Consider the following 144179-nt stretch of genomic DNA (forward strand, 5'->3'; position numbering starts at 1 on the left):
TCAACATGGTTATGCCATTTTATAAACATACCATCATTATGTCCCATTAAATTACAATAGGCTCAGAGACAGTCAAGTATCATCCTGTAGCCTCACATGAGGTCTCAGGACAGTAACTTCCTCCGATGAAAAGTTCATCTAATAAATGGTCACGGAACTTGACTATTCATGGAGACCTAAGGCAAAGGAAAGGCTTCAGAGGGGAGGAAAAGAATGAAGGAAAGAAAGTATATATGAGGGAACCTCTGCAAACATCATAGAAGCTCACAATTCCATTGTCATAATCCAGAAACACTCCAATCCCACCCAGAGGCCTTTGCACATACTGAATTAAGGGTGGGGAGTTCGTGGACAGAATATAATGATTGCTCACTTTCATAGAAGATAGCAAAAATACTTCTTCAGAATCAATACTGATAACAGTATTGCTTGTCAAGATATCTTTACAGACTCCTAGAATCCAGTTCGAGGAGTGTGTCACATCCACCTCCCAGTAATGCCTTCCGGAGGTGAAGGCCACAGCTCCCCAGGCCACAAAACTCTCTGCACCCTGGAGCTCTCTGGACACACCATGATGGTCATCTCCATATATCATAGTTGTATCATCCTCAGAAAGGCTCACATTGTGAATGGTCGTTTTCTGACTCAGAACGTTATCCACTGCAGAAAGAGCAAAAATGTGGTCAACAAGTGGGATTTCCATGGCCTGAGAGGCAGAGGCTCTCTACCCAATGAGTCTTTTCATTTTCTCTCCTCCAAGGAAATACAAAATGAAGACAAAAGGGAGTTCAGACTGGCTCTTCTATGAAGAACAAGAGTTATAACTATCTCTACAGCACATAGAAACACCTCAAATCATATAGAAAAAGAAAAAATCATACAGACATATCATGAACTCTGTGAAGTCTGATTTAATGTCAAATTCTTGGTAGTTTATTTCAGGACACATAAAATTTTATTTTTTTCTTTAGAAAACTTTTCTTGTGTCTTTTGTCTTTAACACTGTTTAATATATAGAGAGCACTTTGCTAGTATGTGCGTATTTGTTGGGCTAGAGTCTCTACCTAGCAAGTTTTCAAAGCAAAAATGTTGATAGAAATCCATCAATGAATAGTTTGGAAGCTTCTAAAAGCATGTTATGACTAATCATGTTCACATATCCCTCACCTTTCAATTATTTTGAGATTGATCTAACAGCATTACAATGATTCTGCCTAAGCCAATTGTAGTCTATTTTGTCAAAAGTTAGTAATTATAGAAATAAGAAATATTCTTTGTATAATGCATGATAAACAATTGTAATATAGAACAAATTAAAACCAGCAATGCCATATATAACCTTTCAAGAGTGAAATAAACTGAATAAACATACAACATTAACTGCTACTCTGAGAACTAAATATTCTGTTTCTTTATAACTAGCTGATCAATCCAGTTGCTCTCTTCTTGCTCAGCCTATTTCAGATGTAACTAAAAATATGTATCTTGCTTTGCATTTGCAGTAAAATATAGGTTGCAAAGTTCACCCTTGTTCTTTGTAGCATGACTGTATTGGCAGAAAAGATATAACAACTTTGGAAAGTCATGTACTAACTTCATGTCAGAAAAAATAAAATCAAAGAAGGCTCCTTCCCAAGAACCATCAAAGAAATGGAGGCCTGATCACCAAAGCGCTGACTCTTACCTCTGAAGCTGTTCAGCATGTCTAGGATTCCAGTGACAGGCCAGGAAGTGAGCTCTGGGTTCACTGGCTGAGGCTTTTGCATCTGTACCAAATCAGTCCTGTAAAAAAATGATATCAGTTACACTTCAGGGCCAAAGGTTAATCACACAACCATTACAAAAGAAGCCATTTATTATATTTTTTTATTGGAGTATAGTTGCTTTACAATGTTTTGTTAGTTTTTGCTGTACAGCAAAGTGAATCAGCTATATGTGTATATATATCCCCTCTTTTTTGGATTTCCTTCCCATTTAGGTCACCACACAGCACTGAGTAGAGTTCCCTGTGCTATACAGTCGGTTCTCATTAGCTATCTATTTTATACATAGTAGCGTATACATGTCAATCCTAATCTTCAAAAGAAGCTATTTTTAATCCTAGATATTTCATCAGAATTCTCCCATTTTTGGTTAATTGTGCATTCATTATATTCTACACTCTTGGGATTAAAAAAATATGTTACCTTACTTTTTTTCAAAATATAAATTATATCCGTTTTCAAATTCCCCATTCATTTTAGTCATTATTCCATTTCTAGAAATTTTGAGGTTTGTTTACTTGCTCTATTCAATCTCAGGTGATGCAAAGATCCTGGGCATTTTACGGAGAGCACAAATTCAGGCAAAGCTTTGGTACTTCAGTCAGCAAGTAGTCACCAAAAGGAAGAGTACACTGAACCAGACAGCTTTGCTCTTGTCAGCACAGCGAGGGAATTCAATTCCAGCCTGACTACCCTTGTGCTGAAAGTCCAACTTCCCAGTGTGCACCAGGAAGCCATTCCCTCTGAGGTCCAGCTTACAAGGGGGCTTTCAGTGATGGAACAGGTTGAGTCACTCCTACTTCTAGGAACAAAATCACAGCCCCTCTTCCCACTCTTAAGGAATCTACCTCTGTCCAGTATTATTCACCTTCCAACTCACTCAGGTAGGTTCTTCCTGTATTGCAACTTAGAAAATTTCATTCAGTACGTTTTACTGTGGTAAGGCTAGAGAGGTGGAACAAAGTCCAGAATGTCAGAAGCCTTTTAGGTATATTTGAAATCAACCAAATGAGCAGGAAACTTCTGAGACCAAGGAGTAGAAGTCCTTCAGAACTCTTTTGAAATAAAATAGAAAATAGCCACAAAAACAATGTTAATAGCTCAAAAAATGTACGGTCCATCTGCCATTTGTTAGGATTCCACACCTGTGGATTCAATCATGATTTGAAACTGTGAAATCTGAATGAAAAATATTCAGAAAAAAAATCAGGAAATTTCAAAAAGTAAAACTTGAAAATGCCGCACACCAGGCAACTATTTACATAGCATTTAATTTACATTATAATAGGTGTTAGAAGTAGTCTAGAGATGACTTAAAGGATACTAGAAAATGTTTGTGAGTTATTTGTACATACTATGTCATTTTGTATAAGGGATTGTACATCCTCAGATTTAGGTATGGGGGAGGGCTTGGAACCAAATCCTCATGGTACTAAGGGATGACTGTACATTTACTTCATCAAAAAGACAGAAACATTCTCAGAAATCAGAAATCTTTAGTGTAAACTCACCTTTCCAATACATTGCCCAAGTTCTGCAAGGGAAAAAGAAAAGATGATGTTAATCATCAGAGTTCTGTCCTTTTGCATCTTCTTTAGTATTCTTGTTTGTTCCTTTCATTAAGGTATTTATTCTCTGATTCTTCTCTAAGGAACAATTAGAGGTTATCTTAATAACAGAGCCTAAACTAAAACATGATGGACTTAGTCAGGATGCATTACAGAAGGAAGAAGGCCAGGAAGAGTCTGTGTTATGATGCAACAACATCTAGGTCTCCAATGTCACTCAGTGCCCTGTCCTATTCCCAAGGAGAGATCTCATTTATGATAACAATTAAAGCAAAACAGAGGACCATACAAAATGAATTATAGAATACATTGAAATTGATTACCAGTTCTAATTTTTTCTAGACAATGGGCAAAACCTCAATGTATTCAGTAAGTATGGGATAACAGAGTGACAAGGGATTAAGGGAACATATATTGAAAATTATTCCAACAAAGTTAACTTTTCCTGGCTACAGAATTTTGCTGGCTTTGGATAATCAGTGTGGAGAGTCCCCCTGATCACACCGAAATAATTTTGCCCTATGTTAGCTAATAAAAGGATTAAAAAAAAAAACTCCCAAAAATTACCAGGCTATGAGAAATAAGGGATTGGACAAGTAAGATAATGGGAGTCAAGGAGCATCATCCCTTAGCTGAGATAAGAGTATATGCAGGTAACATTTCAATGTCATGGCAACAGTGCCCAGAATAGTAATTCCGTCTCTGAGGATGGAACCTCCCTTCTCACCTGGAGCAGCTCCAAGTCAGGCTTGTGGCACATCTCAGTCAGCTCTCTGTACATTTCTTTCAGACTTTCTTTCTGTTGAGTCATTCTGAATTCACTCTCCCTGAGTTGCTGAAGAGTCTCCTTCGCTTCTTCCTCCAGCGCCTCCAGATGGAGTTGCTCCTGCTCCTGGAGAAACAAGTGGATCCTCTGATACTGAACTTTGATCATCACCTTCCTTATGGCCACATAGTTCTGCAGAGATAGTGGATTCAAAGAATCACTCATCCTCATTCTCAACAGAAAACGTCAAACATTATTTCCTTACTGTCATCGGGAAAGCTCTTGACAAACTTTCTACCTCACACCTCAAAGGGTCCTTCCTGTCCATCCTTTCTCTAAGTTTCTCGCCTTTTTTCCTGTTTAAATCAAGCCATCTGAGGGATCCCAGTTTTTCTCCTTAGGAGGTTTCTTCAGGGTTCCTAGTCCATTATTTATTTTTTCTCTTACCTGAATCTTCTTTTCTTTTTGTTCCTTTGCCTGACTTTTCTAAATATATTTTTAAGTATGTAAACCCCATATTGTACAGTTTAAAAAATATTCTTTATTTTTCCTCTAGGTACTACTCTATTCCTCTCCTCTCCTTTAGAGTCACAGTGCAATGTTCTCTTATCATCCATATCTGAGAAAGTTTATCCAAATCTTCAAAATTTGGACTATGAATAATTTTCATGCCCTGGTTTTCCCATATACTAGCAATATTTGAAATAGCTTGTATGGGCCTGTATATTTGTGATCACTGATATGTCATTTGAAACCACTACTTCTCCAGGGAAGAGACCACTGTCCTTTAATTGGGAACTTAAACTGAGCTAAAAGTCTAAGCTAGAATTATGTCAATATTCATACAAATGAAAAGGAACATTTTCATCCTTACCTCTAATGACGGAGTTTTGTGAGTTTCCAGATTCAGATGGTTTTGCATTTCTTGTGTCATTTTCCATAAAGAGCCCATTCTCTTTAGAAGTTTCTCCTGGAAAATACCCATAAGCTTTAGTGACACAGATGATGATACTGTAAATTTCATCTCCTTAATTATGAGCAAAGGGAGTCATTGAAAAACCGGTAATTCTGATTTAAAATGAAGTGATAAGATTTTTCCACGTTAATCTAGTCTGATTCTAATATTTTGAATATCAGAAATGACAGAGACGTATCCTAGAAAATTGGGGGAACTTTACAGATGATGGAATCCATTTCCTAAGAATTGAGACTCATATATTTATATAACCTGACTGAGAAAGCCTCAAGCTCACATCAGAAGCCAGTGTGCCTGGTGCTGCCACATGCCCCAGGATGCAGCATTTCCACATGTTTGGACAATTGGGCAACAACATTGAAATGATACATTTCTATCTTGGGACCCACACTGAAAAATCTCCACCTCGACCATCTCCATCCCCGTCAACTTCATTATTATCCTCATCTTTCTCTCTGATTTAGGAGCCTGTAGGTTCCTAACTGCTTTAGAAGCATCACCTACCCGGTATTCCTCAGCAGCCCATTGTACTGGACTGTGGCTGTGAGCTGCATGCTCTGGGGACTCAGAGCAGGGGCCACAGAGCAGGGTCTTGTCAACCTCACAGAAGAGTCCTTTGGCTTCTTTGTGTATCAAGCAGATCTGCGTCTCCAAGCTGTTGGTTTGTTTAGCTGCGTCCTGTCTGGCGAGGGAAGCCAGCCTCTTGAGTACAATATTGGTTTGGAAATCTGGCTTCTCTGATAGTCCCCTGCACTCAGGGCAGCTCTTTGGAGTCTGGTCTTCCTCCCAGCAGAGGTACAGGCAGGGACGGCAAAAGCTGTGCCCACAGTCTATGGTGATGGGGTCTATGAAGTAGTTCATACAGACGGAACAGGTTAGTTCATTCTGGAAAGCTTGTATGAATCCTTTGGAATCCATGTTTCTAGAAATTAAAGAGAAAGAACAAGAGTAATCATTCTAGTGATCATTCTTTTACCCTGATTAGATAAAAAACAAAACAAAAAACAGCCTTTGGACAAAGCTTGTCTGCTTGAACTCTATCTGATTTACCTATTTGCTTACCCCCAGTACAAACCTAGAAGTGGTGAATACAGACAGATTGGGTTCATGCTATAACACAAATGATGAAATTAGAGAAGAGACTACCTAGCAACTTTATTGTTTAAAATAAGCCATGGTCTCAATCATACCTAAATTACATGGAAAAGCTTAAATATTAGAGCAAAGGCTAAGAGACAGGATGACACCAGAGTTCTTTTTAATAGATGATTGGTGCAGAAGCACAGAGAGAATCTCAATCTCTTTCTCTCTCTCCATGACTGGTACCCATACATGCACACACTTATCTCTATGCTAATGGTCTCTATGCCTCATATCTCCCAAGTGACAGATACCCTTTTCCAAAGACAAAATTGTTTACATATAATTTAAGCTTGTTCAATTTAATCAATGTTGACTGAAATTTTGGAGTCCTAAAACTATAAAAAGTTGAGTATTTGCTTCCAACTTAAATAGCAAAACTCCTCCTCTCAAGGAAAAAGTATACTATTTCTAGCTCAGGAAAACATTTTTTCCCAGTCTTTTCAGACCATCAGAGCACCTTCACATTTCAAACTGATGAATGTTCAAGCTACAACGATAATCAGTAAAAATCAAAATTTAAAACCAACCACCCCCCAAAAACATTATAATTTACACAGCAATTTGCTCTCTACACTAGAATATCCAGAGATGCAATTGATGGAGGCATGACCATAGACCTGTGTTATTGATATTTTCTTAAATGATCAATGTCACTTCTTGGAAGTCCCTACCAGGTGATTGGATCTAGTCTGAATACATTTCAACTCTAGACTGCAAACCGAAGGCTTTCAACAGGTAGCAAATCAGACCTTACAAAAATGTATCATAATTAGTTCAATACATTTAACTCATGTTGATCTGTACAAAGACCATGTAATGTCTACATTACATTCAGCATTTTAGGTGTTTTATGTGCTCCATAGATACATATAAATGGGAAAATTTAAGACCTAAAGATATCTAATACCACATAAGGTAATGAAATAAAAAGTATTAAATAACAATATTACAAATATCAATTTATTGCAATTGCTCTAGTTACAGATATTTTAAATATTGATGTCATTTTAAAAAAAACGAAGAAAACTACTTGTTTGCTTGGACAAGACCCAAGCAGGCCAAGAGGCAAATGAAAAGTATTTGCATAAGGGAAAGTAGGCATGAAGATATTTGCAATCAATTCCTTGCTTACCAGAGTCTACTGTGAGTGGTCTCACCTCTGGAAGCCTGGACGTCCTAGTAGCCTGTGGAGGTCAGGGTCAACAAGAACTCTCCAAAGCTTGGCAGCTACACACTCTCTCAGTCTACCTTGGAGAATCAGTCGCCTCTGGACAAAGGTGCTTTTTAAAGGATTAGACTCACTTGAGGCCACACCTACTTCCTGAGATTGGATACAACCTTCAGACAGGAAGGTGTGAAAACAGCTGATTGGGTTTGCAGCATATAGAAAACAACACTTGAGGGGTAAGACCCTAAAAGAATACAGACTTCCTTTAGGGTAAATGTAAGAAGGTTGACCCCACACAAGTTGTTTGAAAATACATTTGAACTGAAGAAATGATTTTTTATTCTTCAAGCAATGACTTCATAATTGTTAAAATGTATATTCTTACTCTACTTTTAAAATTTGTAATAGCTAATGATGTTTCTAGCCATTGTTTATCTGATTATGCTTGAAAATAAAACATTAATTGGAATAATTGACACACCTACACTATATACATTTCTTATAAAAAAGGGTAACTAGGCATTCAAATGTTGTTTAAATAATTGTATATATAATAGTTGGTGAAATTAACTGTGCTAAGCTTTTTCTTACCTTTAATATTTTATGAGTACTGTGGAATAAGTGGTTTATGTCCAAATAAAATCTATTGTTTGGACTCATACATTTGTAAATTTTTTTTTTTTTTTTGGGGTGGTACGCGAGCCTCTCACTGTTGTGGCCTCCCCGTTGCGGAGCACAGGCTCTGGACGCACAGGCTCAGTGGCCATGGCTCACGGGCCTAGCCGCTCTGTGGCATGTGGGATCCTCCTGGACCAGGACACGAACCTGTGTCCCCTGCATCGGCAGGCGGACTCTCAACCACTGTGCCACCAGGGAAGCCCCTGTAAATACTTTTAATCAGAATACTTTGTATATATTATGCATATAACATATGCATCAATGGATATATTCATATTAAAATATAAATATAATGTAGTAACTACTTATACAATATTTATGTGAATAATTATCTTTAATAAAATGAATAAAGAAAATTGGTTTTTCGTGAGGTATAATTGACATATAACATTATATAAGATTCAGATCTACAAGCTGAATGATTTGTTATTCATATATATTATGAAATAATCACCACAATAAGTCTAGTTAACATTCATCACACTACATAATTACAAATACTTTTTCCTGTGGAGAATTTTTTTTATAATGTTCATTTATTTATTTATTTTATTAGTCATCCATTTTATACACATCAGTGTATACATGTCAAACCCAATCACCCAGTTCATCACCCTCACCCCCGACCTCTTTCCCCCCTTGGTGTCCATAGGATTGTACTCTACATCTGTGTCTCAATTTCTGCTCTGCAAACTGGTTCATTTGTACCATTTTCTAGGTTCCACATATATGCGTTAATACACAATATTTGTTTTACTCTTTCTGACTTACTTCATTCTGTATGATAGTCTCTAGATCCATCCACGTCACTACAAATAACCCAATTTCTTTCCTTTTCATGGCTGAGTAATATTCCATTGCGTATATGTACCACAACTTCTTTATCCATTTGTCTGTCGATGGGCATTTAGGTTGCTTCCATGACCTGGCTATTGTAAATAGTGCTGCAATGAACATTGGGGTGCATGTGTCTTTTTGAATTATGGTTTTCTCTGGGTATATGCCCAGTAGTGGGATTGCTGGATCATATGGTCATTCTATTTTTAGTTCTTTAAGGAACCTCAATACTGTTCTCCATGGTGGCTGTATCAATTTACATTCCCACCAACAGTGCAACAGGGCTCCCGTTTCTCCACACCCTCTCCAGCATTTGTTGTTTGTAGATTTACATGTAGCTGTCCAGTTTTCCCACCACCACTTATTGAAGAGACTCTCTTTTCTCCATTGTATATTCTTGCCTCCTTTGTCATAGATTAGGTGGCCATAGGTTCATGGGTTTTTCTCTGGGCTTTCTATCTTGCACCACTGATCTATATTTCTGTTTTTGTGCCAGTAACCATACTATCTTGATTAAATGTAGTATCATTTGAAGGCAGGGAGCCTGATTCCTCCAGCTCTGTGCTTCTTTCTCAAGATTGCTTTGGCTATTCAGGGTCTTTTGTGTTTCCATACAAAATGTAAAATTTTTTGTTCTAATTCTGTGAAAAATGCCAGTGGTAATTTGATAGGGATTGTATTGAATCTGTACATTGTTTTAGGTAGGATGGTCATTTTCACAATACTGATTCTGCAATCCAAGAACATGTTATATCTCTCCATCTGTTTGTATCATCTTTGATTTTTTTCATCAGTGTTTTATAGTTTTCTGAGTACATGTCTTTTGCCTCCTTAAGTAGGTTTATTCCCAGGTATTTTATTCTTTTTGCTGTAATGGTAAATGGGAGTGTTTCCTTAATTTCTCTTTCAGATTTTTCATCATTAATTTATAGGAATGCAAGAGATTTCTGTGTATTAATGTTGTATTCTGCGACCTTACTAAATTCATTGATTAGCTCTAGTAGGCTTCTGGTGGCATCTTTAGGATTTTCTATATATATTATCGTGTCATCTACAAACAGTGACAGTTTTACTTCTTTCCCAGTTTGGATAACTTTTATTTCTTTTTCTTCTCTGATTGATGTGGCTGGGACTTCTAAGACTATGTTGAATAATAGTAGTGAAAGTGGACACCCTTTTCTTGTTCCTGATCTTAGAGGAAATGCTTTCAGTTTTTCACCATTGAGAATAATGTTTGCTGTGGGTTTGTCATATATGGCCTTTATTATATTGAGGTAGGTTCCCTCTATGCCCACTTTCACCCTGCAATATTTTAAACACTTTATTTTGAGGATCAAATGTGCAAAACAAATTTACTGAAGAAAGGACTTAATATTTTCAGCTTTCATCTCAGATACCAGTTTCCACCTTACATTTTGATGAGTGTCCATTGAAGTGGCTGTTTCTTTGAGAAGCTTCCTAAGCCAGCCTGAGATGGAACGGGTGGTAGGTGGAGAATACATACACATATGCATACTACACACACACATAATTGCTTTTGACTTTTATAAAAACTAGAAGCCAAAAAAAAAAAAAGCCTTTATCCAAGAAATAGATCATGGTGAGCATAACAACAACAAAAAATTCCTATAAATGCAGAAAATCTTCAAATTCTGATATATAATTTTGAGTTGGTTAAATGAGTTTTAGATGAGGGATAGTCTTTTCATTTTCCCACCTGTTATGTATCAAGGTACGGCCTCTATCTTTCTTGTTCTGCCCTGGGGGTTTAGTTCATAGCACAGTGCCTGACACACAGGGAGACTTCCACAGACATTTGTTTAATCAATGACGAGGGAAGAGCAGTTTTTGCAGCACTGCCCGTATTCGTTGCAAGTTTTGACACCTTAATGGTGCTTGTAAGTGAAATCATCTTTTTCTAAATTGTCTTTCTAACAGCCCTTCACAGTACCCTGAACTCTGTGAGCATTTAATAAATTTGAATTTCAGTCACACTGTATTAGGAAGGCCGAAATGCATTCCATCCCGTTTCCAGTTCTGCTGAAATTAGCGGAGCTCGCCAGGTCCAGGAGCTCTGTCGGCCCAGCGCCCACAGCACAGCACAGCCCTCCAACCCCAAACTCTCCCGCTTTTCGCTTTGGAGGCTGCAGGGAGGAGCGGAAGATCTGGGATCCGGGGAAGGGGTCGGTATACATACCCAGCATAAATCCACCCAGGAAATATGCCAGCGCTGTAGCCAAGCACATCCAAAGCTACGGAAGACCCTGGACTTGGCCATGGCTTCCGCAGGACTGAGAGAGAAGAGCCTGCTGGCCGAGCGAGCCTCGGGAATGCTGGCGAACTAGAGCGCGCCCAGGGGATCCAAAGAACGGCCAGGTTGCTGCCAACCTCACCCGCTGCAGCCTTGCGCAAAGCCCCGCCTCCGCCCCACAGGTGGGTCCAGAGGCGAATGGAAACTGGCAGCAAACTCCTGGCCCCTGGAGCACCCGGGGACTTCGATGGGAGAGAGGAAGCCGTGCAGGGAGAGGAGACATTCTGCTTGTTGACAGACAACGTCCATTCTGTTGACCCTGGACAAGTCTGCGTTCCGGGGGACTACTGAAAATGTCCCTGCTTGTTCCCTGAAGAACTCTACTTACCAGCCTCTTTCCAGGAGCTGCTGAATGTTGGCAGCCAAGTGCATTTAACTACTGCTTTTCCTTCACTGTTGATCACTCTGCTGTCGGATTCTAATTTCTAACTTGGCACATTTGGGAAACATTTCTGATCCTGGCTGCTCCCTGATAACACGTTAGTTTCTCAACAACATATAACATCGAAACTGATGGGATTGTGTTCTTTGGTTCTCCCTTACCTGAACAAGTCTCCAAATTTCTGTAATTCTCAAGTTTCTTCCTCTGTGATTGGAGTTTTTGCCTACCTCACTACAATGTTGTCGGTTCAAATTGATACAATTAACCACTGAAAATGCCTTGCAACATAACTTGATGGTAGGTTTTCAACAAATGTCATCTTCCCTGCCCTCCCCCCTCCTATCACATTTCCCCCAGTATTTCTTTCTGAAAGTGATTTAAAGGTTTACAAATGGTGGTCCTCTTAAATAGGATGACTCCATCCATCCATTTTACCCTGGAGGAAATCTTTAGCAATTCCTGAAGGGATTCCTCCTATCCAACCAAAAGCAGTTTGCAGTCAGAGCAAAGATGGCTGCTGAGTGGAATATGAACAGGATAGTACATGTCTGGTTATACCCCCAATCTTCGCTGCATTGTCTGAAGCCCTGATAATCTTAGTAAAGACACTTTTCTTTGTTCCTATCAAGTTGCCGGAAGGGTCTAATTTCTTTTTCTTGCACTGTAATTGTTGATAGATGTATTTGATGGTTTTTCCCTTAGCACTTCTGTAGAAGTAATGTACAATAGAAGAAATACAGGTTTCTAATAACTGTCAGACTATACTACTGAATTGGGTAACAAAGTACAGAACTCTAAAAATCTAATGGCTTCCTAAAACTGCTAACAAAAGATCAAGCTCAGCAAGAACCAATCACATTCATGATTGAATGAACTGATGAATATGACTATAATTTTTATGACTTTTTGTTTGAAATATTACTGACTTTTTAATCTTTCATTTTCATATATGAGGAAACATTTTCTCTTATGTAATGAAATATAGCAATTTGGTAAATTATACCTTTGTAAGCAGAATTGAAACATTTATATTTGTTCTCCCCCCCGATCCCTCCAGAATTTGAAAACTCTTAGTGAGTATTTGTGTTTTTATGGCAATAGTTACTTACATAAATCCACTAATAATCTGTTCTCCTTTTAAGAGGGCACAATTGGAAAAATTAATTATATTACAAGGCTTTGACTAGAATGTCACATTTTAGAATATGCATCCAATCAGACATGACCAGATAGTTTTAAGGAACTAAGATTGACTTTATGGAGACATAAAGCCCCTTGGAAAATCAGCCTGGTACCTTGCTTGCAAAGTTCCCAGAAGCCTTACCAGGTGAGAAAGTAAGGTCACTTCCTGGCAGATATAAGAACCTCAGGATATTTGGGGGACCTCAAGAAGAGAATTAACCCAAATCTATAGGTATTACAGGTGAGTCTGATGGTAAGTTCTTGGCTTGGCTGGCTGACTTCAAGAGGCTATTAAAAATTCAGTCTGGAGATTCCTTATGAAAAGTTTCAGCAAAGAGGATTTAAAAGAGCCGATGTGAAAAAAAAAAAAAAAAGAGCCAATGTGTTCAATTGCTATCCTTGCCAGACTTATGTAAATATTCAGGCCAAATTTCATGTAACTCATCTTATTTTGCAAACAAATTAATTTTAATTTGGCTTTCTTTGATAAAAATGAGCATGACTATAGAGAGAAAAAAATTCTCTTTCAGTAGAAATTATAATACACTGTTATTAATATTAGATTCTAGTTCTATTAATCATCCTTGAGATTTTGGTTGTCCACCTGAAAACCAAAATGGATCCTGAATTCTTCTAGTTTCTTCAAATATTTGACTACAATTCTTCAAACTAACGTTTCCAGTTTTTCTCCCACTTTTGACTTGGAATCATTGAGAACTAAAGCTGCCCTTTCCCTGAAGCCCTGCTATCTGAAGCTGAACAGCTTGATATAAATGTAAGAGAGACCACCACAATAGCCCATGCTTAGGCAGTCTCTGTACCTGTTGCTTTGTAAGCCACTCAGAAAGTTTACATGAATACCTAATGACATCATCAGAGACATTTCTAACTGCAAAAGATACTTCAAACTTCATATCTAGAAATCTTCTCAAATGGAAACTCTCAGGACTCAGTTGCTGAGTTTATATTTGTTCCAGTCATTAAACTTTGTTTTACTTTTGTCTCCACAGAAATGCATCTTATTAAATACCTGACTGCTCGCACCCTATAGGCCTAACTTTGAGGGCCCACTTGCATCACTGCCTCCTGAAATGAGTAACTGACATGACCTACTGTCAGAACTAAGAAATTGGCTCAGTGAGATGAAGCAATCTATTGACTCAATTTCTGGAATGTGAAACTTCTTAAAAGAAATTTCAAAGTCAGGACTGTAGGAGAGCAAAATTTGCCACCCCAAAATGTCTCTTTGGTATGTGTACTATTTCTAGATGAAAACAGCCAAGGCCTCAAAGACTCAGGAATAAACTTTTACCTTCCCCCTAACTGCCGAAAAGAATGTAGATAGAGGACCAGTGGCAGGAATGGAGCTATCACCATTGATAACTATAGGATGAACCAGGTGTGGTAGACAGGGAAGAACCAGGAATAGTCTGTTAAAATTCCTCTCAGTGTTCCATTGTCTCTACCTGGCCCAGCAAACTTTTTTTTTTTTTTAACCAAACATTTGCTTTTCCATTTCCATGTGAAATGCCTTCCTCCCCTTTGAAGTCCCAAACCCTGAGAGTTTTAGACATTTTTGGGAGTTACTTAGTTTTCTGGGTCTCTCTCATGTATACATGTTAATAAATTGTTTGATTTTCTCATGCTTTAAAAGAAGGACTAAGTTATTTGTGAAATTTGTTTTTTCTTACTCTTATCTCAATTTTTATAGCTAGTAAATGTTGACTAATAGAAAAATCATTTTATTCATTAGCACAGCTTCCCAACCTGATTAATCTTCCCAAATTAAAATTAGATTATTCATTTTTTCAGTATTTATTGAATGGCTATAGCATTCCAGACATCGTGAAAAATTCTGATGATATGACCCTTGCCTTTAGGAAGCCTACAATACAATAAGAAGGCAAATATTGAATATGTAATTAAATGTAAAAAGTTCTAAGAAGGAGCAGTATTACCTTAAATGTGAAGCATGTCGCTGCCTTAATAGGTGGCATCTGCAATCTTGATCTTGCCAATCCATTGTAAAAAGTCCAGTTAGCTGGTTTAGCAAGTCTTTGGACTTTTTAAAAAAATATATGGATACAAATTCAATGTCTCTTCTTCTTAATTAAGCTTAAAGCAGAAGGCTGCTATCTAATTATTAGCATCTTAGAGGATATTTGTATCTTACAAAGCACACTTAACAAAGCAACATTGTTGATTTATGCCAACCCCTTGCAGTCCTTCCTTCAAAGCTAAAAAATATATAAGAGACTTTTAGTACTGGAAAATCAGTCTCTCAGTAAAACTATTAACACATTTGATCTGCACATTATTCAGAGCCTCTAGCAAGACAGAACTCATTATCTTCTCCATTCATAAAATTAAATTGTTCCTATATAATCTTCCCTCACCCCTTCTAACATCCTAGAAGAGGCAATCTTGTAACTTCAAAGTCCAAATCCCTTCAAATGGGTCACAGCAAGGTTTGAAAACAAAGTACCACATATGTACTAACAAAGCAGTATATGTAAATTTCTTAATAAACATACCAATAATTAAGATTCAATAGAGAAGAAATAATGTTTAGTGTCAAATTTCATGTTTTGGCTGAAGATGTTACCTTATCTCTCATAAATGAGGAATCACCTAGATGCTCACTGTACAGATATAAACATGATGCCATTAATAATGTCACAAGGTGACAGGATGATCTGGTCATCCAGATAGCAACATTCTGTTTCCAAAAAAGTGAAAAGTTGATGTCATGATGGCTGAGATTCATGACAAGTGTTACTTCTAGTTGAGTATTAAAATCCTATGTCTAAAAACTGCCCAAAGTTAGTTTGAAACTTAAGATGTTAGAATGTTAGTATATTGTACAATAAACCATAACATATAACAGGTGAGAAGTGAGACAGGAGTGTAGTGTGAAAAATATAAAAGACTGATAAACGTAAGTGAGAAGAAAGTTTAAAAGAAAGGCAGAAAACCATGACTGGATGATTTCCTCCTGAAGTCACAATTACTCTACTCAACAGTAAATGTAGAAATTAGAAAAGACCCACCAAGTTAAAGTGTAAAACAGAAAGAGGGCTGCAACCCATGTCCTCCTATCAATACCGGCTGTGTGTACCATGATGCTAACATTCCAGGCAGAATGGTAAATTATATTATTTGGCCTTTAAACCATGTTTCCCTATTCAGTATTATAATTAACATGTACCTTCAGCCTATTTTCCATGATAGCTTTTATATAATACTACTAGGATTAGGGGACCCCCTCATGGTTTTTCTTCCAACATTCATTCCTCATTTACATCCTCAGTCCCTGTGTACCTTCAGTACCATTAGATTATGAATAAATCGCTCTTGATTTATTTATTATTTATTTATTTTTTGGCCGTGTTGCACAGCTTGTGGGATATTACTTCCTCCACCAGGGGTTGAACCCCGGCCCTCTGCAGTGAAAGCACAGAGTCCTAACCACTGGACCACAAGGGCATTCTTAAAATCTCTCTAGATTTTTGATCTTCCTTCTAACAGCACTTTCTCTATTCTATCTTACCTGACACATATTTTTACTTGATGATACCCTTTCCCCTAAAAGCAGAAAAAATTCCGCTTCATGGGAAAGTAGAAATGAGTCCTTTAGGGCCTCATGGGGTCAGAGAGGAACGATGGACCTTTGCTCTGACATCATCAATTCACTGGTTGTTCTCTTTTGAAGTTACTACCCTCTGATTATATCATCTGCTTCTTATTCTCATCACCGTCCCCAGGTGAACACCAAGATATTCTCCCACCTTCTCCAATGTTTTTCACAGCTGTCTTGTAGATTTTTGGTGCACCTCTGGCCCTTCACTCTTTCTTTTCTTTCACACCTTGCATACAATCCATCAGTAAGTTCTATTGGCTCTGCAATCAATATATGTCATGAATCCAGCTGCTCCACCAGTATTCATCTAATCCTAGCCACAGTCCTCTCTCATCTAGACTTCTGCAACAGACCCCTAGTGGGGCTCTTCCTCCACTGTTGCTCCCATACCCATAATCATTGACTCAGTAGTTTTCTTCATAAAGTAGCAATCAGATCATGTTATTATTAAAAATCCTTCAAAGCTTTCTCATTAAACTTAAAAACAAAATTCAGACTCGTTAGAGTGGCAGCTAAACCTACTTGTTCTAGCTTTTGAAGCTGCCTCCCTTCAAGGGAAGACAACACTAAGGAAACACATGCAGACCAAGTGCACAGAGACCAGGAAACAACTACATCAGCAGAGATCACCAGCATCACAAAGAAGCAGGCAATCCCCAAGCGAGGCCTGTGGTACTGTGCTCTCCCAGCGCTGGTGTAGTGCGTCCATATGCCTACAGATGAAGGCATTGGTAAATGGCCAGTGGTTAAGAGAGTCACTGGTCTTCTTTCAGGGTCTTTTGTGGTGACATATAAATTTTATGATTGTTTTTTCTTCTTATGTAAAAAAAATGCTATTGGACTCTTCATAGAGATTGCATTGAATCTACAGATGGCTTTCTGTAGTATTGCCATTTAAACAGTATTAATTCTTCTAACCTATGAACACAGGAAACCTTTCCATTTATTTGTTACAATATATTCTTTTTTTTTTTTTTTTTGCGGTACGCGGGCCTCTCACTGTTGTGGCCTCTCCCGTTGCGGAGCACAGGCTCCAGACGCGCAGGCTCAGCGGCCATGGTTCACGGGCCCAGCTGCTCCGCGGCATGTGGGATCTTCCCAGACCAGGGCACGAACCCGTGTCCCCTGCATCGGCAGGCGGACTCTTAACCACTGGGCCACCAGGGAAGCCCTATTTGTTACAATATATTCTTAATAATGGTCTGAGGAAACTGACCCCATGCTCTATGACTCAGATTGTATACAAATACCTGGCAATATCCTCTATATTGGGTATTCTCAGGCTCATTTTTGTATGATCTCTACCTCTGGCCCAACTTTAATATGTTAGAGGTTCTCAAGAGGAGGCTAGAGACAATGATACCACTCACAGTTTTTAAACCTCCAGATGTCTGCTTCCTTCTATACGTTGGATCTCTTAGGTTTCCAACATATTGACTTCACATTAGAATCACTTGGGAGTTTTCAACATGCCAATGATTGGAGCACAATCCCAGAGATTCTAATTTAATTGGTTTGATGCTACGTATTAGTGCACTTAAGAGCTACCCAGGTGAATATGCAGCTAGAGCTGCAAACCACTAGTCTATAATCTTATTTAAAGTTTGATCAAAGATCAGCAGCATCAGTATCACCTGAGAGCAGTTTAGGCTTTATTTTAGATATACTTAATCAGCATTTGCATTTTGACAAGACACGCAGGTGACCTAAATGTACTTTAATTTAGAGACGCACTGGTCTAGAAAATAAGTTGATATCTTGAGAACAAGTCCTTCAACATGTGTTTTTCAAGATTAATTGGAATATTTTCAACACTTTGAATTTTTATATATCTTTTAGAATCAAGTTCCATTTTCACAGGAAGAAAAAAATCCTGGGTTTTTGGTTTTAATTTTATTCAGAATTATCTGACACGCATTATTTAACAAATTAAACTGTATATTAAAACATATTACCCCTAATGTAGCTTCATAGAACAAATATCTACATCTGCTTTTAAGAAAGGGGAAAAGGCCTGAAGTTGCATCATATTTATGAAACTGGGGGAGGCGGTGTTCCCGGGCAGAGTGAGCCCAGGCGCCACGGGAGGCCTCCCATCCGCGCCCGCGCTGGGAAATCGCTGGGCTTCCTCTCGCCAGCCATCGCCCCTCTGAGACCATTCGAGCCCGTCCGAAGCCGTCCGAGCCCCTCGGAGCCCGTCCGAGCCCGGGGCCAGCGAGCGTCTCATGCACAGGCACCTGGTTCCCCGGCCCCGGCCCGGGGGCCGCGGGCGGCGCGTCAGAGGGAGGCGAGCGCCGCAAGGTGGCGGCGCCTCCTGCGGCCGAGATGGCTCAGGCGAGCATCAGCATCAAGGCCAACGAGGTCGCTTCTGCTGCTCCTCGTTCATGGGTTGACCTCTCCAGCCGCCTTCTGGAGAGCCTGGACCAGCTGGAGCTCAGGGTGGAAGCTTTGAGAGAAGCTGCTGCTGCAGTTGAGCAGGAGAAAGATTTCCTTCTGAGATGATGCACAGCATCCAGAACAGCCAGGGCACGCGCAGATCGGCGACGGGGAAAGAGAAGAATTAAATCTGACTGCAAAGCGTTTGATGGGACCGTTGAAGTTTCAATGGAAACAATTAGAAACCCCCAGCAGCAGGAGCCCCTCAAGCATGCCCCAGGATCATCAGCGAGGTGGTCAGCACGTTTCTGGATGATTTGGGAAACGCCGAGTCACCTAGCGTCGATGTACAGCGCATGCACCTCAGAGGTGCCTCCTGGGCTGGGGGATCAGAAGTTTCAGTCCATAGTAATTGGCTGTGCTCCTGAAGATCAGAGGAAAATTAAGAGAAGACTAGAAACCATGCTTAGGTCTGAACACTAATTGAATCTGCTTTCAGCACTTTGTTGCAGTTTTGGAACCAGTTCCTTTAGAATGCGCTAGCAGCTTGATGATGGCCTTGTCAGAGTTTTCTAAGAGCCCGTATAAATAATGACGTATTAAGGATAAAATATTATTTTAAGTGCACATTCTAAAGGAACTGGTTCCAAAACTCTGCAACAGAATGCTGAAAGCAGATTCAATTAGTGTTCAGACCTAAGAGCCCTTATAAATAATGATGTAATAAGGATAAAATACTATTTTAAGTGATAACTAGTTCCGTATGTTAGGCATAACAACTAATTTGATACTGATAGTTGTTTCTGATGAGGAAAATATTTCAGTGTCGTTAGTTTTGTGAAGAACAATTAAAGCTAGAAATATTTTGGTTACCTTTCTAGAAGTTTTTAGATTGAATTCTTGTCTTGTGCTAGGCTCTAGCACATCCACTGTTCTTGGATGAACACTTAGTGTGTGAAGGAAAATAAGTGCTCGTCTAAGGGAAAAGCCTCACGGTTCTTTTCTGGCCTGTGTCTGCGAAGACACCGGGGCACATGGGGCACTTGTTTGACTAGACATTCTGTACATAAAGCAGTCCACACATTGACCACACATCTGCTAACCAACCAGAGAGCTTAGAGGAATGGAAGGGAATTTTCTTTACATCTTCTCTTTCATTCAGCAGTTGTTTTTTTTGACATCTGTATCAAATTATTTTGAACCTAAAGATATATGCATCTCATAATATGAATGTATTCCTTGATAATACATGAAAACATGACACAAAATGTGAGAGAATTCACCTCTAGTTTTATCACTGTGAACAACTATATATCCACTTCATCTTTTTTCAAATGCATCATCTTTAAATTTTTAATCATTACAGAAATACAATGTTGTAGCTTGCCTTCAAACAGAAAAAATTAAATGCTGTTGTAAAGTCTGCTCTTTTTTTTTTTTTTTCAATTTTTGGCCGCACCGTGTGGCATGTGGGCTCAGTAATAGAACCCATGGCCCCTACATTGGGAGTGCAGAGTCTTAACCACTGGACCGCCAGGGAAGTCTGCTTTTAATCCTCAACTTAAAAACCTCTTATTCTTAGTCCTAGCAGTTCTAATTTATTTGAATTATTTCAACAAACTAGTTGGATAAATTTACAATTTATATGTAAACCATGTTTACTGCATAAGAAATTTGTAGCTAGTATACAGACCCCCCAAACATGGCTTGCATATTAATTTGTTTATCAATACACCCAAAAGGATGTGCACAAAATTTCATTAATACTAGATAACATAGACGCCCCTACTATATAGACAGGACCTTATCAATCTTGTCCCCCAGTGTTTATGTGGGTAGCTTTCCTAAAACTGTACAAATATTACATGTTTAATCTTTTGTAATATGATATTACAAAGAAATTGCTTTTATTCTTGTTCAGCTCGGTCATCTTCATATATGTTTAATCCTTACTAGTCACTTGTGTTGTTTAATTTTCTTCTTCTTTTGTTTTTTTTTTAAATTTCCCTTGCTATATATAACATCTTCACTACTGGTTTCTAAGAACTCATTTATGAGTGAGAATGTTAACCATTTGTGATGCAATGCAAATCAAATACCATATTTTATTGCCATCAATTTACTATGGTGTTTTGTATTTTGGTTGTGTATTAAAGTATAATCATGTTGTGTTTTCTGTAGTGAGTTCTTAGAAAAGTCCATTATTGTTAAGCCGGGACAAAATGACTTCCAGATGGCTCCTTAGGGGGGGAAACTTGAGGAACTAGAGAAGGTGTGTGAAAGAGAGATCATAAAACACTGCAGAACTGACCTTCAGGAACAGCTAGAGGTGGCTAGGCACAGTGGTAGAGATAGATCCAGGGAGATGAAGCTGTGCGTCTGCGAGTTTCTGGGGCAAAGGAGCAGAGAGGGCCTCTGAGGGTCGTGTTCTCCCAAGATGGGAGCACAAGGCTGCGCTCTTAATGTAGCTCTGGCATCAGGGCTCTTCTGGCAACTGTCTCTCTAAAGGCCACTTCATGAACAGTCATACCAAGTTCTATTATATTAGGAAAGGTATTTTCTTCCCTCTGGATTCTTCCTAAATATGAAGTGAAAAACGTGCTCTATTGATGGTATTTATATGCAATTAGTCTTCTTGGACTTTTATAAGGTGAAGGTAGGTCAAGGTAGCTTTCTTCACTTCATAAGTCTAGAGGACTCGGTTGTTTTCCTAAGGTGTTCAGTAATATGAACTCAACTTTTTGCCATCTCCTGGTTCTGCTTCTCTTCCCACTTCTTTTCTTGAGACATTCTCCTTCTTTGCTCCTGCTGCCTAAGTCTTGCTTCGTACGTATTTTACTCCCAGTACTTTTTTCTCATTATGAAGCCTGGTCCTGGAAGGGAGCTTTAGGTGGTTATGTCTGAGAGTTGTAGGGACTGGAGGGTACCAGCCCCTTCACATGTTATTGTGGATTCCTTGCATATTTCAGCCTGAACGCACTCACCCTACTCAGGTTCATCAGTTATTCTTTAAGGGACCTGCCAGCTTTCAATGAATCCCTACTGCTAACTTTTGGGGTTCTGAAATTTATCAGATATCCTGTCCTTTCCTTCTGTTTCCTCCTAAACAGATTCTGATACCCCATGAATCTTAGATATCCCTGATTTGTCTCCATCTGTCCAAATTTTGGGACTTCCAGACAGTTTTGTTGTAGAAAAGGTTCACGAATTTTGATATTGTATCCTAGTTTTTCTTCTGTTTTATTTAGAGTTTTGGAAATATTCCTAACGTACATTGCACTTCTTTTATATTGCCAGAATTCACAAGTGTAGTTTGGAGAAATGCACTGTATAAAAAAATGAAGAGTGCCTCCAACCTGGATCGCAGTGTTTTTAGTAGTTTCCATAAGTTGTATATAAGAGAGAACTAGGACAAAGGAATTGTGGAAGTAGTTCTCCAAGGCATCATGCTCTCCTTCACTTTGAATTTTTGAACATGCTGTTTCCTCTATCTGAACATCACTTCCATTACCCCTTTTCCTACTTAATCTCTATTTATTCAAGGGCAAATTGTGGAATAATTTCCTTTCGGAAAATGTTTACATTTCAAAAAATGCACTTCTAGCAATTTCCATCGCACCATGGATCTCCTACTATTATTTTGTGTAAATATATCTATATAGCAACAGGACTATTTTAAAAATTTCTAGAATGATGCTTTGGGCCAGAGTTGGAACAACATTCTAGCAAGATTATAGGTCATCATGACATATATATATATTGTAGAATAATTTCATTAAGTGTATTTAATTTTTTAACGTAATTTATTTTGCTATCTATTATGTATTAGTGGTTTCTTGTTGGAATTCAGTAAAAGATAAGTATGGTAGATGGATGAAATAAAGGAAGCTAAGTGCTATGATCTTAATGTCTGTGTCACCTCCAAATTCATATATTGAACCCTAATGCCCGATGTGATGGTATTAGGAGGTGAGCTCTTTGAGAGGTGTTTAAGTCGTGAGAGTGGAGCCCTCATGAATGGGATTAGTGCCTTATAAAAGAGGCTCCAGAGAGATCCTGAGTGTCTTCTGTCAAGTGAGGACACAAGAAGTCTGCCCCTGAAACAAAGCCATCAGCCAACCACCTTGGCACCCTGATCTGAGACTTCCAGCCTCCAGAATAGTGAGAAATAAATTTCTGTTGTTTGTCCAGTTTATGATATTTTTTTATAGCAGCTCCAATGGATTAACCTAACATTTTCTATGAATCTACTGTGAGCCAGTTATAGGCATTAAATTTAATCTTCACTTATACTTATTCTCATTTCATGAACATATACATGAGGAAACAGATAAGCAATGAGTTAATTATTTTAACCAATGTCATCTTATTGTAATAGTTAATTCACAATTTTAATCCATATTTGCCCAATTCCAGTATTTGTACTTTTTTGACCAAATAATGCTTTCTATTACTGATTACACTTACTGGTCATTCTTCAATGTTAGAATGATATATTAAAGTTAGAATTGTAACTTTTATCTCTGTATCCCATGCAACAAGGCATGGCTTAGAAAACATTAGGTGCTGAATGAATTAGAAAATGCATGCGTTAAATTCACAAGAAGAGCCCCACTTGACTGGATATCTCACTATCTATTCTGGCTTATAAGCCTTACTAGCACTTGAGGGCAAAAATGACTTATGGGAAAATCTGCTGGAGGGCAAAAATGACTTATGGGAAAATCTGCTGATTTTCAGGTAAAAAGAATGAATTCTTAGACCTAATTTTGCAAATTTAAAGTCAAGGAAGGAAGCAAATAACACAAACTGCTAAAGGATTTTCCAAATAAATTCAACATGTTAGCCATCTAGATGGCATATAAAATTGATAAATCTCCAGTAACTTTAAGAGATTAAAAGCATATATTTACAGAGCATACCTGTGTATGAAATTGTATATGGTGGACTCTATGGGAAATAAATGTATTATTTTTTGAATACCAAATGCCTTGTGCACTACTTATCTGCCTGTTTTTTCCAATGAAAACTCAAAATCAGCTTTAATAAATATTTGTTTTAATAAAGTAAAACATAAAAATGTGTTTAAGAGTGTGCAATAGCCATCTATCTATCTACCTGTCTATCTATCCAACTATTTATCTAATTCAATGATCTTTATGTGTTAAAATAAAAATATTTTCATGTACCAATAGTGAAAACTATGGACTTGGGTGACAATGATGCGTCACTGTGGGTTCATCAGTTGTAAAAAATATATGCTGCATACAGAGAGACAACCTATACTAGATGTAAGAACATGATAATAAAGGGATCCCTGAAACCCAAGATCAGACAGGCAGATCTACAGTCCCCATAGCAGCATATTCCTCAGGAAACAGACTCTTTATCCCGTGATCCAGATCCACCTTGTATTGTTTCTGCACCTCCTCAGCCTGTTTCTTATAGTTCTCCTTCTGATTCTTCAGGATGCCTTGCCGGGATCTCCACCATACGATCCCTCAGGGGCATATCTTGCAACTCCTGACTTGACGGTGAATCCTGGTGGAACATCTGATAGGTGTCCTTGGAGGTTGTTCAGTCTCTCCATGGAATCTAATCCTCATGGTAAAATAGTTTTCTGGGGGAGACTTCACTTCTTGCACATTTTCCTGAAACTTCTTTTGGCCTTTGATTTAGATTCCTTAGGGGACATCCGATTTCTTGGAATATTGGACTAGTTCAGAGTGGTGTTCCCTGAACTGAGCCATTTTCTCCTCACACTCCTGTTTCTCCTTCTGGAAATCTTGAATATGTTTCAGCTTCATGTTCTCTGGGAACTCCTTGTCTTTCGCCTGGTACACAGTTTGGGGTGTTTTGAGGAGTACTAGGGATACATCTCTTTTAAAAAGTGAGGGTAAGTTGTTAGGGGCTTCTTGAGTAAATCAGAATGTTTCTTCTGTGTGTTGGGGGGTGGGTGTTTTGCTTTTGTGAGGATTTTTAACATGTTCCTTAACTACCAGGACTAATTCTTTTTTTTTTTTTTTTTTTTTTGCGGTACGCGGGCCTCTCACTGTTGTGGCCTCTCCCGTTGCGGAGCACAGTCTCCGGACGCGCAGGCTCAGCGGCCATGGCTCACGGGCCCAGCCGCTCCGCGGCATGTGGGATCTTCCCGGACCAGGGCACGAACCCGTGTCCCCTGCATCGGCAGGCGGACTCTCAACCACTGCGCCACCAGGGAAGACCCCAGGACTAATTCTTTTAAGGTGCAACAGTTTCTCAAGTTATAAAATGTTTCTAACCATTGGAGTTTACACATTTCTCCAGAAATATCTTAAAAAGCTACTTTTTCCCAGTCCATCAGTGACTGAGTTGTTTTGAATGCATGGCTGTGATTGAACAGGGGATTATTCTCCATTTCTTCCAGGAACTTCACAATGTCGTCTTTGAACCAATGGTGTTGGCCATTGGGCAACACCATTTCTAGGATTTGGGGCTGCTTACAAGGTCCCAGTTCTGCAAGCACCACCACAAGAGCTCCAACTTCCTCACACTCAAGACTCAGCTGGTGAATTATTTCTTGAGGTTCTGTAGTGTGAGTGATGCCATGTTTCTGCAGAGAAAGGGAAGGAAAGGAACTTTCCTTCTATGCCATGAATGAGATAATCACACCTCATCTGTTATAAGTCAATTCTATAATTTAATTGACTCTTAAAAATAAAATGAAAACCTTCCCAAATTCTAATTTGAAATTTATGTTTTGTTTTCAGATGCATCATCTGTACTCTTTAAAATTCCCCTTGCCTCTCCAGCCTTCATTCCACCCAATTTTACAGGGCTTACCATAAATGGAACTTAACAAAAAAATGAGTCATTCAATCAAGAGGCTTAGAATAAGAGATATAATCAAAGAAAATGGAGGAAAAAGATCAAAATGAAAAGAGAAATGGCTAAAAGGAAAGGACTTTCACTCCATAGTGCACTGAATACTTCCTTTGAATTGTAGGACTGAAGATATAGTGAAGGATCTGGAGATAAAAATGAGACAAACCAAGAAGCTCCTTCTTGTACTCTGTAAAAAGAAAACAAAATACATCCAGCTCTTGAGTTTTTGTGAATTGGATATTATAGATTGAACTTGAACAAATTATCATTTAATATATTCTTGTGGAGATGTGCCTGAGAATGAATGCTTTCTAGTGAAACATACTGTTTCTGCTTTCAAATGACCAGGGTATAATGAACATTATAGAACAATTACAATATTTTTTAGGTATCATATTATATTACAGAATTCTGTAGTTCTGTCTTCTGAATTATTCTTCAAATTTAAATTGGTTTTGGCCTTCCCACTGCTAAGGAAATTATACCACCTTATGCTTAGTAGTATTTTATATGTCAGTTTAAATTCTGACAGTCACCATCATGTGAAGTCCCATTTTCTGTTTCCATATCACTTTACGTAGGGTCTTCATCTTCCAGTAGATTGTACTGATCGTCTTAGGGAAATCTCAAAATCAACACTATAAAACAAAATTATGCAGTAGTTATTTTAAACCTCAAACTAATGGAATTTTCTTAGGCTGTAAAGCTGCAGATCAATTACCTCTCTTTTGTTGACATTATCAGTTAGCATTTTATGTCTATTATGTTAGCTACATTTTGGAAAACTTTATCAATGCTGGAATAATATTTGTTTATATTAATTCTTTCATTCATGTATTTGTTCATTGATTCATCCTATACTTCTGTGTATTATGTTATAAGTCTGCATTGGATAGTAGGAATATAGTAGTAAATAATATACTGTCCCTACTGTCTCAGAATTGTCTGTCAAGTAATAAAAGTGCGAATTTGAGGAAGGTTTGTTGAACATTATGATGAGACGGTATATGCTCAGAGAGTGTGTAATGAGAGGAACTACACTGGTCTGTGTAGTCACGAAAAACTTCCTGGGAAAAATGTTGTTGAGCTGAGATGTGCTTAATGACTAGGATTTAGAGAAATGATAAAGTCTGTCAAACACTTGGTTCTTACCAACTAGGTCAGCTTTGAAGAGAAAACTAAGCACCATTCCTTTTGTTTACTAACCTGATATATATATTACCTCATGCTTTCACCCCAATCTGGTTCAGATACGCAAGTAAAGCACACTGCTTACAATGTAGATGAATCTTGAAAGCATTAAGTGAAAGTAAACAGATATCAAAAGCCACACATTGTGTGATCCAATTTATTTGAAACCATGTAATAGAAAAATCCATGAAGAATAAAACTGGATTAGGGGGTGACTTGGGAGGGGGAGGGGGAATGGGGAGTAAATGTTAATGGTCATTGGTTTATTTTGGGGGTGATGGATATGTCCTAGAATTAGATAGTTATGGTTTCACTTTTTGAATATTACTAAAAGCCACTGAATTATATAGTTTAAATGGGGTGACCTTTATGGTATGTAACTTTTATTTTAATAAAACTATTATTTATGACAGAAGAAAAGCAACTGATTATACTCTATGAAATATTCCATAATAAATTTTTATTACAAGAAAATTTAATTAACAAATTTATACATTCAACATGGTTATGCCATTTTATAAACATATAGTCGTATGTTCCATTAAATTACAATGTGCTCAGAGATAGTCAGATATCATCCTTTGGCCTCACGTGAGGTTTAGGAAAGCAATTTGTTCAGGCAAGAATTTCATCAATTAAATGGTCATGGAACTTGACTATTCATGGAGACCTAAGGCAAAGGAAAGGCGTCAGCGGGGAGGAGAAGGAGAAAGGAAGGAAACTATATATGAGGGAACCTCTGCAAACATCATAGAAGCTCACAGTTCCATTGTCATAATCCAGAAACACTCCAATCCTACCCAAAGGCCTTTGCACATACTGAATTAAGGGTGGGAAGTTTGTGGACAAATTATAATGATTGTTCACCTTCATAGAAAATAGCAAAAATGCTTCTTCAGAATCAATAATGATATCAGTATCACTCGTCAAGATATTTTTACAGACTCCCAGAATCCAGTTCGAGGAGTGTGTCACATCCACCTCCCAGTAATGCCTCCCAGAGGTGAAGGCCACAGCTCCCCAGGCCACAAATCTTTCCACAATCTGGGGCTGTCTGGACACGTCGTGATGGTCACCTCCAAACATCACACTTGTACCATCCTCAGAAAGGCTCACATTGTGAATGGTCATTTTCTGACTCAGAACATTATCCACTGCAGAAAGAGCAAAAATGTGGTCAGCAAATGAGATTTCCACAGCCTGAGAGGCAGAGGCTCTCTACCCAATGAGTCTTTTCATTTTCCCTCCTCCAAGGAAATACAAAGCAAAGACAGCAAAGGGAGTTCAGACTAGCTCTTCTATGAAGAGTAAGAGTCATTACTATCTCACCAGCACACAGAAAGACTTCAAATCATACAGAAAAAGAAAAAAAAAAGGGAGATATGAACTCTGTGAAGTCTGATTTAATGTCAACGTCTTGACAGTTTATTTCAGGACTCACCAAAAACATTTTCTTTTTCTTTCATTTAGAAAACTATTCTTGTGTCCTTTGTCTTTAATATGATCTAGCATGTAGATAGCACTTGCTATCATGTGGGTATTTATTGGGCTATGGTCTCTACTTACTACATTTTCAAAGGTCAAAATTTTGATAGAAATCCATCAATGAATAGTTTGGAAGCTTCTAAAAGGATGTTCTGGAAGCTTCTAAAAGGATGTTCTGGCTAACCATGTTCAAATATCCCTTGCCTTTCAGTTGTTCTGAAATTGATCTAATAGCATTACAATTATCCTGCCTAAGCTAATTTTAGTCTTTTCTGTCAATTCTTGCTGATTTTAGAAATAATAAATCTTTTTGTACAATGCATAATAAATGAGCTGGTAATACAGAACAAATTAAAAACCAGCAATGCCATATTTAACTTTATAAGAGTGAAATAAACTGAATAAACACAATATTGATGGTTACTCACAAAAGTAAATATTCTATCTCTTTATAACCACATGAGCAAGCTGGTTGCTCTCCTCTTGCTCTGCCTATGTCATATGTAACTGAATATATATCTCTAGGTTTGCATTTTCGGTAAACTATAGGTTGCAAAGTTCAGCCTTGATCTTTGTAATACGACTATACAAGCAGGAAAAATGTAACAACTTTGGGAAGTTATGTACTACCTTCATGTCAGAAAAAATAAAATAACAATAAAAGAAGGCTCCTTCCCAAGAAGTTCTAATGAAATGTAGTCCTGTTCACTGAAGGTTGACTCTTACCTCTGAAGCTGTTCAGCATGTCTAGGATTCCAGTGACAGGCCAGGAAGTGAGTTCTGGGTTCACTGGCTGAGGCTTTTGCATCTGTATCAAATCAGTCCTGTAACAAATGACGTCAGTTACATTTCAAGGTCAAAGGCTAATCACAGGACCATTACAAAAATGGTTTTTTTATCAGTTTTTAATCCAGGATATTTTGTCAGAATTCTCCTATTTTTGGTTAATTGGATATACATTATATTCTACACACTTGGGAATATAAAAAGTTACCATACTTTTTTCTAAATATAAATTACATCAAATTTCAACTCCCCCATTCTTCTCAGACTTTACTCCAGTTTTCAACTTATTGAACTTCATTCACTTCCTCTATTCCAACTCAGGTGATGCAAAGATCCTGGGCATTTTACAGAGAGCAAAAAATTCAGGCAAAGCCTTTGGGACTGCAGTCAGCAAGTAGTCATCAAGGATACGTTCAGTGTCTAAAAGGAAGAGTTCACTGAGCCCGACGTGTTTGCTCTTATCAGCCCATTAAGGGAATCCAATTCCAGCCTGGCTGCCTTGGTCCTGAAGGTCTAACTTTCCAGTGAGCACCAGGAAGCCATTAGCTCTGAGGTCCTACCTACAAGGGGGCTTGCTGTAATGCAACAGGCTGATTCAGTGCTACTCCTAGGAACAAAATCACAGCCCCTCTTCCTATTAGGGAATTTGCCCCTTTCCTGCCATTTTCACCTTCCAACTCATTAGTGTAGGTGCTTCCTCTGTGATATCTCAGAAAAATCCCTTCCCTAAGTTTTACTGTGGTGAGTCTGGAGAGGATGGGGTGAGTGGGTGGAACAAAGCCCAGAATGTCAGAAAGTTTTCAGGTATATTTGAATTCAGCCAAATGAAAAGGAAACTTCTCAGACCAAGGATCAGAAGGCCTCTAGAATCCTTTTGAAATAAAACAGAAAATAGCCAAAAAGACGATGCTAATAGATCAAAAGATGTACTGTTCGTCATCCATGTGCGAGGATTCTGCATGTATGGATTCAACCACGGATTGAATCTGTAATTTCTGTTTTATTTTATTTATTTAGTTAGTTAGTTAGTTTACACTAGGTCCTTGTTTGTTATCTATTTTTTTGTTAAATTTATTTTACTTATAGAATAATACATAGATAAATTCTTTTCAAAAAGTTTGAACATTATAGGTAAGCTAAAGTCTCCCTTGACCACCATTTTTTTTTTTTTTTTTTTTTTGCGGTACGCGGGCCTCTCACTGTTGTGGCCTCTCCCGTCGCAGAGCACAGGCTCCGGACGCGCAGGCTCAGTGGCCATGGTTCACGGGCAAAGCCGCTCCGCGGCATGTGGGATCTTCCCGGACCGGGGCACGAACCCGTGTCTCCTGAATCGGCAGGCGGACTGTAAACCACTGCGCCACCAGGGAAGCCCTGACCACCATTTTTAATCCTGATCTTCTTCCCTATGGCTTGAGGTAACCACTGTGTGTTATTTATTTTAAATATAGCAGTGTGTACATGTCAATCCCAAATTCTAAATCCATCCCTCCCCTACATTCTTCCTCCCTGGTTCTAAATGGAAAATATTCAGAAAAAAAAAAATTCCTGGAAGTTCCAAAAAGTGAAACTTGAAAATGCCACATACGTGGGAACTATTTACATAGCATTTAATTTACATTTTATTAGGTGTTATAAGTAGTCTAGTAATGACTAAAGTGTATGGGAGCATGCTTATAAGTTATCTGCAAATACTATGGCATTTTCTATAAGGGATAGTGCATCCCGGGATTTAGATTTTGGGGATGGCCTGAAAACAATTCCCCGTGGCACCAAGGAATGACTATCCAACCACTTCATCAAAAAGACAACAACTTTTCCAGAAATCAAAAGTCATTAGCGTACACTCACATTTCCAATACATTTCCCGAGGCCTGCAATGAAAAAAAAAATCACGTTAATCATGAGAGTTCTGTCCTTTTGCATCTTCTTTACTATTCTTGTTTGTTCAATAAGGTATTGTTTTTCTCATTCTCCTCTAAGGAACAATCAGAGGCTATCTTAATAACAGAACTTAAACTAAAACATGATGAGCTTCCTCAGGGCACATTAAGGAAGGAAGGAAGGAGGCCAGGAAGAGTCTGTGTAATGATGCAACAACATCAGGTTTCCAATGTCAGTCATTTCTCAGTCCTATTCCCAAGGAGAGATCTCACCATTTATGATGACAATTAAAGCAAAACAAGGAACCATATAAAACGAATTATAGAGTGCATTGAAATTGACTACCAGTTCTAAAAATTTTACCTAGACAATGGGCAAAACCTCAATGTCTTCAGTAAGTGTGGGATAATAGAGTGACAACGTATTGAGAATTACTCCAAGAAAATTAACTTTCCCCTGGTCACAGAATTTTGCTGATTTTCGATAATCTGTCTGGATAGTACTCCTGATCACACTGAAAAAATTTTGTCCTATGTTAGCTAGTGAAAGGATTAAAAAAAAACCTCCCAAAGATTACCAGGCTATGAGAAATAAGGGATTGGACAAGTAAGTTAATGGGAGTCAAGGAGCATCATCCCTTAGCTGAGATAAGAGTATATGCAGGTAACATTTCAATGTCATGGCAACAGTACCCAGAATAGTACTTCTGTCTCTGAGGATGAAACCTCCCTTCTCACCTGGAGCAGCTCCAAGTCGGGCTTGTGGCACATCTCAGTCAGCTCTCTGTACATTTCTTTCAGACTTTCTTTCTGTTGAGTCATTCTGAATTCACTCTCCCTGAGTTGCTGGAGAGTCTCCTTCACTTCTTCCTCCAGCGCCTCCAGATGGAGTTGCTCCTGCTTCTGGAGAAACAGGTGGATCCTCTGATACTGAACTTTGATCATCACCTTCCTTATGGCCGCATAGTTCTGCAGAGATAGTGGATTCAAAGAATCACTCATCCTCATTCTCAACAGAAAACGTCAAACATTATTTCCTTACTGTCATCGGGAAAGCTCTTGACAAACTTTCTGCCTCACACCTCAAAGGGTCCTTCCTGTCCATCCTTTCTCTAAGTTTCTCGCCTTTTTTCCTTTTTAAATCAAGCCATCTGAGGGGGTTCCAGTTTTTCTCCCTAGGAGGATTCTTCAGGGTTCTTACTCCATCAATTATTTCCTCTCTTACCCAAATCTTGTTTTTTCTTGTTCCTTTCCCTGATTTTTCTAAATATTCTTTTATTAGGTAAACCCCATACTGTGCATCTTTAAAAATATGCACTAATTCTCCTCTAGGTACTGCTGTATTCCTCTCCTCACCTTCACAGACACACTTAGCACAATGTTGTCTTATACTCCATGTCTGAGAAGGTTTATTCAAATCTTCAAAAATGTGGCCTAGGAATACGTTTCATGCCTTGGTTTTCCCATATACTAGCACTCTTTGAACTAGTTTGTATTGGTCTGTTATAATTGTGATTACTGATGATAGGTCATTTGAAACCACTACTCTTTCCAAGGAAAAGACCACTATCTTTTACCTGGTAATTTGAATTTTGCTAAAAGTCTAAGCCAGGATTATATCTGTCTCCATGCAAACAAATAGAATATTTTAACTCTTACCTCTAACAACTGAGTTTTGTTAGCTTCTTGATTCAGACTGTTTTGCATTTCTTGTGTCATTTTCCTTAAAGAGTCCATTCTCTTCAGAAGTTTCTCCTGCAAAATAACCATGAGCTTTAGCGACACAGATGATACCATAAATTCCATCCCCTTATGTATGAGCAAAGGCAGTCATTTAGAGCAGGGGTCCCCAACCCACTGGGCCGAAGACCGCTACCAGTCCACAGCCTGTTAGGAACGGGGCCGCACAGCAGGAGGTGAGAGGGGGGCGAGCAAGTGAAGCTTCATCTGCCACTCCTATGGCTCCCCATGGCTCCCCATGGCTCGCATTACCACCGGAACCATCCCCCCAACCTCTCCCTGCCCCCATTCATGGAAAAATTGTCTTCCACGAAACTGGTCACTGGTGCCAAAAAGGATGGGGACCACTGGTTTAGAAAATAGAAATCTTGAGTTTGAATGATGTGGTCAGATTTTTCCACATTAATCTAATTTGATTCTAATATGTTGAATATCAAAGTGACAGAAACATATAATGAAGAATTGGGGTGGGGGGACTTCCCTTGTGGCGCAGTAGTTAAGAATCTGCCTGCCAGTGTAGGGGACACAGGTTTGAGCTCTGGTCCTGGAAGATCCCAAATGCTGCAGAGCAACTAAGCCTGTGTGCTCTAGTGAGCCTATGCTCTAGACCCCATGAGCCACAACTACTGAGCTCGCGTGCCACAAGTACTGAAGCCTGAGTGCCTAGAGCCCATGCTCCACAACAAGAAAAGCTACTGCAATGAGAAGCCTGTGCACCACAGCAAAGAGTAGCCCCCGCTCGCTACAACTAGAGAAAGCCCACACGCAGCACAAAGACCCAATGCAGCCAAAAATAAATCAATTAATTAAAAATTTAAAAAAGAAAGAAAGAATTGGGGAAACTTTATAGATAATGGAATCTCTCATTTCAATGAGAGAAATGAAATTTCTCATTTCCTAAGAAATTGAGACTCAGATTTTTATATAACTTGACTAAGAATGCGTCAAGCTCACATCAGAAGCCAGTGTGCCTTGTGCTACCACATGCCCCAGGATACAGCAGTTCCACATGTTTGGACAATTGGGCAACAACATTAAAATGATACACTTACATGACCTACACTGAAAAATCTCCACCTCGACCATCTCCATCCCCATCAACTTCATTATTATCCTCATCTTTCTGTCTGATTTAGGAGCCTGTAGGTTCCTAACTGCTTTAGAAGCATCACCTACCCGGTATTCCTCAGCAGCCCATTGTATTGGACTGTGGCTGTGAGCTGCATGCTCTGGGGACTCAGAGCAGGGGCCACAGAGCAGGGTCTTGTCAACCTCACAGAAGAGTCCTTTGGCTTCTTTGTGTGTCAAGCAGATCTGCGCCTCCAAGCTGTTGGTTTGTTTAGCTGCGTCCTGTCTGGCGAGGGAAGCCAGCCTCTTGAGTACAATATTGGTTTGGAAATCTGGCTTCTCTGATAGTCCCCTGCACTCAGGGCAGCTCTTTGGAGTCTGGTCTTCCTCCCAGCAGAGGTACAGGCAGGGACGGCAAAAGCTGTGCCCACAGTCTATGGTGACGGGGTCTATGAAGTAGTTCATACAGATGGAGCAGGTTAGTTCATTCTGGAAGGCTTGCAATGTGTCTGAATCCATGTTTCTGAAAATTCAAGACAGAATTAGAGAGGATAAGAGAGAAAGTCTTTCTTCTGCCCTGATAAGGGAAAGTAAAGCCTTTGGACAAAGTCCTGTCTGTCTGAACTCTATCTAATTTACCTATATGCTTACCCTCAGTACAAACCTAGAAATGGTGAATACAGACAGGTTCATGCTGATACAAATGATAAAATTAGATAAGAGAGTCCCTAGCAACTTTTTTGTTTAAAATAAACCATGTTCTCAGTCATACCTAAATTACATGGATGTGCTTAAAGCTTAGACCAGCGGGTAAATGGTGACTCCAGAGTTACTTTTATTAGCTGATTGGTACAGAAGCACATATATAATCTCAATCTGTCTGTCTCTCTCTCTCTCCATGACTCCATGACTGGAACCCATACTTGCACACACTTTGTCTCTATGCTAATGTTCTCTATGTCTCCTGTCTCTGAACTGACAGATGTGCTTTTCTAAAGACAAATAAAATTGTTTAGAATAATTTAAACTTAATATAATCAATGTTGGCTTTACCCTTGGCATCTTAAAACTATAAACATTTCAGTGTTTGCTTCCAACTTAAATAGCAAAACTCCTCCTTTCAAGACAAAAAAGGAAAAAATTATGTTATTTCTAGTTCAGCAAAACAATTTTTCCTGGAGTCAGTTCAGATCATCAGAGCACTTCACATTTTGAACTAGTGAATGTTCAAGCTACAACAGTAATGAGTAAAAATTAATCAGTTGTTTTTTAAAACCAAAGAAAAAATTTGAATATACATGAGGATTTTCTCTCTACACTAGAAATTCCAAAGATGTAGTTAATGGAAGCAACATCATATTCTCTTTGTTTCTGATATTTCCCTATTTGACCAATGCCACTTCTTGGGAGTCCCTATCAGTTCATTGGATCTATCCTGAACACTTTTCAAATCTACACTGCAAACTGAAGGCTTTAAAAATACAGCGCCTTTATTCTGGCATGGACATATATACACTACCAAATGCAAAACTGATAGCTAGTGGGAAGCAGCTGCATGGCACAGGTTTATCAGCTCGGTGCTTTGTGACCACCTAGAGGGGTGGGATAGGAAGGGTGGGAGGGAGACGCAAGAGGGAGGAGATATGGGGATATGTGTATATATATATAGCTGACTCACTTTGTTATACAGCAGAAACTAACACACCATTGTAAAGCAATTATACGCCAATAAAGATGTTTAAATAAAAATATATATATATAGTGCATATGAACTTTACAAGAAGATATTCTAATTCATTCAACACATTTAACTCTTATGTTCATCTGTATAAAGGCTATGAAATGTATACATTATGTTGAACATTTTAGGTGTTCTATGTGTTTCATAAATACATATGTCTGTAGAAATCTCATTTAAGACCTAAAAACATCTAATAACATGTAAGGTAATGGAATAAAAATGATTACATATGTTAATATTACAAATATCAATATATTACAATTGCTCTAGTTACAGATATTTTAAATATTAAGGTCATTTAAAAAAACTAAGACAACTACTTGTTTGCTTGGACAAAACCCAAGCAGGCTAATAAGTAAATGGAAAGGATTTGGATGAGAGAAAATAGGCATGAAGATATTTACAATCAATTCCTTACTTACCAGAGTCTACTGTGAGTGGTCTTACTTCTGGAAGGCTGCACGTCCTGGAAATCTGTGGATATCAGGGTCAACAAGAACTGTCCAACACCTGGTAGCTGCACTTTTCCTCAGTCCCCCTGAGAGAAGCAGTCACCCCTGGACAAAGTTGCCTTTTAAAGGGTTAGACTCTCCTGAGGCCACACCTACTTCTTGAGATTGGATAATAGCTTCAAAGGGAAGTGGAAAATACTGATAAGTTTACTCAGAAAGGTGTGAAAATGGTTGATTGGGTTTTCGGTATATAGAAAACCCAATCTTAGGGGGTTGAGAGCCTAAAAGAATATAGACTTCTTTTGGGGTAAATGTAAAAAAAAAATTGGTGAAAACTTTTAAACAAAATACTTTATATATGTTATATATACATCAATGTATATGTTTATATTAATATGAATATAATATAGTAATTATTTATACCATAATTATGTAACTATATTTAATACAATGCATAAAGACGACTGTTTTTTATTGAGGTATAATTGACATATAACCTCATATAACTTTCAGGTATATAACATAATGATTTGCTATTTGCATCTATTGTGAAATGATCACCATATTAGTTAACATTCATCACAGCATGTAGTTAAAAATTATTTCTTTTGTTATGAGAACTTTTAAGATCTACTCTCCTAACCACTTTTAAATATGCATTACAGTATTATTATCTGTAGTTACTATGCTGTACATACTGTAGAATATTATTTTTAACAGAAGTGCCATACTACCTGTATTTTGCTGACACCTATCACAGTTTATCAAATTACCAATGCTTACATACATGTTATTTCACTAAATTATCTATTGTTTGTTAATTGAAGCACTACTTATAAAAAAATATGGGAGCTTCCCTGGTGGCGCAGTGGTTGAGAGTCCGCCTGCCGATGCAAGGGACACGGGTTCGTGCCCCGGTCCGGGAAGATCCCACATGCCGCAGAATGGCTGGGCCCGTGAGCCATGGCTGCTGAGCCTGCACGTCTGGAGCCTGTGCTCCACAACGGGAGAGGCCACAACAGTGAAAGGCCCGCGTACTGCAAAAAAAAAAAAAAAAAAAAAAAAAAAAAAAATATATATATATATATATATATAAATTGACCTTGTTAGAAATTTTTAAAGTGAAAATATAAAGAAGATCAATAGTTTTTGAATTTTATTTTATTTATTTTTTTAAACAGCATGTTCTTATTAGTCATCCATTTTATACACATCAGTGCACACATGTCAATCTCAATCTCCCAATTCATCACACCACCACCCACACCCACAGCCACTTTCCACCCTTGGTGTCCATACGTTTGTTCTCTACGTCTGCATCTCTATTTCTGCCTTGCAAACCAGTTCATCTATACCATTTTTCTAGATTCCACGTATATGCATTAATGTATGATATTTGTTTTTCTCTTTCTGACTTAATTCACTCTGTATGACAGTCTCTAGGTCCATACGTGTCTCTACAAATGACCCAATTTAGTTCCTTTTTATAGCTGAGTAATATTCCATTGTATATATGTACCCCATCTTATTTATCCATTCGTCTGTCAATGGACATTTAGGTTGCTTCCATGACCTGGCTATTGTAAATAGTGCTGCAATGAACACTGGGGTGCATGTGTCTTTTTGAATTATGCTTTTCTCTGGGTATAAGCCCAGTAGTGGGATTGCTGGGTCACATGGTAATTCTATTTTTAGTTTTTTAAGGAACCTCCATACTGCTCTCCATAGTGGCTGTATCAATTTACATTCCCACCAACAGTGCAAGAGGGCTCCCTTTTCTCCACACCCTTTCCAGCATTTGTTTGTAGATTTTCTGATGATGCCCATTCTAACTGGTGTGACGTGATACCTCACTGTAGTTTTGATTTACATTTCTCTAATAATTAGTGATGTTGAGCAGCTTTTCATTTACTTCTTGGTCACCTGTATGTCTTCTTTGGAGAAATGTCTATTTAGGTCTTCTGCCCATTTTTGGATTGGGTTGCTTGTTTCTTTAATATTGAGCTGTTTATATATTTTGGAGATTAATCCTTTGTCCATTGATTTGTTTGCAAATATTTTCTCCCGTTCTGAGGGTTGTCTTTTCATCTTGTTTATAGTTTCCTTTGCTGTGCAAAAGCTTTTAAGTTTCATTAGGTCACATTTGCTTATTTTTGTTTTTATTTCCATTACTCTAGGAGATGGATCAAAAAAGATCTTGCTGTGATTGATGTCAAAAAGTGTTCATCCTATGTTTTCCTCTAAGAGCTTTAGAGTATCCAATCTTACATTTAGATCTCTAATCCATTTTGAGTTTATTTTTGTGTGTGGTGTTAGGAAGTGTTCTAATTTCATTCTCCTACATGTAGCTGTCCAGTTTTCCCAGCACCACTTATTGAAGAGGCTGTCTTTTCTCCATTGTATATCCTTCCCTCCTTTGTCATAGATGAGTTGACCATAGGTGCGTGGGTTTCTCTCTGGGCTTTCTACCCTATTCCATGGATCTATATTTCTGTTTTTGTGCCAGTACCATATTGTCTTGATTACTGTAGCTGCGTAGTACAGTCTGAAGTCAGGGAGTCTGATTCCTCCAGCTCTGTTTTTTTCCCTTAAGACCGATTTCGCTATATGGGATCTTTTGTGTCTCCATACAAATTTTAAAATTTTTTGTTCTAGTTCTGTAAAAATGCCATTGGTAATTTGATAGGGATGGCATTGAATCTAGATTGCCTTGGGTAGTATAGTCATTTTCACAATATTGATTCTTCAAATCCAAGAACATTGTATACCTCTCCATCTGTTTGTATCATCTTTGATTTCTTTCATCAGTGTCTTATAGTTTTCTGCAGACAGGTCTTTTTTCTCTCTAGGTAGGTTTATTCCTAGATATTTTATTTTTTTGTTGCAATGGTAGATGGGAGTGTTTCCTTAATTTCTCTTTCAGATTTCTCATAATTAGTGTATAGGAATGAAAGAGATTTCTGTGCATTAATTTTGTTTCCTGCTACTTTACCAAATTCATTGATTAGCTCTAGTAGTTTTCTCGTGGCATCTTTAGGATTCTCTACATATAGTATCATATCATCTGCAAACAGTGACAGTTTTACTTCTTTTCCAAGTTGTAGCTTTTTATTTCTTGTTCTTCTCTGATTGCTGTGGCTAAAACTTCCAAAACTATGTTGAATAATAGTGGCAAGAGTAGACATCCTTGTCTTGCTCCTGATCTTAGAGGAAATGCTTTCAATTTTTCATGATTGAGAATGATGTTTGCTGTGGGTTTGTCATATTTGGCCTTTATTATGTTGAGGTAGCTTCCCTTTATACCCACTTTCTGGAGAGTTTGTATCATAAATGGGTGTTGAATTTTGTTGAAAGCTTTTTCTGCATCTATTGAGATGATCATGGTTTTTATTCTTCAATTTGTTAATATGGTGTATCATGTTGATTGATTTGCATATATTGAATAATCCTTGCATCCCTGGGATAAATCCCATTTGATCATGGTGTATGATCTCTTTAATGTGCTGTTGGATTCTGCTTGCTAGTATTTTGTTGAGGATTTTTGCATCTATATTCATCAGTGATAGTGGTCTGTAGTTTTCTTTTTTTGTAGTATCTTTGTCTGGTTTTGCTATCACAGTGATGGTAGCCTCATAGAATGAGTTTGGGATTGTTCCTTCCTATGCAATATTTTGGAAGAGTTTGAGAAGGATAGGTGTTTGCTCTTCTCTAAATGTTGGATTGAATTCACCTGTGAAGCCATCTGGTCCTGGACTTCTGTTTGTTGGAAGATTTTTAATCACAGTTTTAATATCATTACTTGTGATTTTTCTGCTCATATTTTCTATTTCCTCCTGTTTCAGTCTTGGAAGGTTATACCTTTCTAAAAATGTGTCCATTTCTTCCAGGTTGTCCCTTTTATTGGCATAAAGTTGCTTGTAGTAGTCTCTTAGGATGCTTTGTATTTCTGCGGTATCTGTTGTAACTTCTCCTTTTTCATTTCTAATTTTGAATTGAGTCCTCTCCCTCTTTTTCTTGATGAATCTGGCTAATGGTTTATCAATTTTGTTTATCTTCTCATAAGAGGAGGAAGATGGCAGAAGAGTAAGATGCGGAGATCACCTTCCTCCCCACAGATACATCAGAAATACTTCTACACATGGAACTGCTCCTATAGAACACCCACTGATCACTGGCAGAAGACCTCAGACCTCCCAAAAGGCAAGAAACTCCCCAAGTACCTGGGTAGGGCAAAAGAAAAAAGAAAAAACAGAGACAAAAGAATAGGGACGGGACCTGCACCAGTGGGAGGCAGCTGTGAAGGAGGAAAGGTTTCCACACACTAGGAAGCCCCTTCGCAGGCGCAGGCGGAGACAGCAGGTGACGGAGAGGGGAAGCTTCAGAGCCTCGGAGGAAAGCGCAGCAACAGGGGTGCGGAGGGCAAAGCGGAGAGATTTCCGCACAGAGGATCGGTGCCGACCAGCACTCACCAGCCAGAGAGGCTTGTCTGCTCACACGCGGGGACGGGCGGGGCTGGGAGCTGAGGCTCGGGCTTCGGTTGGAGCTCAGGGAGAGAGGGAGTCCAGGAAAAAGTCTGGACCTGCCGAAGAGGCAAGAGATTTTTTTCTTCCCTCTTTGTTTCCTGGTGCGCGAGGAGAGGGGATTAAGAGCGCTGCTTAAAGAAGCTCCAGAGATGGGCGAGAGCCGCGGCTAACAGCGGGGACCCCAGAGACGGGCATGAGACGCTAAGGCTGCTGCTGCCGCCACCAAGAAGGCTGTGTGCGAGCACAGATCACTCTCCAAGACCACAAGTTATAATGTGAATCAACTCCAGGTAACAAATTGTCTCTTATAAAATGAATAAATGCAATAATCTCTTCTAAACTGGACTAAGGTTGCCCTATTTGTGTTTCTGAGAGACCATAATATTTTTGCTCTTTTTTTTCCCCATAGTTTTTGATTTACATATAACTCTGAGTTGTCAATCACCAAGTTTAAATATTTATTTAAACTTGTTGAAATTTATTTAAAGATACGTCTATAAACTAAAGGTGTTAAAGATATATAAAGTATTGCATTTCACTACCTGTGTTCTCAATTGATTCAACACAATCATCCAGTCTATATGAAACACTTACTTTTGCCTTTCAGGTATGGTAGGTGAACCAAAACAAGATAGCTGAGGCTTCTCCCCCAGCAAACTTACTGTATAGTTAGAAAGATAAGGCAAACACAAAACAATTTTTCAAAACATTAATCACAAGATTTAATAAAATACAACTGAAATGCTTAATGCAAAAAAGATTTAAAGAATAAAATAATAATAAAATTTTTATAGAAATATAATCTGAACCATATATGTATTTTTAAACTTCTTAGTGTCCACATCATAAAAGGTAATTAAAAACATTTGAAATGAATTTCAATAATATACTTAAATATATTCAAAAATTATCATTAAAAATATAAATAATATTGAAAATATTAATGAGCTATTTTACATTCTTTTTTCTATACTAAGTTTTTGATGTCCAGCATGCATTTCATACTGACAGCACAGCTCAATTCAAACTAGTCACATTTCAAGAGCTTGATATCTACATGTGGCTACCCTATTAGGCATTATGTAATTAGACAAACCACCTATTACATGGGAGACACATTGTTTTCAAATCCTCAGGTGACAGAACAATTTCAAGCAGTCTTAGGAAAAGAGGGTGGATTGGAACCCACTATCTCCAAATTCCATAGCAATAGATGAGCATTATAAACAGTCTCATGATAATTTTAGAGGGAAAGTTGTCAAAATCAGCCAGTCTGTTTGCTTTGTAAGAGAGGACTAATTGGCATCTGTACTTGGCATCTTAATGTCCACCAGTGAAGTTCTTTATTTTCTGGATACTGTGAATTGTATTCTTTAGGCCTTTTGTAGAATTTCCAAAGACTAGACTTTTCTTAGGATATTGTACGTTAGAGAAGATTAGGTTATCTTAGGTGTAAACACAAGCTCAAATCATTTTGATTGGATTTACACAATGGCCTAATTTATTTTTAAGGAAACATCTACATGTTCCTGCAGTCCTCAATCCAAGGGACAGTGATTGCTCCATATATCTGTAATTCTTATATTCTGTTTTTTTAAAAATAATTATTTATTTATTTGGCTGTGCCAGGTCTTAGTTGAGGCACACAGGACCTTCCTTGTGACACGCGGGCTCTTAGTTGCGGCACGTGGGGTCTAGTTCCCTGACCAGGGGTCGAACCTGGGCCCCCTGCATTGGGAGTGTGGAGTCTTAGCCACTGGACCACCAGGGAAGTACCTGTAATTCTTATATTCTTTAAACTTCTTTTCACCTTTTACTAGACAATACTTCATTGCTCCAATGCTATTGTAATTAATCATTCTTTACATTAACTTTCTCTGTTTATGTTTCTGTGTGGTTTCTCTGTCTTAACTGAATGCTAATGCATAAGTGTTATATCAATGCAAGGGAATGCTCTATGTCAGTGGACTCTAATGACCTACAGCCACAATAATACATGGATGAAATGTCAAAAGTGAGTGAAAAAATCAAGTCCTAGAAAAATATACATGGTACAATTTTATTTATAAAAATTCTAAAAATACACAACAAATAACAGACTGATGTTTTCTACATGTGCAGTGACAGGAGTAGTTTTGTAAGTGCTGAATTAGACATGACTCTCTGATAATGCCACATAAGTGTATTAAAATTTTACTCTGTTCTTAATTTCAACACTTAGTCCAACTTCAGAATAACTTTCTATAATTACAGAATAAAAATCATCCATCTTTCTTATTCGATCTATATGGAGAAGAAAAAAGAATGCCAAGGTGGATATATGTATCTATCTGTATCTATATATGTATATATATGTACATAACTTTATTTTTCAGTTTATCTGTACATCCAACATGATTCTTTCTGAGTGATACATCATACTAATTCAACGTGTTCCCCAAAGAAACTTCTTAGGCTACTTCTCTCAGAGTCCCTGCTGCAGCCTGCACGGTGAAGGCTGCAATAGAAATGTGTCTCTTTACTTCTTCCCAGGCCTTGGAAGGATCCACCTTGTTTTCAATATCAAACAGAGCATCGAAGATCCCTGGGAATGACTCCCCCATATACTTGTTGTGGCTGCTTGGAGCATAGATGACATGTCTGTTGATAAAAATAGCTTGCTATCAGTTGCTCGAATTATATATACAAGGGAAAAAACAGGGACATTCTACAATTCGTGGATTGTATAATTCTAATTGCTACTTGTCAACTAAATTTACAAGTTCAATCTCCAAAGACTAGTCTATGAAATATGTGGCAATTAATTATATTTTGACTTTAGACAGATGACTTAAAGTGGCTCAGAGCAACAAAAATGATGACAATGATAGCAACAACAGCTTGTCACCTACTATGGATCACGCTTGGCATTCAATTATTTACCTATCATTTTTCTAATCCTTGAAAATAAACTCTACAGAGTTGAGATTATCATTTCAAAGAGGAGGAAATTGAGGTCTGGGCGATGAAGTGATCACTCTCAAGGCACACTGCAAGAAGTGATGACTTCAAAATACCACTCTATCCTCTGAAATGTAGCACAACTGTGATTATAGGGTTTCATTTGTGACCAGACAACCTATCATTGTGTTTTCCTCCTATTTAAAAAAGAAGTCATGTTATAATACCTAGTGTCAAGCATGAAGAATCATTCAAAACAGTTTTATAACATTCAACATGACCTAGGAAGAAGGTGATGTTTTTACTGAAGGAGCTTAGCCAGTGCATGTAACAGCCCTGGAAGAGAAGGACAAGTTCCATAGTAAAGAGGTAAAGAAGGAAAGGAACATGATTATGCCACTAAGGGGGATCCATTCACCCTGTCTGGATGATGCCCTTATGCCCAATTCCAATTCTTTCATAGATAATCCCTAAACAGAAAGATGAGGTCGTTTCTGGCTGGTCAATGATCTAATTCTTTCTGAATACTTAGTAAGATCAACCTGGGGACAGTTGGTGTTTATCAGAAATAATTATAATTGTCAAAAATTAGAAAAAAACTAAATGTCAACATTAAGAGATAGAGTAAATAAATATATATATTTATTATGCCTTATGTATATGCATAAATATACATATATTCAAAATAAAATAAGAGAGGGGCTAAAATTATGTATACCAAAGGACAAACATGATTTTATATCTGACAAGTAGAGTTGGGGAGATTTTTATTTTCTACTTCTGACTTCCTGGGTTTTCTAAATTTCCTGCAATGAACATATACTCTTTTATACATAGAAACAAAAAAGATAATAAAATAAAGATCTGTAGTAATCATATTACATTATATAAATAAATAATATATTTATCATTTACTACATATATTTTGGAATTTTTTATATGCTTGCAAGAAATCAACTATATTTTTCCCACAGGGCAAAAAATAAGAAAAAAATTATATTAAAATAAAGAGTCATATTTTTACCCTTACCTATAGAAAGGCCTGTCTGGTAATCCTAAAGGATCAATAAATGCTCGTTCCAAAAACATCAGTTGATCATTCATAATTCTTAATAATATTGGGCTGGAAAAGGAAAGGAATACAGTTGTAGCTTCATGAAAATATGTGCACTACTCAGCAAACTAAAAATTCAAAACAAAACTAAACACAGCTAATATATTTTAACTTCCTATAACATGCAAATTAAGAACAGTAGCATGCATAGTTACATTTTTTTAAATCCTACAAAATACTACTCTGCTGAGGCTTATAAAAGGACCGAAAAAGTTCAATGTGCCCATGGAAAAAATATATAGTAATTTTTATTTATATTGAAATAATTAATTGATAAACCTAGGTATTCAAATACAGGCAAGACTTTTTTCACCTTAAATCTCATAAAAATCTGTTCATAGAAGTCATTTCAATATTGAAATGGAATAGTCTATTAATGTTTAGTAGGGTACCTGGGGAATTATACATATTTACCAAATGACAGCTAATAATATTTTTATTATTATTTTTAAAGATAAACCTATCATGAACAAAAGGGGTGGTGCTTATTTCACCCTTTCAACAATATCTGAATGCCTGTTATGCATCAGACACTTCTGGCTTTCACAGAGCTCACATTCCAAAGTGTGTGGGACAGCGTTACTATAATAAAAATGACTCAATACAACTGAAAATTTACCAGCAAGCCTGGAGTAGGGCAACAACGTTATTAAATTCAACCTATTAAGTCTGTCATAATGAGAAATAACCATTACCATAAGGAATCATAAGTTACTTTATATAAAAATTTATCTTAGTTTTGTTATTTTTTAGATTTAATAATAAAACAATGTGCCCATTACTATTCTGAATGTTTATAAAATTTGTTCTTTTTAATCTTCAGAGCAGTCCTCCAAGTTATGCAGGATAATAGCCCCGTCCCACAGATGAGATACTCAGATTCAGTAGATAAATGACTTGCCCAGGTTCACAACTAGAAAGTTTTAGAGTGAGTAGTAGCTCAGTACTATTCCTTCAACTGCACTGTGTTGACAACAGGAAGACAGACTAATTAAAGGCCCCACAGATTGGATTTGAGCTATTTTCAACATTCATTTATTTAGCATCAAGAACTCAGGTTTTGCGATAGTATAAAGGTAAACTGGGCATACACTTTACCTGTGAGCAGTTCTCATAAACTAACAAAGGCGGCAACTGAACGAACCATAATTTCAATAAGACGCTACAGGTTTCTGAACCAAATTCATAAAGCATTGCTACAAACACAAAAATTCATGTGGTTACGCACACACCCCATTTGGATGTTCCTTGTACAGAGCAGGGTTCAATCTGAAATACCCCTGGGAGGTAAATGCTCACAGCACCAGATGTACGTAAACAGGATCTATTTCCACCAGAAGCAGGCTGGCCTCCCTAGGGTTGGAGGAGGTAGGTCTTGAGGTTGAATACTATGTGAGCATAAAAGTACCAGGGAGTCAACACTCTGTATCCTTTGATGGGTTAAGGGATTGATTTAAGAAAAGCAGGATTCAAGAAGTGTCTCTTCCTCACATTTCAAAGTTTTGGTTGAGAAATTCAACATCTACTTTAATTTACTTTAGCCAGCATTTACTCATATTATGTACAAGGCATGGCTCCAGGTGTTTCAGGATATGTACCTTAACTATCATTTAGAGATGGTAAGACAAATACAGAAATACTCAAGGAAGTGAAAGCTCAGTGTCCTGGATTACCATACCATGCCAACAGCAGTTCTCCACAAGGAAGAAACGTCATTTACTTAATGATAGAAAATCAGCTTAATAGACTATATGGTGCTTGGCATTTCTCTAAAATTTATTTATAATTGTTGATTTTTTACTCACATAAAAAATTTGGAAAGAATTGTAAAGTATAGGAAAAAAAAATCTTCCTATTCACCCAAGGATAACACGATTATCATACTAATTGGTTTTCTGTAAGATTTTCTCTATATTCGATAAAATATTATATATGTACAATCTTATGACCTTTTTGTTTGCTTAACATTTTATTACAAATATCTTATTATACTTCCTTTATAACCATCAGTGTTAATCTTTACAAAATGTTTAAATGGGTGGACATCTGATTGTTTAGTAATTTCTGTCCTCATAGGTATGAAGGCTGTTTTGAATTCTCTGGTATTATAATTTGTAACTTTCTCTGAGAAGCCATTTTATTCCCTCAAATTTGAGACTCTTTCCTGAAGAAAAAAATTCAAGAAATAGAAATACTATGGCAAAGTGTAAGAACCCTGTCATGGCCCTAGAAACTTTAACAATATGTATTTATGATTTTTAATAGTTTAAAGCAATTCACAATGCTATCAGAAAAACAAGAGAGCATCTGCTTCAGTGTACTGATTGTAGCAATGTGTACAAACAAGTTTTAAATTGCTACTCATTTGGTATGAAAATAGTATGACATTATTTTCATTTGTATTTTTGAATTATTAGTAAATTGACTACTACATTATTTTCATTTGTATTTTTGAATTATTAGTAAATTTGAATTTTTTTTATCTGTTTCTGCACAGGTGGTATCTTCTTTTTGAATGATTTCTCTTGATGATGTCTAGTGCCAATATTTCCAACTTTGTTCTTTTGATTTTCTTATCAATTTTCAAAAAAAAGTATTTTTATTATATCTATATTACCCCCCTGTCCATATTTTCTGGAAAAGAGTTTTTCCAGTCTTTTATCTTTGATTTGCAGTATCGGTTTCCATATTATTAACCATTTTAATATTCTCAAATCTGATTGCATTGTTATATCTAAACTTGGAATCTCACTTCCAAGATATTTCAATTTTTACTAAAAATTTCTTCTATCCCTGTTGTTTATTTTTGCATAGAATGTGAAGTGAGATTTTTTTTTTTTTTTGCTGTACTTGGGCCTCTCACTGTTGTGGCCTCTCCCGTTGCGGAGCACAAGCTCCGGACGCGCAGGCTCAGCGGCCATGGCTCACGGGCCCAGCCGCTCCGCGGCATGTGGGATCTTCCCGGACCGGGGCACGAACCCATGTCCCCTGCATCGGCAGGTGGACTCTCAACCACTGCACCACCAGGGAAGCCCCAAAGTGAGATTTTGAATTCACTTTTTTATCAATTCCTGAAAGAGCTTATACAATATTATTGTTGAATACCTTTCTTTCTCATTTGACTTTAATGTATCCTTCATTACAAATACATCCTTATATATCACTGGTCTATTTTTTGTTCTGTCTGCTCTTTGTCTTTCTATGTATTCCTGCATCAGGCTCTAAGGATTTGATATTTGTATCGTCACAATATTTTTAATATATAGTAGATATTCACTCTCAAAATTCTACCTTTAAAGAATTGTCCCTAACATTCTCTTTTTCTCCAGTCTTAAAATTTTGTTCATATTATGTTTTACTTTTGTGATTTTACAAGAATTAATCCCAAATGCTTAACATCTGAAAAAAAACTAATGGCTTTACCTTATTTGCTAGTCTGGATATAGAGAATTTTTCTAGGTGGAAGTGGAGATTAGGAGCTCTTTGTGTGGGTAATGACATTAAGAAAAGGGAGGAAGAAGGTGTGTTTTGGGAATAGGAGAGCTTGGTTGAAATATGATTTACAGATGTTGAAAGAACAGGAGATAAAACTGGAAAAAGATGGGGACACACAGTGGAGGACCTTCAATGTTAAGGTGGAAATTTTGTAACTACCACTCAGTTGGTAGTAAAGAAGTTACCAGCATTTCTCAACAGCACATATGCCACTCAGAATGTCAAAAATATCTCTTTGAGAGATATTGCAGCCCTGTATAACCTGTTAGAATGAAGAGAAAGAAAGCAGAAAAAAACTTTCCAAAGATACTTCAACAACAAAGATGTCAGCTAGTATTTCTTTTTCATTATAGCTATTACATGCAAAACTTATATCTATATATATACAACGTACTTGTTTTTGTCCAAGTCTTGGAGTCTCTCACTGAAGTTAGAAGCAATTTCTGTAAAATTCTTCACTGCAGAAAATAGTGATTCTGAAATAGAAATGAGGACCTAATGACATTGTTCTATAGTTTAAGCAAAGGAAACAATATAGAAGGTTGTTCTCTTTTGTATTTAACAAGGTATTTATACTTTGTTTATTGCAAGACAGGCATCAATGAAATGGAAGATACATTTATATGCATAAAATATTTGATCATATGGAATAGCAATAAGTAATAAATGGGCCTAAGGTAGATCATTACATTTTAGAGATTAATAGAAACATACAGACTGTGAATTTTGAAAAAGGAAGGGTATCATACCAAATGACACATTGTATGTTTTCATTTCTTGTGGATGTTTCATTGAAATATTGTAGATTTTATCAGCATACTTTCTTAAAACGACAGCATAATCTCGACAGTCAAAAGGGAGCACTATGGAATTGGCTAGTTCGAAGACGATTCCTCCTCGAACCTGAGCCACAGCAAGGTGATACTTAAAAGCTGGATCATAAAACTTTTCCACTAATTCATATGTTTCATAGACACTGTGATACAGTGGATAGCTGCTGAATTTGTTTGTTGCCTACAAAAAAACCCGAAAAACAAAATATATCTCTCATGAGATAACTTATATAAAATGCATAGTATCATAGATACTGTTAATATTAGTAAGACTGTTTCTGTCAGCAATGAATAAAGGAAAGTATTTAAGTACCTCAATAAGCCACTTACTAAAGGGTTAATATAATATTAAAACCCACCCCAGGTTTTCACCAGTTAAAAAGTATGTGTATATAACATAAACAATACTATGAAAAGTACCTTGGAAAAAACCTAACATTCTTGCCTTTAAGAAAACAAGAGATGTAATAGAAATATTTCTGAAATAAAGACAAGATAATGTTGCATTTGGGTGAAAACAATTTAAGAAGACAGAGAATCATTAGAAGCAAGGAAATAAGCATGATACAATATTATATAGGGCAATGCTGCAAATCGTTTAATGACTGAAATTCCATGAATAACTTTCTGACAAGCAGTGTGCTGAAAAGTAAAGAGTGAACAGTGAGGATTTCAGCAGTAGATCCAAAATCTCACTAAGTAAAGAAGTAATGCTCAGACGGGTATAAAAAAAACAAGAACATACACAAAAGGCAAGAGAGAACAACTTTTCAAATTCTGAGTTGCTGATTTATGCCTTTCGCCCATTGTTTAGATGCTTATTCTTTTTTTTTTTTTTAACTGATATAACAAAACATTTTATATAGTGGTGCATTGAGAGTGGGACTCTGGAATTAGCCTGCCAGAGTTTGAATTCAGGCTTCATGGCTTATTACCAAATAACTCTGGGAGGTTATTAACCCAAAAGTTATTAACCTTTCTTTGCTGTAGTTTTCTCATAAGTAAAATGTAGATAATATTAACATCTACCCTCATCACCAGCCCCAATGGTAAGAGATTATAAAGATTTTCTGTCTGGGGAGAATAACTGGCCCAAGACAAAAGACCTATAGATTCTCTGCGTTAGTTGGCTCCCAATGAAGCAACGAGAACATGCATTCTCAATCCCTCTCTTGTGAGGCCCCCCCTACAACAAGCACCACATACAGGGCTTCAATCAGCTTTTTATGGTCTCACTCCCAAATAAGATACATTGCCAAAGAGGACCAGACATTTGAAGAAAGTCTTTAACTTGAAAGATACAGACCAAGCACACAAACTAAAATAAAATCAACCCACGGTAAGGAGGTACTACGGGAATGGAGGGAAACAATAAAAAAGAATGAATGAATGGCAGAGTTGAGAAAAATATCCCAGAATGTAGAAAAAGACACAGATAAGAACACAAAAGAACAGATAAAGACATTGGAAAATAATGCTACAGATGCTAAACAAATTAATAATGGTTTGAGAAAGAGGAAAGAGGGAATAATCAAAGAAAAAAACATTTCCTACACCTACAATACATAGGTTTCCAGAACAAAGAGTCCACTTTGTTCCCAGCTCAGCGTATTAAAAAATGGCATAATACACATGTACACCAAGGGCAACACAGTCATAAAGAGAAGATACTAAAATCTTCCTTTTAAAAAAAACCAGAGGTGGGACTTCCCTGGTGGCGCAGTGGTTAAGAATCTGTCTGCCAATGCAGGGGACACGAGTTCAATCCCTGGTCTGGGAAGATGCCACATGCCACGGATCAACTAAGCCCGTGTGCCACAACTACTGAGCCAGTGCTCTAGAGCTCCCGAGCCACAACTACTGAAGCCTGCGTGCCTAGAGCCCATGCTCTGCAACAAGAGAAGCCACGGCAATGAGAAGCCGGCGCACCACAATGAAGAGTAGCCCCTGCTCACCGCAACTAGAGAAAGCCCGTGCACAGCAACAGAGACCCAATGCAGCCCAAAATAATAAATAAATAAATTTATTTAAAAAAACAAACAAACAGAGGCAAGAGATCAAGGAACAAGGGACTTCCCTGGTGGCACAGTGTGTAAGACTCTGCACTCCCAATGCAGGGGGCCCGGGGTTTGATATCTGGTCAGGGAACTAGATACCACGTGCATGCTGCAACTAAGACCTGGTACAACCAAGTAAATAAATAAATTAGATAGAAAAGAAAGAGATCAAGGAACAAACAACATCTCTCAACAGGTAATGAAGCAATGAGTTCAAAATTCTAAGGGTACAGAATTTTCAAGCAAAACTTTGTGCCCAGTCAAATTATTGAAGAATTTTGTGTAGTATAACAGACATGCAAGGTGTTTAGCTGTCATTCACTCTTTTCAAGAAGTGCCTGAAGGATGTGCTCCCAAAAACGTGGAGAGTAAATAAGAAAAAGGAATAAAAATCTGGGAAACAGAAAATCCAAACTACGAGTGAAATGAAGATTCTCTCAGATTTCTTAGTGAGGGAAAATTTCACAGCCAAGAGCTGTGCCACAGGCAGAAAGAATAACCAGAGAACCCAGAGGAGCAGAAGAGCCCCAACGGGAAAAATGGAGTCTGCCAGTTCACCTGATGTGTTTGAATATACTAAGAGTTTGAGGTGAGTTAAGTAGGGATACACGGAGGAAAAAAATGTCTTCTAATCAACAAGGGTAGCACAACTATATATTGAAAAAATGCGATGAGGGAAAGTATTTGGGGGTTGGTAGAAGAAGTGATATAAGAGAACTGAATGCCTAGCTTTCCCAGTAAGAAGTAAATGGATAAATACCTAAAACTGAAAAAGAAAGAAATAGCAGCAGAAGCATATTATTTACAAACATGCAGATTGATATCAGAAGAAACCAATTAAAATACTGAAAGAATTTCAATTTGATGAACATAATCAGAGATGGAACAAGCACGGTGCTTAAGTCGCTTTTTTTGATCAGAATTATTTGTTTAGCTAAAATATATTCATAACTAACCATGAAGAACTCACTGATAGACTTACCCAATCTTTAGTGTACCGTGCTCTGCCTGAAGCAATTCCAAGTCTTTGGAAGAACACTTCAAAATCATTACCAGATCCTAATTTGCTAATCCTTTTAGGGATAAAATACAGGATTATTTGAGCAACTTCTTCACTGAGTACAGATCAATATTAATTAAACTAATCTCCACTCAATACTATAAATATAATTTTTAGATATATTGCGTTGGATATATTTTAGATATAAGCAGCAAAAAAAAAACAAAAAGTGGGGGGGAATGTCAATTCTGATCACAAAATATCTACTTCCATAAGATTGTTTTAGGGAGAGGTGACCATTGTTCTTTTGGGTTTCTGGATCCAATTCCAACCTGTTTGTGTGTGTGTTGTCGGTGGGGGGGGCAGTTCCCCACACCAACAACAAGCGATTCTCCAGGCCATCAGCTGGGTATTCTACAATTCAACTCAATTCTGACATTGTCCACCCAGAGATAGGGTCAGGTCCCACACATTAAGGGCTCAGTCCCAAGAGACTGTTCCCCCCCAACACACAACCACCACCAGTGCTTCTGACCAACTGGCTGTAGATGGGAGGTTCCCATGAGCCCCTCCTTGGGTTTGCTAGAGCTGCTCGTAGAACCCAGAGAAACATATACTTACTAGATCATCAATTTATTATGAAAGGTTATAACTCAAGAGCAGCCAGATGGAAGAGATGCATAGGACGAGGTATGGGAAAGGGGTCAGCACTTCCACGCCCTCTCCGGGCTCACCGGACTCTTCCAGCACCTCCACGTGTTCACCAACCAAGAGGCTCCCCAAACCCAACCCTTTTGGGGTCTTATGAAAGCCTCATTCCATAGTCATGATCAATTAAGTCATTGGACATTGGTGACTGAGTCAACCTCCAGGCCAGCTCCCTTCCTGGGAGGTTGAGGGTCAGACTGAAAGTTTCAACCCTCAAGTCATTTGGTTGGTTCTCCTGGCAACCAGCCCCCACCTTAAGTGGGGTCATATCACCTCATTAACATAACAAAAGACACCTTTGTCCCTCTCATCACTTAGAAAATTCCAGGGGTTTAGGAGCTCTGTAAGAGATCAGGAGGACCAAATATGCACTTCTTATTATGAATCACAATATCACAATTGTATGTTGCTTTTTTAGAAAAAGATTATTGAAGTTGGAAAATATTTTCCTTCACTAACTTTTTTTATTACCTATATTTGTTGTACATGATAAAGTTAAAAGAATCAGATAACTCAGATTTAATTCCCATCCTTAAAAGTTTAAATTATTTATATTGTTATCTTTAATCTCAAACTACTGAGATATTTATTCCTCTTCCCGTGCTTGTGAAGACACAGCTAAACCTGAAACGATGCCTATATTCTTCTTATAACATTATGCAGTTAACAAAACACTTGTTAACTGTATAATGTTCAGAAAAAAGAATCTTTATACAGTGATGAGAGGACAGACTTAGGTGCCATGTGTATATATTACCTACTCAAAAGCGAACCATATTTTGATGGCCTACAGATTTAATTTCAAAACACACAGCAATATTTTGTAAGCAGATAGGGTAGGGGGTCCCTGGAGAAAGAGAACTATGCATGGCTTTCTTGACATAAGACAACTCATTTTTGGCCTAAGCCATTTTGCGGTAAAGGCCTGACCACAATTCTTATCCTTGAACTGGTCTCAGTCATTAATGATCTTAAGGCAGCAAGAGAATTTAGGAACAAATGACTTATCAGGCAAGAGAAGTAACAATAGCAAAGATAATAAATCAGTTGTAAAGACTCCCAGTTCTGTTACAATGGTAAAGATTAGCCTGAAGAACATTCTTGAGCTGTTTTGCAGAATTTGGATCCCCTTGAGCACTCAACCCCCAGATCAGCTGAAACCTAAGGAATGATGATGTTGACCCTTTCTGAACTCAATCAACTGAAGTTTGGACTCTGTCAAACTTTGCCCCAATTCTATACTGAATTCTCCTCTGCTCAACCCCCCTCATGAATATGTATGTACCCTTAACTTGAAACTTCCCCCATTTTGCTGTCCAGGGAGACACTGCTTTGGAAAAGATCCCCAGTACTCTCCTTACTTGCTGCAAGTAATACATCCTTCCATCTAGTGCTCTTTGGGTTGGTTGTGCCATTTGGCTGACACCCACCAGGAGGCAGACCCAGTTTTTGGGTAACAATTTTATTTGTAAACCTAAGTATCACTTTTTCTTTAACAGATATAAGAGAATTTTAAATTAAATTTTTATTATTTGTTGAAAGAAACTACCCTTTTATTTTCAACACAATTCCATACTGAACTTAGTAAAGAGTTTTCTTTGTTCACCTGGGCAAGCCACTGAATTCGGGTGAAGGGCTTTTTTCATTCCAGCTGTCAAAAAGGGATTTACCTTCAAAACCTTCATCAGGACTTTGGAGCTACACAAGTTAAAAGGAAAAAAAAAAAAAAAAAAAAGAGAGAGAGAGAGAGAATACTTATAAATCTATTAACCAGGGAATGAGTAGCCAAATTATATTCAGGAAAATAAGGAATGCAATTCATACATTAGCAGTCATTAAGAATTACAACAATGAGTTTCTCACAATATAGGAAAATGCTCATGTTATTATATATAATGCACCTATTATAAAAAAAAAATACAGGGAGTGTATGGAAAAGAAAGCTATACCAAATTATTACCAAGCCATTGTATTCAGACGAATGGTCACACTGTAAGATTTTTTTTTTTTTTTGGTCTATTTTTCCAAATTAAGGGAGGTTACTCTCAAAAACACATTCATCCTCCTTTTATAAAAAAAAATGAAAAGAAGCAAGCTGGTTAAGGGAAGGTTTGTTTTTTTTGTTTTTTGTTTTTTTTTTAAATATTGCTTTGTGCCAACAAGTTTGTCAAAGTCATTAAATAATACATAACAAAACAAATGCACTAATATCTTATTTAATTAGTTGAGTATTTATCGTAATTGTGTTAAGCACAGGGCTTTCAATACATTTTCAGATTTTACAGATGAGAATTCTAAGGGAGTACAATATGCCCTACTATTGAATGCTAAACTCAGAGCATTAAATGTTATGCCAAAACGTTTAGCACACTAAACTGTAACTAATACTCACTAAACTGTAACTGAATAATATATGGTATAAAAAGTTTTTATTTTTTATTTAATAAAAGTCCTATGCTCTATTTTTTAACAGTTTCAACTCAAAAGATTTTATAGACTACCTATTCTGTGGAAGATTTTTTGTAGATGTCAGCCATACAAAGTTTAATAATACAAATTACACACCATCTACTAGTGGGAACTATAAATAAAAATGTGGAATTCATGTGCTAGGTGCTATAATAGACGTATGTGCAAAGGTTGATGGGAACACAGATAAATTTATATAAACTTGGGGAGAGAGAAGTTATGTCAGCATCTTAAGTCGTAAAATATCAATACATAAAGCAGCAAGATAATTTTATTCAAGCTTACAAATTTACACAAAACTTTGATACAAGGGACAGTACCACTCCATTTATTTTAAGTAATATGAATTTGAAATTATGTATTTAGAAATATATTACTAAAGTCACAGTTTATCACTAAAATTTGAAATACCGCGAATCACCTTCCCCAAACAAAAACAGAATTTTAAAAATCCAAAACTGTCAAGCATCATATAATTTCAAACTTGACCTAGAAAGTAGTGTTTTTGCATTTGTCACAGGGTGCCACCAATCTACCTGGTAAACAAATATAACTGTGAAGCTTCCTTAGCATTGACCTCAAATCACATAAATGGTGGGAATTCTCTGAGACACAATGTTTCAGATATTTAATTTTGTATACACTTCATGGGAATTGTAAAACTGCAGGCACCTGACAGAGATCTTAAGTAACAACATGAATAGATTAGTGCCAAATTAAACTTTTCTATTCCTACTGGAGATGTTAATAAATTAAATTCCATGCTTGGGAAACCAAACCTTAACAATATGTTTAGGATCTATTTAAAATCCCTATCTGAGGGAAATAATTGTCTTTCATGGTAATTACATTTCAATTGGTAATTCTGTTAAATAAGCAAGTTTTTTTATCCTTTCCAGTTCAAATCAGGTAATTAGCAGTAACAGCAAAAATCTGCCATGCAAAACATTCCTTATGCCTACCTTTAGGAACGGTGGCTTTATGGGGCAGGAGAATTAAAATGAAGAGTTGCCTATTGGTCCTATAGAAATTCAGGCACCACCTCTCTGCCAGATTTAGTATGTTGTGCTGCTGTCAGAATTACAATAACTTTAACTCAGTGGACTGAAGCCCACAGCAGGAAATCAGGAATTGGGTACATGGTCTTACCCAGTCTGTGTCCCAGGAGTCAACACCTGGTTTTTCACACATTCTCTTTCTCAATCGGTTAGAAATGTCAACTCTTCCAGAGTCCTAAGTTAATTGGTATCATTATATTAAAGAGTAAAAACCAGTTTTAAAATTAAGGAGTTAAACCGCAGGACCAAGTCCTGGTTCAGCTACTTGAACAAGTTGTGTGACTCTAGTGGCTAATGCTTTTTGGGCTCAGTTTTCTCGGTTTCAAATGGAGATGGTAGACGCAATGCTCTCCATAGACTGCCTCAGATTGGTGTGGGAGAAATGGGCAAAAGTTATAAAACAACACAGATGTTTAACATAATAATGCCACCTCAAGAAAACATCATTTGTAGAACTTAAAATTCCATGTAATTATTTTTACCTCCTTTGTTAGGTTGTATACCAAGCTGTACATAAGTGGGGTACAATCAACTCTCAGAGTGTAGTTTCCTGAAAGACAAGATAGTTTGTTTTCTATTTCATTTCTTTATTTTACTCTTCCACTCAAAGACCATTCCTAACTCCTTAGCCAGAATGATCCCTTTATAACCTAAGTCTGGGGAATTCCCTGGTGGTCTAGTGGTTAGGACTATGCGCTTCCACGCAGAGGGTATGGGTTTGATCCCTGGTCAGGGAACTAAGATCCCGCAACACAAGTGGCCAAAAATAAATAAATAAATAAAACCCAAGTCTGATCAAAACTCTCCAATTCATCACTCAATAAAATTCATCCTCACCATGACGCTTGGTGCCACACATGAAACAACCTCAGGTCACCTCTCCACATCTTCACCTACTCCACCCAAGCAAATATTCTATACAAGAGAGATAATAAAATTACTCACCTCACAGGAATATTGGGTTAAATAAATGTTTATATTTAAACATTGGTTGGTACTTTGTGTGGGCTAAATTCTACATATGAATGTCAACGTGATGGAAACACCTCAAACTGAGGACAGTGGTTCCTTTGAAGAGAGGGTTATTTGAGAATGGTTTCAGTAGAAATTTTCTTTGTAAATTTTGCATTTTAACATTAGAAAGCTAATAGATGACTTATTTTATTATTTGAAAAATGAACAGTTAATACAATTTTAAATATAAAACAAAGTGAGACAAGCTGTATTCCAATCACAGAGTAATGAGTGTGTTATTTGCTCCTGATCCTGAAAATGCTGGGGAGACAATGCAGCATTTTAAACCAGGGAATGACGTAAACAGAAAAATCAAAGATTAAAAAAATGCATTAAAATCAAGTCTTAAAAAAAAAAAACTAGCAATAGAGAGAACATTATTCTACTTTTGAAGAATATATGTTTGATGTACTTATTCTGTGTGGCAAAGGTGTTTCATCTTCAATGTGTGTTTAAATAAGGATAATAAGGAATTCCCTGGTGGTCCAGTGGTTAGGACTCTGTGTTCTCACTGTGGGGGGCCCAGGGTTCAGTCCCTGGTCGGGGAACTAAGATCCCACAAGCCGTGTGGCACGGCCAGTAAATAAATAAATAAAGATAATAATAATCCAAGCTAACATTTTTGAACATTCACCCTGTGCAAGGCACAAGTCTGGGAGTTTTGCAAATATTAACTTCTTTTGCCCTTACAAGAGCCTTTGAGATATGTGCTCTTAGTAACTCTGTTGAGAGGTGAGAAAGTAACAACCTGAGGTCACATAACTATAATAGAGAGTAGCAGTGCCGGGAATAAGGCCAAGCCCTGAGCCGCTAACTAAGGAAAGTTAGAGGAAGGAAGAAAAGATAACTGAAACGCACGAACTAACTTAGGGGACAGTGCAGCTCAGATACGTGGACAAAAAAAGAAAATGTAAATGCCAATGTGCCTCCAGCTATATGCAATGCTCCAACTATTTCTGACACATGGCAGATTTACTAATAAACTAAAGAAAATATTCTATAAGTCCACCCTTCATTCATTTGTTGCAAACACCATTTATTTAATAAGACACTAAGAATCCAGGAATGAAGAAGTAGGATCCTGCCTGTTCCTGGCAGAAAAATATAGTCTAGAAAGGGAGAGGGTTTGTAAAACAAATAATTACTTAATAACAGCAGTGGTGAGTGCTACAAAGATGGCTTCCCAGAAAAAAATAACACTCCTGGGGAGACTGTAAGAATAAGAATTAAACAGATGGTGTGTCGAACAGCAATCTCAGTACAGAGAACAGCAGTTGCAACGGCTGAGAAGTTGCATGTGGTCAAGGGACAGAAAGATTCGTGCGGGGCTACAGTATAGTGAGTGAAAATGGACTGTTTCAGTTTCTTGAAAATCGACTTGAGATTGTCCCTTAGTTTGAATCTCTGTTTATCAAAGCAAATCCATTCTAAAAGGCCTGTCTTCGATGCCTATCTCATTTCTCAAGCCTTTCCTGACGTTGCTATCATTATGTCTTCTGAACTCCAAGATCAGTCTGATAATATCCTTCTGAGAGTACCGGCATATATTAGAATCCTAGACTGATTTATTTTATCATCCATACTGAGTCTTAAACTCTTGAGTACTAGACTCTTCTTTACTAACCCCTAATTCCTTTGAAATCCTGGAAAGTACACTGCATAGAGAGGTGCTTAGTAAATATTTGCTGAATTGAAGGAAAAAATATTTAAGAAGAAAAAATTCTTGGTGAAAGATGAAATCTGGGAAATCAGCATTTGTTTTCAAAATTTGTGTGCATGATATTATGATGACAGTAGTTAAATCATACCTTTTTGCTACCCCATTCTAAAATCATAGAAATCTTTAGTTCCATAACTGACTTATTCATTTAAGAGATATTCACTGAATTCCTACCATAGATAAGGTAATCTGCCAGATGAAACAAACAAATTATAGAGTGTTGTTTCGAGAGCCCAAATCAGCACCCTAGAGCTCACAGCTGCCATGAGCATGACAAACCAGCAGCAAATTCCCTCACCACTTGTTAATGGATTTGCATTCCTAGTTAGTGCATAACTTACGAACTAAACTGCTGTTACTACCAAGATCATATATTTTCCTTTGAAACCAATAATATTCACCTTCTATAGAAGAATCAGCATTAATATAGGCCACACCACGCACTTGAAGAAGTCTGGAATTCTCCTATAATATTAAATAAATAAATAAACAAACAAATAGGAATAACCCCTTTCTAAAAAAACGCACATCTACATTTACTGTATGGAGGTTTCTGAATTAAGTTGGCCCAAGTTCACCCCAAATTTGACATGTAAGATTTTCAAGCATATGTTCGAAAGAATTTCAATAAAGGTCACTGGTAAGAAATAACAAGCAAAACGTTTTTAAGACTAAAATTTGAGATGAGACTATCCACATTCATAATACAGTGAGTGGAAAAGGAGTTGATTTCTTTGGTTTTAGTGGGTAGTTACTATGCGAGGGCTTTCTCTAGTTGTGGCGGGCTGTTCTTCGTTGCGGTGGGCAGGCTTCAGTAACTGTGGCACATGGGCGTAGTAGTTGTGGTGTATGGGATTCGTTGCTCCATGGCATGTGGGATCTTCCTGGACCAGGGATTGAACCCGTGTCCCTTCCATTGGCAGATGGCTTCTTAACTACTGTGCCACCAGGGAAGCCCGGGAGTTGATTTCTTAACCACACTGTGGTTTAATCCGTCAAATTAAGTTCTCCTGTGTTATGACACCACCTACTCGTCAAAACTTTAAAACATTTTTCTCAGCTTTAAAACACTGACAAAGTATAGCAGGATTTTGTTGATATAAGTGGATTATGAATCTCCAAAACAAGCAATTTTCTAAGTGTCCTGACTGTAAGAAATAAAGTGAAAAAACATACAGCTCTAGGTGATGAAAATAAGATGAAAGAGGCAAATCACACCCTCAAAATATTTAGGCTCTCCTTGATGCCAGCATGAATCTTTGTCTACAGGAGCACTACTTTTTTTCCTACCCCAGAGAAAATGGAAGTTTACAGGGCTTCTCATAATTCTTAGATAATAGGAACCAAGTAAATATTTATAGCATGACTAGAAGTTAATGGAATGTTTATTTTGCATATGTTTACAAGTAACACTTCTATTACACAAAGCCAACAATGCAGGCAGGTAAAATTACTTTCCAAGGAGCCTAGTAAATATTCTGTGGTGGGGCATTCCACTTCACTTTTAGCATGATTTAGAGTAGGTCATTACGATATGAGGAAGACAGTACAAGCTCAAGGAATATTTGAATGTAATTAGCTTTAGGAGTTAATTTGAAAAAGTTAAAACATTATACCTTATTATGATGTCCAGTTTCTAGTGAATTTATTTAGCTACTACCACACTCCCAGACAACGAAGATCAAATTATTTCCACAATTGACATTAAGTGGTTTTAAAAGTTCAAACAGGGCTTCCCTGGTGGCACAGTGGTTGAGAGTCCGCCTGCCGTTGCAGGGGACACGGGTTCGTGCCCCGGTCCGGGAAGATCCCACATGCCGCGGAGCGGCTGGGCCCGTGAGCCGGTGCATCCGGAGCCTGTGCTCCGCGACGGGAGAGGCCACAACAGTGAGAGGCCCGCGTACCTCAAAAAAAAAAAAAAAAAAAAGTTCAAACAACACTTAGTTCTCAAGTGACGAAAAAAATTTTATTGTTGATTTTTGAACAAGAATATGTTGCTTCAGACTTTCTGGAAAAAAGTTTGAATATTTTCTGGCTGGATTGACCAGTTATTCTTACATTCTTGTGAATTAAATACTAACTGCTTTATTATTATGAAAATGTATGTTATATCGAATTATCAACTAACCTCTGCCCACTCAGTGGAACCAAGAAGACCAAATTCTTCTGCATCCCAGCTTGCAAACAAAATTGTTCTTCTAGGCCTCCATCCTGAAATATATGTGCATACTTATAAAAGCTGGGAAAATGCATAATATTGCCAAGACATCACCATGCCCAGCATGCCCAGCAGAGTAACAACAGCAAAAATTCATTGGTTGTTTAGGAAGGGTGAATTATGGTGACAATCTTTACTTAATTTCCTTTTGAAAGATTTTAAAGCTAATCTGTCAATACAAAAGAGCACATCTGTATTGAAAAAGGGGGAAATGCAGACATGGTAAAAATCCTGTGAGATCATAAAATATTCTAATAGGTTTATAATGATTGCCTATGCTAGGAAGCCATCTGTGGTCTGCAGCTGCCTAGAGTGAAAGAAGAAAGTGCTGGATGTGGTCTGTGCTCTGAGACAATACAACTGAGAGAAAATCCTTTACAACTCTTCCATGCTGTGTTGGCATCACACAAACAATTGTTCAATGTCAGCTGGTTGTGTGATTTCACTCCATTCTCTGCCAGAATTAGTCAACAGAAGCTCCATTCTCAACACTAGTGTCTGCTGCCGCTGAGAAGTACACCATTCATTAGGACGGTCATATGGCTTGGAGTTATAAATACTGATCTTGAAGTTAAAGAAAGATCTTATTTCAAGCCTTGGTTCTTTCACTTACTAGCAGTATGACCAAGGGAATGTTATTCAAACTTGTTAGGCCTCTTGTTTCTTCACCTGTATACCAGGAAGAGCAGAGTTAAGATAACACTCCTTGATTGTTAGGAGGATTAAATGGAATAATATTTGTAAATATAGCACTGAACAAGTGCTCCAGGCATGTAAGTTATTGTTTGAGTACATATTTCATTTGTGCTTAAGGATATATATCCCTCTAGCTGTTGAGTCCAGTGCTTCATTTTTGTTAAGTATATTAATAGCATTATTCAAATCTCCTGTTAATTATTATTCCCCATCACTGCAGTCTTTTGGCATACTTTGTAATTGTCATAGTGATGTTTTGTATTTACCACAGAAATCTTCTGGCAAAATTACGAAACTTTTTGTGATACTATGAAACACAACCTAATTCACAAGCTATGTAAATTCAGGTCTCCGTAGTTCTATTTTCTTAAAAAATAAGATAGCCGTGTGGAAAAAAGAATAGAGCACCTTTACATTTGATTTCAAAGAGTGACATCACTGTTTTGTGGACTGGGAGACAGAAATCTGAATTTTAACCCTAGTTCTCTGATTCTGCCACACACCAGCTACAAAACGTTGGGTGAATTACTTCATTCTGGAAACCTCAGTTAACTTATTTGTAAAATGAAAAGAGAAATAGCTAAACATATCCCTCCTCCTATGAGTTCAAAATAGATAACACGTGATAACACTTTTTCTCTGAGAGAGTAAGTACCAGGCAAATGTAACATATTTTTACCACATTCATTGTTGCTAAAAAAAAAAAAAATATGCGGGTTCGTGCCCTGGTCTGGGAAGATCCCACATGCCGCAGAGCGGCTGGGCCCGTGAGCCATGGCCGCTGAGCCTGCGCGTCCGGAGCCTGTGCTCCGCAATGGGAGAGGCCACAGCAGTGAGAGGCCCGCATACTAAAAAAAAAAAAAAAAAAAAATATGGATCATATTTACAGCCCATAGACACCTTGTCTGCAAGGTCAGTGAACAAAGTAGAGCTTCTGTTCTCAGTATGTAATGTTTACTTTAAAAACTAACCATTTGAACTCAATTTTATTTTGGGTTTCATATGAAGATTCTAAAATGACTGAAGTAACTGTGCTAGTAGTATAATCTTCAAATCTGTGAGAGAAATCAAAGCTGGGGGTGTGAGAATACAGACATCAAACTTTTGACAGCATCCTATTAAGCAGGAAGACCAGCATTTTTCTGAATTAGCTTTCATGCCCTCAGTCAGTTGGTGTACTTGACCTGAGGCCTGAGGCTGGAAGATCCCAAGAAGCTCACATTTCTCAGACCAGGACGCTTTGGCTTATGACCTAAATCTGGTGTCTACTCTCCAGTAAAGAAACCCATCTCCATCTTCTTTGTTGCCAGAGAAACCACTAATAGTATAATTCCTTTATTTCAGATTATAATTTAATATATAAATATAGGTAATATGAACTTTATTATATAAATAAGTGAATTATTAAAAATGAACATATAAAAATGAATAAACAATATCATTAACCAACATAAGTAATATAGCTGCTAGTTATTGAAAGCTACTATCTACTATTAAGCACTACTAAGTACTCTATGCTACTAAGATGATATAATTTGCATGCAACCTCTCTGCCGTGTTTCACACAAACCTATGAAGTGGTATTTTTATACTCACTTTACTGAGGACCAAACTGAGATTCAGAAAAAATGGTCTTTTTACATTTTGCTTACATTACCTTCTTTTTTCAGCTTTCCAAAACTCCTGACAATTTCCTGAACAACAGCTGCTCCACTCTGAGGGTCAATGCCACCAAATACCCAAGAGTCACGGTGACCTCCAAGAATGACATATCTGTCTAGAAAGCATCATTGCAAAATTACTTGCCATTACAGGTCAAGAATAGAGGAAATTGCAAATGACTCAATAGCATCTAAACACAAAGCACTCAGGACTCAAGTTAAGATAGCAAAGGTTCCTGAAGACTTTTGTAAATGTATCACTTTGCTCTGAATTTGATGTATGAAGAAAATATGAATGTGATAAGCAAATGTATACTTCAATTAATTACAGTAATTATAAGTATGTAAGTAATGATAAGTGAGTATAAAAGTATCCTTATCCATTTCTTTATATAATTCTCTGTTACTTCTCTCTTACCTATTTACACTATGTTTCCAGTATTTTCAGAGTAAGAGAACACAGTGGCCAAATAATGATTTCTCCACTTCCTAATCCTTCTACTTAGTTTTTAACGTACAGCTCAAAGATTCTACCTCTCTATGATCTGTTTCTATTTTCTGCAGGGAGAGGGAATTGCACCCCTATCCAGCTTTCTGGGCAGTCTTTTCATATTGATAAAGCATTTACCATGGGGCTTCCCTGGTGGCACAGTGGTTAAGAATCTGCCTGCCAATGCAGGGGACACAGGTTCAAGCCCTGTTCCGGGAAGACCCCACATGCCACAGGGCAACTAAGCTCGAGTGCCACAACTACTGAGCCTGTGCTCTAGAGCCCGCGAGCCACAACTGCTGAGCCCGAGTGCCTAGAGCCTGTGCTCTACAACAAGAGAAGCCACTGCAACGAGAAGCCCGCACACCACAACAGAGTAGCCCACGCTCGCCTCAACTAGAGAAAAACCTGCATGCAAAACAAAGTAAAAGGATTTTTTAAAAAAAGCATTTACCACACTTAACAGTAGGGATCTTCATGTCTCTGGTCTGTGTCTTTTTAAAAAATCCCTCCATCCCCAAAGCCTAGCACAGAGCTAGCACAAAATATGTACTCAGTGAGATTCAATAAATACCCAGTGGTACATTGTTTAGTGCTCATTGGAAGCACATCAATATTCTTTATCCCTGAAAGAAAGTCCTGGCTGCTTGCACAAGAGATATTCAGTTTAATTCTGTCTGTTTGGGTAGGAAATATAACCATATAGTGCCTAAGGAAACAAACATAATAAAGTAAGATTATTTTCAAATGTATCATCGAGCAGGTTATCTGAAATCATATGGAAATCACGTGTATATATATTCCACCCATTTCAGTGTAAAAAAAAAAACCATGTAAAGGACTCATTAACTTCCGGTTATCTTAATTTTCTAAGAGTGTTACTTATCGTTGTAATGAAGATATTTCTCCAGGTAAAATATGCGGTAAGGAAATCCAGAAAGCTCAGATTAAACACCTGTAAACCATCTCTCCTTGATCTTCCTCTCTCGGTCCTTTAATTGAAGCATGCATAGTTTATCAACAACCTCGGTCATCTGACCAATCTAGTCCCAACATTTACTTTCTTCACAACATGCATCACAATGTAAAATTACCTCCTATTGATCTATTTTGTGTTTATGTGAGTTCCATTAGGACAAAGAGTTGCTTTGCTTTGTTCACCTTACATTCCCAGAGCTCAGAGCAGTCCCTGGCACCGAAGAATTGCCCGATCGATATTTGCTGAGCAAATGATCAATTTACCTGGCTCCACTGCCCCTCTGAGAGTTCCAATCACATTGTAAATTCTTTTCACTTTATTGTTGGAATGGATGTGCATCTTGACTTTTCTAATGCAAAAATAAAGGACACAGACTAAAAATGCTGGTTAACAGCTTGCCACCCACAATTTTTAAATCTGACATTGTTTTGAATATTTCTAAAGGCACACAGGCAATAATTGCATTGACCAATTGTCCAATTGTGAGGATATATGTGTATTCCCCTTTTCAACCTGTTGTTATGTCTCCTGCTGGTAGTAGATTTTACTTTTCAGTCATCCTCTGTAATTGTTTTTTGAAAAAGCTTTCCTCCTCCTAAAGAGAGTTATTATAAAAATAGTCTCTTAACTTGGTAGAGAAGTTTCCAGTAAATCCAGGTCCAACATTGTAGGGCACGTGGAGGCTTCCTTTCCAGCTGTGATCTGGTGGTGCTGATGCACCCATTTTTCTGTTGAACACAAAAAATATTATTAGCTGAAGGAAACCTTTGAAGTTATAAGTTAAAATGTCCTTGAACTTGTTTTCTTGAGTGCCTGCTCATAATAGCTTCTATGAGTCATGGTAGTACAAAGTGCTTTGCATAGGGATATGCCATTTAACTCAATACACCTCTTATGAGGTGGTTCTGCTATTAATCCCCACTTCAAAGATAAGGAGGGTGAGGCTTAGAGAGATTAGGTAACATGCCCAAAGTCAAGCAGCTGATTAGTGGTACAATCGAGATTCAAACACTTGGTAAGAATTTGGACTCTGTGTTACCAGTTTCCAACAGTAAATCATGTGAAAAGTGCTCTCAAGAGCATGCCCTGAAGAAACAGCAGGTGTCAAACTCTTTGGAATTTCCCATTATGTTATTTCTCCCACTGATACATACATTCCCAAATACATGTATGGTCATCCTTTACAAAGTACTTTTGCACTCATCTATTAGGAAGGGAGGAAGGGCAAAGGAAGGGATGTCACTTCAACCAACAGCCCCTCAAAGCTTTATACACTATTTATTTTTTTAATTCAAAAGGGTGGAAAGATTCAGGTGGACCAGCCCATATATGCCACTAGCCGTGGTTATCTCTCACCAGGTGATTGAGAAAAATAATATGATAATATCTGTGGAATGGTGAGGTTCTTCCTGTTTCATATCAGCATATCTTCCTTTACTGTTTAAGAGCATGGATTGACTTATTCTTGATTTGGGCATGGAAACCAAATGTACTTTTGCTACCTAGAAGCAGATAGAAGAAGATGGCTCCAGACAAACTTAAGAGAGTGAAAAACATCAATCTGTCTTTTATGCCTCAATCTCTGATCCACACACCTGCATGCACCCTATGATTTACAGTGAAACATTTTCTGTAGTTTCCTCCTTTTTTCTGTGCCTGCACACAGGTACTTATTCCCTGCCTACTAATTTGAGGTAATGGGAACAGCTCAACTTGACCTAGAATATATTATATGTGCAAAACTACATCAATATGATTATCTTCTCATGGAAAACTAAGTATAAATAATATTTTGTTTTAAAATGCTCTATCAGAGAGTAAATATTTACTCTTTTATTTTCCTATCTCATGAGGGAGTTTGTTTAATAAAGATAATTTCATGTAATATACTATATAATTTATTTATCTATATACAATAAAATTTCACATGAAAAGCATCAAGTAAAATGAAGGGGCATTATACATTGTTAAATATCATAATGAATAGTCAAAATAGCAGAGTATTATGTATACAAAAAATGGTAGAAGCCAAGTGAAGAATATACATATACTTGATTATACATAAAATATTTTTATACTACTATATTGCAGACTAACAATATTGATTGCCTTTGGGATGGAAATGGGTAGGAGGGAAACTTTTTATTGTATACCCCTTTGAATTTTGAACTGTGTAAATGTATTTCCTTTTCAAAATAAAAATATGGAAAACAAAACAAGGTGCAAATTCATCAGGAAGTCAATTACATATTATAAGGAAGGTAATGAAGAGTCCCTATTCCCAGAAAATAATAAAATATAAAGCCAAGATTACAGTGCCCCCACAAGGACAAGAAAATATCGCACATCTATGGAGAACAGAGGTTTTAGTCACTAAATTTCACTGGGATAATTAATCAGGGATATAATTTTCTTTAGGTCCTTCTTTCACTCTATAAATAAAAAATAAATTCTGTGAAAATTAAAAGGTTGAATATTTAAATTTCAAATCACAGAAATTTCAGAAAATATAATATTGGAAATGTCTTTGAAAGGATTTGATAGATCATAGATGCTCAATAAGTATCTATAAACAACACTGAATTTAAAAATCTATATTGTGTAGCATATTAAATTTTATTTGTCCATTTAGCAAAGATTTATTCTCTATAATGCTCAAGGTACTGTATTGTACTCACTAAGGAATACAAATATGTACAAGACACGGTCATTCTACCAAAGAGTTTATAAGTCAGAAAAAGATAGATATAAAACAGAGCATGATATATGATAGATAAAGTTCTGAAGGACAAAACAGAGCTTGATTCCCCTGTGGGATCAGAAATAATTTTCGTTCTACAGGAGGTTTCACTTATCTGGATTTTTAAAGAATGAGTAAGATGTGGGCAGGGAAGATGGAGGTAAAGAGCATTCCAGGTACAATGTATGATGTAAACAGGCACGAAGGCTGAAGAGTCAGAGCAAAAGTAAGGCATGGTGATTAATCTGGCTGGGGTATAAGATGATAAGGATACCATAACAGAGAAGCTTGAAAAGTAGGAGAACTTGCTTCTGAGAAGATGCACTTTACCCTATTCATCCTGATGAGTACAACTAAATTCCCTGGACTATAAATACATAAAAAATAAACATAAGACTCTGAAAGGTGGAGAAAAGAAAATAAACCAGCTCAGGACCTCAGGGTGCAAGAAATGACAAAGTGGTGAGTTCCTAGGGTTTTCATATGGGCTCTCATATCTCAGACATAGAGCTGAAAAGCTGGCAAGCCAAAAAGGTCAAGTGGATCATATGAAACATGTTACCCAACAAAAGCCTTGAGTATGAATACGTACTTGAATACGTATACATATTCAACTGCACCTAGGACAATTTTCAGGATAGACCATATATTAGGCTATAAAAAAACTCAATAAATTTAAAAGGCTGAAATCATATCATCTCTTTATTAATCATACAAACCTTTTACTAACCCAACTATAGTATAAAGAATTTAGTAAGCAAGGATTCTTCAATATATGCAAATCAAGCAATATGATACACCATATTAACAAATTAAAGAATAAAAACCATATGATCATCTCAATAGATGCAGAAAAAGCTTTGGACAAAATTCAACACCCATTTATACTAAAAACTCTCCAGAAAGTAGGCATAGAGGGAACCTACCTCAACATAATAAAGGCCATATACGACAAACTCACAGCAAACATCATTCTCAATGGTAAAAAACTGAAAGCATTGCCTCTAAGATCAGGAACAAAATAAGGATGTCCACTCTCACCACTATTATTCAACATAGTTTTGGAAGTCCTAGCTATGGCAATCAGAGAAGAAAAAGAAATAAAAGGAATACAAATTGGAAAAGAAGAAGCAAAACTGTCACTGTTTGCAGATGACGTGATACTATACATAGAAAATCCTAAAGATGCCACCAGAAAACTACTAGAGCTCATCAATGAATTTGGTAAAGTTGCACAATACAAAATTAATGCACAGAAATCTCTTGCATTCCTATACACTAACAATGAAAGATCAGAAAGAGAAATTAAGGAAACAATCCCATTTACTATTGCATCAAAAATAATAAAATACTTAGGAATAAACCTAGCTAAGGAGGCAAACGACCGGTACTCAGAAAACTATAAAACACTGATGAAAGAAATCAAAGATGACACAAACAGATGAGAGATATACCATGTTCTTAGATTAGAAGAATAAATATCGTGAAAATGACTATACTACCCAAAGCAATCTACAGATTCATTGCAATCACTATCAAATTACCAATGGCATTTTTTAAAGAATTAGAACAAAAAATTTTACAGTTTGTATGAAAACACAAAAGACTCCGAATAGCCAAAGCAATCTTGAGAAAGAAAAACGGAGCTGAAAAACGGAACCTGAATCAGGTTCCCTGACTTCAGACTATACTACAAAGCTACAGTAATCAAGACAGTAAGGTACTAGCCCAAAAACAGAAATATAGATCAATGGAACAGGATAGAAAGCCCAGAGATAAACCCATGTACCTATGGTCATCTAATCTATGACAAAGGAGGCAAGAATGCACTATGGAGAAAAGACTCTCTCTTCAATAAGTGGTGCTGGGAAAACTGGACAGCCACATGTAAAAGAATGAAATTAGAACACTCCTTAACACCATACACAAAAATAAACTCAAAATGAATTAAAGACCTAAGTGTAAGACAGGACACTATAAAACTCTCAGAGGAAAACACAGGAATAACATAAATCACAGCACCCACTTCCTAGAGTAATGAAAATAAAAACAGAAATAAACAAATGGGACCGAATTGCACTTAAAAGCTTTTGCACAGCAAAGGAAATCATAAACAAGACCAAAGGACAACCCTCAGAATCAGAGAAAATATTTGCAAATGAAGCAACTGACAAAGGATTAATCTCCAAAATATACAAACAGCTCATGCAGCTCAATATCAAATAAACAAACAACCCAATCCAAAAATGCACGGAAGACCTAAGTAGACATTTCTCCAAAGAAGAGATACAGATTGCCAACAAACACATGAAAGGACTCTCAACATCACTAATCATTAGAGAAATGCAAATCAAAACTACAGTGAGATATCACCTCACACTGGTCAGAATGGCCACCATCGAAAAGTCTACAAATGGTAAATGCTGAGGAGGGTGTGGAGAAAAGGGAACCCTCTTGCACTGTTGGTGGGAATGTAAATTGATACAGCCACTATGGAGAACAGTATGGATGTTCCTTTAAAAAACTAAAATTAGAACTACCATATGACCCAGCAATCCCACTACTAGACACATACGCTGAGAAAACCATAATTCAAAAAAACACATACACTCCAATGTTTATTCTTTTTATCTTTTCTTTTTTTTTCTTTTCTTTTCTTTTCTTTTTTTTTTTGCGGTACGCGAGCCTCTCACTGCTGTGGCCTCTCCCATTGCGGAGCACAGGCTCTGGATGTGCAGGCTCAGCGGCCATGGCTCACGGGCCCAGCCACTCCACGGCATGTGGGATCTTCCCAGACCAGGGCATGAACCCGTGTCCCCTGCATCAGCAGGTGGACTCTTAACCACTGCACCACCAGGGAAGCACCCCAATGTTTATTGCAGCACTATTTACAACCGCCAGGACATGGAAGCAACCTAAATGTCTATCAACAGATGAATGGATAAAGAAGATGTGGTACATATATACAATGGAATATTACTCAGCTGCAAAAAGGAATGAAAATGGGTCATTTGTAGAGATGTGCATGGACCTAGCGTCTGTCATACAGAGTGAAGTAAGTCAGAAAGAGAAAAACAAATGTCATATATTAATGCATATATGTGGAATCCAGAAAAATGGTACCGATGAACCCATTTGCAGGGCAGCAATAGAGAGGGTGACATAGAGAATTGGCAGTGGACACATTGGGGGAAGGGGAGGGTGGGATGAACTGGGAGATTAGGATTGACATACATACGGTACCATGTGTAAAATAGACTGCTAGTAGGAACCTGCTGTACAACACAGGGAGCTCAGCTCGGTGCTCTGTGATGACCTAGATGGGTGGGGATGGGGGGATGGTGGGAGGGAGGTCCAAGAGGGAAGGGATATGGGGATATACATATACATATAGCTGATTCACTTTGCTGTACAGCAGAAACTAACACAACATTGTAAAGCAATTATACTCCAATTTAAAAAAAAAGAGCGAGAAAGAAAAGAAGACAGCAGTGGTCTAAGAATAGCCATGTATGGATGCTGACTGCCACCATCATTAATAAATGATCCTGCACTGAAGCCAAATAATTATTTGAGAGTAATTTATGATAATGTGTTGCTAGGCAATTAAAATAAACTTCTGAGGAAAAAAAATAACAGAAAAAAGTTGGGAAAATTTGCAAATATATGAAAATTAAACACTGACCCTAAATAACCAATGGCTCATAGAAAAAAATCACAAGAGTAAATAGAAAATACTTTGAGATGGGGGCTTCGCTGGTGGTGCAGTGGTTGAGAGTCCGCCTGCCGATGCAGGGGACACGGGTTCATGCCCCAGTCCGGGAAGATTCCACATGCTGCGGAGTGGCTGGACCCGTAAGCCATGGCCACTGAGCCTGCACATCCAGAGCCTGTGCTCCGCAACGGGAGAGGCCACAACAGTGAGAAGCCTGCGTACCACACACACACAAAAAAACTTTGAGATGAATAAAAATGAAGACATAAGACACCAAAAGTTATGAGATGCAGTTAAAACAGTGTTTAGAAGGAAATATATAGCTGTAAACACCTATATTAAAAAAGTAGAAAGCTATCAAATCAATAAACTAATCTTCCACCCAAAGAAACTCAACAATGAAAAGAAAGCTAAATTCATATAAGCATAAGAAAGGCAATAATAAAGACTGGAGCAAAAATAACAAAATAGAATCTAGAAAAAAAGATAAAGAAAAATGAATGAAAGCAAAAGTTGGTTCTTTGAAAAGATCAACAAAATTGACAAATCATTAGCTAGACTGACCAAGAAAAAAAGGGGAAAAGACTAAAAATCAGGAACAAAAGAGGGAATACTACTATTGACTTTACAGAAATAAAAAGGATTATAAGGGAACACTATAAACAGTTATATACCAACAAATTAACCTCAATGAAATGAATTCCTGAAAAGATATAAACTACCAAAACTGAAGAAAGAGAAAATGTAAGTAGGCTATAACAAGTAATCAAAACTTCTCAGAGGGTTTCCCTGGTGGCACAGTGGTTGAGAGTCTGCCTGCCGATGCAGGGGACACGGGTTCGTGCCCTGGTCCAGGAAGATCCCACATGCCGTGGAGCGGCTGGGCCCGTGAGCCATGGCCGCTGAGCCTGCGCGTCCGGAGCCTGTGCTCCACAACGGGAGAGGCCACAACAGTGAGAGGCCCGCCTACCGCAAAAAAACAAAACAAAACAAAAAAAACTTCTCTGAAAGAGAAGCCCATATGGCTTCACTGCTGAATGCTAGCAATCAGTAAAGAATAAACACCAATCCTTCACATGCTCTTTAGAAAAACAGAAGGAACATTTCTAAAGTTACCCTATGCGACAAACATTACCATGACACCAAAACCAGATAAAGAAATCACAGGGAAACTAAAGATAAATATGAATATTGACACAAAAATCATTAATAAAATACTAGAAAACCAAATTCAACAGCATTTTGAAAGGATTATACACCATGACCGAGGGAGATTTATTCCATGAATGCAAGACTGATATCACATACAAAAATCAAAAAGTGTAATATACCACATTAACAGGCTTAAGAAAAACCACATAATCAGAAAAATTGATGCAGAAAACAAACAACCACAGCAACAATAAAACACTGGGGAAAATTCAACATCCATTCATGATGAAAATTATCAGAAAACTAGAAATATTGAAAGAAAATACAAGACAAACCTGAAATATTTTGTGATGTCAGAATACAAGTGCTTATAAAAGGATTGGAAGAACTGTGTTTTTTTTATATTGCTGGTAGGATGTAAAAGGATACAACCACTATGGAAAAGGTTTGTCAGATTCTTACAAAAGTAAACATGCTATTATCATATGACCTGGCAATTGCACTCCAGAGAAATGAAAACTTACGTTGACACACAAATCTGTACATGATGATCTGTAGCAGCTTTATTCATAATAGCTACAAACTAGTTGTTCTTTGAATGGTGAAACAAACTGTGATACCAAATACAACGGAACACTCCTCAGTATTAAAAAGAAAAAAAACTATATATACAACAACTTGAACAAATCTCCAGAGAATTATGCTGAGTGAAGAAAAACCCCACAAGGGTATACATTTATATAACATTCTTGAGATGATGAAATTATAGAAATGGTGAACAGATTAGTAGTTGCTAGGAGTTAAGGTTAGAGGGTATGGATGGAGGGGGACAGGAAAGGAGTGGGTGTGGCTAAAAGGGCCACATGAGGGATCCTGGTGATGATGGAAATGTTTTGTGTCATGAGTATAAAAAGAAATATATCAGTATCTTGGTTGTGATATTGTACTATACTTTGCAAGATGTTACCATTGGGGAAAGCTGGATAAATGGCCTAGAGGGACTCTTTAGTACTACTTACAGTTGCATGTGAATCACAATTCTCTCAAAATAATGAGTTTAATTCTTAAAAATTAGGAACAAGCTAGATGGGCAGAAAATGATGTGCTAGAATTTCGTGGTTTGTCATGTAGCCTCTATTTAGCTGTGAGCTTCTATACTATATTTTGAGGGCCCTGAGAACAGAGTCTATATATAAATCATACTCTTATCACAGTGCTTGACAAAAAGAGGCCATTCCATAAGTGTACCTTGAGTGGACAGGCTGTAGGAAGCCATTAAAAGTCTTCTGAGCAGAGACACAAGAATGAGACAGTGTCTTGACAAAGAGATGCCTCCTAAATGCTTGTGCTGTTGAATAGAGAATAAGTGATGCTCAACAAAGCTGTCTTTTACATCAGACATGAATTTGGGTCCCAGCTCTATCACATACTCTCTGAACTTTGATTTCTTTATTTGTAAAATTAGTTATCACAATACTAACACATGTAGTTGTTTTATGGGCTAATTGATAAACAGTATGTAATCATTTAGCAAAAAGTAAGTGCTAGAATATAATTAGCACTCTATGCATGTTAGATGTTATCATCATTGTCTTTATTATTATTGTCGTTGCTGTCATTATAATCCTGATAGTTACTCAGGGAGACAAAAAGAAACCATGTAACCACATTCCCTTCAGTACAGATGCAAAAAAGAATAAGAAAGAACACACACCCTGTTCCCCTTTTCTCCCACCTAGGTAAACACAATTTTCTTTTTTCTATAATTCACATTTCATCAACTTTTTATTAAAGTTGTCGGCATACCTGGGCCATTATATAACTTTATGTCTCTCCTCTTCTTCTCAAATACTTGTTAAGAAACTTTCATTTTATGATATATCCAATTTGTAAAATACTGTCTATTCTAATTAATACATAATGTTACACTGCTAACCGTTTGTGGGAATATGAGAACTGACTATAATGGATATGTAGCACACTCCCTAGATAATTATGCAGAGGGAGTAAATACGCCCAATTAAATTCATAAACAAATTACATGTTCTTAAAATGTTTTATGACTAAATTCCAGTCTAGAACATTTCACTATACCTTAGAAGGTATGGATGGTAAAACAGAAATTATCTTATTGCTTTTAGTATACACAGATCATCTTCTCCTGCCAAATACATTTTTAATACATTTCTGTACTACCAAAATTCATTTTTAATCATGGCGTTTTGAATGCAAAATATACTTCCATAGAATTTACGTTATTTAATGATGACTGCATTTACAAAATGACTTACTAAAGCTGACTTAAATACATTTGGTAATTTTTTTGATCAAGTATTAATAATTCTACTACCCAGTTAGGGCATAGCCAAATTCAACTAGTTTACGAGAGCAGCCAAATGGTAGACATGGCTAAATAAACCTCACGTCCAATTCTGTATAATCCTTCCTTCTTTCCTTCCATGCACTCTTTTTCTAACTACAAAGATAATACAGGTTCACTTTTTAAAACATATAATTTAGGGATTATATATATATATATATATATATATATATATATATATTTGAAATCTACTTTTTCTATTTAATAGTATAGCAAAGCATGTACCCACATTGTTAAATACTCTTGTACAACATATATTTTAATGGCTTCATGTACTGTCATAGACAGTAATATATTTAACTACTTATCAATTATTGAAGATTTGTGTTGTTTGCAATTTTCCACTATCACAGGTAAAGCTACAATCACGTTCATCTTTTAAATATAATGAATATTTAGACTTTATATTTACACAAACACATAGTCCGTGGTGCCCTCAAAAGTTGTGCCCCATCCTGAATCTTAACCCATGTGGTAAAGCTAAGAGCTCAAAAGAAAAAAAGACCAGGGTGCTTGCTATTCCTTAATCTGCAATTAAATTGGACAGACACCTCCAATTCTCTGATGACAGCCTCCTCACCTGTAAAAATGAGGGCACTGAACTAGGTCATAAATAAGTTTTCTTATACATTCTAGAATAAAATGATTAAGAATGCCTTAAACTCAAAGAAGAAAAGGGACTAACTGGCCGGATGCTTTGGTCTCCAGTGATTCTACTTTCAGAGAAGTCAGTGCTCTCTCCCCTCCTCAAGGATAATGGAGAAGAAGGGACATGCAGATGAGAGAAAGCAGGACAGGAAAGAGGAAAGAGCTCCAATGTCAGGTTAAACAATAACAACTTTGGAGAAGCTTCAATAGTGAAAGCAGAGGAAGAAGTGGAATGGATAAAGATGAAAATCAATGGAAGATGCTTTCAAAGGGCATTATTCCAGGTCCACCAAGAAGTAGACAATAAGAGGTTTCAATAAGTAAGAGATTTATTAGGGGAAAGGCGTGTGAAGGAAATAGCAAGGGAGCTAAGAGAGGCTGAGAAAGCCATCAGACTGCAATGCAGGTCAGAAATGGGGTAAAAGAGAAAGAGAAGAAAGAAGAATGCTGGTGGCAGAATCCCTTGATAGCAAGGCTGTCAGGGAGTCCTGAGCCAGAGTCTCCCATCAGAGGAGTCCCATGCCTCCCAGTAATGGGCCTCATTTAGTACCCTTGCTGCATTTAGTTACTGACTGGGAGCATCTATGGGAAGCATGGCCTTGATACAAACAGGGTGATGGATTTCAAAACACAGTGGAGCACCTTATCAATGACACTCCCCACAGTTGATGATCTGAAAGACTCACTTTCATGGCTGTCACACACTGGATACCAGTATTTAAAGCAAATCCCAGGTTAGAACCACTGTTCTATAAAATGGTGATAAAATTGTATGCTTATTTGATTTTCTGCCAACACACAAAAGAATAGACACTATCTGATTCCATTTATATCAAGTTCAAAACCAAACTAATCAATGATGATAGATATCAGAAAGTGGTTGCTTCTAGGGGGGTATGGTAAAAATTGAGCACAGAAAACTTCAGTATCAAATAATGGAGATAAAAGCATGAAAGTTGAAGATTGCCAGTAAAGAGAATTACCCAAATAGCCATCGGTTTGTTTCTTACAAACTTACTCTAGGAGCTTCTGTGCATCATAGTATCCAATTGGATGAACAGGAATACTTGGAAGACCAACAGCCTCTGCGATTTCATGTCTATAAGCATATTCTGAAAAAAAGTTGAACATACTTCTAATAAAAATGGAGTCCCTTTCAAAATGTTCTCTGTAAATCAGATTAAACACATTCTTAAATTGCATCCACTAGAACTGTTACAATTAGAAAGACAGTTTCAAATGTTAGCGAAAATGTGGAGCAACTGAAACTCTCATACATTCTTGTAAGAGTGTATAATTAGAGAGTCACTTTAAATAACTTCTTTGAAAAATAATGTTATGCCGAATTATGCCCTATGGCAGAACAATTACACTCCTAGGTATTTACCCAAGAAAGATGGAAACATATGTCCACAAAAACACCTGCACAAAATTGCTCATAGCAGCTGAATCTAGGTAGCCCATATGGGACACAGTCCAGCTGTTTGTAAATAGGAGAATGAATAAGCAATTTGTAGAACAGTCCCATAATAGAATTCTACTCAGCAAGTAAAGGGAAGAAACTATTAACACACACAATAACATAACTAATCTCTAATCGTTGCACTCAGTGAGAGCAGCAAGGCAAATGATGAGGGAAAATCATAAATTTTTCTATGACCGGGAAATCAAACTAAGAAAGGAAAAAAATAATATGCCCACTTTGTGGTAGGCCTTTCCCAATGTTCAGTGTGCATCTGTATTGTACATTAACCAGACCTCCTCAAACAGGAGGATGTAATCACCTTTAAGAAAAATGGTTGCTTTATTCAGACAATTTTCAGGTTATTTTAGTTTCTTTTTCATCCCATACAGGGCGTTGTATTGACCAAAACATCTTTGATCAACTTTATGTAGAATGCTAACCTGTCAATACAACACAGAAATTCTTTGTCTCAGAAATGTATAAAATTGCATCTCTAACTCCTGACCAATGGAACAGTTCTCAGAGCTTCTGCAAATCTGTTCCCTGGGTTATAATCCTCAGTTTGACTCAAATAAAATTCTCTTTTCTTTCTTCTTAGCTTGACTGTTATTTGATTTTACACCAGCACACAAAAGAATAGTTACTATCTGATTCCATTTATATGAAGTTCAAAACCAAACTAATCAATGATGACAGATATCAGAAAGTGGTTGCTTCTAGGGGAATATGGTAAAAATTGACCAGAAAGGGGCACCAGAGAACTTTCTGGAGTAATAGAAATGTCCTATATCTTATTTTGAGTGATATAGATACATGCAATTTAAAAAAATTATTGAATTAACTCAAGACCTGTGCGTTTTGTTACATGTAAACTCTACCTCAAAATAAAAACACATTTTCTGTCATTTCTTCAGATTTAAGAAAAATAAGAGCAATTTTTCCATTTTTTTCTTCAAAGTTTTAAATTATAAGAGCTTTAGGGGATTGCAAAAGCTATTCTTTTTATAGTAAAATGACATAATAATATGTTGCATGGGATTTGTTTTAAAATTCTTTAGGGTAATAATGCAAAAGGAAAGACGAAGAGATAAAGTAAGATTGACAAAGTGGTGATAATTTTCTCTATTTTTTTGTATGTTAGAACTATTCCATAATAAAAACTAAAATTAAAAGGAAAAGAAAAAAATAGGGCACAAAAGGGAATTCAACAAATGCAAGCCTCACAGGGATAACATGATTTTTCTTTCTACAATGTCATCTTTTAAATTTGAGGATAATAAACAGAAATAGTCCAGTTAATCTTATTTTATGTTCACATTTTTTTTTGTGTGTGTGGTATGCGGGCCTCTCACTGCTGTGGCCTCTCCCGTTGCGGAGCACAGGCTCCGGACGCGCAGGCTCAGCGGCCATGGCTCACGGGCCCAGCCCCTCCGCGGCAGGTGGAATCTTCCCGGACCGGGGCACGAACCCGTGTCCCCTGCATCAGCAGGAGGTACAATTTTAACTTTATATAACCAACAGAGCTTGGGAGAAGTTGCATTTTTCAAAGCTTGGGAATAAAAAGGCTAAGTAAGTAAAGTTCAGGTAGACTTAAGTGATTTTATTATAGGATAATATGTATTGCTTTACAAAAATCTATGATAATGTACTATATTCCAAGAAGATTTACGAAGCCAAAATGCATAAACTTTAAAGGAGTTTACAATTTGATAGAAAAACCAGATGAAATATAAATATGGAAATGCCATGGATACTTGGTAACCTATTTTATCCAAGGTACACACCTTAGTTAGTTTTAAACCACACAAATTAAGTGATCACAGATTTTTGTAAATGTCATCAACTAGCTGAGTACATTCAAAATAAATTAGCTCCCTTTATTAATGATCTACTGTTTTACAGCAGAGCATTTCAGCATAAGACAAACATGTGGACTCCGGAGCCAGACCATCTGAATTTGAATCCCCACTCCTCATTTAGTGGTGTGATGGTCTAGGGCAGAGTTTGCTTACTTCTAGTCTTGCTTCCCTCCTCTGTCAAGTAGAGATAATAACATAACAAAGCTTATAGGGTTGTTAAGGCATGTAAGAGCTAGCATTTAGGAAATACTCCTTGAAAGTGATCACTATTATCTTTATACAGCAATGATACAATAAGCATTTTCTAGGCTCTAAATTCTAAATGTCATTTCAGGGATTTATAGAACTTCTTTTGTTCTACTATCCCTTATCTACAACTAGAAATTTTAAAAACTGTGAAATCCATTAATTGGGGGGAATTTACTTGTCAACAAAACATGATCTGATGTAAACTAATTTGGAAGCAAGATCTGACTTGAATAGACAGACTATATTACTTACATTCCTCTGCTTAATATGATTATTCATACATTTTACTGCAAAAATATTTACATGCTTGCTTCCCATTTTATGTTCCAGCCTCCTATGTGAATGTTATGCAAGAAATGGTATATGCACCATATTACTTTTAAATATCTGAAAATGTCTGCATTTCAAAACCTATCAGACCCGAGGATTCCAAATAAGGGATAAGGGACCCGAACCAACAATTTTCTGAGTTCAAATTCCTTTATTCTTAGACACAAAGAGAACGAGAAAAAGACATACTTTATCCATGTGTCAAAGGAAATCCTTTGGTAAAATCACTTTACAATGTTAAGGTTTTTGTGATGATTAAGGCCTGGTCACTCACCATTTGCTGGGTAGCCAGGTGTGAGAGGGTCCCCTGCACCATTAAGATTTAAGATATTTCCACGCTGAACACCACCTCCAGGAAGATTCCAACCACCTGGATAGGACTCCACCCCGGGAGCAAAGTAATCAGCAGGATCTGAGTACAAAATGATCCCTTTGGCCCCAGCCAGCTGGGCATTTTTAACCTGGAATAGACAGTCTTTCATATTTTAGGTTGGTAACTCAAAATTACTCTTAAATAAGTAGCTAAACTTTATCTTCAATCTTTTATCCTTAGACTTAAAACAAGGGACATCTCACAGAGAGTTGGCTTTTTCTTTTTCCTACTGCAAGCTCTAAAAATGAGTTTCCAGGGCTGAATCAGCCCTCAGAGCAGCAGATTTTAAAAATGTACATATTAGTGGTAGTATGTGCTACTTCCTTCCTCTAGTCTAGAAGCACAATAAGCAAGTAGACTCTACAGACTAGACTCCCATTTCTTCTATGGTTGAGAGGGAATATTTCTGAAATTTAGTTTCCCACAAAAGAGGAAAAAATATTAGCAAATCAAGCCAAATTAAGTGATAGTAACTTTCAAAACTGCTGTGTATAAATTGGTTTCTCTCATTACCTATAATAAGAATTAATACTAAAATTTAATTTAGTAAATATTTTCAAAGGTAACATTTAAAACAAAGATACTGAAGGTTAACAACAAATCAAATGCATGCTTCTTTGTAGACCACAGGCATAATGTGTAGGTATGGAAAAAACCTGTTCTGTTTCCCTGAACTTCTACCCTGGCCGAATTCAAATGACCCAGTTTAAAACCCCTGTATATAAGCTAGAAAATGTATCTTCCCTATTAGGTGGGCTGGTACAGAGTATGAGAAGATCACAGTCCTCCAAAAGTTTTAAGGATGTGGTTCTACCCATGTAAGATACAATATAACTTTTTATTTTTGTGGAAAAGAAAAAAAGATTATTTTTTACCTTATTTCCTCTGAAAATTTTCCCATATCTGGCAATCAGAATCTTCCCAGAGCAATTAATTTTCATGTCCCGCTCTAGTTTAAAGAAGTCTTCAGTTCGTGCGTAGTTAACATAGACTAGGTCACCCTGTTGAGATCATGGATGACTTACTACAAGTAAGATTTAATAAAAGAGGTTTTTCTGCGTGAAGACTGTTTCACATCTTTGAAAGAGGTAAGAGACAAGAGTATGCAAGAGGGTCAGAAAAGCATGAGCCTCAGGTAAGAGATTCAACAGAGAAATGAACTTGAATTAAGAAGGCAATTACCTGGGTAGAGACTTATGAGTTAACTATTAAGTTCTGTTTATGTTGATGTCTCCTGTAAAGTGAGCATAAAACTATAGAAGTGTTCGTCAGAAAAATACACATAAATATACACACTGCAATTTGGCAGGGGTCAGATACCCGAGGTGAAAAAGCCCTAGATGAGAGCTGTATTCTCTTTGAAGTATATTCACAATGGGTCTTCACACCACCAGGTAAAAAAGAAATGTCAGGTAATACTGCTTTACGGGTCTGGCTTCAGGATTAGGTGCGAGTATGCTACCATCTCGGAGTATCAACATTATCATTTGTAAAATGGCCTGTTAGATTAGATCAGTGTTCTTCACACATTTTTTCTGCTCACCTACTCCCTAGATTATTTTTGAAGAGAAATGTATCCCTCCTTTATTTTTTATAATTTGGATTTTTTTAAACATCTTTATTGGAGTATAATTGCTTTACAATGGTGTGTTAGTTTCTGCTGTATAACAAAGCGAATCAGCTATAGGTATACATATATCCCCATATCCCCTCCCTCTTCCATCTCCCTACCACCCTCCCTATCCCAACCCTCTAGGTGGTCACAAAGCACTGAGCTGATCTCCCTGTGCTATGCGGCTGCTTCCCACTAGCCATCTGTTTTACCTTTGGTATTGTATATATGTCCATGCCACTCTCTCACGTCGTCCCAGATTACCCTTCCCCCTCCCTGTGTCCTCAAGTCCATTCTCTACATCTGCGTCTTTATTCCTATCCTACACCTAGGTTCTTCAAAACCACTTTTAAAAAAATTTTTAGATTCCATATATATGTGTTAGCATACAGTATTTGTTTTTCTCTTTCTGACTTCACTCTGTATGACAGATTCTAGGTCCATCCACCTCACTACAAATAACTCAATTTCATTTCTTTTTATGGCTAATATTATATTGTATATATGTGCCACATCTTCTTCACCCATTCATCTGATGATGGACACTTAGTTTGCTTCCATGTCCTGGCTATTATAAACAGTGCTGCAGTGAACATTGTGATACATGTCTATTTTTGAATTATGGTTTTCTCAGGGTATATATGCCCAGTAGTGAGATTGCTGGGTCGTATGTATGGTAGTTCTTTTAAAATTTTTTAAGGAACCTCCATAGTGGCTGTATCAATTTACATTCCCACCAACAGTGCAAGAGGGTTCCCTTTCCTCTACACCCTCTCCAGCATTTATTGTTTGTAGAATTTTTGATGATGGCCATTCTGACTGGTATGAGGTAATACCAAATTGTACTTTTGATTTGCATTTCTCTAATGATTAGTGATGTTGAGCATCCTTTCATGTCTTTGTGGGCAATCTGTATATCCTCTCTGAAGAAATGTCTGTTTAGTCTTCTACCCATTTTTGGATTGGGTTGCTTGATTTTTGATATTCAGCTGCATGAGCTTCTTGTATATTTTGGAGACTAATCCTTTGTCAGTTGCTTCATTTGCAAATATTTTCTCCCATTCTGAGGGTTGTCTTTTTGTCTTGTTTATGGTTTCCTTGCTGTGCAAAATCTTTTAAGCTTCATTAGGTCCCATTTGTTTATTTTTGTTTTTATTTCCCTTTCTCTAGGAGGTGGGTCAAAAGGGATCTTGCTGTGATCTTGCTGTGATTTATGTCATAGAGTGTTCTGCCTATGTTTTCCTCTGAGAGTTTTATACTGTCTGGCCTTACATTTAGTTCTTTAATCCATTTTGAGGGTTTTTTTGGTGTATGGTGTTAGGGAGTTTTCCAATTTCATTCTTTTACATGTGGCTGTCCAGTTTTCCCAGCACCACTTATTGAAGAGGCTGTCTTTTCTCCATTGTATATTCTTGCCTCCTTTATCAAAGATAAGGTAACCATAGATACATGGGTTTATCTCTGGGCTTTCTATCCTGCTCCATTGATCTATATTTCTGTTTTTGTGCCAGTACCATACTCTCTTGATTACTGTAGCTTTGTAGTATAGTCTGAAGTCAGGGAGCCTGATTCCTCCAGCTCTCTTTTTCTTTCTCAAGATTGCTTTGGCTATTCGGGGTCTTTTGTGTTTCCATACAAATTGTGAAATCTTGTGTTCTAGTCTCATGAAAAATGCCATTGGTAGTTTGATAGGCATTGCATTGAATCTGTAGATTGCTTTGGGTAGTAGAGTCATTTTCATTCACAATGTTGATTGTTCCAATCCAAGAACATGGTATACCTCTCCATCTGTTTGTGTCATTTGTAACTTCTTTCATCTGTGTCTTATAGTTTTCTGCATACAGGTCTTTTGTCTCCTTAGGTAGATTGATTCCTAGGTATTTTATGCTTTTATTGCAATGGTAAATGGGAGTGTTTCCTTAATTTCTCTTTCAAATTTTTCATCATTAGTGTATAGGAGTGCAAGAAATTTTTGTGCATTAATTTTGTATCCTGCTACTTTACCAAATTCATTGATTAGCTCTATTGGTTATCTGGTAGCATCTTTAGGAGTCTCTATGTATAGTATCATGTCATGTGCAATCAGTGACAGTTTTACTTTTGCTTTTCTGATTTGGATTCGTTTTATTTCTTTTTCTTCTATGGTTGCTGTGGCTAAAACTTCCAAAACTATGTTGAATAAGAGTGGTGAGAGAGGGCAACCTTGTCTTGTTCCTGATCTTAGTGGAAATGGTTTCAGTTTTCCACCAACATTGAGAACAATGTTGGCTGTGGATTTGTCATATATGGCCTTTATTATGTTAAGGTAAGTTCTCTCTATGCCCACTTTCTGGAGGGTTTTTATCATAAATGGGTGTTGAATTTTTTCCAAAGATTTTTCTGCATCTATCAAGATGATCATATGGTTTGTCTCCTTCAATTTGTTAATATGGTTTATCACATTGATTAATTTGCATACATTGAAGAATCCTTGCACTCCTGGGATAAACCCCACTTGATCATGGTGTATGATCCTTTAAATGTGCTGTTGGATTCTGTTTGCTAGTATTTTGTTGAGGAGGTTTGCATCTATGTTCATCAGTGATATTGGCCTGTACTTTTCTTTTTTTGTGACATCTTTGGTTTTTGTATCAGGTGGCTGTGGCCTCATACAATGAGTTTGGGAGTGTTCCTCCCTCTGCTATATTATGTAAGAGTTTGAGAAGGATAGGTGTTAGCTCTTCTCTAAATGATAGACTTCGCCTGTGAAGCCATCTGGTCCTGGGCTTTTGTTTGTTGGAAGATTTTTAATCAGTTTCAATTTCAGTGCTTGTGATTGGTCTGTTGATATTTTGTATTTCTTCCTAGTTCAGTCTCAGAAGGTTGTGCTTTTCTAACAATTTGTCTATTTCTTCCAGGTTGTCCATTATATTGGCAGAGTTGCTTGTAGTAATCTCCCATGATCCTTTGTATTTCTGCAGTGTCAGTTCTTACTTCTCCTTTTCATTTCTAATTCTATTGATTTGACCCTTTTCCCTTTTTTTTCTGATGAGTCTGGCTAATGGTTCATCAATTTTGTTTATCTTCTCAAAGAACCAGCTTTTAGTTTTATTGCTCTTTGCTATTGTTTCCTTCATTTCTTTTTCACTTATTTCTGATCTGATCTTTATGATTTCTTTCCTTCTGATAACTCTGGGGTTTTTTTGTTCTTCTTTCTCTAATTTCTTTAGGTGTAAGTTTAGGTTGTTTATTTGAGATGTTTCTTGTTTCTTGAAGTAGCATTGTATTGCTATAAACTTCCCTCTTAGAACTGCTTTTGCTGCATCCCATAGATTTTGGATCATTGTGTTTTCATTGTCATTTGCCTCTAGGTGTTTTTTGATTTCCTCTTTGATTTCTTCAGTGATGTCTTGGTTATTTAGCAACATATTGTTTATCCTCCGAGTGTTTGTGTTTTTTACATTTCTTTCCCTGTACTTTATTTCTAATACCATAGCGTTGTGGTCAGAAAAGATGCTTGATATGATTTCAATTTTCTTAAATTTACTGAGGCTTGATTTGTGACCCAAGATGTGATCTATCCTGGAGAATGTTCCATGAGCACTTGAGAAAAAAGTGTATTTCATTGTTTTTGGATGGAATGTCCTATAAATATCAATTAAGTCCATCTTGTTTAATGTGTCATTTAAAGTTTGTGTTTCCTTATTTATTTTCATTTTGGATGATCTGTCCATTGGTGAATGTGGGGTGTTAAAGTCCCTTACTATTACTGTGTTACTGTTGATTTCCCCTTTTATGGCTGTTAGCATTTGCCTTATGTATTGAACTGCTCCTATGTTCAGTGCATAAATATTTACAATTGTAATATCTTTTTGGATTGATCCCTTGGTCATTATGTAGTGTCCTTCTTTGTCTCTTGTAACAGTCTTTATTTTAAAGTCTATTTTTTCTGATATGAGAATTGCAACTCCAGCTTTCTTTTGATTTCCTTTTGCATGGAATATCTTTTTCCAACCCCTCACTTTCAGTCTGTGTGTGTGCCTAGGTCTGAAGTGGGTCTCTTGTAGACAGCATACATATGGGTCTGGTTTTTGTATCCATTCAGCCAGTCTATGTGTTTTGGTTCGAGCATTTAGTCCATTTACATTTAAGGTAATTATCAATATGTATGTTTGTATTATCATTTTCTTAATTGTTTTGTGTTTATTACTGTAGGTCTTTTCCTTCTCTTGTATTTCTGCCTAGAGAAGTTCCTTTAGCATCTGCTGTAAAGCTGGTTTGGTGTTGCTGAATTCTCTTAGTTTTTGTTGTCTGTAAAGGTTTTAATTTCTCTGTCAAATCTGAATGAGATCATTGCTGGGTAGAGTAATCTTGGTTGTACGTTTCTCCCTTTCATCACTTTCAATATGTTCTGCCAGTCCCTTCTGGCTTTCAGAATTTCTGCTGAAAAATCAGCTGTTAACCTTATGGGGATTCCCTTGTATGATATTTGTTGCTTTTCTCTTGGTGCTTTTAATATTTTTTCTTTGTATTTAATTTTTGATAGTATGATTAATATGTGTCCTGGCATGTTTCTCCTTGGATTTATACTGTATGGGGCTCTCTGCACTTCCTGGTCTTGATTGACTATTTCCTTTCCCGTATTAGGGAAGTTTTCAACTATAATCTCTTCCAATATTTTTGCAGTCCCTTTCTTTTTCTCTTCTTCTTCTAGGACCCCTATAATTTGAATGTTCATGCGTTTAATGCTGTCCCAGAGGTCTCTGAGACTGTCCTTAATTCTTTTTATTCCTTTTATCTTTTTTTCTGCTCTGTGGTAGTTTCTTTCACTATTTTATCTTCCAGGTCACTTTTCCATTCTTCAGCCTCATTTATTCTGCTATTGTTTCCTCTGGAGAATTTTTAATTTCATTTATTGTATTGTTCATCATTGTTTGTTTGTTCTTTAGTTCTTTTAGGTCCTTGTTAAACATTTCTTGTATCTTCTCCATTCTATATCCATGGTTTTGGATCATCTTTACTATCATTACTCTGAATTCTTTTTCAGGTAGACTGTCTATTTCCTCTTCATTTTTTGGCCTGGTGGGTTTTAACCTTGCTCCTTCATCTGCTGTGTATTTTTCTGTTTTCTCATTTTGCTTAACTTACTGTGTTTAAGGTCTCCTTTTCTCAGGCTGTAGGTTCATAGTTCCCATTGTTTTGGGTGTCTGCCTCCAGTGGGTAATGTTGGTTCAGTGGGTTGTGTAGGCTTCCTGATGGAGGAAATTACGGCCTGTGTTCTGGTGGGTGAAGCTGGATCTTGTCTTTCTGGTGGGCAGGACCGCATCTGGTGGTGTGTTTTGGGGTGTCTGTGAACTTAGTATGATTTTAGGCAGCCTCTCTGTTAATGGATGGGGTTGTGTTCCTGTCTTGCTAGTTGTTTGGCATGGGGTGTCCAGCAATGGAGCTTGCTGGTCGTTGAGTGGAGCTGGGTCCTAGTGTTGAGATGGAGATCTCTGGGAGAGTTCTCGCCAATTAGTATTACAAGGGGCTGGGAGGTCTCTGGTGGGCCAATGTCCTGAATTCAGCTCTCCCACCTCAAGAGGCTCAGGCCTAACACCTAGACAGAGCACCAAGACACTGTCAGCCACACAGCTCAGAAGAAAAGGGAGGAAAGAAAAAAAGAAAAGAAAATAATAAAATAAAGTTATTAAAATAAAAAAATTAAAATTAATTATTAAAATTAAAAAGTAATTTAAAAAAAGAGCAACCAAACCAATAAACACATCCATCAATGATAACAAGTGCTAAAAACTATACTAAAGGAAAAAAAATGGACAGACAGAACACTAGGACAAATGGTAAAAGCAAACCTATACAGACAATATCACAGAAAGAAGCATACAGATACAAACTCACAAAAAGAAAAAGGAAAACAAAGAAACAAACTATATATATATATATATATATATATATATATATATTTAAAAAAGGAAAAGAGCAACCAAATCAATAAACAAAGCTACCTATGATAATAAGTCTAAATACTAAACTATGATAAACTTAAAACTAGAAACAAATTAGATGCAGAAAGCAAACCCCAAGTCTACAGTTGCTCCCAAAGTCCACTGCCTCAGTTTTGGGATGATTCATTGTCTATTGAGTTATTCCACAGATGCAGGGCACATCAAATTGATTGTGGAGATTTAATCCACTGCTCCCGAGGCTGCACAGAGAGATTTCCCCTTCTCTTCTTTGTTCACATAGCTCCTGGGATTCAGCTTTGGTTTTGACCCCGCATCTGCATGTAGGTCGCCCTCTGGTGTCTGTTCTTCACCCAGACAGGAGGGGGTTAAAGTAGCGGCTGATATGGGGGCTCTGGCTCACTCAGGCCAGAGGGGTACAGAACGTGAGGCGAGCCTGCAATGGCAGAGGCCAGCATGACATTGCAACAGCTTGAGGGCATCGTGTGCTCTCGCGGGGAAGTTGTCCCTGGGTCACAAGCCCCTGGCAGTGACGGGCTGCACTGGCTCCTGGGAGGGGAGGTGTGGATAGTGACCTCGCACACAGGATTCTTTTTTTTTTTTAACATCTTTATTGGAGTATAATTGCTTTACAATGGTGTATTAGTTTCAGCTTGATAACAAAGTGAATCAGTTATACATATACATATGTTCCCATATCTCTTCCCTCTTGCATCTCCATCCCTCCCACCCTCCCTATCCCATCCCTATAGGTGGTCACAAACTACCAAGCTGATCTCCCTATGCTGTGGCTGTTTCCCACTAGCTATCTTTTTTACTCTTGGTAGTGTATATATGTCCATGCCACTCTCTCATTTTGTCACAGCTTACCCTTCTCCCTCCCCATACCCTCAAGTCCATCCTCTAGTAGGTCTGTGTCTTTATTCCCATCTTACCCCTAGGTTCTTCATGACCTTTTTATTTTCTTTGTTAGATTCCATATATATGTGTTAGCATACGGTATTTGTTTTTCTCTTTCTGACTTACTTCACTCTGTATGACAGACTCTAGGTCCATCTACCTCACTACAAATAACTGTTTCGTTTCTTATTATGGCTGAGTAATATTCCATTGTATATATGTGCCACATCTTCTTTATCCATTCAACTGTTGATGGACACTTAGGTTTCTTCCATGTCCTGGATATTGTAAATAGAGCTGCAATGAACATTTTGGTACATGACTATTTTTGAATTATGGTTTTCTCAGGGTATATGCCCAGTAGTTGGATTGCTGGGTCATATGGTAGGTCTATTTTTAGTTTTTTAAGGAATGTCCATACTGTTCTTCATAGTGGCTGTATCAATTTGCATTCCCACCAACAGTGCAAGAGGGTTCCCTTTTCTCCACACCCTCTCCAGCATTTATTGTTTCTAGATTTTTTGATGATGGCCATTCTGACCAGTGTGAGATGATATCTCATTGTAGTTTTGATTTGCATTTCTCTAATGATTAATGATGTTGAGCATTCTTTCATGTGTTTGTTGGCAATCTGTATACCTTCTTTGGAGAAATGTCTACTTAGGTCTTCTGCCCATTTTTGGATTGGGTTTTTGTTTTTTTGTTATTAAGTTGCATGAGCTGCTTGTAAATTTTGGAGATTAATCCTTTGTCAGTTGCTTCGTTTGCAAATATTTTTCCCATTCTGAGGGTTGTCTTTTGGTCTTGTTTATGGTTTCCTTTGCTGTGCAAAAGCTTTTAAGTTTCATAGGTCCCATTTGTTTATTTTTGTTTTTATTTCCATTTCTCTAGGAGGTGGGTCAAAAAGAATCTTGCTGTGATTTATGTCATAGTTTTCTGCCTATGTTTTCCTCAACATCTAAGAGTTTGATAGTGTCTGGCCTTACATTTAGGTCTTTAATCCATTTTGAGTTTATTTTTGTGTATGGTGTTAGGGAGTGTTCTAATTTCATTCTTTTAAATGTAGCTGTCCAGTTTTCCCAGCACCACTTATTGAAGAGGCTGTCTTTTCTCCACTGTATATTCTTGCCTCCTTTATCAAAGATAAGTTGTCCATATGTGTGTGGGTTTATCTCTGGGTTTTCTATCCTGTTCCATTGATCTGTATTTCTGTTTTTGACACACAGTATTCTTGGTGGCTGCAGTAGCAGCCTTAGCATTTCATGCCTGTCTCTGGTGTCCGAGGCTTGCGCCCGTCTCTGGAACTCATTTAGGCGGTGCTGTGAATCCCCTCTCCTCGCACACCCTGAGGTCTTTTGACTCTTTGGCAGTTCCAAACTTTTTCCCGGACTCCCTCCCAGCTAGCTGTGGCGCATTAGCCCCTTTCAGGCTGTGTTCAAGTAGCCAACCCCAGTCCTCTCCCTGGGGTCTGACCTCCGAAGCCCGAGCCTCAGCTCCCAGCCCCACCTGCCCTGGCACGTGAGCAGACAGGCCTCTCGGCCTGGTGAGTGCTGGTCGGCACCGATCCTCTGTTCGGGAATCTCTCCACTTTGCCCTCTGCAGCTCTGTTGCTGTGCTCTCCTCCATGGCTCCGAAGCTTCCCGCCCCCTGCCCACCCCCGTCTCCACCAGTGAAGGGGCTTCCTAGTGTGTGGAAACTTTTCCTCCTTCACAGCTCCCTCCCAGTGGTGCAGGTCCCATGCCTATTCTTTTGTCTCTGTTTTTTTCTTTTTTCTTTTGCCCTACCCAGGTACATGGGGAATTTCTTGCTTTTTGGGAAGTCAGGTCTTCTGCAAGCATTCAGTAGGTGTTCTGTAGGAGTTGTTCCATATGTAGATGTATTTTTGATATATTTGTGGGGAGAAAGGTGATCTCCACATCTTACTCCTCCACCATCTTGAAGGTCCTCTCCCCCCTTTATTTTTTTAATTTTTTTATTTTTTTTATTTTTTTATGTTTTTTTTGTGGTATGTGGGCCTCTCACTGCTGTGGCCTCTCCCATTGTGCAGCACAGGCTCCGGACGCTCAGGCTCAGCGGCCACGGCTCACGGGCCCAGCCGCTCCGCGGCATGTGGGATCTTCCCGAACCAGGGCACGAACCCGTGTCCCCTGCATTGGCAGGCGGACTCTCAACCACTGCGTCACCGGGGAAGCCCCCCACCTTTATTTTTAAGTTGACATCTGAAATTTTTTGGCATGTCTTTAAGTTGTGGTGAACAATGCAATTTCCAGCACATTATAAATATTAACATTTTCAGAAGTAGTCTTGCCTCACTTTTTATTTATATCCAAAGGAATTTAAATATTATAATGATTTTTTATTCAATATCATCCACTTTAAAACCACACTCTTCAGTCAGAATTTTATCATCGCTTTTTCTCCTTGAAGTTGTATTTGCCCGTTTCCCTAAAGCATTTTACTCTAAAGTAAAATGTGTTTGTGCTGGACACCAGTGCGTTGGTGTCGATTCCCCTTCACTGAAGATGTTCTTGCTCCTGCTGCAGGGCAGGCTCTCTGCAGGCAGCCTTCAGGAGTCAGCCCCTTGCTTACAATCAGCTACAGACAGCCACCTTGTTCAAGGTCATGCCCCTTCTTAGGATGCACATGTTCAATGACTGATCGATGTGGGAATATGAATACCTGGACATCTTTGTCCAGCCCAGGCCAATCTTGAAAGGCTATTCTGACTCCAGAGCTGCCCATTGGGTCAGCTGAGGCTGTCCTTGAGCTAGCACTGAGGTGCAGCTTCTCCCTCTGCCTATTCCAGCTTCCTTCTCCTCCCTGCTACAGATATTGATCCCAAGAGAACATTCCTTAATAACCATCTAGCATGCTAAATTCCATTTCAGTTTCTGTTACCTAGAATCTGGGTATATTTGCAAGTCTTTTATTAATCACTGCCAAACTTGCCTTGATTAAGAATGTGTGTGTGTGTGTGTGTGTGTGTGTGTGTGTGTGTAGTGCTTAAAAATATTTATTTCCTATGACAAGCTGTACATGTTAAGAAAATTCTTCAAGAGTAATTTACTATTATAATTATTAGTAGTATCAATTGAGCCTAACAACATCATTACAAACTTTTATAAATAATACATACCTAAGCATAAAATTTTACTTGAAATACAACTTTTAGTGCTATGGGATGTTAAAACATTAGGTCATGGATCTACGGATGAATAAATTATTTCCAGAATGAGTCAGGACTCACTCTCAGTTTTATTTACATTTCTTGTTTTTAGACAAGTTCTGAGAAACCTCAGGATGGGGATGATAAAAAATGGAATTTCCTTATATTATTTAAACTCTTTCCAAGTTACAACTCCTAAATCTCACACTGATCTTTTATCCAAGTTAATTCTAATGATACCAGCTGGAAACTCAATTAGGCTCATCTTTAATTTTGTTCAACTATAAACCATTTGACTTGCCAAATCTTTGTTACCCAGCTATTAGAATCTTTCACTATTGTCTCTTTGTTTGGAGCCCCAGAGCTTGTTTTTACTACTCAGAGATATTCTTCATCTTGTTTTAGGATGAATGAGTGATGTCTCTCATTCATAAAATAAGATAAAAATAACTGTAAATAGGGAGGTGGAGACAGAGTACTACTGGGACCTCACCACGGGCTAGGTCTCAATACCATGGAAGAGTCCACTGAGAAATTGATGATGCAACTGATTTATTTAAAACGATCCTATGTCTGCCTTTGGAAAGTCTTCACATACCCTAGAGTTTGAAGTCCCTGTCCTACACGATTTCTGATATCCTATCATTTTATTTTGGTTATTATTTTCCTCTTTAACTACATCTCATAACATGTGCACAACAAATTTATAACATATTGACATAAGGTTGTTTCCAAGCTGATTTTAGGATTCATTCCACAAAACTGTTGAGGGCATATCATTCTAGGAATTAGGGATACAGCAAATCCCTGTCCTTGAAGAAACTTACATTCATGTGGAAAGCAGAGAGATAAGATAATAAACAATAAAATTAATAACTAAGTAAATTGTATATTATATTAAAAGGTGATTAGTTCTGTAGAAAAATTCAAAAAAAAGTTTAAATACAGTAGGCAAACAGGGAATTTGTACTGTACTCAGTTGGGTGCAATTTTTGAAAAAGAGAGAAAGTCTATTGAGAAGGTGACATCTGAATCTTTGCTTCAGTAAAAGGATTAGTTTTAGCTATTACTTTTCCTCCTAAGACCAATGCAATATTAATGCACTATTGATGATAGCACTGTATGTCTGATTTATAACTGTTAGTCTTCTCTGGAGCTCACTCTTATACTACTGTGAATACAAAGCCATTAACCAATTTGGTTTCAGTGAATTTTGTTTTAGTGTAAATGTTCTACTTGAAATTTATTCATATTTAATATCACCAACTTTGAGAAGACTTCTGTAAATGTCTGTAAATTGTGGCTATCTTTTAATAAATCTGCACTCCTCACAAAGCAAATTATGATGGAGAAGGGATTGGAGAAGATATTAGTTTGCAAATGACAGTAAACTTTGAAAATGAAAACAAGTGTGGACAGATAGGCCCTCTCGGCACTTCACAAATGCAAGTTGTCACTGCTAGTTAGAAAAAAATATTTATTTTCAGACAATGACCTTCTTGTAAAATTTACACTGTACCATTGTTCTATAACTGGGAATAAATACAATCTTGCACTGTTAGCCTACAATTTTCCATTTCTTTTAAGCTTCCATCTTCCTGCTCTTGTTAATAGAGACAGAATTGGGACGTGAGACCAGTGGTTCTCAAACCATGGATCTTGAACCAGCAGAATCAACAATATCTAGCAACTTGCTGGAAACAAACTCTCAGGCTTCACCCAAGACCTACTGAAACTCAGGTGATGGGAATCAGAATCTGTGTTTTATATGATTGTTTATAATTTCCTTTGCTGTGCAAAAGCTTTTAAGTTTCATTAGGTCTCATTTGTTTATTTTTGTCTTTATATCCATTTCTCTAGGATATGGGTGAAAAAGGATCTTGCTGTGATTTATGTCATAGAGTGTTCTGCCTATGTTAGGTGCAAGAGGGAGGGGATATGGGGATATATGTATACATATAGCTGATTCACTTTATTATACAGCAGAAACTAACACAACCTTGTAAAGCAATTATACTTCAATAAAGATGTTTAAAAAAATAATGAATGAGGAAATTAATAAAGACCCAAAGTGTGAAAACATAAAGAGAACACTGGACAATATCACAATTAAAGAATCCTTTTCAGTAAAAAGCAACATAAATAACATGAACAAATATAGGTGAAAACTTAGGAGAACCTGTTTGCAATATCTAAACCAATAGGACATGAATAACTAAAATATTTAAGAAACCTCTGAAGTTAATAAGAAAAAGTCCAGAAACTCAACAGGAAAAGAAGACTATAATTAATCATTTCACAGAGCAAAAACACAGCATAGCTAATAAATATATTTGGAGATGTACAATCTTATTTGTAATAAAAAAATGTGAATCAAAATAAATTAAAACAACAACAAAACAATTAGATGAGCAAAATTTAGAAAGTTACATAACTTCAGCCATTGATGAAAATGTGAGGAGAAAGGAACACTCATACAGTATTGGAGGGAGCAGTATACTGCTACACTCTTGACAGTGTGAAATGAAGTATTCCCTACAAACCAGCAATCCCATACCTGGTTTAGTTTACACAGAGAGCCCATACATGAGCATATTCACTCCAACACTGTTTGTGGTAATTTAAATTTAGAGGCAAACCACGTGTTTGCCACTAAGAGAATGGATAAGTTACATGTGGTGTGCATGATAACATGGGATAACATGCAACTGTGAAAAGTAACAAACTACTCTGACATAAAGCAATAGATTAAAAAAAAAGTTGATTGAAAAACAGTAAGAGACCAAGTAAGACCTAAGGTATAATATTATTTGCGTACATTTAAAATACACCAATCACAAAATTAAGGCCATGTTTTTGTAAGAATACATACATTTCTAAAAGTATAAATACATTAGAGTCAGTGGCAGGGTGTAGTGGAGTGGAGAAGAGGAATGAGATTGAAAATAGGGATGAGAGATGAAAGGAAAGAAATTAAATTAGGGATCTTACATGGACCCATTATTATTATTCCTTGAGGAATAAGTCTAGGTGACCTCAAGACACCTGAGTTTTAAAATATACTATATCTTCATTCCCAATTTTATATAACTTATTTCTATGTCATGTCAATTATGAAATAATTATAGTGATTATAAGCATTCTATTTATGTGCAAATATTTAGGGAGAATTTTTCTAATACTGTTCCCTTAACTATGATGTTAACTACTCATTTGAAGTAAATTTCATACAACCAATAGAAAATATTCTATTCTAAGTTTGTGAGAGTTTTTAAATTATAAGTTAATCAAATATTCAAAACATTAGAAAACAATAAAAATAGTGTTTTTTAACTTTACTTATTAAAAAACATGGCATTGCCAAATATTAAATCATCCTTATATTCTTGCAATAAATTTTAACTCATTGGTGAAGATAGAACGTTAAATGTCAATTCAATTCTAAATGTAAATTTTTTACTTAGGATGTTTCTGATGATAGTCAAGCCCTTATCTCCCTATTGAATGATATTTCAATATGCCCAATTGTCTATTAGCAACTTCTTGAAATATATCCTAGGCACCTCAAACTCAATATGTCCAAAACTGAATCTACTTAATGTAAATATTACGGTAGGAGATATAACATTTTAAAAGACATTAATAAATTATATTCAACTGTTTCAAATTTAACTTTCTTATAAAAAAACAAAGTACTATGCAAGAATCTGGGGATTTACTGTAAAATCTCAGATGATAGTTATACACACTGCTTTATTCTTTTTTTTTTTTCTTTGGTACATGGGCCTCTCACTGTTGTGGCCTCTCCCGTTGCAGAGCACAGGCTCCGGACGCTCAGGCTCAGTGGCTATGGCTCACGGGCCAAGCCGCTCCGCGGCATGTGGGATCTTCCCGGACCGGGGCACGAACCCATGTCCCCTGCATCAGCAGGCGGACTCTCAACCACTGTGCCACCAGGGAAGCACCCACACTGCTTTATTGAGTAAACCACGTAACATTTTCTAAAATGGACATTCGTACTCTTCACTTGAAAATGGCAACAATTTCAAATTCTCATTCAAGTTCTTTGAAACTTAATCCAACTTATACAGTGGTAGTAAGATATGTAGTATTTTCATACAATGGAAATTACTTGGCAATAAAAAGGAACAATCTACTGATAAATGCAAAACATGTGAATTTCACAGACCCTATGCTTAGTGAAAGAAAATAGACACAAATGATTACATGCTATCAATTCTATCTATATGAATTTCTAGTATAGGCAAAACTAATCAAAGATGGCAAAAAAAAATCAGAAGAATGATTGCCTTGAGAGTGTGTGGAGTTGATTGAGAAGGGGCTCAAAAGTACTTTCTGAACTGATAGTAGTATTCTATATGTTGATGGGGTTTGCATTACACAGGTGTATGCATTTGTCAAAAGTCCATAAATGTACATTTTGGATTTCTCCATCTCAGTGTAGTAAATTTTATCTTAAAAAACACTATGAACACAAAATAGTATGTATTCCTTTTTATTACTAAGAAATTCTATTTCTTAAATATAAAAAAAGGTGAATTTGGATTACATCAAAAACCTCCTTAATACCTCTTTAATTATTGCCTGTATGTATAAGGAAGTTCTCTTTGTTATTTTTATTTTATTGCATGCATTTTTACCTCTGGCATTCCTTGTGGAGAAAAGGCACTGAAAGGTGGAACAACATCTGAAACATTTTCATATCCTGGAGGAGGTGGTTCAAATAATGATGTGTTGAAAATCTAGAGAAACAAAATATAATAATCAGAGGCAAATCAGGTAAAGTTTCATTACTATGACCAAACAAGGAAATGTGTACTATCTCTTTCTGTCAGTAGATGGTTAATGAAGCCTTTGGTATTTTAAAGATACAGATCAAAGAGCCAGCACTGTGCTAGAGGCTATGAGGATTTCATGAGATGATAAACTTAGAGACCCTTAGAGGATGTATAAGCACTAGCTTTAGATTTAGAAGGAAAACTATAATTCCCAAATAAAAAAAACAGTGTACAATATTCTTAGTCACTTATAAAAATGCTAAGATAATTCCTTGGGAGCAAATTAATGTTAAATTCACTTTGAACCAAATATAATATAATCTTTCAAGTGTATCACTGTCATTGTTAAGTAGGTATCAATTTTTTTTTTAGGTTCCAAACCACTACCTCTAAAAGAGAGCTCCAAGCTACAGGAAGAAGAAACTGACAGAATTCCAAAGGGAAATAAAAATAATCCACCACTATAGTGAGATAATCTAACATTCCTTTCCCAGCAATTAATAAAGATTGCAGACAAAATAAGACTACATCAAGGATAAAGGTGATTTTAGCCAAACAATTAACAAACTTGAACTAATGAACAAATATAAGATCATTAAACTCAACAGCTGAATACAATTTTTTCAAATAAACACAGAACATTTATAAAAATTGACCACATAATAGGCTATAAAGGAAGCCTCAACAATTGCTAAATGACTAGTGTCATACAAACCACATTATCTGATCACAATGTAGTTAAGTTAGAAAATCAGATGAAACCGAGAGTGGAATAACTTTTAAATTTGGAATTTTAAAAATACCCCTAAATAGCTCCAAGGTTCAAAGATGAAAACATAGAACTTAGAAAATATTAAGATATTAATGATAACTAAAACACTTCTCCAAACTTGTGAGATCTAGTTGAAGTGGCTCTTAGAAGGAAATTTATGGTTTTAAATACTCATATTAGAAAAGAAGAAAGGTTGAATATCAATAAATTAAGTATTCAACTGAAAATGTTACAAAGAACCGCAAAATAGACACCAGGAAGGTAAAAGAGGAAATTATATTAAGTAAGAACAGAATTAATGAAACATAAAACATATATACAAGAAATGATTGCCAAAGCTGAAGGTTTATTCTTTGAAAATACAGGTAAAATTGACATATCTCTGTCAATGTCAATAAGAAAAAAATATAAGGTAAGCACAAATAAATAATATTAAGGGTTGAAAAAAATTCATATCTATAGATGTTGAACAGATTCAAAAAGGTAATAAGAAACTACTAGGAAGAACTGTGCCAATAATTGAAATCTTAGATGAAATGGAAAAATGCATTTTAAAAAATTTATTAAAACTGACATAAGGATGCATTTTTTAAAACCTAAATAGTCCTATAACAATAAAAAAAATTGAATCAGTACTTTAAAATCTCCCACAAAACAAAGTATCAAAACCAACTGGTTTTACTTTGAGTTTGAAAGTAAAAGATTAAGTATAACACAACGTATTTCAGAGATTAAAAACTCAGCTCATTTTATAAGGCAAGTCTAATCTAGAAATTATACCCCAATAAGCAAATTGCAGAAATACAGGCCAAACATGCTATGAATATAAACTGAATATATATAGATATACGAGTTGAAAACTACTACTGACTAATATTACAAATTTCAAAAATGTAAGATAAGTCTAATATTAGAATATCATTTAATATAATTATCATTGTGAAAAAGAAAAATTATACGCTCATCTCAAAAGATATCCAAAAAAAAGAAAAAAAGTGTTGATAAAATTCAACATAAATCCATGACAAAAAGTCTTAGTAAACTTGGAAAGGAAGTGAATTAACGTAACCTGATATAAATATCAAAATTAAGGTGAAACATTAAAAACGTTCAAGTCAAGGACACCTGCTATCACCACTCATTTTTAATGTTAAACTATAAGTCCTGGTCCGTGCAGTAATGCAAAGGGTTGTGGGAGATGGGGAGTGACTCTGAGCTGACATTATATTGTACTGACTAGAGCACCAGTTACCTACTTCTGATGCTGATAGAACCTAAAATGACACCAAATCAACTACTACTCTTCAAAAATTCCCATATCTTCCATCTTTCCTATAATTTTTCTGTGGTCCACATAGGGTACAAATGCAGCTGAATCACTGGGAAAGATTATAAGAAAAACTATACTAAAGTGCAATAAAAATCCATCTAGAGACAAAGTCATCCCATCAGCAAGTCTTTCAGCCAAGGAAGTACTCAAGCTCGTCTCACTTGATTTGCCTTTATGGTAATCTTCAATTTTACAACACCACTGAGCACGTGGATTTTACATCAAGTTTATGAGTTATTCTAACAACTAGGAAAAGTTTCTTAAGGTAATGGAAAAGAGTCTTTTGGGTGACTTTATCAAAGGTAGACAATACACCAGTGAGCACTGCTCACTATCCAAAATTCACTAATATAGCCTCAAATTATGTATTCTGAGTATAACTAAAATAATTTTGGTTTACAAATTTCTATTTACTTTTTTGTGACATAAAAAAGGCAATATATATACTTCAATCCATATGGCACGTTATCCTTATGTAAACAAAGATGAAATAATGCATATAGTATTAAAAATATTTCTTGCAGAATCTATAAAATGCTAATCATATTTGTTGCCTGTGGGAAGGGGAACTCCTCTGTGTCGTGCAGGAAAGTAAAAGTTTGCAGTTTACCACATAGCTTGGCTATGAATAGTCACAATAATTAAACTGGGAGATGGGGACACAGTAAAAGAGCATTTGTAGTTGGGGTGAGAATAGAGCTGAACTGTCACAAGGTCAAAAGATAGTGCCTGAATTTGAAACACAAGCAATACAAGCATGTCATTTAAAGAAACAGAAGTAAATACCAAAAGAACCACTCAGTGCTGAACAGTGATTGCCTCAGGGAAGGGGGATATAGAGGGGCCCTTAGGAGAACTGTGTGATTCTTTTTGTGCAGGTAAAACTTGGGTAAAAATAAAAATGATTTAATGATATAACTTCCAAACAAGTTAATAAGCTTTTGGCAGCTAACACCATTCAGGAAAATCTCCAAAATGAAACTTCTACAAGTTAGGTTTATATTAAGTGACAGGCTTTAGAAATTTCATAAGTGCTTATAATAGCAAAAAGAAACAATGAAATGAAATAAAAGCAAAGGTACAGTCAAAATTGGAAGTGAAGAGCAAGGAAAAAAGAAGAGAATTGAAAGTTTGCTATTTTCCTCATTGCACACAATTGCCAAATTTGATAGATCGAATTTGGTTTAAGTATGTGTATTTTTTAACATTACCAATATTTTATTACATCATTAAATAATCTTCCTAAATATACATTTAAAGACCCCTTAATACTTAATTATATAGATATGACCCTGCTTATTTAATAAAGGTTATGGGACCATAGGAAGTATATCAGTATTTCCCATACCTACCTTAAAAATATTTTTAAAATTTTGAAATAGTTTGATAATATTTTTTAAAGTTAAACAGTATTAACTACTATAATTGAAAATAGTGAATATGGAAACTTTCAACTCATATTAGGAAATTTAGCATGGGATTACATCACTGACTGTAAAACAACATATAAATTATTAAGAAGAGGCTGATTCATTAGTCAATAAGGGGAGGTGATTAAAAATTTATATATACTTAAATCACATGACATTTTTAGTTGACTGATCAAACTGAACATATCTGAAGCTATATGCAATTTAGAAGGCCCAGCTAACCAAAGGACTGAAAGAAGCTATCCAGAGTAAAAGGGGCTACTTTAAATATGGTAGATGTAAGGCAAATAGGGATGAATGTTGAGTTATATTTTATGAGCTTTCATATTGAATATATATCGTGATAAGAAATACCTCAATTACTTGTATTATCTTCTTTCCCAAGTGCCCTAACTAGCAAAGAAGATTGTAAATTTTTTAGTGTAGATATAATTCTATAGTATTTCTGTCCAAATTCTCCTCCTTCCAAATGCCCACACCCAAGTTCTGGGCGCAGAGCTGAACACATGATCATATGAGATTTAATCATTAAGTACAAATAAAAACCTGCTAGCTCAAACAGCACTTCTCTGAATTCTCTAGCATCTTCAAATCTATGCATGATCTTTTATAGTCCAAATCTTTCAAAATTGTATCAATTTAGTTGCTTAGAAGTTTACTGATATATCATATTTTATATTAGTGTACAATACTAAAACACAGAAAATAGCAAATGTCATCAAACATCAATTTTTCAGAATCTTTCCAACATCACATAAATTCAAACATCATAAGAAAGAGCTGGCACCAGTAATAAGATTATAAAAGGCATCACTCACAAGTGTCAATATTGATTTCTACCAGTATTTGGAGATGGTAGAGGGCATTCTTTCACATAAGGTATTTCAAAATAGTAGACCGGGGGGCTTATTTTTTCTTTCTTTCTTTTTACCTCATTTCCATCTTCATCAATTATTGAGATGTAGTTGGGATGAGTCTTATTTGGATAGGACAACAGGACATCATAATGGGCTAACTCAACAGAATCCAGGCCAAATTCTTTCCACTGAGATTGAATTTGCTTTGCAAGCTGAAAGTTTTGTTCTGTTCCAGCTAAATGTGGTATCCGTGTAAAATTGCTGTTGAAAAAAAATTGAAAGTGGTTAGAAATTTTTAGTCAGACTTTATCTTAAATCAACAACCAAATAAGGCTGATTTACATTAAAAAAAAATTTGAGGTGTTATACTTTACAAAAGCAAAGTAGGGCTTCTCTGGGGGCACAGTGGTTGAGAGTCCGCCTGCCGATACAGGGGACACGGGTTTGTGCCCCGGTCCGGGAGGATCCCACATGCCGCGGAGCAGCTGGGCCCTTGAGCCATGGCTGCTGAGCCTGCGCGTCCGGAGCCTGTGCTCCGCAATGGGAGAGGCCACAATGGTGAGAGTCCCACGTACCACAAAAAATAATAATAATAATAAATAAAAAATAAAGGAGAGAAGGAATTATATATGTTGCTAAAGAAAAAAAAACCCTCCCCTGAAAGCCACCTGGGATTTCTGGTCTTTTGAGCATAAGCTGTCTGTTCTCCCTGTTTGACGCCCTACAGTAAATGCTGGACTCCTTCACCTCAACCTGGTGGCAGTAGACTGGCTTTGCTGCACAGCAGGCTAGCAGACCCAAGTTTGGTTAGGTAACATTATGAGTGAAATTCCTGGTAAAAGTTTTGTCATTCCCACCAAGATGCAATGGTGTTCTATGATCAGGTTTAGAACCCACTCATTTGGAGCAAAGTTAATCCTGAAAATGATGAGTAGGAAAAAAGATTTGTTTCCAAGGATAAATAAATCAATTGGCCACAAAATCAGTGTATTACAGGTTTTGCCACTAACTTGTTGTGTAATCCTGGCCATGTCTTCAATTTCTCATCCATACATGGGGAGAATATTGCTACCTCACTAATTCACAAAGATTTGAGGCTCAATTAGACAATTGCTAAGAAACAGAAGTTCGTTTTTTTTTTTTGGTTTTAATCAATTGAGAAGTGTGTCACACTGTCTTGATTCTATTAGAATATCCAGTTATTTTCTAATAAGAAGAAGAATTTACAAATTATCCAAAATAGCCAACAACATGTATTAACAAAACAAATAGGCTCATACATCTCTGTCTGGCTAGAAAAGTTTATATATGTTCCAAGGATCATTATGTTATCTCAGTTAATAAAGGGAGCTATTGGTATTCCTGTTTTCATACATTGCATCTGGTTTACAAATGCACAGTGCTTGGAGAAGTTAGATGACCTAAAGACAGCCAGTGAAAGACGGAACTGGCATTCAAATGTAGATCAGTGAAAGCTAAGACACTCTTCTGAAATAATCTTGTCTTTCAGAACTGGGTGGAGAAGGAAATTCCCTCTAAAGACATGCAAAATAGTGAACAGATCTGAGAATTTAACTAGATGTTACAAAACAAAAGGGAAAACTAGGACAACCTTGCACCCCAAGGAAGACTGAAAAGGCAGCCCCTACTTAACGTGCTGCCCCAGCCACTATTGAGAGTCAGGTGACTTAGAAGTAGTAGAGAATTTTTAGTAGTAAAGCGAAGGATTAGAAAGGGGAAAAAGACAGAGGATCTGAGGCTTTAATGACCCCTAACCTAAGGGTCTAAATAGACTGAAAGCACTCTGATGGACAAATGGCAAATTGGAATTCTGGAGAGTCCAGGAGGCTTCTGGAGGTTCCGTGGTCCTTGGAGGGGTGAGTGGGGGGTTCTGTTAATCTCTTTCTTTTGTTTGTTAATGATGCAAATCCTTGAGTTCTAAACAGTTAGAGGAGCTTGGTCAAGGCCACGGAGAATAAGCAAGAAGCTGACAGCCCAGAAAGTGAGCTAGAAGAAGGCATTCATTTTCTTTCTTTGCTGGTCACTCCATCTCACAGGTTAGAAAAGGAAAAATGAAGCAGAGGCAGCACCCCTGTCTAGGAGTGAAGATTATATCTCACCAGACTTCCACTTTTATTATACCTATTATACATAATTATAGTAAAAGAAGTGCAAGAGGCAGAAGGAGTTCCACAAAATTTAAGCTTCTGGGTCTCTCACTTGAAATGGCCCTTCCAAAGACTTGATAGATGCCCTAGCAAATTTTATTCATAGTTTTAATTCTATCATAATTAAATAGACATATGTGTTTGTATGACTATGTGTAGGTACATCTATACATATATATACTTACTTGACTGTTTTTACATAAAATTATAACTTGTATTCACTAAGCAGTCCTTTAATCGTTATCAGGACTTCAAGTATGTCACTTTGAAAAACCTAAGCATTCCAATCAATTATTCAATAAAAGTGTTTTATTTTTAGTTGCCTTGCAAATACTTTTTAAAATTTACTCATTTACCTCTTTTTCCCTACACCAGGGATAGCTATTTCAGGAAATAGGGAGCTGGTTTCTACACTAGGTCACATATATGCTCTCTAATTTCATGCTCATCAGAACAATATCACTATCCCCATTTTATAGAGGTGAAAATGATGCCTCAGGAAGGTTAAGTATTCACTCAAACTTACTTTAATATCAGTGGGCGAAGATGGAATTTAAACTTGCGTATGTCTGACTTCGAAGTCCAAAATTTATTCTTTTCACTAAAATATACTATCTTCCTCTGAAACAGGAGTCAGCAAACTATGTTTCACTGACCAAATCCAGCTCACTTCCTTTCTTTGTACAGCCCACAAGCTAAAAATGGTTATCACATTTTAAATAGGTGAAAAAAATCAAGAGGAATAATATTTTGTGACATATCATTTATATGAAATTTAAATTTCAGTGCCTACAAATGAAGTTTTATCGAAACTGTCACACTTATTCAATTACGTATTTACTATCACTTTTTTGGTGCTACAATAGCAGAGCTGAGTAGCTGGGACACAGATCAGCTGGCCTACAAAAGCTGGACCTTTACAGAAAAAGTTTAGTGACACCTGCTTTAAAAAATCTATCATGATAAAGTTCAGCTGAAGGTACAATCCTCTCCAGATGAAACATGATACAAGATCTTCAGTAATAAAACCTTTTTAAAAAGTCAGTTTCTGTTTATGAAATATTGAATCAAAACTTCTAAACAGAATAGTAAACTTTTAAGTATATGCTTACTACAAGAACGTCTTGATGTTCTCTGCTTTCAATTCATCCAAAAATGCTTTCTTCACATTATGCCGTGGAATGTTAGTAGCTTCACTGGAGGATTTTGTAAACCATCCTGTAAAATACAAACAAATATAGGAATGAGATTTGAGCTTATAGACAGGGCCTATTTTTTCTTATTATTGTATTTATCATATATAAAACATCAATGACCTCTGGTATTAACTGAGATTTTCCAAAGTTTCATTGCTCTTGCCTACTTCCATTGGAAAAAAAATCATGCAGACAGACTTAATTACAAATCAGTTGCAACATATTTTTAAATCCAATTTCAATAAGTATTGCTGTTATTCTAAGAAATGTTTTATGAAATTAGCGCTAAAATTGAAGATGGTTCAACTGATGGGAAAAATGAAGGCAAAGAGGAGATCCACCTTCTTTCTCTTTAAAGCTTCTATCCTCAGTGACGACGCCTCTGCTGACCCAGAATAAGCATTTAGTAAATGTTTGTAATGAATTAATTATGAGTATATTTCAAGTACATAAATTATTTCAAAGAGTTGAAGGCAGTTCAGACTTGTAATTTGTTCTGGTTCTGAAACTAAAGCAAAATAAGCTTAAATATTTTGTGCTTGCAGTTGAAGTAGGCTTCAAAAGTTCAACTTCAGAGAGCTACAGTGAAACTCCAATTCACCCAACATCTCTGCAAGACACACAGTGAACAGAGACTAGAGCAATGGGTAGCCAGATAGCGTAGAGCCATTAGCCCTGGTAGTTGGCTTCGTGACATAGTTTATTTAGATAAATGATATGATCTGTGCATAAAATGGTTACCTAAATCACCCAGCTAGCTTTCATGGAGCTTTCTAGTTATTAATCACATACACGTTACACACATGCATATATACACGCATATTGAAATAAATGGTTGGCAGCCAATGCAAATACAGTTCCACCAGTATGTAAAATAAAGAGACTTGGATTAGACTGTAGGATAAGGGCACTCGGAGGATGAAATGCTTGAATCGAGATCTAAAAAATGAGCTGGATAAAAAGGACGGAGGCCTGTGGGAGGGAGGGAGCAGAGAATCCTAGGGAAAAAATTAACAAACATTAATAAAGAACCCATAGCCACTCAGCAGTGAATATAAGGGTGGGGCTGAGGGCAATACTGGGACGAATAAAATGCTTTTAAAAGATGCAGAAGACTTTAATCCTCATGCTACCCTTGCCCACGTTGTACAGCTGAGAAAACTGAAACTCGAGTTGAAGTGTGCCCTTAACGAGCACACTTATCTAAGCCCCACAATAACCCTAATATCCACACGCTAGTTATGAGCAGAGTGTGGCTCAAAGGTTACACAACAAGCAAGAAGAGGCTGAATTTGAGCCAGCTTAGTTGGTCTACGCCCTGGTCTTCTAAATCCCAGAAAGGGGACCCAGAATTCAGAGTAGGGCCGAACTACCAGGCTATACCTTAACGCTAGTCCTGTGCATTAATGTCCAGTTAGAAGCATCTCCTCACCAGAAAAGAATTTTTAAAAAGTGCCAATACCCCAGTACTGTGCCAGGAGCTTTAGATGCTATTTCGTTTACGATTCCCACTAACTTACAGATAGTATTCTTACAAAGGTTGACAAACTGTGGCTCAGAGAGACTCGGTAACTCGCTCAAGGACACAGAGAAGTTGCAGAGTTAATATTAGAATTTAAAAGAGTCTCAGCGAATCTGTGCTGCCCCCTGGTAATCATGGAGAGTTGGGTTAAGTCTGCAAATCAGTACACAGGGGAAAACGCTCAAGAACTGCTATTAAGGATCTGTTCAGAGCACTGACAATGTCAGCCGGTTAGCTCCTAAATGTTCCTCTTTATTTACTCCCCAGGACGAAAGAATGAGACAATAGGGCTCCCACGCAGCAGTGCCCTGAGTTCTACCTACTGTATACACGAAGCAGGTCCAGGCACAGGCACTAGATAAAGACCCCAAACAGGTAAGAGTCGTTTCTTGCAAAGCTCCTGGGACGACCTAGCAAATGCCCCCAGAGATCCGGCGCTCCTACTAAAACGTACCGATTGCTCGCAGGGCCCCAGCAGTTGGAACTTTCTCAAGTTCACTTTGAGTCTCTCCGTTCTACTCCTTACCCTGGGTGACTGTCTTAACAGTAGCCCGTCCAGCAACTTCCACCTAACTCGCGGGTGCTCGTCCCCACTTTCCCCCACCCCCCGGGAGACCGGGAGACCGGGAGACCAACAGCTGGCCCGGGAATCCCGCGAACCGCCAAACAGCCGGGTAGGCTCGGGGTTGTGCGTGGCGAGGGCCCCCGTACCGAAGAGGAAGCCGAGGACGAAGAGGCAGGCGGCCAGCACCAGGGCCCCAGCGCACAGCCAGCGCGGGCGGCGCCAGGCCACAAAGGTCGAGTCGGTTTCGCGCAGTAGATTCCACATCTCAGCGTGTGGCCGTCGGGGCCTCCGGGGACCGGTGTCTCTGCGGTGGCCACCCTGCTGCCTCGCGGGCGGCGGGGCAAAGGCTTCCTCCTTCGAGGGCCGCTTTTAGCAGTTCTGCAGCCTAGAGTCCACTCCCAGCCCAGTCCACTCGCACTCCCAGGGCACTCAAGGTTTCTCCGCCCCTGAAAGTATTTCTAGTTTACTCTCAACCAATCCCGGAGAGCAAGAGGCAGTATCAGTCCCCAGAAGAAGAAAACCCGGCCCCTTCGGAGGGGTGCTTAAAAAAAAGTTTAGCTTGAAAATTTCTAGCCCTTATTTTAAAATAAAGGAAAAGAAGGAAGAAAGGGAAGGAGGAAGCAAAGGACAAACTCTTCTCCTTTCTCCACTTCCAGACCACAATCCGATTCACAAAAAGAACACTAAGTACCCCGTAATTCAATAGAACGATCCTCTTTTGTCTGTCTAGGAAAATGCATGTTCCAGGCAAGTTGGTAGACTAAACTATTCCTCAAGAACTTTTTTCAGATCCGAAATCCTATTAAATACTATTATAGCCCTAAAAGGAGTAAAATCAAGTAGAAAACGGTGGTGTCCAGTTCTGGCACTGCTTTGGATATTCAGGGAGTGAATTTTGGTGTCAATGCCAGTTACCACTGTGCTCTTTTTCCTAATGAAGATCATTGATACTTATCAATTATTAGAGAATTATTCCTCCCTTTACATAGCACAACCATTTTTAAAGAAATATTATTGGAATTTGCTGAAGGCAGAGAGTACATCTCTTTATATATCAGAGCTGCCCTTGGCACTCTCTTACACTGTGGGTATGAAATCAGTCTTTGTTGAGTTAACCTGAAGAGTCAATCACACATAAATCTACCCGTTATAAATTCTTAAAAAAATATAACAATGATATCTAAAGGAGGACAATAACGACATGATTTATAAAATGAACGATGTTCTTATAATCTGTAAGGGAGACTGCATGCATGGCCTCTAGCTAGGAGTGCTTTATGGAAGCATTGCATCTAAAAGAATCGTGAAATACCAGCAGAGTTTGAACCAGGGGAGATGAGAAGAAACTTTGGGTCTGGGAGCCAGAGCGATAGTCAAGGAATGGCAGATAGTTTGCTTTGGGAAAGGGAGCGCACAGGGAGAGAGCGAGGAGACACGGGGCTACATCATAGAGAATGTTGGGTACTCTGATAAAGAATTTCTGAGCTGAGTGAAGAGATGTGGGAAAATTAAAATGTTAACAGTGAACCAAGACAACTACTAGATGACTTAGGACAGGAAAGGAAGGAGTTTCTTCAGCCCTTTCTAACAATAGCTTATATTTATTAAATGTCTCCTAATGTTCCTATTGTTAAATCTAACCAGGAATGGTGGAAGAATAATACTTACTGAGCACTTTCTAAATGAGCCACTTTATATACATCAACTCGTTTAATCATCTAATCATCGGCACCCTTCGTGGTTGATACTATCACCCTTCCCATTTTACATGTAGGAAAACTGAAATTTAATGAGATGAGATAAATCACTCAAAGTCACAAAGCTAAGACAAAATCCAAAGTGTGCCTTACTCTAAACCACTGTACTGCCTCCCTTGAGCATGGGCTGCATTTGCTAAGCTCTTTGCTTGTATTGGGAGGAACACTGGGCTTGGAGTCGGAAGACTTGGACTTAAGCTTTGGATCTGGTCCTGTCTAAGCCTTGTACCCTGGAGAGTCACATATTCGGTTTACTTGAATGTATCTTCTCATTTGTAAAATATAGGATCATCTAATAACATTATTAAGTACCATCTGTTAATAAAGATGTTCTGAAGGTCAGATGCGAGTATAATTGAGGGAAATTATATTTATTAAATATAAGAAGGGTTTTGAAGAATGTTACAACTACCTAACAATTTAATTAATACCCTTATGGTGAGCTGGGCTACATTTGAAGAAATCAGAGAACAAATGAACATCTGTCAAATCTTATTGAAAGGATTCGTTCTCTCCTCATGAAGCTTACAGTTTAGTGGGGAAAACATAGCTTTAAGAGTAATTAATGACTGATTAATATTATGAGCACATTGCACATGGCAGGCACTTGCTATATGCTTTACAGAATTATTTCATTTAATTATCAGGATTTAGCCCAAAAGAACTTGAAATCTCTAACAGGTGGTTTTGCAAGCCACACTAGATTTTTCTTTTCTTTTCTTTTCTTTTTTAAGCTGCTTTCTTTCTTTTTTTTGTATTTATTATTTTTGGCTGCATTGGGTCTTCGTTGTTGCACGAGGGCTTTCTCTAGTTGCGGCGAGGAGGGGCTACTCTTCCTTGCGGTGCGCAGGATTCTCACTGAGGCAAGCCACACTAGATTTTTCTGTTGCTACTATTTCTCTTTTACAGCTGAAGAAACTAAGCTTTAATGAAGTTGATTAACACCCACCTTCCCCCCCAAAAAACTTGGCACATGTTTGCTTTGATAAGCATTAGATCACACTGTACTTCCTTCTTCGACTATTGAGGAAAGATTGTAGATGATTCTTCATACAAGGACTTGTAGAAGAAGAATGCCAAACCCGTAAGATACGTTATTTTTCTTGATTGAAACATTTATCATACTATATTGTAACTGTGTTTCCTTGTCCATCTTCCTGGATGTTGTGAATTTTTTTTTGAGGTCAAGGACTTTATTTGATACATATTTATACCCATAATTCCTCTCACAAGATAGCTAGGAATGGCTATTTGTTTCAATTAACGAACAGGTGAATGATTGAACAGAAGAACAACTTTAATGTTCGAAAGGAAAACTATTTGCTTGATAATTCACTATGTATTATGTCACCTAATGACAAATGAAAAATCTGACATCCCTACACCTTGCCTGGGTTGCTATTTGAGATTTCAAAAGCATTGGTTTCATACAATACTCTCCCCAACCCTGCACCATTTACTTCCTTCACACATTCATTATGACTCATAAACTCCCAAGGAAAAATGAATACAACATCTGTTTAATAATGCTTTATTTTTGAAAGTGTCCAAAACTGCAAATGTACTCGTCTATGTGGACATCTTATTTCCACTTTCATATGCATAACTTCTTATATGGACGTATTATTTCCACTTTCATATGCATAATTTTTTCTCTCTTTAAAGATCCTGCTTAAAAATACCTATGTTATGAAGTCTCTTGATATTCATAGACATTTGGTACTAATATAGTGATCTCTACTTTTCCTTAATTTTGTGTCAGCCTTTTGTTACACATGTTACTCTCTTATTCCCTTTCAGATTTAAGCTTCTTGGTGCCAGGAACCATATCACGTTCCTGTCTATTTTCCAGAGTTATCACAATGCCTCGCATATAGAAACATCCTTTTGAATGAATGGATGACATGCTAAGTAAAGAAGCATTATGAGGTATAAGAGATCATTACTGTTACTGAAGAACTTTACTCAAAGGGGGAAGGCAGGACCTAAACGGAAAGATAAATAACAATACCAGAAAACAGAGATTATGAGCCAAAAGGAACAGCAATAGCTTGTGCTCAGGAAAGCATTCTGGGCTCCTTGTTTGTACCTAATGACTCCTATTAACATCATTAGCTTTTGTTTGAAGAACACCTTGAAATATTTCATAGTGCCATAGGCCCATCCATACACAAAAAATGTGTGGCTTTACTTTGTAGGTAGGTAGATAAGGAGAAATGTGACCTGATCATCCTCTTCCTCTCCCAGTGCAGGAAATAAGAGATTCAGAATAGAAATATTAAACAAAGGAAACGTAATACACTTGTATCTGCTACTCGTTATCAGCTCTTACAGAATCTCTAGACTGAAAGCTCCAAAGAGGAAGGGCTGTGCCTGACAGAGCACTTGGCACATAATACGTATACGATAAATACCTTTAAATGATTGAACAGTACAGCAACTATTAGATGATGAATAGTTATTACCTAGTTACAAAACTCTTTTAAACAATAGAACAGTAGAGTACAAAATGAAACTATTTAACTTTAATTCAGTAAAGAGAGAAAGCATTTTTGTCCTTTACTAATATATACTCATTTAGATATTTTATTCAGTCTGAAAGCCATCTCTTAAAATTATCAACATGGGCCAAGTACTGGGCTGCGTCACAGAAACACCAAATAATAAGATCTTTTTTTGCTTAAGCTGCGATTTCTGACTCTCTGGACTGTAAGGTTTGGTAAAAGCAGATGCTCAATAAATAGTAGCTATTATGATTCCCTACCTATGACTGGCTAGAATTGAATATATATAAATCAGTACAAAATAGTTGTGCTGGCTAACCAGCCCTGGAGAGAATGTGTATAATCCAACCTTGTTAGGCTGAAATGATTTAAAGCAGTCTTGACCAAGAAATCTTGGAATATTGCTGTCAACTCAAGTGGCAGGAAGCTTGAGAGCTCAAACAGAACAATGTTGTCAGATTAATTTCCCAAGGTCTCTACTCTGTTTTTGATTTCCCAACTCAGAAACCTTAAGTGGAATCCAGTGCACTATATAGTGATTCTAAATTCCTTAACAAAGCAGTGCAGGCTATCTAGATTTTGGATTCTTTTTGGCAACATCCTCCATTAACCGCCCTGTCGTGTACTCTAATGTAATTTCCTTAGTCTTGCTAACCTTCAGTTTGCTCATCTATAAAATAGTAATAATACAAGTTCCTGTTGCACGCGGTGGTTAAAAAGTTTAGCAGAAAAGCCTGGCACTTAGATCACTGTAAGTGAATAAGAGATGCTGTTGTTACGTATTTCAAAAAAATCATGTAAAATCATTATCTTATTTGATCAGATTATTTTAAGTAAACATCATATATGTACTTAGAAATCTCCTGTGTTTGAAACCAATACACTATCATTATGCTAACCTACACTTAAGAAAAAACTATTCTTATGAAAACAGTAAAGAAATATATTCCAAAGAGTAAAATGAGATACTCTATGCATAATACTAATATTTCTTTCATAAATTGAAAGTGATTAGATCAGTCAATATGGCAATAAGGACAAGATAAATCTGTCTTTATACAGACATGAACTAAATCAAACAGTATTACACTCATCTCTGGAATATGTTTGAAAGAAAACAATTAAAATTTTTTTAGCTCCTTTATCCCCAGGCTCTAATACATATTTACTTTTTAAAAATAATGTTCTAAAAAGAAAAATACTTTAAAGCTCCATGACAAAGGAAACCATAAACAAAACAAAAAGGCAACACACAGAAGGGGAGAAAATATTTGCAAATGAAGAGACCGACAAGGGATTAATCTCCAAAATATACAAACAGCTCATGCAGCTCAATATCAAAAAAACAAACAACCTAATTAAAAATGGGCAGAAGATCTAAATAGACATTTCTCCAAAGAAGACATACAGATGGCCAAGAGGCATATGAAAAGATGCTCTAACATCTTTACTAACTATTAGAGAAACACTAACTAGAGAAATGCAAATCAAAACTACAATGAGGTATCACCTCACACTGGTCAGAATGGCCGCCATCAAAAAATCTACAAACGATAAGTGCTGGAGAGGGTGTGGAGAAAAGGGACCCTCCTACACTTTTGGTGGGAATGTAAATTGGTACAGCCACTATGGAGAACAGTATAGAGGTTCCTTAAAAACCTAAAAATAGAACTACCATATGATCCAGCAATCCCACTCCTGGGCATATATCCAGAGAAAACCATAATTTGAAAAGAAACATGTACCCCAATGGTCATTGCAACACTATTTACAATAGCTGGGACATGGAAGCAATCTAGATGTCCAACAGAGGAATGGATAAAGAAGGTGTGGTACATATATACAGTGGGATATTACTTAGCCACAAAAAAGAACAAAATAATGCCATTTGCAGCAACATGGATGGATCTAGAGATTGTCATACTGAGTGAAGTATGTTAGACAGACAAAGACGAATATCATATGATATCGTTTATATGTGGAATCTATAAAAATGGTACAAATGAACTTATTTACATACAGAAATACAGTCACAGATGTTGAAAACAAACTTATGACTACCAAGGGGGAAAGGGGGGGATAAATTGGGAGATTGGGATTGACATATACACACTGCTATATATAAAATAGATAACTAATAAGAACCTACTGTATTTCACAGTGGACTCTACTCAATTCTCTGTAATGACCTATATGGGAAAAGACTCTAAAAAAGAGTGGATATATGTATATGTATAACTGATTCACCTTGCTGTAGAGCAAAAACTAACACAACATTGTAAATCAACTATACTCCAATAAAAAAAAACCTTTAATAAACATTCTTGAACACAAAAACAAAAACAGAAACAGAACTCCATGACTTCCACTTAATCTGTAAACACAGAATGCTTGCACTCTATATTACACATTAAATAATGTAGCTTGGAAAGACAAGAACTCTCTTCTCCAAGTGATTTTCTATCATTTTAAAATTTTCAATCTTTTAAAGTTGGAGGGTGATTATATGAACATATACATTTGTAAAACTCTTTTCACTACACATTGAAATTCTGTGCATTTTATTGTATATAAATTATAAATCACAAAAATTGATTTAAATAAAAAGATAGGTGTATAGGTAAATAAGATTATTTCTTAATGAGTCCTCTAAATTCCACTCTTTTAAACTAATTAATTCTCATTCTCCTAAACTAGGGGAATCTTTGCAGACAAGTTTCTTTGCTTTGAAGTTTTGAGAAATAGAATATTTAGCTTTTCAATCAAATGATAGAATGGGTTTGTAAAAGGACACATTTTAAGAAAAAATATAGAGGGTTTCAGTTAAATTTTAACACTAAAATGAAGCATGTTTATCTTTTTAAGAAATGTATATAGAAGTATAGGAAATAAGAAGCTCAAAGTAATCTTTTACACCCTTCTTTCCTTTCCTATACCATATCACCCTCCAGAGGTAAGTACTGTAAACATCTTAGTATTAATCCTTCCAGACATTTTTCGATGCATATACACAATACCTTTAAAAATACAAAATGATATCATGCTATGCATTTATTTGTTTTTTTATTTTAAGAAAGTTTTCAATTGATGTGTACATACTTACAGAAAAGTACACAAATCATAATCGTACAGCTTCATGAATTTTTACAAACAATGATAATTCAGCATCAGGATCAAGAAACAGAGCTTTACCAGGAACTCCAGATGCCCTCCTCAATCCCCTTTACGTCACTACTCCTCACATTGGCTAATATCCACTATTCTATCCTGAATTCTAACACCAACGTTTAGTTTTGCAGTTTCTATAAACAGAATTATACAGTATATTTACTTTTGTGTTCGGCATCTTTCACTCAGAATTACATTTGTGAGATACTTTCAGTGGTGTACTAGTAAATCAGCTCTGGCAAGGGAGGGGAAAGCCCTGATTTGTGGCATCTCTTAATTTCCATGTTGCAAATACTCCCACAGTGGTAGAGTTAAAGCTAACATGATGTATGTGAGTTGGAAGGAGATGCCCGTAATTGCCTTTTTTGGGGTTGCATTGGGTCTTTGTTGCTGCGCATGGGCTTTTCTCTAGTTGCAGCGAGCGGGGGTTACTCTTCGTTGCGCTGCGTGGGCTTCTCATTGCAATAGCTTCTCTTGTTACAGAGCACAGGCTCTAGGCACATGGGTTTCAGTATTTTCAGGGCACGGTCTCAGTAGTTGTGGCTCGCAGGCCCTAGAGCACGCAGGCTTCAGTGGTTGTGGTGCACGGGCTTAGTTGCTCTGCGGCATGTGGGATCTTCCTGGACCAGGGTTCGAACCCATGTCCCCTGCATTGGCAGGTGGACTCTTCACTGCTGCACCACCAGAGAAGACCCCCATAATTGCCTCTTGTAAGCTGGTAGGAGCAGGCTCCAGCATACTACTGGGCCATAGTTTTTCCATGTACCAGTCATTCACTCATTCTCTGGCCTATGAACTAACCAACTGTACAAATATGCCACCATCTATTTATCCATTTTCCTCTTGATAGACATCTAGATCATCTCCAGTTCTTAGCTGTTAGAAACTGTGCTTCTACGAACATTTGGTGATTATATGTATTTATTTCTGTGGGTATATATCTAGAAGTCACTCTTAACAGCAGTGCATGTGAAATTCTAATTCCTCCATATGCTTGCCAACTAAATTGTATTTCCCTGACAGCTAATAAAATAGAACAGCTTCTCCTAAGTTTGTTGCCCCACTTGTATTCTTTGAAGTGACTATTCAAGTGTTTTGTCCAATTTTCTGTTGGGTATTCTGACTTTTTCTTTTGGTGTTTTTGGAGGAATTTTTTTGTACTTATGCCTATAATTTTATAATACGTTTATTTTACTCAATAATGCAGACTTTCATGTTAGTACATAAAGTTTTTCCTTTATTGTTTTTAGTAGCTTTATAATATTTTAAAGAATAGATGTGAAAAATAGATTTTTTCATTCTTAAGCATACTAAAAATTTCTATGTGTATCTGATTCATATGAGAGTTTAATATATTGGATCAAAGCTGAAATCTGTCCTGGAAAGTAGCACCACGAATTTTGTTATGAATAAACATTCAAAAGGAAGAGTGGCCCTTAAAGAACTTGAAAGATGAAAAGGTATTCTCCAGTCTGATGAAGTAGAAAGGGCCATTTTATTCCACACACAGCAGAATAATCACAGAACGCTGGTGATTCTAGTTTGGTAAGAAGCAAGGTGAGTGTGATTAGGATAGGATAAAGTAAAAATTGTTGAGATTTGTTTGGAATATAAAAGGAAGAGCTCAGCCAGAAGCTCATTAGGAATAACTATTGGCAAAGGTCACAGTTTTGAAGGTCTGTAGTGGGAATTCTGAGAAAAAATACATTATTAAGACCTAGACTAAAGAGAATTAAATTAGCAAGTGTTTAAAGAAATATCTTCCTCAGAGTTCTTGAGAAAATATGGAGAATGGTAAACTAAAGATTCAATTAAATGTAATTTTATTGGGAGAGCGGAGGAGTGTTGATTGGTGGGATGTTTCTTTGTTTAAGCTAGAAACTAAAAACTCTGTTTTTTGGGATTTTGGTTTTGTTTGTTTTCTAAATAATTGGAAGTCTTTTACTCTATTGTTGGGAGTGCAAAATGGTGCAGCCACAATGGAAAACAGCATGAAGGATCCTCAAAAATTTAAAAAGAACTACCTTGTGATCCAGCCGTCCCACTTCTGGATATTTATCCAGAAGGATTGAAAGCAGGACTCGAAGAGATATTAGTACTTCCATATTAATTGCAGCCATATTCACATAAGATAAGATGTAGAAGCAACCTAAATGTCCATCAACCAATGAAAGGAGTTTTTTTAAATAAAGTAGGTATACATAACATAGAATACTATTCAGCCTTAAAAAAAAGGGAATCCTGCAATATGTGACAACATTGATGAAGCTTGAGGACATTATGCTAAGTGAAATAGGCAGTCACAGCAGGGAAATACTGCATGCTTCAACCTATATGAAGTATCTAAAGTAGTCAAACTTGTAGAAGCATACAATAGCATGGTGGTTGCTAGGGAGTTGCTAATGAAGGGCTATAAAATTTTTGTTATGCAAGATGAATAAGTTCTAGATATATGCTGCATAACATTGTGTCTACAGATAATATTGTGCAGAATAGATAGCAGTATTGTTTGGAACACTTAAAAATCTGTTAAAAGGTCAGATATATTAAATATTCTTACCACCATTTAAAAAAAAGAACAAAAAAACTAGATGGCAATTCTAAAACTAAAGGATGCCAAAAGGCCCCAAATATAACCAAAACAATACATTAACAAAAATTTAGTTTTTAAAATGTGGTATCTTAGATTCATTGAGAGTATTCACTTTGAAAATATTAACAAAAAAATTATTGAAAAGACACAAACATTCACACATACAAATATGCCAAAGTACATATTTTCAAAGTCATGGCTTTGAAATCAGACATATTTGATTTTAAATCTACCTCAGGTGCTCACATACACAATTATAGGTAAATTGTTCAGTTTTACCCCTTTTATAGTCTCTACCAACTCCACAGAAAAGGCTCTTCGCAAAGTTACCAAGACAGTGGTCAATTCTCTTTGCTCCTCATTTTCTCTCTCTATTTCTCTCCCTCTCCCTGTCTCTGTCTGTCTGTCTGTCTGTCTGTCTCTCTCTGTCTCCCTCTCTCCCTCTCTCTCTTTTATTAGTGAGATGGACTCCACCTTGGCACTGTATAGCCATGAGTTATCTACACCCATACGGAAATCTGTTTCTACCAAATGGGAAAAACCTGACCAAAGTGTAGGTTTCCATTAAGATCAGAGTTCTTTAGACCTATGTAGGAAGAATTTGAAATAACATAAGAACCAAAAGAAAATTAAACCCAGTGATGTAACCACCTGAGTGAGGTTGCAGAGTCTTGTGAGAAGAAAAATTAAGTCAAATCTAAACCCAAGCATGTAATCTCTGTTGGTTATTAGACCTACAAGACTATTAAGTGAATTGATATAGTGACTACAAATAGGGCATCACAGGCATAGTATCTCTGGTCAGTATCTCAGGTAAATATGCCAAACATGTAAGAGAGTATCCTTGAAGACTCTTTGCGGTGGCACCAATACTTCCTTTGTGAGAAAGCATATTTTTACCTCTAGAATATTTAGATTTAAACATAGAAATGTTTAGGTAATCAAGTTAATTATTTATTATTCCATTAATTATTATTTCAAAACTGTGCTGTGTGATATTTAAGAGAATTTAGCCTATTCGATTAGACTTGATTCTAATAAAAGCTATATAATTGAGTAATTCAGTTAATCTTTTGGGTTTTAAATTGAAATTACTTACTATATTTATATGCAGTTTTACTGAAATATGTAAAAGAAGTTAATATTCCCCAGAATTATAAATTAAATTTTTTTAGACTTATAAGAATTAATTTTAAGTACTTGATAAGGTTTGTCAGGTGATTGAATTGCTTAAAAATTAACAGAATACATTAAATGTATAAATGCTGTTTAAAATGTTTGACAGTATTTAACTGTGTAAAGTAAGACTAAAATTATGAAAGGTTCCAGGGTTATTGTTAAATTTACTTGATTTATTAATTGAATAAGATATATTTACTGAAACTAAAGTTAAGAAAGAACAAGTTCTTTTTTAAATTTCAAACTTCAATCAACCAAATATAGATTATAAAAATTAAAATAAAATTCTGAATAGTTTTTTTTCTGTATAAACCTACCCTTAAGGATATTCAAAACAATATTTTAAATGTTACAATACAGATCCTCAAAGAGTTTAGTAAAGTGAAATGCTAGTTCCCCAATTAACACTTTCTCTTCCAGACCAGATGACATCACTTCTCTCAAACTGGCATTCCTTCTCAGTCTCCTTTACCAGATCCACCTTTACCAGCCCTTTAAATGTTGGACTGTCTCAAGGCTCTGCCTTTGGCCCTGTGCTCTCTTCTTTCTATAGCATCTCTTGAGGTGATTTCAAACTCTAAGTATGATCCATGCTCTGGTAGAAACTGCTCACCAAACACATTTCCTGTTTCCTAGGCATACAGCTAGGCCAGAAGTTCTCAGTCTCCCTTGAAGTTAGGTAGGTCCACATTACTGTGTAAGAGTTAATAAAATATAGGAGGAAGTGATATATACCACTGCCAAGCCTAGCCTTTCAACACTTCCTACATAATCCTCTCTCTCCGCTTCAATCATTTGGCTGAATACACAAGACCTAGGAGAGATATCAGAGGCTCTAGGGGGTGGTATTGCCTCAAGATGGAAAGAGCAACCATTTCTGAATCATTACTTGGAGGAGTAACCAGCAATCAAGAATGCTCACTGGATTTTATACATGTGAAAAATAAACTTCTTATTTTTTTTAATCCTATAGATTTGTCACAGAAGTCAGTATCACTAATATCACTGATCTTGATAGAATCCTCCATTTTTTCACGTTTTTTGCCAGCCAAAACTTCACTCCTGGGATCCAGAATTAAACATCCAATTGCTTAATTGAAATCTCCATCTGAGAGTCTATCAGGCCCACCAGTATTAGTCAGGGTTCTACAGAGAAACAGAACTGATAGGCTATATAGAGATATACAAAAGAGAAGATTTATTATAGGAATTGACTCACATGGTTATGGAGGCCAAGAAGTCCCACAGTCTGCTGCCTGAAAGCTGGAGAGCTAGGAGAGCTGGTGGTATAATTCAGTCCTCAACCGAAGGCCCGAGAAGTGGCGTGGTAGGGGTGTGTCTCTCGTATAAGTCTTCAAGTCTGAAGGCCCAAGAACCACTTCCTCTGATGTCTGAGTTCAGGAAAAGATGAACGACCCAGCTGAAGAAGAGAGAGAGGAAACTCATCTTTCCTTCACCTGTTTGTCCTGTTAGGACCCCAATCACGTTGGTAAGGGCGAATCTTCTTTACTCAGTTTACTGAATCAGATGCTAATCTCTTCCAGAGACACCCTCACAGATACACCCAGAAATAATGTTCTACCAGCTCTCTGGGCATCCTTTAATCCAGTCAAGTTGATACATAAAAGTCACTTCACTACCACCCCCAACACATTTACTGTCCACTCTCCAGCCTCACCCCCACCTCCACCCAGCTTCCCTATCTGCCCTATCTGAATAAATGACACCATTCTCCATTGTTGTTCAGGATAAAAGCCTAAGGCATTCTTTATCCATTTACCAAGGAAATATTTATTGAGTCTCCTATGCATCAGGAACTATGCCAGGTGCAGCAGATATAATAGTAAACAAGGTAAACCTGGTTGCTGTTCTCTCTTTTAGTCATATCCAACCACCACTAGGGTCCTCCTAAAAAATAAATGCGATCATATCTGACTCTTGCTTGAAAATCTTTGCCTTTACTCTTTTTTACCCTTCAAAATAAAGTTGAACTGTTTTCATCAGGATATGCACATTTTCCCAGGACCTTATACTAATCTATTCTTGTAGTGGACATCTACCTTGAAACCCTCATGCCTCTGGGTACAGTTAGTTGAATGAAGAAAAGATACCTGATTCCATTTAGCAGATGGTATTCTTTGCTGAGGTATTGAATTGTAGTTTGAAGTGGCTGGAAGTGTTACATATGTGACCGGTCAGCTTCTGCCTACCACATGGATACATTCACAGAGACCTGGGATTAACTAGAAAGTATAATAAAGCACGTGTCCAGAGAGGAGCAGAGATAGTATTAGAAATGGAGTACTCCCTTAATTCCTGACCTTGATCTTGATTCCAGGGTTTCTTGACACCCAGTGTCATTCCTACCCTTGGGTTCTATGAGATAGTCTCGTGTCCTTGTAATAAACCCCTACCCCTTTGTCCATTCTCCCTTTTGCTTAAACTAATTTTAGTTTATTTTACTTGCAACACTGAATCCTGAATATTTAAGCTCTCAACCTCATCTCTCCTTCAACTCTACTCTCCCATTCTCTAATCCCATCATCTATCATAAAAACTTGTTACATAAAATTTCAAATGGTTTCTGAAACATTCTTGGCTGTTTTGTGGCATTAGGCTTTTATAAAATCTGTCTTGTGCCTCAAATGCCCATTACCACTTAACTTTCTGGAAATGTTCTAGTTGTATATTAAGGTTTTTCTCAAATATCAACTCTGCAGTTCACTTTCTCTGGATTTCGCCAAGAAGACATTTTCATCTTCTGTGTTGCCATAGTACTCCATCTACACATCTGTTACAGCATAAAGGACATGAAATTACTATTGAGAGATTTTCTTCCACATTAGACTAACTCAGGTGTAGGAATGGTCTTTAATTCTGAAAAGCATTTGGATTAGTTTCTATATTTCTGAGAGTATACGTGATGTATAGAGATGCTTTGCCTTTAAGCCAAATAAATAGAATACTTTAAAAACTAACTTTGTCAATACCATTGGAAGTAGAAAACTATCACACACTGATACATACATAGACATACATAAACATACAGAGAGGCAAAAACAGAGAACTTATGGTTCTAAAATTTTACCAAGAAGCAGATAGGGTAGGGGTCCCTGGAGAAAGAGAACCAGACATGGGTTTCTTGACATAAGAAAAGCTATTTTTTGGCCTAAGCTATGCTGTGATCTAAGCCTGGCCGCAATGCTTGTTCTTGAACAGGTCTCGGTAATTAATGATCTTAAAAGAACAAAATAATTCAGGAACAGATGACTGTTATCAGGCAAGAGAAGTAACAATAACAAAGATAATAAATCAGTTGTAAAGACTCCCAGTTCCACAATGGTAAAGGTTAACCTGAAGAACATTTTCGAGCTGTTTCACAGAATCTGGACGCCCTTGGGCACTCAACCACCAGATCAGGCGGAACCTAAGGAATGATGACGTTGACCCTTTCTGAATTCAATCAACTAGAGCTTGGACTCTGTCGAACTTTGCCCTAATTCTATACTGAATTCTCCTCTGCTCAAACCCCCTCATGAGAATGTATGTACACTTAGCTTAAAACTTCCCCCATGTTGCTGTGCAGGGAGACACTGCTGTGGGAAAGATCCCCGGTCCACTCCTTACTTGCTGCAAGTAATACAACCTTCCTTCTCCTGATCTTTGACTTGGTTGTGCAATTTGGCTGACACCCACCAGGGGGCGAAGCCAGCTTTTTGGTAATAGTATAATAATACAAACCCACAAGTTTAGAAAAGAGTGGTTGGATCCAAATTGTGTTTCTGGCAGATGCATAAGTTAAGTTTACCAGCTCAGATGGCACAAACTTTTTATTAATATTTGTGGAGAGTGTTAAGATTTTCCATTTTTTCATTTGATTAGTTTCCAAATAGGCTTTCCCCTTTTTTTTCTTTTCTTTTCTTTTTTCTTTTTCCTCTGATAAGAATTATCTCTCGGAAGTTTCTGTTTCAAAGAGATGGCCCTCAGTTCCTAGAGAAGAACAGGTAGAACATTTACGTCTCGAAGATACAGGGAATGAATGCAAGTTTCTTCAAGAAGGACTTTTGATCCTAAATCCAGAATTTTACAATACTTACAAGTCTTTTGAGATGAATAGGGGATGTTTGACGATTGGTAAAAAGATAGGTGAGCTTTTAATTGTTTCTAGAGCTGCATTTCTGTTCTTGTAAAGACTTGATCTGTAAGAAAAATACAGTTGTTTTCAATTCCTCAAAGAATGGGTTGCAACCTAAACGACAATGAAGCTGACCTATCCATTCAACTACATTACCTTCAATTTCTTTAGGAAAATTAATAAACAGAAACCTCATTTAGAATGGAGTTGGGAGGCCAGAAGGGGGAGCTCTCATGCCCTACCACTTAATGTCAGTTGCAGACCCAACAGGAAGAAACTTACCTTTATGTCTCCAACAGGAAGAAGGTTACTACTTTACTGTCCAGCAGGAAGAAGAAAGAATTTCTCCTTGCTTGGACACAGACCAGCCAATGAGAAACTGTCACAGCTTAGCCAATGAAAACTTCCAGTTCCTATAATAGGACTCTCTGTTTATAACAACTCCTTCACTTCTCCCTTTCCTAGAAAAGAACTTTCCTCTCCTTTGTCCTTCAGACTTGCCTGTGGTTCACCACCATAAATTGTATGTCCCAAATTACATTTTTATTTTCTGTTCTCAAATAAACTCATTCTGCTGGTAAAATAACTGGCTGTTTTATTGTGTAGGTCAACATTACTTGGTGTCAGAGAGTAGGATCCAGAGAAGACCCCCCAATAACTCTGAGGCTGGTTATTGGGGGTATTCTTTGGTGCTGGTACCCACAGAGCCCACTGAGCTCACTGCTTTCTTGCAGACCCTGGAGCTGGGCTCTTTTTGCAATTTAAAACTTTCCAGGCTGCTTTTTTTTCTTTTCTTTTTTTTTTTCTTTCTTTCTTTTTTTCTGCTTTTTTTTTCTTTTCTTTTTGTCCTTTCTGTTAAAGGCTCTATCTTCTTTCTGAATACTCATTTGGTACTTTGCACTGACTCTTTTGAAATTGGGCTGTTCCTACTGGAAATGTGCTGCTAAGCCTTTGGTCAGATTCCTTTGGAACCAGCCTGTACCTATTGAAATTGTGCAGTTTAGGATGTTTCTTTGCTTTTCTCTAGAGTAAAACCTCTAAGAAATGGCATCCAAGTTATCTAAAAGTTTTGAGCATGCCCTCTCTTTTCAGAAACCCCAGCTGGTTTTATAAATTAAAACCACAGTCCCCCCTCACGCACATTTCTATCTAAATGGACCTACTTAACCAAAAGTAATTTAGAACACTGATGCCCATTACGGGGAACTTTTTGAACTCCCCAAACTTACTTTTCTTAAAATTGTATTGGACAGCCATGGCTTTAAAATAGTCAAAACTGAATGGGATACTTATTTCGATTGGTATTTTGAGGCTTTCAAGTGTTATCAGAAGTCTAGAATTTCTTCTCTGAAAAATACAATTTTTAAATAACTGAGGCAAACGAACAATTAAAGAAAGACAAAATGGCTTCTGAGGCTGCTCTTTCCCTCCCCCAACATCCCAAGTCTTTTTATCCAGATGCGTGGGAGCCATCCTTGTGCTCAGGCCCCACCTCCAGCGCCATCTTTCTCCTTCTGTTCTGCACTGCCTCTACCTCCCCTACAACCTCTGCTTCTCCATTCCAATTCTCTCACCAAACTTCCCCTTTTTCCTAAAACTTTCCACACTCTCTCCTCCTCTGAACCTATCAGAACCTGCCCCTTTAAAGTTAAGTCTTCTGATGATACAAACAAACCTCAAGTTTTTTATGTTCCCTGGACTAAGGCCAAATTGTGAGCCACAGTTAAAGAGTTTCGTAAAGTAACTAAGGATCACCCCCACCCCATAGGTTTGCTGAAGAATTCAACATAGTTATCAGACTTCCCAGCCTGGTTTTTCAGATCTATATCAGTTAGTTCACATGCTTGTTGGTGAGAGTCAGGCCAAACATTGGATGAAACTTGCCCAATGGGAACGTCCTGAAAGTGATTTAAAAAAGCAAACTCCTAACTTTTGGCAAGAGGCTAGAACACTCGCTGTAGAACTCTACCCAGCACTTACAGTAGCTTTTCTTAAGCCTATTGATTGGAACAAAATTCAGGCTAGCACACAAAAATCTGATGAACATTTTCATGGCTATTATAATCAACTTCAGATTTTTTTCAAAGAAAATTCTCATCTTCCTTCAGATGTTGAATCTACTTGGGTAGCCTTTAACTCTATGCTTGTTAACATTTTGAACTGGTGTCTTTCTTTTTCAGTTAAAAGGACCAGGGTGGAATGAGAAACTATGTCCACTCCAGATTTAGTTAATTTGGCAAATCAGCTCACTCGCACCTTAGATGAGTCATCTAAAAGAAAGACTGCTAGAATTCTTAATTTTCAACTCCAGCTAATGAAGGTTCCCAAACAAAACCAAAGCCCTCCTAATTTCTGCTATTATTGCAAAAAGCCAGGACATTGGAAGAAAGATTGTCACCAACTTAAGTGCTTCAGGTGTCTTTAGCCCTCTAATCACCTTTTTCAATGTCCTCTTCATTCCCAATGGTCTAAAGGGATGCAAAAGATACTATCCTCTCAATATCCAGAGCCACTTGCACAGATCGGCAAAGGAAAAAATGGATTAGACAATTATCCTGAGAGCTGGCAATAGTGGTAGGACCCTAACTGCAAATATGGTACAATGCACGTTTCTGTTCAGCCATATCTAGCCACTAATAGGATGTAACCCACATTTATCTCCAGTCATATTTTAGGGGTCCACAACCTGACAACTGTCAAGCCAAGTTCTCAGGACACAAAACAAAACAGACAAGAAGGTAATAGCTGTTCCTGGGAGAGAAAGCGCAGACAACCAATGAGTACCTGAAAGCAAATTCATGAGTCACAAGTCAAAGATCTAATTCTTACTTTTTTTTTCTTTGGCCTGGAAATCTGAATTTGGAAAGGAAGGAACAGTATGAAATTTACCTTCCTCTCTCTACCAAGCACCACAGATAGAGATCTGAGAGAACTGACTTTGGTAGGAATTCTCACCCTTTGCTGGCTTCTGCCATTTTGCCCAGGATCTCATTTGCAGGCTCTGGAACTAGTGGGGTGTCCCAGCAGGTCCCATCTTGGTCACCAGGAACTGTAGCAGAGGAAAAATAATTTTCCCTGTACCCTTTATGGTGAGTGCTTGGCTGAGACCTCATTTTCTCTAGGTTACCTCATATATAGACAAGCTTATTGAAGTTAAAATTTCTCCACTGTGGTCACTGAATTCAAAATATTTGTTGGTAAGGTTAACTCACTTGTTCAGCCTTAGGACAAAATTTTATTTACCCGAGGCTTAAGTCAGGCCCAGTCCAAGCCCAGACCCAGTCCAGTAAGTCAAACCCAGTCTGACTCTGGCCAGTTTCCAGACCCAGTCTGGAAAAAGAAATGCACGAATAAATTCTGGAAGCTGATAATGTAAATGCTGCAGAGCTAGGATCCAAGAGGGATGTACCCACCATCTCCAGAGGCATCGAGAAAGCAGGGAATTCAAGGGCTCAGCAGGTACAACTGCTTGGTTGCTTCTTGCTCCTGGGCGTGTTGGGGGAGGTTGGAGGGAGTCTCCTTTGGTTCCACAGTCTGAAACCAGAACCATTAAAAGATAAACTCAGGTATATTAAAATTTTTAAGAGTTTATAAGAGCAAAAATCGAATGGAATTTGGCAACATCAAACCAGAAGTGGTTAGGAATGCTCCACTGACAGGAGCACAGGGAGAGGCTTTTCTAGAGAAAAATCGGGAGAAATGTAAGAAAATTATTGATTGGGTATAGTTTAAAGCCTTGTTTCCTGTTTGTGATTGGCTGTGTTTAGCATTTTGATTTCATAACATTAAGGCATTTATAGGATTAGATTTGGGTTTGGTTACATGGGCCACCGTGGCATTAGGCCCACACTATCTAATGGCTTCCTGTTTTAATTAATTTAACACTCTAATTTATAGGTTCAGGATTTTGGATTTTTTTTTTTACGGCCCGCGGGCCTCTCACTGTTGTGGCCTCTCCCGTTGCGGAGCACAGGCTCTGGACGCGCAGGCTCAGCGGCCATGGCTCACGGGCCCAGCCACTCCACGGCATGTGGGATCTTCCCTGACCGGGGCACGAACCCGTGTCCCCTGCATCGGCAGGCGGACTCTCAACCACTGCGGCACCAGGGAAGCCCATTTGCTGTTACATCTTATGAGCCATAATATGTGCGTTCTCTTGGCCAACCATGAACACACAGAGAGGGCGACTGCGAGGGGGCTAGCCCCCTGAGGCAGATGGATCGATGCAGAGTGAAAGCCAGAACCAAGGATGTGACATGAAGAGACAGGTGAGGAAGATCATGTCTCCTGAACTGCAGTATTTGGAAAGTGATAAAAGGGAGAATGTAATGCTCACATTCCCAGTGCAGTGGCAGCGAATGGTGAGAGAGGAAATCAGTTCTATGGCTTTGTGGGACAGCCACCAGCCCAGGCATTACAGGATGCAGTTTGCTTCTCTGAGACATAGTGTTCATGGCACAGGATACAGGATGGCTGGTGGGGGTGACTGGGACTGAGGCACCATGAGGAAGGGACTCCCTTCCCTAAAACAGACCCTAGCAGTGCCCTTGACTTAGATCCCATGTAACAACTGTGTGAGGGCACAGAACATATATGAATTCCACTGGTAGCAAAGTAGCAATCGCTTATGATGATTTGAGATTCTAATATATTTACATTTTCTTTAAATGGATTAAAGCTGCCAGAAAACCTCCTCCAACCACACACCATGTTAATAAAATTATATCTTGATTACAAATTAAAGATGTATTCTGATTGAAAAGCTCTGAATAATTCTCCATCGTGGCCTGATTCGTTGTGAAATTACCAGCTGTGATTTGTCTGGGTAAATATCACCTCTAGCTCCTGCATCTTCACTTCCATCTTGATAAAATCAGAACTTAATTATTTCAAATCTTGTACTTCTGTCATGGATGTCAAATTAAAAATTTCAACATTGCAAATCTGCAAGGCAACATTTAAAACTGTGGAGCGCTTTCTTCTTCCAGCCCATTGCATGCATGTATATTCCATAATGAACAGAACATATCATGTTCCTATAACAACAATAACCTTTCTGCATATTTTATTTTGTTCTTGAGCCTGTTTGTTTCGATGGAAAGTGTTTCTAATAAGTTGTGTTTGATACGAATTTTGGAAGGGATCAATCCAACGTTATCTTCTGCATTAAAGTTCTACGTACATGCTCTCCCTTCTAGTGTAGAAAGCAATGTAGGTATTTTCCTGGAGTAATCAATAAAATGAAATCTTAAAAAAAAAAGAGAAAAAAATTACGAAGATTTTTTGTTCAGCTGCTGTAAGCAGATGACTTTTCTTATATAAAGAGAACATTCCTGGAAACAGATTTCATTCATTTCAAACAGCAAATGCAACATTTTTTGAAATAAAAAAAAAAAGATAATGTTACCCACCCAAGCCAACAACACTACAGCACTAGATTATTCATAAGATAGTAAATCTAGTTATTCCAATGAGCATCACAAAATCTAATATAAGGTGTTATCGCTACTTAAGTTATAAAAGAGTGCATGCACCATCAGGCATGGGGATTGTCTGAGACTACAAGATGCATGACCTCTGTTTCCTTTAAAAAAAAATCACTTTCAATATATCTTAAGATTTCAAAAGAATAGAATGCAACAATGGCTCACATTTCAAGGTGAAAGGCCTCTGTTGACTAAAGATGCTTCCATTTTTATTGCAGTTGAGGTTCTTGCCTTTTTTTTTTTTTTGGTAAGCTTTTTTCCATCACAAGCTGATGTACAGATATATTTATAGTTCAGTTTCATTTAACTATGTTCATTTGTACTGTTCTGTGACAGATTTATATGATCATAGATCCCTGGTGTCACTGTTGTATTATTTATATTTCTATAAATTAAGGCCATTATTATCCAAGATGGCTCCTGACAATAGGATGCAGTAGTTGGAAATAGCATTTAATATTTCCTCAGTCCTGATGAATTCTCTATGGATTGCATCCTGACACAGACTAAGAAATCATTGTCTTTGCTGGAAAAAGGGAGGTCTTGTGTAATAATAATAAGTCACTAATGAAAGACAAAAATTTCAGGAGTATTTGTAGACTGGTGTTTAATCTTCCTAATGATAGCCCTGATGACAAATAGATGAGAGAGATAATACGGGGCTGATAAGCTGATAACACCAGCAGACCAGGCTTCTCTCCCTCCCGCTGCATGTGATTAGCCTCTAGGACAGATTCACATCATGCATTTTATTTATTTATTTATTTATTTTTAATCTTTATTGGAGTATAATTGCTTTACAATGGTGTACCAGTTTCTGCTTTATAACAAAGTGAATCAGTTATACATATACATATGTTCCCATATCTCTTCTCTATGGCGTCTCCCTCCCCCCCACCCCCCATCCCACCCCTCTAGGTGGTCACAAAGCACCGAGCTGATTTCCCTGTGCTATGTGGCTGCTTCCCACTAGCCATCCATTCCATGCTTGATAGTGTATATATGTCCATGCCACCCTCCCTCCCTGTCACAGCTTTTTAATCTTCCTTTTATCTCTGTATTGGAGGATGATGTCTCCACCAAGCGATTTTTAAGCAAGGGTTTTATGACAGATGGGGGTAGATGAGGACCTTTCTCTCCCCAGCACCAATAAAACAAACTTAATTGGTGACTTCAACATAAAACAGTTTATTTCTGGCTCTAGGATACAGCAAATTAATAATCAGATATCGAGGATGGGCACAGAAAAGACGATGGGAAAACTGTTGCCTTAGATTGCTTTGAAAGATCTCTTTATAGAACCAATCTGGTTGTACAAGCTCCTTTTCTATCTGTGAAACTGAGGTGCTTATGTCACAGAACGTGAGGCTTAAATGCGATAAATTAAATGGATATAGGTTAAATAAAGATTGCGAAAATATATAAATTTGCCAGTCGTCTGTCTAGCACATAGTAACATAATGAGCATTTATTATGTGAAAGTTAGGATACGGAACTTGGAGTGTGTTTGCTCCTGGTCACTAACATGACCCTATTTTAGGAAAGGAATCTCTGTATATTATCTGTGTGTGTGCTTTTAAAATTTGCATTTCCCTAATGACTATTGAGGTTGAGCATCTTTTCATGTGCTTATTGACCACTTGTAGATCTTCTTTGAAGAAATATTTATCCAAGTTCTTTGCTCATTTTCAAATTGGGTTGTTTCTTTTTTGTGGTTGTTGAGTTGCAGGGGTTTTAAAAAATATATATTCTGGCTATTAATCCCTTATCAGATATATGATTTGCAAAATTTTTTTTTCCATTTTCTAGGTTGCCTTTTCACTCTTGTTTTAAATTGAAGTAGTTAATTTACAGTGTCGTATTACTTTCTGGTGTACAGCAAAGTGATTCAGTTACATATATATGTATGTATATATATATATATATATATGTGTGTGTGTGTGTGTATATACATATATATACTTTTCCTAGTCTTTTCCATTATAATTTATCGCAGGATATTGAATATAGTTCCCTGCACTGTACAGTAGGACCTTGTTGTTTATCTATTATCTGTTTTGTTTTTTTCCTATTCAGGTTAAGCTACTTGAGCAACAGTTCATTGGCAATGCTCTCTGGATTAAATGTTGAAAACATCACAACTCCATAAATAAGGAAAAAATCCTTACTTTTATGCATTTTGTGTTTATTAAAGTACCACAAACCATTAAATGAATTTCAAACACAAGATGTGTGCACCAAATGGGTCAAACTGCTCTGAGTTGATAAAGCAAAGATTGATGACCGTGCAGGTGCTTGTGGCCGAGAGGTCAGGGAGGAGACAGGAAACATCACATCGGGAGGTGTTGGGGTCAGATATGACTGCATCTCACCCCGGTTCTGCCCTCTTGAGCCCTATGACCCTGGGGATGTTATTTAGCTTTTTCAAGCCTTGGTCTCCTTATTAATGAAATGGGAGCAGTTATAGTTGCTGGAGAGTGTTGAGTGGGAGCACAGGTTTGAGACCCCTTGTGCAGGGCCAGCCCTACAGAGCGTCCGCTCTCCAGGGATTCCCCTCCCCACCCCATGACTTGAGAGGTTTCCTGGAGTCATAGAAAATCGAGAAGGAACAATTAACTCACTGCAAAGGGAAAGATTCAAGAGGTAAGGGAGACTCCAGCATCCCCAGAGCATTGCCCTTGTCTCACCCTCACCTGGTCCCAGGTGTTGTCCCAGACTTAGGGTGTCATCTCAGGGGTACCCCAAGCTCAGAATGGAAAGACTGATATAAGGGAAGAGGCAGCCCAATTGACGTCTGTCTCTAAGGGGTTTTGATTCTCACTTGAGAATTAAAAGAGGAAGTGGAATTTATGTTGAGACATTCTTATCATCGAAATCTGGACCCATCCATTGCGACTGTTTGGCACAGCAGCAGAGGACGTGGAGGGTCTCTCTGGTGGCAGCCCCTCTTCTCAGAAACTTCTGTTCTCTCTACTGCAGGAAATTGCCTGCACTCAACTGCTTTTCAACTACAAAAATGTCAATTTCATTCAGATAAACCATGTTTGAAGTACTAAAATGTCTTGGAAAATAGTCCCTATAATTATTTTTCATCTTTAAGTATAAAGTTTATTTTTCCCTTATATTCTTCAAAATCTAAGACTTATCTCCCTATTTGGTTATTAGTCACAATCTGCTAAGGTTTAACCCTCTGGGGGGGGACACATGAGAATTTAGAGGCAGAGGTTACTAGGAAAAGTGTAAAGATGTTGGAAACTTGCACTTAAGAATTAGCTTTAGAAAAGTGGATACATCCAAAATTAAAAAGTAAATCATATATATTATTTCAATAATCCCAGTCTGCTGTAGAGGCTGATCACTGTATAGTGTTTCTGCCTAAGAATTTATCTGTAAAAGCTGATGTGGAATTTGCATTATAATTATACTCAGAGCCTCACGGATCCTTGTGGGTTAAATGGAAATGCAAAGAGCATCTAGTTAGTGAGGGGTTGGGGGCAAACCATCTGGCTTGTACCTACCTTGGTTAAAAATATGATCTTGCAAAAAATGTGCAAGATATTCTGTATCAGGCCACTGGGGAAGAAAACCTGAGATCCAGCATATGGTGCCGCATGATCTGGTGAAACCAATATGATGCTGGTCCACACTCCCTCCCTGCAGTACAACCTCGACTCTCTATTTTTGACGGCTTCCAATCTCTTCCTCCTGCATCCTGTGCACTCTTCAGAAGCAGGCTTTGGACCTCCTCCTGGGGCGTCCATGGAGTGCACGTGGTCTCTCACTCTTGTCTTGTCCTGCTCTCCCTCCCCTGACATCCTTTTTTGATTCAGGACCCTGGTCACTGCAGCTCCTGCTCTGACCATTGTAACTGTCAGCACCTCATATTTCCAGGGTTTGAAATTTAGTTTGAATAACCAGGCTTTGGCTTGCTTCACCCTGGATGAATGACCATCCTTTGCAGCCTTAGGAGTCCTCATCTCCCGATCCCCGACAGGGACCTTGCCAGCACCCAAGGGGAGCAGCCGGTGGAAAGTATACTGGGCAAGTGAAATATGAACTAAGGTAACCTCTCCCTTTACTGCAGCATCCTTTAATCAGAATGGTTGCCATCACTTTCTGAAGATGTTGGCTCTTTGGAGAACACTTTTCACAAGCTAAACTCACAGAAACTTTCCAGCTATACTCCTCCTTGTGATTTTCTTTCCTGGATTGCAGCCCACTTCCCTAAAGGAAGTTATTCAGGAAGATGTAAAACAAAATCAACTTCTATAATAATGCAGAGCGAGCCTTAATTTCTCATCTCTGTTTTTATAAATTCTTTCACAAGGATTTATTCTGCTATTTTTTGGGGGGGTGGGCTAGGTTGGGAATTACAGTTTGAGGGAAAGAAAACCTGAAAATAATTTGACTTTAAATCAATGATGCATGTAGAAACATCAATTGCACATTTTTGCACGTTTTAACTATTTCATTTTTGCTTTACTTCTTTTTATTTAATCATCACCTTTCTTAACATCGAAGAGTTAAGTAAGATATAAGAACTTGTCCCTTAGGAGAAAACTACCGCATAGGATACTGAGATGTTAAGTGTGAGAATGGCCTTAGAGCTAAGCCCGTGCTGAAGGCCCAGCTCCAGGGTAGACGCCCCATCAGAGGTGCATGGGAGCAGTGATGCTCTGATGTCACATGTTGTGTGAGTGAGAACCTCCTCCCCAACCCGCCCACACCAGGCGTCAAGTCTACAGCTTTCACTGGTATTTCAGAGCAGCCTATGACCCGCAAAGTTTAAAAACCACGGATCTAAAACTTTGGACTTGCAGATGAGGGCTCTGGGACACAGAAGCATTAAGTGGAGGTAGGACTGGGGTCTGTCTCTGGGCTTGTCAATATGCCATCAACCCAAGGACATGTGCTCAAGTAGCAAACCTACAGCATATAGGGAGGTAGAAGGATCTGTGCTCTGTCTCTCCATTTTAGCTGTTTAATGTTGGGTAAATTTGCATAAAAGCCTTAGCCCAAGTCATCTCTTTACTGTGTAAATGAAGATAATAATGATAACACCCCCTTTAAAGAGCTGTTCTGAGGATCAAGAAGATACTGTGTGTGAAAACGAACTTGGAGCTTCTAACCCTCCAGGAAAGAATCATCTTATGAATCATCTTGGTTTTCAAACCCCATTTAGATATGAGAAAACTGGGGTCAGAAGCTACATAACCAGGCCCTATGCCTTCTAAGTCCTGAACACCGGGCCCTGGCAGGCAGCTCCCAGCCTTCCCTGCTTATTTCATTTGATTCTGTTTCCTGAGGAGCTTCTCTTGTTCACGTCATTAGAGAATGGAGGAAGGATGCTGGCTCATGGCTACTCTTTAACATGTGTTTTTTGTCCTTATCTTATTGACTCAACCTTCAGATATCTCTGCCAGAAACATCCAATTGCTTCTTTGTCTAAAGAAGATTTCATATTGATCTTAATTTAATTAGCTGGTATGAACTACGGTTTGTGTCAAGATTCCTGTCTTGATCTAATGAGGTACTGTAGTTGAAGCCATGTGGATCTGAAATCATAATTGCTGGTGTGCAGAAGCCTTTCCTGTTGGGGTTGGGGCGCTGGATGGAGACATTTCTTAACATTGCACACCACTGATGGTGTAAATACGTCTGCCACCTTGGCTCTAAAATCTTCTAGAAATGCCTCTGGACTGGAAGCCAGAAATGCCCGTGACCTCAAACCTTGGCTCTTCACTTTCAAGCTATGTGTCCTTAGGCCAGTGAGTTAATCTATTTAAACCTCATTTTCCTTACCTGCAAAATAGACATGGTTCTGAGGATTAAGTGATGGGAGAGCATGCTAGGCAGCTACTACAGATAGAGCCCTGGTTTAGTACCTGGCACATGGTAGCTCGAACCTTCTTCTCTTTCCTTTTCTCACTTGCCTATTCTTTTCAAGTTAGGCTGAGAAAACAGATTTCACCCCTCCCTCCCTCCCTTCCTTCCTTCTTTCAGTTTTCAATCTCACACATGATTCCCTGAAGTATATTCACCAAACATGGTCAGCAAATGCCAAACAGGGCTGGACACACAGTCGCATTTATGAGGAGGGTCAAAGTGGGTGATGTTCCAGGCTGAGAAGAGCGAAAGCAAAGCCAGAGGATTGTCTAAAGCTTGGACTTGAAGAGACAGGAGAGAACATAGGGCCAAATATAGGTGAGCTGGCGAATCTCAGTCAGTGAGGCAAGTGTGAGCAGGACCCTGAAGGGCTGCCCCGAGGCAGGTGCGGATTTTGGACATCCCACCTCCTCTGCACCTTTCCCATGGGCATAATTCTCCCTGGGGAGAATTGTAGTGACTTACAACTTTGCTGGTCAGACAACTCTTCCTTATTCGTTATTATACACAGTGAGCATTTTGCCTGAATTCGTTTTCTTCTCTCCTGCTCTGCTGTTCTGCCCTGGGCTCTAGAGCCTTAGAGTTAATTAATGGTTCATGTTGCCCTTTGAATTCAGATGAGCTTTCCAGCAGGTTGCCTCTGTAGAGATAGAAAACACTTTCTCTTTTTTTCTTTCTTCCTTCCTTGATTTTTTTTTTCTATATTGCTTTATCATCAGGTCTTGAAAATAGTAGGTTGGCATTTATTTTCTAGCTTCAAAGATTGGTTTTGAACTTCGGTTTACTTTTCCACGGAACCCTGAAGGTTTTGCAGATATGAGGAGCAATGCCATGATGTTGCAGAACCCCAGTTTTGAATTCTGGCAAGTTTGTGAACAAAGCCCATAGCTATTAACTTGTCATGAAAGCTCCTGTCTTGAGAAAGTCCCCTCATCTCCTTCTGCAGGTGTAGGATGCTATTAATTATATTGACTTTTAGGAAATATAAGTGTTATTTCTTAAGATCATAATTAGGGTAAACGTTAATGTCACTGTCATTAACCACTCCCATCTTTACCCTAAGATAAATGAAATGTTTGGTGTAGTTGAATTTATGGGATGTAATCAATTGATAAAAACATAATCAAGACATGTAAGTTGACATTTTAAAAAATGTTAAACATTTTGACAATTGACTTCCAAAATCTTCAGAGCTAGAAGAGTTGTAGAATTAAAATAAAAAACAAGCAGAAAAAAACAAACTAAAAGCACAGGTATTCCAACATACAGATTTGTCTTCCTTTCAGTAATCTGTGTTATTTCTATTATAACCACGTAGTGCCTATATGGCTCACGTGTCATCTTCTAAAAAGCCTAAAGTTAGCATGGAGTGAAATTTGGGGAGGGAGGCACAGCTCACTTGCCTCAAAGTAGTTCCATGCATTAGAAATCACCACCATTAACAACCTTCTTTGTATTAATGCACTGTCTCCAGGAGGTCACAGATATACCAACACATTAGAACCAAGGTCCATCAAATTCCCTAGGAGACTGGACCAAGGTGGGAGAGAATACCATGGTCAAACCTCTCCCACGCCATACCTTTTGAAACGACAAAAATGTAGTATTTTTAAAAGAACAGATTGCTGCATTTACATAGAAACAAGAGGCAGAAAACCACAGTCCAAAACACCCCGCAGGTGACATGTAGCATGCCTTATTCCAATGCCGTGGATAGAAACACTTCTGGTACTGCGGTGTAAGCTCCTGGTGTAGGCTGTGTAATTATCTCCTTCCGTGTTTCCCCTCCATTTCCAAATCCCCCATCTGGTGCCTTAAGTAAGCAGTGCTCCAAACACTTCTTCACATTTTGCCCAAAGCTGCCCTGACGACTAGCCTCGGTCCTTTACCCCTGGAAACTAACTTTACAATGAGTTTTCTCCTCGGCCCATCCTTGGTCTACAAGGATCTCCTCCTGCGTCTGTATTTCCTAAGTATTCACTAACTTACCTTGTCCCTGGATTGGCTACTGGGACTTCGGGTGTGAGATGTTCTTGGGAATCCCAAAGCTAATAAAGAAGCACAATACACAGAACCTGCCAGAGTGGGGTTAATCTCACTCTGAAACAGGTATCAATAAACTCCCCGGTTCTGCAAAGGAGCTGATACGGCCCTCCGAGTTTGGGAGCCTCGGTTAGTTTTGCAAAATGTGTCTCTGGTTGTTCATTATCTGTGGTTGTCCAGCACGTGCCGTGAGGCTGGTAATGAGCTGGCCGGAAAGAAATCAACTGCTGCCGAGCAAAGGCTGGTCTGCTCTGTAACTGCAGAGGCTACAAGTTCCTAGACGGTTCAGCATCACTGCAGCCCCGTGGGCTCTCCACCGTCTCCAAGTTCCAGTGCCCCCTGACTCACGCACGCATGCGCAGCCTGAACTTATGGCCCGTCAGCGTCGCGCTGTTCATGGCACTGCACCCAGCCCGCCCTCTGGCCATCGTCCTAGATTCTCTTCTCTGCCTCTGTCCTCTCTTCAGCCAGTCTTCAAACTACTGCTCAGGCCTTTGCTAAACCCCTTCCTCTTTTCCCATCTACCACGCCCTTGAGTCAGAGGACATCTCTTCTCACATGGTTCCAAAGCCAGTTAACTGGCTCCATGCCTTTCTTCTTTCCCCTTAAATTAATTCCCCAAACTGCATTCAGGATAATCTTCCTAAAAGGCAAATTGACTTAAAATCTTGCAGTGGCCCTCTATGGCCCTCAAAGCTGAGTGTTTGGTTTCGTCCCATCTCCTGCAGTAGTCCAGATCAAGTTTCACACTGGAGTAATACTAAGGGTGGCTTCCTGTGCATACACACACACACACACACACACACACACACACACACACACACTCTCTTTCACGTGCCTGTATCTGGCTCACGTTGTTCTCTTTATTTAGACCCCCTTCCCTGCCCCCCACTACCTTCCCCTGACAAAAAACAAAACAAAACAAAACAAATCACATTTATAATCTATTTCCCCCTTTGAGACTCCAATAAGTTGTTCTGTCCTCCAGAAAGTCTTCCCTGAACCCCATGGGATGAGATCCCCTTGTCTGAGTTTTCATAGCACTGTGTTTATTTATGAATGTAACACATGCTATTTTATAAGTGAATTATTTGTTGACACTTTTGTGTACTGTGAGCTTCTCCGGGTCAAGCTGTATTTCAGATACTTTGCAATTTCCAGAACCGATCATAGTGGCTGGATGGAAGATACTCTGAATATTTTGCTGAAGTGAAGCAAAAGAAATTTTTTTTTTAACCAGTCTTCTGCATGGTCACATCTTGTTTTATAATGTTGGAGGTTACAAAGTGAGTAAAATCTCTTACAGGGATTATTTCACTTGACCATCATACAATCCTGTGAAGTAGAACAACCTGAGAATCCAGGAGCAAACATGGAGATTTTAGCACCAACCTGTGCCAGACACCAGGCTGTGTACTTGACATCTGCCATCTCTAATCTTCAGGATAAGCCAGTGAGGTTATTTCGGATTGTACAGGGAGGAAACTCAGGTGCAACCTTACCCGAAGCCACCAAACTCGTGAACGCCAAAGCCAGCTGTAACTCACAGCTCTTCCGACTTCTGCCCCTATGCCCTTTGTCTCACCAATATTGTGCATTTCACTCCATTTCTCTCTCATTCAGTGTGCTTAGGGAAAATCCTTAACCAGTTCATCCACATGACGAAAGCCAGTAAGTCTGACTGAGTTTGTGTTACTTTGTGGCTAATAAGCCAAATAAAAGATGAGTTACAATGGATAAGAAGCCAGCCAGCAAGGAGAAAATACATGTTTTGATTTCTCCCACTAAGAGTCATTTCCCAGGGTATGTGACAGCTAGCTCACAGACAGGATGCCAGCCCTTCCCATTGATGGATTCCTCCCATAGACAATAAATAATCTTTCCAGGGCATCCCAATAATATCTGAAGCATGTGGCATGTCATTATGCGTATTGCCACTGGTCTCCAAATGCTGGGATGGAAAATGATGTGTAATTCCATTAATCAGGGGTTTACTGGTATCTGTTAGCAGGGTTAGAACTGAGAAAAAGAAAAATTTTCCCATAATCAAAAAGCACTGAATTGAAGACCAAGCTGTGCATAGAACTATATCAGGAACAGAGTAGAAGAGTTGAGTGAAAGCAGGTCTATGATCACTAGCTTAGCAATTGTTCAGGATAGATATCATTAATCCAGGTGACTATATAGAGAATTTATCAATAAATCAATAACAAAACACACATTTTGAATACTGAATGCATTAGATAGCAATACTGGATTTACTGTATACTTGTAAGAAGCCCACATTTGAGATTGGGGAATGTCCTGTAAATGTTTAATGGAGATGCAAAGTGAAACCATGGAGCTGTACACATAGCAGTTTCCTCTGCTGGCCCGGCATGTCTTACTTGTACAGGGTACCACTACGTGTATTGCCTCGCTGGATTCTCATAAGAGTCTTGAGATATGGGGAGGACATAAACTATCACCCTCTCTTTCCAAATGATAAAAATAGTGTCCTAGCAGTGGTTGAATTATTTGCCAAACCTGCAGACAGGTGAGTGATGGAGTTGTGTTGAGAGCTATGGCTTGTGTCTCCTCTCAGCGTACCTTTTCAGCTTCCACAGGTTGCCTCCCATAAGGAATAAGCTGCTCTCAGGCAGTTAGGGCAGCATGACATTATGGGACACAGAAGTTTTTGGATTGTGGAAGATGCCTGGTGCATTTGTGAGGAGTGGGAGGCTTCAGAGAGGGTCTTCTCCCTGCTTCCATGTGGAACCAACACACCTCTGGCACCTCAAGGGATGGCCATGCTGGAGCATCAGGAGATGTCACCCTTGTCAGGGATGTGGGAGATGGGCACCTTTAGACTCACCTGTGGAGGGAGTGTCTCCTTCTGGGAGCCCAAGAAGCCCCAGACACCAATTTCAGGGAATTAGAGGTCAAAGAAGCAACATGGCAGCCAGATCAAAACACATCACAACAGGGCAGTGATGCAGAGAAAGACCTCAGTCCCTAGACTTAGATTACAACTATGAGTATTTTCTCAAAAGTTTGATGCAGGAAAAATGTGTGAAAAGTGCCACCAGCCAGAGCTTGGTGATCCTAAGGCTCCTTTCTAAACCCATTGATCCTCTTTTATACACGAGGATTGCACCAGAGCTCCCCACCCACCTCTTCCAGGAATCGCTTTATGATTCAGATGGAAAGAACTGAACAAGCTTCAAGTAGGCAATTTGAAGGGAAAAATGGATGATACAAATATAAAAAATAGATTAAAATACATTTGAAAACAAGGAAACTCACAATATTCAGAAAACCTAAGGGAAATATGGCCTTAAAGGGTCACTTTTGTTCAAGAACTAAGCTATTATTATATTTTTCTTTTTTTTTTGGTAAGCTTCATTTTTACCTTTTAAAATATGTGGCATGATAAAAAGAAACAAAATTGAGTTTTTTATAGTGAGGTGGATGGACATACGGTCTGTCATACAGAGTGAAGTAAGTCAGAAACAGAAAAACAAATACCAGTATGCTAACACATATATATGGAATCTAAAAAAAAAAAAAAAAAGGTTCTGAAGAACCCAGGGGCAGGACAGGAATAAAGATGCAGATGTAGAGAAAGGACTTGAGGACACGGGTGGGGGTGAAGGGGAAGCTGAGACGAAGTGAGAGAAGCATCAACATACATACACTACCAAAGGTAAAATAGATAGCCAGTGTGAAACAGCCACATAGCACAGGAGATCAGCTCGGTGCTTTGTGACCACCTAGAGGGGTGGGATAGGGAGAGTGGGAGGGAGATGCAAGAGGGAGGGGATATGGGGATATATATATACATAGCTTGTTCACTTTGTGATACAACAGAAACTAACACAAAATTGTAAAGCAATTATACTCCAATAAAGATGCAAAAATAAATAAATAAATAAATAACAAGAAAAAAATAAAATATGTGGCATGAAAGTATATTGATTCTGAAATTTTGATTTTCCATTAGTAACTATTAGCAACAGATATTTTTGGATTTTTGCTGTTTTGATTTGTTTTGTTTTATACACCTCTATCTGACTCCAGAAAATCTGAGAGTCCTTAGAGAAGACTGCACAAGCAGATACCCTATGAGTGCCTGCAGGGCAGCAACATAAACTCTGGTTAATCATTGTTACTATGATTTTATTTGTGCTGATATTATAGTAAGGTTTTGGATAAAAACCATATGACCCAGCAATCCCACTACTGGGCATATACCCAGAGAAAACCATAATTCAAAAAGAGCCATGTACCAAAATGTTCATTGCAGCTCTATTTACAATAGCCAGGAGATGGAAACAACCTAAGTGTCCATCATTGGATGAATGAATAAAGAAGATGTGGCACATATATACAATGGAATATTACTCAGCCATAAAAAGAAACGAAATTGAGCTATTTGTAATGAGGTGGATGAACCTAGAGTCTGTCATACAGAGTGAAGTAAGTCAGAAAGAGAAAGACAAACGCTGTATGTTAACACATATATATGGAATCTAAGGGAAAAAAATGTCATGAAGAACCTAGGGGTAAGACAGGAATAAAGACACAGACCTACTAGAGAATGGATTTGAGGATATGGGGAGGGGGAAGGGTAAGCTGTGACAAAGTGAGAGAGTGGCATGGACATATATACACTACCAAATGTAAAATAGATAGCTAGTGGGAAGCAGCCACATAGCACAGGGAGATCAGCTCGGTGCTTTGTGACCACCTAGAGGGGTGGGACAGGGAGGGTGGGAGGGAGGGAGACTCAAGAGGGAAGAGATATGGGAACATATGTATATGTATAACTGATTCACTTTGTTATAAAGCAGAAACTAACACACCATTGTAAAGCAATTATACTCCAATAAAGATGTAAAAAATATATATACATATATGTGTGTATGTATGTAAATAAATATATACATATGTGTGTATATACATCATATAATATATAGTTTTATGTATAGTTGTATATACGCACATACACACAGACATGTATAAACACACATATATATACCTATATATGATGTGTGTGTATAAATATAGGTATGTGCTTACTTTAGAATTATTTGTGTTATGTTTTCTTTAAACTAATATTTCAATAAGTACTTTCCCAACATCATCAAAAAATTCCAAAACATTTGAATATATGCCATAACCAATTTACATGTTTTTAATCTTGTCACCTTATTTCATGGTGATTTTTATGCATTCTTATTAGTTCTCCTTTTTTATATTTTGCTTTATAAACTATGTATTGATTGTTTTATTTTACCTTATAATTGGGAAGACTCAAGTATCATCTGAATTACTACTAGGAGTTATATTTAAATTTCCCTGAAATTTCTGAAGGTATATTTCTGTTATAAGTAAAATTCAAAATGAAATTTTATTTCAAATTTCTAATGAATTTGGGAATTAGATAATGAATTGGGTATTCTTAGTGTCCTTCTTCCACTTATACATTCTACTAATAGGGTTTGGTATTTTGAACTCATGTTAATATTATTAATTATTATTTCCATATATTTTATAAGAATAAATTCTGGGCACCTACAGTTATGTTTGTAACCAGATCCAAAACTCTTAGATTTATATTTAACTATTTTCAATGCTTATAGAAATTCTTATCATTTTACTTTTCCATTCTTAAGTCCTTAATTTGTATATTTATTTTGTGATTAAAATGTCTTTAAGTAATTTTAAAGAACAGTATAGTGTTGTTTGTTTGAGCTCTGGAATAGCGTAACAAGTTTTCCTGTTACTTGGGTATGTGATTTTCATTGTTTATAATTAACCTGGATCTTGAAAGATGAGAAGTTTGAACAGATAGAACATGGAGGCAGAGGGAAGAATGTCTACAAAGGAAAGAGCTGGGAAGGAAGCATGGTCTTGTGGACAATGGCAAGAGGCTGGTGTGAGCTAATCATTTCAGGGCACTCAGAAAGGAAGGCTGTCATCTGAGGACAGAGTTTTTTGTGGTGTTTTTTACACAGGGTGAAAGGATTTGGACTTCAGCTTTTACATTTATTTTCCTTTAATTTCTCTGCTTTTTTTTTGTAGTTTTATAGTATATATTATATGTATATAGTAGTAAATGTCTAATTTTTAAAAAAATAATTTATTTACTTTTGGCTGCATTGGGTCTTCATTGCTGCTTACGGTCTTTCTCTAGTTGTGGCGAGCGGGGGCTACTCTTCGTTGTGGTACGCAGGCTTCTCATTGTGGTGGCTTCTCTTGTTGCGATGCACGGACTCTAGTTGCGTGGGCTCTAGCAGTTGTGGCCCTCGGGCTTAGTTGCTCCGCGGCATGTGGGATCTTCTCGGACCAGGGATTGAAACTGTGTCCCCTGCATTGGCAAGCAGATTTCTAACCACTGCACCACCAGGGAAGCCCTAAATGTCTAATTTATAAAAAGATATAAATGCACATATTATGCAGGCTCAAAAAATATGTTTAACAACAGTGACACCAAATTTTAAAAACACTGTTTTAAAAGATGAAACTCAGGATCAGGAATGACATGACAGCCCTGTGGGAGGAGCACACCCTCCAGCAGCTCTTTGGAGGATGAAACAGTCAGGGAGGAAGACCAGAGGCTAGGAGATGTACTGGGAGGTCTTTGGAGGAGAGTTACGGGTTCACATGATTTCCCTAGCAGGAGCTGACTTGTAGCTGGGTCAGCCCTGTTGCAGCATTTCAAAGAGATAGTTAAGTCTGTAACAATTAAAAATAAAACCTGGGGTAGCCTTAAGGGGCTACATGACACCTTCAGAAGCCTGTTCCTCCCAGTGGCTGTCACATAAGCCAGAGTACATCTTCCTTCCACTTTGCGGGGCGACCTTGTGGAGGGCGCCCTCAAAGGAGTTTCTGGAAGCCTGGTCCTGAGCATGGTAATGAAAGTGAGCTGCAGCCATGAATTATTTGAAGTTTGAGGGAAGCCATATAAAAGGCTATATCAGGCCACAAATCAGCTTGGATGGCTAAGGGTGATTTGTTCTGCTCCGGCCGCCCCTGCTGCTTTCTGGCAAGGCCCTCTGTGGGGCATGCCACCAGCCATTCTGCCCAGGCCATTCTTTCCATGGCCCCTGAAGCTGTACACCTGCAAAGACTTCTGCCTAGCACCTGCAGAAGTCTCCTTGCAAGGCGCTTATCCAGCTGGTGCTGGAATGTGGCTGCATCGTACCCTGCCTACCGTCCTGGTGACAGTTCCTGCTTTGGGGTGACTATAGCACAGGCCCTCTTCCTTAGAACTGAGTGCTATTTGCCTGTGCTGCTGGTGGAGGCATAGAGTGGTCTAAATAAAGATTTTGAAAAGATAGAAGCAGCTGATTGCTTTTCTATGGCTGCTGTAACAAAGAAGATTGGGTGGCTTAAACAATAAAAATGTATTTCTTCACACTTTTGGAGTCCAGAAGTCCAAAATCAGGGTGTTGATGGGAGCAGTTTCTCCTGAGACCTCTCTCCTTGGCTTGCAGATGGCTGCCTTCTTGCTGTGATCTCACAGGGTCTTCCTTCTGTGTGTGTCTGTTTGTCCTGATCTCTTCTTCTTATCAGGACACAGGTCAGATAAGATTAGAACCCACCCTAATGACCTCATTTTAATTAATTACCTTTTTAAAGACCAATAAGGTTACATTGGGGGTTAGGACTTTCAGACCATATGAGGACACCATCCAGCCCCTAAAAGTAGCTAGTTAAAGCTTAAAGATAGTCATACTTCCTGCCACTCAGGCCCTGACTCTTCATGTTCCCAGAGTCCCAAACCACTATCATCCACAAGCAAGTGAGGCTGCTCCTGGCTTCCCTGGCTCTGCCTATGCTCTTTCTAGTCCATGAGGTAATAGCACCCTTTCAAACCCAGATCAGATAGAATACCCTCCTGGAAGCTTTCGTAGCCTACCAGAGAGAATGAATGTTCTTTTTTTGTAGCATGTAGCACATAGTATGGCGATTTCTTGGCTGGTGTATCTGTCTGCCTTGTGACAGAATCTTCCTAAAGAGTGGGGCAGGGAATCTTGACCTTGCAAGGAGGCTGGCATATATGAGCTTTGCAGGAGAGTTTAATGAATACATTAATACAACCAAAGAATATTTGATCCTGGGCCTGCCATTTATTGGCACTGTGAGTTTGGAAATCTTCACAACATTTCTGAAATCTACTCTCTTCCTTCATAAAACAGAGATAACAGCAATACCTACATGTACAGTTATTTTGAACATTAAGTTAATTGTTTTCTTTAAAGAATACTTTCTAAATTATGTTTATAATCATGCAGTAACATTTTCCATGTTTTTTTTGTTTGTTTGTTTGTTTGTTTTTTGCGGTACGTGGGCCTCTCACCGCTGTGGCCTCTCCTGTTGCGGAGCACAGGCTCCGGATGCGCAGGCTCAGCGGCCATGGCTCACAGGCCCAGCCGCTCTGCGGCATGTGGGATCTTCCCAGACCGGGTCACGAACCCGTGTCCCCTGCATCAGCAGGCGGACTCTCAACCACTGCGCCACCAGGGAAGCCCTTTTCCATGTTTTTTTCTCAGTTGGGGTTGATAATTATAAAGAGGCTGACAGAACCTAACGATTTTCATTTTAAATGAATTTCTAGGCAATGTATGTAAGAACATGTAGATACGGCCGAAGGTCATCTTATACCCTTGGACATATTAATAATATACTCCTCAAGAAGAAGCATTTTCTTACATAAAGTGGTAAGTGGTGCTTGAAAGCAGAAAGATCAAGAAAATTTTGGAACCAGGCAGCAATCATGGCGTCTCTGCCCTCATGTCAGTAGATGAATCTTGAAGTCTGCCGATCTTCTAAAAGCCAGTAGTTCTGTTCCTGCATCTAAAAACCTGAGCTCTTCGAAAACAATAAATGTAGGAAAACAAGCAAAGCTGTCAAAAAGGGTACTGGAAACAGCCAGACTGGCCTGTAAAAGCAAATAATTCTTTTGCTACCACACTCTGGGCCAACAGGGTAAGTAGTTTAGAACCTCTAACCTCTCTGAAAGGTCTCATGACAAAGTGATCTTCCTATTTGTATAGAAGTCACAATTCAAACAGTTTGGGCCATTTGTGTGCCTTACAATAATATAAGTAATGGTGTCACAAAGAGGAATCTGAAATATGTACCTGAGCTAAATTCAGTGAGAGAGGTCTCAAGTGTGAGAGGTACGTTTTATTTGTTGAATGTTGAAAATATAGCCTCAAACTAGATAACGAAGGGGTTTTATTTAGAACAGTGCAGAGTTGATATCACACATTTATCAAGGGGAATATGCTTGAAG

General features: G+C 37.7%; 3 protein-coding genes and 1 pseudogene across 4 annotated transcripts; 1 reads left to right on the forward strand and 3 right to left on the reverse strand.

Annotated features, from left to right (window-relative positions):
* Positions 1–166: 166 nt before the first annotated feature.
* Positions 167–5991, reverse strand: LOC307181332 (tripartite motif-containing protein 64C-like; the record flags this gene model as incomplete). Its single annotated transcript, XM_079946619.1, has 6 exons — positions 167–660; positions 1685–1782; positions 3275–3297; positions 4059–4289; positions 4972–5067; positions 5578–5991. The coding sequence occupies 6 exons, from the start codon at positions 5989–5991 to the stop codon at positions 167–169; spliced, it is 1356 nt and encodes a 451-aa protein (XP_079802745.1).
* Positions 5992–18536: 12545 nt separating this feature from the next.
* Positions 18537–19273, forward strand: LOC307181337 (BAG family molecular chaperone regulator 2-like; annotated as a pseudogene). The gene has a single exon. The product of its transcript is annotated as a BAG family molecular chaperone regulator 2-like (transcript).
* An 8232-nt stretch (positions 19274–27505) lies between these two features.
* On the reverse strand, positions 27506–34323 carry LOC307181331 (tripartite motif-containing protein 64C-like; the record flags this gene model as incomplete). The annotated part of the gene is made up of 6 exons (XM_079946618.1): positions 27506–27999; positions 29057–29154; positions 30965–30987; positions 31735–31965; positions 32656–32751; positions 33913–34323. 6 exons carry the CDS (start codon positions 34321–34323, stop codon positions 27506–27508), a joined length of 1353 nt encoding a protein of 450 aa, XP_079802744.1.
* An 8242-nt stretch (positions 34324–42565) lies between these two features.
* LOC307181330 (glutamate carboxypeptidase 2-like) lies at positions 42566–106738 on the reverse strand. The gene is made up of 19 exons (XM_079946617.1): positions 106289–106738; positions 103972–104077; positions 100766–100952; positions 96165–96266; positions 80759–80884; positions 79785–79971; positions 76626–76719; positions 65602–65700; positions 65236–65321; positions 63500–63619; positions 61057–61139; positions 59330–59393; positions 56677–56744; positions 54274–54365; positions 51942–52032; positions 48819–49083; positions 48464–48545; positions 44491–44583; positions 42566–43160 (listed from the first exon to the last, which is right to left on the reverse strand). The coding sequence occupies exons 1-19, from the start codon at positions 106404–106406 to the stop codon at positions 42971–42973; spliced, it is 2253 nt and encodes a 750-aa protein (XP_079802743.1). The 5' UTR covers positions 106407–106738; the 3' UTR covers positions 42566–42970.
* Between the last annotated feature and the right edge of the window lie 37441 nt (positions 106739–144179).

Source organism: Stenella coeruleoalba, assembly GCF_951394435.1.
Source record: "Stenella coeruleoalba genome assembly, contig: scaffold_287, whole genome shotgun sequence".
NCBI lineage: Eukaryota > Metazoa > Chordata > Mammalia > Artiodactyla > Delphinidae > Stenella > Stenella coeruleoalba.

Excerpts from the sequence above, each read along its gene's own strand:
- LOC307181330 (XM_079946617.1), bottom strand. The coding sequence starts at position 106,406 with ATGTGGAATCTACTGCGCGAAACCGACTCGACCTTTGTGGCCTGGCGC. Across the intron at positions 79,972-80,758 it reads AAATTTTCAGAGGAAATAAG|GTTAAAAATGCCCAGCTGGC; the intron begins GTAAAAAATAAT and ends TGTCTATTCCAG. Across the intron at positions 49,084-51,941 it reads CACGGTACACTAAAGATTGG|GCAACAAACAAATTCAGCAG; the intron begins GTAAGTCTATCA and ends GTTTTTTTGTAG.